This window comes from Jaculus jaculus, chromosome 8 (assembly GCF_020740685.1).
Source record: "Jaculus jaculus isolate mJacJac1 chromosome 8, mJacJac1.mat.Y.cur, whole genome shotgun sequence".
NCBI lineage: Eukaryota > Metazoa > Chordata > Mammalia > Rodentia > Dipodidae > Jaculus > Jaculus jaculus.
In genome coordinates, this window is record NC_059109.1 from 10,214,409 (window position 1) to 10,334,486 (window position 120,078).

Genomic DNA, 120,078 nt, shown 5'->3' on the forward strand with positions numbered 1-120,078 from the left:
GGATTCATTAGCCAGTGAGCCCCAGGGATGTCTCCGCCTCCCCAGTGCTGGGATTAGAGGCATGTACCACCACGTCAGGCCTTTATGTGGGTCCTGGGGAACCCCAACTCAGGTCTTCCGGCTAGTGTGGTGAGCACTGAACCAGCTAAGCCATCGCCCTGGTCACTCTGTTTTGTTTTGTTTTTGTTTGTTTGTTTGTTTGTTTGTTGGATATAGGGTCTTGCTATAGCCCAGGCTGCCCAGGAATTCACTTTGTAGTCTCAGGCTGGCCTCCAACTCATAGTGATCCTCCTAGCTCTGCTGAGATTAAAGGTGTGCGCCACCATGCCCGGCCCAGTCTACTTTTCTACATACATGCAGGGCCTGTGAACACTTCAGAAGTCACCCAGGGCCACTTCCTTCTGTACAATACAGGACTGACCTACTGGCTTCGGGCCAAGTTCATCCTCCACCCTAAGCACCACATCTGCCCCCAGTGCCCCCCACCAAGAACTGCTCACTTGCACCAGTTGTTGCCCTGTCTAGGACGGGTCTCCAGATGTTTCCTGAAGGGGGTTTTTCCTCTCCAAATCTGCCAGAGCAGAGCCCAAGGCTTCCCCACCCCTGGGCCTGGGCTCGAGAAATCACAACTAGTGGATGGAGCCCAACAGGTTTTTCTCCATGAATGTGCAGATTTCCACTCCAGACCCTTAAAGGTCTCGGGCAGACCGTAGCTGGGAGGGGACCCTCTATTCTCGCTTTCTGTACTATCACCTGACTCAAAAACTCATTGAAGGGCCAGGCGTGGTGGTGCACGCCTTTAATCCCAGCACTCGGGAGGCAGAGGCAGGAGGATTGCCAAGAGTTCCAGGCCACTCTGAGACTCCATAGTGAATTCCAGGTCAGCCCGGGCTAGAGGGAGACCCTCCCTTGAAAAACCAAAAAGCAGAGAAAACTCACTGAGATTCCCCATGACTAATCAAATTTAAGCTCATCTCTTCTTGCATTCAGACAGTCTCAACGTAATCCCTCTCTGCACTGTGAAGCTCACCATCGATTACTTACCTACACACCCTTCCTGTTTTCCCCTGAGCAGCTCCACTGTTTTCTATCTTCCTCCTTCTCTACTTGTACCCATAAGGTAGGTGGTCTCCAGAGTAAAGACCCTTTCCAAACACATCCCCTGCAAAGTCACCTCTTTCTACAAGACCCAGTTCACAGGCCATAGAGACTTCCCTGTCCCAGCACTCAGGAGGAATAAGTAGGAGGATCGTCATGAGTTCAAGGCCACCCTGAAATTACATAGTAAATTCCAGGTCAGCCTGAGCTAGAGTGAAACCCTACCTCGAAAAAACAAAACCAAGCAAACAAAAACAAAACAGGGGGTGTCGCTTCCAGCATGTGGCCCCTCAACACAAAGAAAGAGGGTCTGCAAAGTCACAGAGGATCACTGCTGATCCTTAACCTGTGGCAGACGCCACCAACCATGTCACCCCTGGAAGACATCACTAATCAATCATGATACATTCGCCCACAGTGCTCAGAGTCTCAGAATCCTTCCCAATCCAATGGTTTTATGCAGCCTTTCCAACTCGCCAAGAAAACTTCACTGAAAGGTGTTTTGTTGTTAGTTTTTCAAGGTAGGGTCTCACTGTAGCCCCGGCTAACCTGGAATTCACTATGTAGTGGCAGGGTGGCTTCCAACTCACAGCCATCCTCCTGCCTCTGCCTCCCGAGTGCTGGGATTAAAAGATGTGCACACCTAGCAAAGATATTAATTAAAAAGTTATCCATTTATCACTTTTTAGAAAAATCAAGGTGGGTCTAGGTGTTGCTCAGTGATAGAATGCTTGCCTCGAACGCATGAGAGCCTATGTTCAATCACCTAACAGGAAAAAGAAAAAAGTTTAAAAAAAATCAAGGCAACTTGAAACTACAAGTGTTGACAAGTTTCTAAATTATTTACCAGCCCTTTTTGAACACACTTGGGAATTAGCATGATTACAATCGGTATGTCAAGGCAACTTCTGTCCTCTTATCAGGTACAACTGCCACATAAACACATTTCCATGCATTAAGATAGACCACGTGTCTTATCGCTGGCTGCATGGTGCTCTATCGTCGTAGTAACTGGGATTTCTTGGCCCCGTTCACTTGGGTCCATTCCAGTTTCCGACTGCTATCTCTAACGCTCAGTCTCTCAAGCTGAAACCCATCCAAAGGGGCAGAGCAGTGAACTGCCGTGACCAAAAGCACCCTTTTTTCACCCTTAAAATATGTTATTTATTTACTTATGTGAGAGAAAGAATGAGTGTGTCAGGCCTCCAGCCACTGCAAATGCCCTCCTGACGCATGTGCCACCTTGTGCATCTGGCTTACATGGGTACTGGGGAATCAAACTCAGGTCCTTAGGAGTCTCGGGCAAATTCATTAACCACTAAGCTATCTCTCCAGCATCCGCCTCCCCCCGCCCCCCCTTTTTTTTCCATGTTTTTTAGGTAGGGGCTCACTGTAGTCCAGGCTGACCTGGAATTCACTGTGTAGTCTCAGGCTGACCTCACACTCATGGCGATCCTCCTACCTCTGCCTCCTAAGTGCTGGGATTAAAGGCGTGCGCCACCTACCATGCCTGGCTCCAGGGGAAGTTTTCTTATGGCGCCAAGACATGGATGAACATCGCACCTTGCCACAGGTGTACAAGGCTGTCTTAGTACTCCGTCTTGGTCCAGGTCCAGATGAGGTACATCAGCCCAGCTCCTGATGGATGTATTTTTCTGTGTGTATTACACTTCAGAGAAAAATAATCATAAAAATCAGGCTGGAGAGATGGCTCAGCAGTTAAGGCACTTGCCTGCAAAGCCTAACAACCCAGGTTCAGTTCCCCAGTACCCACATAAAGCCAGATGCACAGAGTGGCGCATGTATCTAGAGTTTGTTTGCAGCAGCTGGAGGACATGGTGCACCCACTCACACACACACGCTGTCTCTCTTTCTACTTGCAAATAAATAAATATTTTTTTAATTATAAAATCACATTTTTGTTGCCTGTGGTGGTTCAGGCCTTTAAACCCAGCTCATGAGAGGCTAAATTGGGAGGACCACCATGAGTTTGAATTCCAGGCCAGCCTGGGCTACAGGGAGACCCTACCTCAAAAATAAATAAATAAATAAAATCACCTTTTATTTAAAAAATACAATACAATTGGGGCTGGAGAGATGGCTTAGCGGTTAAGCGCTTGCCTGTGAAGCCTAAGGACCCCGGTTCGAGGCTCAACTACCCAGGTCCCACATTAGCCAGATGCACAAGGGGGCGCACGCGTCTGGAGTTCGTTTGCAGTGGCTGGAGGCCCTGGCGTGCCCATTCTCTCTCTCTGTTTGCCTCTTTCTCTCTCTGTCTGTTGCTCTCAAAGAAATAAATAAACAATAAAAAAAATTTAAAGAAAAAAAAATACAATACAATAAAATAAAAATAGGGTCTGGAGAAATGGCTTAACACTTAAGGCATTTGCCTACAAAGCCTAAAGACCAGGTTATATTCCCCAGAACCCACATAACCCAGATGCATAAGGTGGTCCAAGAATCTGGAGTTCATTTTCAGTGGCAAGAAGCCCTGGTGTGTTCATACTTTCCTCTTCCCACTCTTGGCTTGCAAATAGATAAATAAATGATATTCAAACAATAAAAAATAAACTGGATGTGGTGGCACACACCTTTAATCGCAGCACTGGGGAGGCAGAGGTAGGAGGATCACCATGAGTTCAAGGCCACCCTGAGACTACATAGTGAATTCCAGGTCAGCCTGGGCCAGAGTGAGAGCCTACCTCAAAAAATAAAAAATAAAAATTTACCTTAGTGCTTATCTGCATGAAAGAAACATGGGTTCTCTTGTTTGTAGCCATCTTCAGAATCCCTGCCTTCCCTGTAGTTTATAACTTTTTCTAATTTTAATAATCTGAATCAATGTTAGAATCATGCCTTTTATATCCTACTTTCCGAATAAATTCTCTTGTTTTACTAAAAAATAAATAAATAAAATAAATTTTTTTAAAAATGAAGGGGGCTGGGGAAATGGCTTAGCAGTTAAGGCATTTGCTTGCAAAGCCTAAGGACTCTGGTTCGATTCCTCAGGACCCACATAAGCCAAATGCACAAGGGGGCATATGCATCTAGAATTCATTTGCAGTGGCTAGAGACCCTGGAGTGCTCTATCTGTCTCTTTCTCTTCCTCTTTCTCTCTCAAATAAATAAATAACCTAAATAAATACATATAAAAATAAAACTTGGGCTGGAGAGATGGCTTAGCGGTTAAGCGCTTGCCTGTGAAGCCTAAGGACCCCGGTTCGAGGCTCGGTTCCCAAGGTCCCATGTTAGCCAGATGCACAAGGGGGCGCACGCGTCTGGAGTTCGTTTGCAGAGACTGGAAGCCCTGGCGCGCCCATTCTCTCTGTCTCCCTCTATCTGTCTTTCTCTCTGTGTCTGTCGCTCTCAAATAATAAAAAAAAAATTAAAAAATAAAATAAAATAAAAATAAAACCTGGGCTGGAGAGATGGCTTAGCGGTGAAGCGCTTGCCTGTGCAGCCTAAGGACCCCGGTTCGAGGCTCGGTTCCCCAGGTCCCACGTTAGCCAGATGCACAAGGGGGCACACGCATCTGGAGTTCGTTTGCAGAGGCTGGAAGCCCTGGCGTGCCCATTCTCTCTCTCTATCCCTCTATCTGTCTTTCTCTCTATGTCTGTCGCTCTCAAATAAATAAATAAATAAATATTAAAAAAAAATAAAATAAAATAAAATAAAACTTACAGTGGTTTGTCTAGGGTTATAGCTCAGTGGCACAGTATTTGCCTCGTAAGCCAAAGGTACTAGCTGGGTAAACTCTAGTGCCAAAGGGAGGCAAAATGTTATTTTTAAAAGAATAAGGGCTGTAGTTTGGCTCACCTAGCAGACTTCAGGCCTTGATTCCATCCCCGGCACTGCCAAGAAGAAAAAGAAATTGAGCTAGGCATGGTGGTGCACACCTTTAATCCCTGCACATGAGATGCAAAGATAGAAGGATCGCCATGAGTTCAAGGCTGGCTTAAAGCTACAGAGTCAATTCCAGGCCAGCCTGGGCTACAGCAAGGCCCTATCTCAAAAAAAAAAAAAAAAAAAAGCCGGGCGTGGTGGCGCACGCCTTTAGTCCCAGCACTCGGGAGGCAGAGGTAGGAGGATTGCCATGAGTTCAAGGCCACCCTGAGATGACAGAGTTAATTCCAGGTCAGCCTGGATCAGAGTGAGACCCTACCTCGAAAAACAAAAAAAAAAAACTTAAGACAAAGAAATAAGAAGGAAGATGGGGCTGAGAGATGACTTAGCAGTTAAGGACCCAGGTTTGATTCCCCAGGACCCAGGTAAGCCAGATGCACAAGGTGGTGCATGCATCTGGAGTTCGACTGCAGTGGCTGGAGGCCCTGGCACACTCAGTCTCTTTCTCTGTCTCAAATAAAATAATAAATAATTTTTTAAAAAGCGGGCTGGAGAGATGGCTTTAGCGGTTAATCACTTGCCTATGAAGCCTAAGGACCCTGGTTCAAGGCTCGATTCCCCAGGACCCACGTTAGCCAGATGCACAAGGGGGCGCACGCGTCTGGAGTTCATTTGCAGTGGCTGGAGGCCCTGGCACGCCCATTCTCTCTCTCTATCTGCCTCTTTCTCTCTCTGTCTGTCGCTCTCAAATAAAAAAATAAATAAAAATTTTTTTAAAAAGCATAACAACACCTGGGCATGGTGGCACATGCCTTTAATCCCAGTACTTGGTAGGCAGAGGTAGGAGCATTGCCATGAGTTCGAGGCCGCCCTGACTGAGACTACCAAGGGAATTCCAGGTCAGCCTGAGTTAGAGCGAGACTGTACCTCGAAAAACCAAAAAATGAAAATAAAAATAAAATAAAGCCAAGAAGAAAAAAAACAAAAGATAACAACAGTAATACAACCTGAATCTGAACACTAGGAGGAGGAGGAGGAGGGGGCGGAGGAGGAGGAGAAGAAGGAAAGAAGGGAGAAGGAGGAGGAGGGGGATGGAAAGGAGAAGGAACACTTGTCCTCAAAGAACCTCAGACAGTGTTGGGGTTATACATTCAAAGTATCACAACGTCTAACTCTCTTGACCCCCTTATTTAACCCAAAGTTCCCCACCCCCAGAGCCCACAGAGTTCACAAATTTCTAGAGCAGCGGGACTTGGCTGGAGGGAGCAAACAATAGGGACCCCTGATTTCTGTGGGACCCAAAGAATATGGGCTGGAGAGATGGCTTAGCGGTTAAGCACTTGCCTGTGAAGCCTAAGGACCCCGGTTCGAGGCTCGGTTCCCCAGGTCCCACGTTAGCCAGATGCACAAGGGGGCGCACGCGTCTGGAGTTCATTTGCAGAGGCTGGAAGCCCTGGCGCGCCCATTCTCTCTCTCTCCCTCTGTCTTTCTCTCTGGGTCTGTCGCTCTCAAATAAATCATTTAAAAAAAAAAAAAAAAAAGAATATGGGATACCTCAGACCACAGAGAGAAAGAGAGAGCTGCAGATGGCCTGCAAAGCCTAAGGACCAGAGTTTGATTCCCCAGTACCCATTTGAGCCAGATGCACAAAAGTGGCACACGCATCTGGAATTCATCGGCAGTGACTGGAGGCCCTGGCACGCCGATTCTTGCTCTCACTCTATCTGCCTCTTTCTCTCTCGCACAGTCTCTCTCAAATAAATAAATTAATTAATAAAAATTTTTAAGAAGAGAGCCGGGCATGGTGGCGCACGCCTTTAATCCCAACACCCTCGGTGCTATGTAACTGATCACTCTGTAGTCTCAGGGTGGCCTTGAACTCCCAGCCGTCCTCCTACCTCTGCCTCCCAAGTGCTGGGATTAAAGGCATGCGCCACCAAAAATATTTTATTATTATTTTTTTAATTTTGATTAGCATTTTCCATGATTATAAAAAAAATTCCATGGTAATTCCCTCCCTCCCCCTGCCCACACTTTCCCCTTTGAAATTCCATTCTCCATCATATTACCTCCCCATCACAATCATTGTACTTACATATATACAATATCAACCTATTAAGTACCCTCCTCCCTTCCTTTCATTTTATTTGTTTATAGTAGAGTGAGAGACAAAGAGGAGAGAGAGAGAAGGGTCGCACCAGAGCCTCTAGCTACTGCAAACAAACTCCAGATGCATTGGCTACTGTGTACGTCTGGCTTATGTGGACTCTGGGGAAATCAAACCTGGGTCCTTAGGCTTCACAGACAAGCGCCATAACCACTGAATCATCCCCCCAGCCCTTAATTAAGTCAGATGAAGACACTTCCACATTATCTTGTATCCGTTTTGAGGGATTGCTATGATGTCAGATGTCCCTAAGGCTCATAAAATGGGTTCCCTATTGCCAGCTGCTTCTAAATTTCTGCAAAAACACATTCAAAGAAGCACATTCATTGGCAGGCTTAATATTTATACCATGATTACATTTCCATACATTGTCTTAGACATTCTATGAACTAACCTCAAAAAACCAAAAAAAGAAAGAAAGAAAGAAAGAAAGAAAGAAAGAAAGAAAGAAAGAAAGAAAGAAAGAAGGAAAAAGAGAAAATAAAAAGAAACTCTATGAACTGTAATTTTTGTTTTGTCTTGTTTTGTTTATGAGGTAGTGTCTTCCTCGAGCCCAGGCTGACTTGGAACTCACTACGTAGTCTCAGTGTGGCCTTGAACTCACATCGATTCTCCCACCTCTGGCTCCCAAGTAAACTTTTGAATCTCCTACTTTCAACTCCCAAATGCTGGGATTCCTGGCACGTGCACCACTAAACCCAGGTTTATTCAGTGCCAAGAACTGAGCCCAGGGTTTTGTGCATGCTAGGCAAGCATTGTACAAACTGAGCTACATCCCAGGCCCCAAGGTCTATTTTTTCAGATTGTTTTTGGTTTTCGAGGTAGGGTCTAGCCTGGAATTCACTATGTAGTCTCAGGCTGGCCTCGACCTCACGGTGATCCTCCTACCTCTGCCTCCCAAGTGCTGGGATTAAAGGCGTGTACCACCACGCCTGGCTATATATTTTTTTAAAGATTATTTTGAGGTAGGGCCTGGTTGAGGGGTTATTTGGACTGAACGGGACCTGGCGCAGCCTGAGTGCCTGTGGGTGGGCGGGGGAGGGGAGGGGAGTGCTGAGTTTGGGGACTGGGTGGCAGGGAGGGGCGAGTCCTGTGTCAGGCACATCAAAGTCCAAAGAATCTAATCTCCAGGCCGTGGATAAGAAGCAGGATCTGGGGCTCACCCCAAAGGCCCAAACCAAACAGTGATAGTGAATTCAGGAGGCTCTGTCCCAGCCTCCACCCGTCCACCTGCACCCCTAATGAAGCCTCAGCTGGGTGGGTGGGGGGGTCAGTCATGGTGATGGCTCACACCTGTAATCCCAGCACTTGGGAGTCTGAGCAGAAGGACTGTTCAAAGCCAGCCTGAATACATGGTGAGGCAGCCTGGTTTGGGTTTGCAGCTCTGTGCTTGAGAAAGACATTCACTGTAAGGCTGGGCTATTCCTGAGCTCAGGACTGCTTGTGGGGGACACCTAGGACATAACAAGGCCTCCAAGGGAACATAGGGTGCCCCAAGATGGGCATCTTCCAGAGGGATGCCCCAGCAGGGCTTTGTGGCGCATGCCTTTAATCCCAGCAGAGGCAGGAGGATCACCATGAGTTTGAGGCCACCCTGAGGCTACAGAGGGATGGCCCTTGACAGGTGTGGGCAGCCACACAGCTCCTATCTGGAGGCTCTGGCTTGGCATGACCACTGTATAGGGAAACTAAGGGCTGGAGCAGACTCGGGACCCACAGCCTCTGGTCTCCATTCACTCTGCACTTACGCTAACAATGAAAGATCCAGAGGCCGCAGGTGATCCCCAAAGGTGCTCCGCCTGAAACTCCCTTTCAGCAGGTTGTGTGTGTGTGTGTGTGTGTGACATGTGTGTGCTTATCCATGCGTGTGCACGTGTGCCATGGCACGCATGTGAAGGTCACAGGACACTCTTTTTGTCTCAGGGTGGCCTTAACTCATGGCAATCCTCCTATCTCTAACTCCTGAGTGCCACCACACTTGGATTTATTTTTTTTTTTTGAAAGATATTTTTATTTATTTGAGAGAGAGGGAGAGAATGGGCACACCAGGGCCTCTAGCCACTACAGACAAACTCCAGATACATATGCCACCTTGTGCATCTGGCTTACGTGGGTCCTGGGGAATCAAACATGAATTAACCCTTTGGCTTTGCAGGCAATTGCCTTAACTGCTAAACCATCCCTCCAGCCCGATTTTATTTATTTATTTTTTTTTGGAGGTAGGGTCTTGTTCTAGCCCAGGCTGACCTATAATTCACTATGCAGTCCCAGGCTGGCCTCAAACTCACAGCAATCCTCCTACTTCTGCCTCCTGAGTTCTGGGATCGTAGGCGGTGCATCTCAGCCCTCGCCCGTCCATGCTGTTTAAGGTGGGGTCTCTGGTTGTCCAAGTTGGCCATCACTACATTCACCAGGCTAGCTGGCCCCAAGCTTCCAGCAATTCTCCTGGCTTCACCTCCATTCTTGCCCTATATGCAGTGCATTACAGACACCAGATTAGTGTCCAGCTTTACATGCAATCTGAGGACCTGATCTCAGGTCCTCACACTTGTACAAGTGCTTCATCCACTAAGCCACCTCCCTAGCCACCCATCAGCAGATTCTCTTTGTTTGTATGTTTTTTTGGTTTTTTTGAGGCAGGGTCTTACTCTAGCCCAGGCTGACCTGGAATTCACTATGGAGTCTCAGGGTGGCCTCGAACTCACGGCGATCCTCCTACCTCTGCCTCCCAAGTGCTGGGATTAAAGGCGTGTGCCACCACGCCCGGTTGGTTTGTCTTTTATGGGGACTCTTCCTCCTCTGAGCCAGTGTCCGGTGTCCCTCAGGCCTGCCCTGGACATTACGGTGGCCTCCCTCCACAGCTCTGCTCCCTCAGCTCCTCTTGTAGTCAGCTTCACGGAGCTGGGATGAAGCCCCAAAGCAGACGCGGTTGAGGGGAGGAAGGGCTTTCTTTCAAGCTTCCAGATCTGGGGGAAGCACCATCAGTGGGAGAAGGCTGCTTCCATCCACCCAAGCAGAGACGAACCACCACACAGCCAGCAAACTCTGAAAGCAGCCAGCACTGCCCAGCAGCAAGCAGGACCCCAAGACCCCCAGGATCAACCCCCAGTGACACGTCCTCCAGCCAGGCAGCTGGAGACCCAAGTTCCAAGCTTTAATAAAACACCAGAGGCCGGGTGTGGTGGCACACGCTTTTAATCCCAGCACTTGGGAGGTAAAGGTAGGAGGATCGCTGTGAGTTCGAGGCCACAGTGAATTCCAGGTCAGCCTGGGCTAGAGTGTGACCCTACCTTGAAAAATAACCCACCTGAGTCTATGGGTGCCTAAGTCTATGGGGGACACACATTCAAATTACCACAGCTCCCAAAGCTTGGAGTATGCTGTGGCTCAACATCTGGGTCATCTGCAGAGAACAGAGGTGCAGATTGTGGGGTAAGCCCCACACCCCAAAGCCAGGGCCAGTGCCCAGGAGGGTAAGTAAGGTTGTGTGTGCAACTCTGATGTCCATATTGCTGAGCTGATGGGGGAGCCGGCTCTGCAGAACTCTGGCTCCAGAGGTCAATGGCTTGTCTACATCTAGCTAACCTTCCCTCCCACCCTGCTTCCCCCTACTTCAGCAAGCCCTTCTTCCAGTTCCAAACCTCAAAGTCTCCCCCCCACCGCTTGTTTATTTGCAAACACACACACACACAAAGAACGAGAGACAGAGACAGAGACAATGGGCATGCCAGGGCCTCAAGTCACTGCAAACAAACTCCACATGCATGCGCCACTTTGTGCATCTGGCTTTACATGGGTACTGGGGAATGGAACCCAGATCTTTAGGCTTTGCAGGCAAGTGCCTTGTCCACTGAGTCATCTCTCCAGGCCCTCCCCCAACTGCTTTAAAGCAGGGTCTCATGCTAACCCAGGCTGACTTGGAACTTACTATGTAGTCCAGTCTGGCCTTGAATTCATGGTAATCCTCCCTCAGTGCTGGGATTAAAGATGTGAGCCATAAAACCTAGCATTCAGGGCTCTTCTTCTTTTCCCTTTCCTCCTACTCTTCCTTCTTTTCCTCTTCTTCTTCTTCTTCTTTTTTGTTTTGCTTTGTTTTTGTGTTTTTAAAATTTTTTTGTTTATTTTATTTATTTATTTGAGAGCAACAGACAGATAGAAAGAGGCAGAGAGAGAGAGAGAGAGAGAGAGAGAGAGAGAGAGAGAATGGGCGCGCCAGGGCTTCCAGCCACTGCAAACAAACTCCAGACGCATGCGCCCCCTTGTGCATCTGGCTAACATGGGTCCTGAGGAATGGAGCCTCGAACCAGGGTCCTTAGGTTTCACAGGCAAGCGCTTAACCACTAAGTCATCTCTCCAGCCCTGTTTTTGTTTTTTGAGGTAGGGTTTCACTCTAGTCCAAGCTGACCTGAATTTACTCTGTAGTCTCAGGGTGGCCTCAAACTCATGGTGATCCTCATACTTCTGCCTCCTGAGTGCTGGGATTAAAGGCTCACGCCACCACGCCTGGCTTCTTCTTAAAAAAAAAAAAAAAAACAAAAACAAAACAAAACATTTTTATTTGTTTATTTGACAGAGAAATAGAATCAGATAGAGAGAGAATGGTTGTGCCCGGGCCTCCAGCCACTGCAAACGATCTCCAGATGCATGCTCCACCTTGGGCATATGGCTTATGTGGGGCCTGGGGAATTGAACCTGGGTCCTTTGGCTTTGCAGACAAATGCCTTAACCACTAAGCAATTTCTCCAGCAACCCCCCCCCCTTTTTTTTTTTTTTTTTGAGGTAGGCACTCGTTCCAGCCCTAGTTAACCTGGAACTCAGGTTGACCATGAACTCACAGTGATCCTCCTACCTCAGCTTCCCAAGTGTTGGGATTAAAGGCGTGCGCCACCACATACAGTGAGCCCTTCTGTATGTGCATGAGTGCATGTGTGTGTGGAGGTGCACATGTATGTATGTGGAGAGGCCAGAGGTCAATTTGGGTGGGTTTCTTACTTGATTGCTTTCCACCTTATTTAGAGTGTGTGTGTGTGTGTGTGTGTGGTGTGTGAGTGTGGACATGCATGTGTGTGGAGGTCAGAGGAGAACCTCGGGTGTTGGCTTTTGCCTTCCACCTTGTTGGAAGCGGAGTCTCTTGTTCCCCATTGCCTTTGCTAGGCTGGCTGTTCTGCGCACTCGTGAGCATTCCCCTGTCTCTGTCTCCCAACTCACCCTACACTGCAAACGAACTCAGAACACATGCGCCGCCACATAAGCCATGGCTTACAAGGGACCTGGAGAATCGAACCTGGGTCCTTCGGCTTCGCAGGTGTGAGCCTTAACCACTAAGCCATCTCTCCAGCCCCCTCATTCCACTTAAAAGACGAAGAAATGTGTTCATAGAAGTTGAGGGATCTGCCTGAGGGCACTGTCTCTCAAACGGTGGAGGCACATGTCCCATAACTGGCCCCATTCTCTAGCTACACAGAGTGAAAGCTTTGGGGGCTTGGGGGGGGGGTCGGTCGGGGCTTTGTTAGGGCTCAACCCACACAACCCAGATCTTGTATCCTGCATGCCTTATGCCCAGTGTTTACTTGGGAAATCAAGGCCATGGTACATGTGTACCCTGGGCCCCACCCACCCCATGTACCAATATGTTGATATGCTCCTAAGTAAAGAAACCTCCAAGAACACCTGGTACCTCTCCCCACTCCCACCCTCCATCCCGATGCCCTCCAGCTGGGCCCACTGCCGCTCCCATCACCCCCAGGCACCACCCAGCTCCCCGCGGCCCAAAGGAGACACAGGACCTAATCAAACACATTCCTCCACCCAGGGAGCCCGAGTCTGCAGCCCTCATCTCTGCCGCCTCCAGTTACCGGTTACCGGGGTGCGGGACAAGCGGAAGACCACAACAGGGAAGGTCCCCAAGAGGTCAGGGCTCCTTGTTAAACAGGGCACAGAGGAGGAGGAAACTAAGGGAACGAGGCGCCTCAGTCATAATTTGGTGGGCTGCACACCGCGCCCCCTCCAGCACTGCTCAGGAGCGGGCATGACAGCCATAACCCCTCAGAGACATACCTCCCACTTGCCACAAGAGTGGTTTTGTGGGTTTGGGGTGGATTTTTTTGTGCGTGTGCCATTTTTTTTTTAAATTTATTTATTTATGAGAGAGAGGAAGGGAGGGAAGGAGAATGGGCATGTCAGGGCCTCTAGTCACTGCAAACGAACTCCAGACACATGTGCTACCTTGTGCATCTGGCTTGCTTACATGGGTCCTGGGGAATCGAACCTGGATCCTTAGGCTTCACAGGCAAGGACCTTAACCACTAAGCCATCTCTCCAGCCTCTTTTTGTATCATTTTAACATTTATTAATAAACACTAAGCCTAACCTCAAGACAAGTGCATTTTTCTTCCATTCAGACCATATGATGAAGTGGCTTTTTTTTTTAAAACAAAAAGACTTAGGTAAGAACTGTCAATATACTAGTTTTTACCCAAAACTGCAGCTTAGACTATCTAAAGTTCAATAAATCAAATTTTTATTTATTTATTTTTAAAAAATTTTTTGTTTATTTTTATTTATTTATTTGAAAGCAACAGAGAGAGAGAGAGAGAGAGAGAGAATGGGCGCGCCAGGGCCTTCAGCCACTGCAAACGAACTCCAGACGCGTGCGCCCCCTTGCGCATCTGGCTAACGTGGGTCCTGGGGAATCAAGCCTTGAACCAGGGTCCTTAGGCTTCACAGGCAAGCGCTTAACCGCTGAGCCATCTCTCCAGCCCAATAAATCAAATTTTAAAAACATCAAGCTAAATATTAGAAATTATAATAATTGGGCTGGAGAGATGGCTTAGCAATTAAGGCGCATGCCTGCGAAGTAAGGATCCAGGTTTGATTCTCCAGGTCCCATGTAAGCCAGATGCACATGGTGGCACATGCATCTGGAGTTCGTTTGCAGTGGCTGGCAGCCCTGGCGCACTCAATCTCACTCTCTCACGATCTCTCTCTCTCTCTCTCTCTCTCTCTCTCTCTCTCTCTCTCTCTGTCTTTAATAAATAAATAAAAATGATTTTTTTAAAAAAAGAAATTATAATAATATTTCCCTCTAATAATAATAGCCATATGGAAATTCAAAGTTCATTCATGTTGTGTAACCCCGATAGGAAAAAACTGAGGGAATTAATTCGTAACCTTCACAGCTTCATTGTAAAGTTCAACATGAAAAAGATTGCAGTCTTCTGTAAACTGGATATAAGGCGTACACGTGATGGTTGCCTTGGCTGTGACTCTTCCCACTACTTCCCAATTCCAGAGATTTCTTTTTGTAAATATTTTATTCCTTTTTATTTATTTATTTGAGAGCAACATACAGAGAGAGAAAGAGAGAGAGAGAGAATGGGCATGCCAGGGCTTCCAGCCTCTGCAAACGAACTCCAGACGCGTGCGCCCCCTTGTGCATCTGGCTAACGTGGATCTTGGGGAATCGAGCCGAGCCTCAAACTGGAGTCCTTAGGCTTCACAGACAAGTGCTTAACCACTAAGCCATCTCTCCAGCCCCAGAGATTTCTTCATCAAGTGGCTCCATCAGTTCTTCCTTCTCCATCTTTTCTAGCCTCCCTCTGAAGCAGGCGTCAATGATGTGAGCCAGCATGCTGGTGTTAATGCGCAGCCCAGACACATTTCTTTGAGGTAGGGTCTCACTGTAGCTCAGGCTGACCTGGAATTCACTCTGTAGTCTCAGAGCAACCTCAAACTCACAGCAATCCTCCTGCCTCTGCCTCCCGAGGGCTGGGGTTAAAGGCGCGCACCACCACACTAGGCCTAGGAATGAGAAAAGAATATCGGGAATTCTGGAGGAAAAAAAAAAATGAGCGTAGGTGAAAATGACATCCTTCTTTTAGCATTTATCAAGCATTTACTATTCATCAGTTGCCATGGCTTGTGCTGAGTGGACGTTCTCTTATTTGACTCTCATAATAATTCCCCAAGGAAGTGCTGGAGAGATGGCTTAACAGTTAAGGCACTTGCTTGTGAAGCCTAAGGACCCAGGTTCAATTCTCCATGTCCCACCTAAGCCAGATGCACAAGGTGGCGCACGTGTCTGGAGTTCATTTGCAGTGGTTAGAGGCCCTGGAGTACATACTCTCATTCTCTCTCTCTCTCTCCCCATCTCCCTGTCTCTAATAAATTAAAATAAACTTTAAAAAAAATTCCCCGAGGAGATTGTTCTTACCCCAGCAAGACAGATGAAATTGATGCTAAGTGGTCAAGTGGTGACAACCAGTCTGAAGGCTCAGCGCCTTTGGTGGACACCTGGCAGAGGGAGTGGCTAGAGAGGATGCAGGATTTCTGAGGTGGTGGCCCTGCCCCTTGAAGGCCTTAATTATACTGGATAAGCATCTTGAGGAACTGTTGGAGGGACCCATAGGTGACCTTTAAACTCTGAGACTATCCTGGAATTATTTTGTTGTTGTTGTTGTTGTTGTTTTTGTTTTTCAAGGTAGGGTCTTGCTCTAGCCCAGGCTGACCTGGAATTCACTATGGAGTCTCAGGCTGCCCTTGAACTCACAGCAATACTCCTACGCCTACCTCCCAGTGCTGGGATTAAAGATGTGCACCACCAGGGCTGGAGAGATACCTTTGCGGTTAATCGCTTGTCTGTGAAGCCTAAGGACCCTGGTTTGAGGCTCGATTCCCCAGGACCCACGTTAGCCAGATGCACAAGGGGGCGCACGCATCTGGAGTTCGTCTGTAGTGGCTGGAGGCCCTGGCATGCCCCTCTCTCTCTCTCTACCTGCCTCTTTCTGTCTGTCTGTCACTGTCAAATAAATAAATAAAAATAAAAATAATTTTAAAAAGATGTGCACCACCGTACCTGGCTCAATGGTTATTATTTTTGTTTGTTTGTTTGTTTTTGTTTGTTTGTTTTTTCGAGATAGGGTCTCACTCTAGCCCAAATTTAACTGGAATTCACTCTGCAGTTTCAGGCTGGCCTCAAACTCATGATGATCCTCCTACCTCTACCTCCCGAGTGCTGGGATTAAAGTCGTGTGCCATCACACCCGGCATTTTAATGGTTAATCTTTCTCTCTCTCTCTCTCTCTCTCTCTCTCTCTCTCTCTCTCTCTCTCTCTCTCTTTTTTTTTTTTTTTTTTTGGTTTTTCGAAGTAGGGTCTCACTCTGGCTCAAGAAGCTGACCTGGAATTCATTATGTAGTCTCAGTGTGGCCTCGAACTCATGGTGATCCTCCACGCCTTGCTTCGATGGTTAATCTTGATTGCTAACTTGACAGGATCTAGAATCAAGCAGGAGACAAACCTCTGGGTAAAGATGTTTCTGGTTTGGTTTGAGGTGCTACGACCTGCCCTAAATGTGGGTAGTGGCATCCAGAGACTGTGGTCCTACACTGAATAAAAAAGAGAAAGTAGGCTGGCGAAATGGCTCAGCAGTTAAGGAGCTTGCCGGCGAAGCCTAAGGACCCAGGTTCAATTTCCCAGGACCCATGTATAGCCGGATGTACAAGGTGGTGCATGCATCTAGAGTTCATTTGCAGCAGCTAGAGACCCTGGTGTGCCCATCCATTCTCATTCTCTTTCTCTTTGCAAATAAATAAAATAAAGTAAAAAAATTTTAAAAAGCAGAGCCAGGTGTGATGGCACACACCTTTAATCCCAGCACTCAGGAGGCAGAGGCAGGAGGATTGCCGAGAACTGAAGGCCACCCTGAGACTACATAGTGAATTCCAGGTCAGCCTGAGCTAGAGTGAGACCTTCCCTCAAAAAAAGAAAGAAAGAAAAGAAAAGAAAAATGAAAAGGAGACATAAAGGGAAGAGAAAGGAAGGGGGAGGGTACTTAATAGGTTGATATTGTATATATGTAAATACAATGATTGAGATGGGGAGGTAATATGATGGAGAATGAAATTTCAAAGGAGAAAGTGGGGGGGGAGGGAGGGAATTAACATGGGATTTTTTTTTATAATCATGGAAAATGCTAATAAAAATTTTTTTAAAAAAGCAGGAGAAAGGGGCCAGGTATAGTGACACACGCCCTTAATCCCAGCACTTGGGAGGCAGAGGTAGGAGGATCACTCTGAGTTCAAGAAAACCCTGAGACTACATAGTGAATTCCAGGTCAGCCTGGGCTAGAGGAAGACCCTATCTGGAAAAAAAAAGAAAAGAAAAGGAGAAAGTTCATCTCCCCCTCTCTCTCTCCCTCTCTCTCCCTCTCTCTCCCTCTCTCTCTCTTTCTCTCTCTCTCTCTGCCTCCTGACTGCAGCTGCAATGTGACCAGCTGCTCTACACTTCTGCCTCCATGCCTTACTACCATGAGAGACCAAGAGTCAAAATAAACCCTTCTTTCCTTCGGTTGATTCATTAAAAAAAAAAAAAATTATTTGTTTGTTTGAGAGAGAGAGAGAGAGAGAGAGAATGGGCATGTCAGGGCCTCTAGCCATTGCAAACAAACTACAGACACATGCACCACCTTGTGTATCTGGCTTTACATGGGTCCTGGAGAGTCGAACCTGGGTCCTTAGGCTTCACAGGCAAGTGCCTTAGCCGTTGAGAAATCTCTCCCACCCTTAAATTGCTTCTTGCCAGGCTTCTGTCACAGCAGTTAGAAAGTAGCTAGTCCACGTGGGCTGTGGGTGGTGTGCGTCAGACCTCGCCCACCCTGACGCAGCTCTCCCTCTATTCAGGCCTCCACAGCTTTTCTCGAGGTCTCAACCATGGCCCTTCTCCTCTGCTTTGTTTTATTTTTCATTTATTTATTTATTTATTTATTTTTCAAGGTAGGGTCTCTCTCCAGCCCAGGCTGACCTGGAATTCACTATGTAGTCTCAGGGTGGCTTCGAACTCACGGCGATCCTCCTACCTCTGCCTCCCCGAGTGCTGGGATGAAAGGCGTGCGCCACCACGCCCGGCGGCCCCTGAATGGGACTTTCCTTTCAGGCACTAGTTGGAGTGCCCAGAGCTCACGATCTCGGCCTGAGCTGACTTGACCTGAGAGGTCCTCTCTGAGAAGGAGAAACAGGGCAGGTGAGGTCAAGCCTCCCGCACACCTGCCCCAGCCCCTCCCACTGACACACAACAGCTGGCTCTGAGGATGAAGGAGTTGGTGAGGAGCAAGGTGGACTGGCAGTGGGTAATGGGCGTTGGCCTTGGGAGAGGCAAGGTGATCCTGTAGTTAGCAGGGCAAGGCCCTGGCCTGGAAGGCAAAAGGATTTCTGAGTGGGAGCACTGGAGTGTGGCCTTGCTGAGACTCGACTTATGTGGGCAAGGGGAGAGGCCCCCAGTTTTTACCACCCATCTGAGGGAAGCAAGCCCCTTCAGGCCAGGTCAGGAGCAGGGTGTGGCAGAGGGGGGCAAGTGGGAGACACAGGACTGGCATCCAGCCCCAGTGTAAGCCACTAATTAACTCATAACTTGAGGCAAGTCACTTCACCTCCTGGCCTGTTTCCTCTTCTGGACAGGGTGATAACAAACCTGCCCAGTGAGGCCTGACAGAGATAAATGAGTCCTCGCCTCTGTGAAAAGCCGCGTGCGTGTGTGTGTGTGTGTGTGTGTGTGTGTGTGTGTGTGTGTGTGTGTCCTTCCAAGTGCTGTTATTACACAGGAGGGGGATTGGGAGGGCCCCTCCCGGTCTGACCTGAAATGTCACTCCCAGACAGGATGCTGCATGGGTCCCATCCTTTCCTGAGGGCAGCCCAGGGGGTGGGCAGGGCCCCTCTCGGAAGAGCAGGGAAAGAGAAGGGAGCCTCAGCCAACATCACTGATACCTGCGATGATCTTTGGCCAATAATGGCTGATTCCATCTGCACACACCACGGGGACTTTGGCGGGCCAGGCCCAAACACAGGGGCAGCCTCTGCCCTTCTGGGCGTTGCGCCCATCCGTCCCTTCCCACCAGGAAAGCTGTCCAGTCGCACCCCACCCCTCTCCCTGGGAGAGGAAAATTCCTGCAGTAGACCCCCAAGGAGGGTCAGAGGCCGAAGGGACAGGGAAGGCTGGGGGGCTTCCATTGGGCTGGGAGCCAATCCCTGAGGCCTGTGCCTTGGACTCTCTCACTGAAGCAACGGCAACTTACTCAGGGGTGACCTAAACAGACCTGGCTCTGCTCCCCAGAGAATATGAGGTAAGTGTCCCTCCGCAAAGGAGCAAAGCGAGCCCGAAGTCAGGGGCCCTGGGTGGGGACAGCTGTTTGAGGCATGCTCCTTGGGAGCTGCTAGGTTCGTAGCATGGCTGGACGGGTCCATCTGCTTTCAAAGAGTTGCCCTGGCCGGCTGCTGCTTCTCACCCTAGCTCCAAGTGCACAGTGAGGTCCGCTTGGAGTAACCACATGCCTCCAACTACAGAGACAGCGGCCAAATGAGGGCCAGAACCTGGTCTTTTTTTTTTTTTTTTGAGAGCAACAGGCAGAGAATGGGCGCGCCAGGGCTTCCAGCCACTGTAAACGAACTCCAGATGTATGCGCCCCTTTGTGCATCTGGCTAACATGGGTCCTGGGGAATCGAGCCTCAAACCAGGGTCCTTAGGCTTCACAGGCAAGTGCTTAGCCGCTAAGCAGTCGCTCCAGCCCTTAACTTTTTATTTATTTATTTATTTATTTTTATTTTTATTTTTTCTTGGTTTTTCGAGGTAGGGTCTCACTCTGGCTCAGGCTGACCTGGAATTCGCCATGGAGTCTCAGGGTGGCCTCGAACTCTCAGTGATCCTCCTACCTCTGCCTCCCGAGTGCTGGGATTAAAGGCGTGCGCCACCACGCCCGGCAACTTTTTATTTATTTGAGAGAGAAAGAAAGAGGCAGATAGAGAATGGGCGTGCCAGGGCCTTCAGCCACTGCAAATGAACTCTAGAAGCATGTACCACCATGTGCATCTGGCTTACGTGGGTCCTGGGGGACTCGAACCTGCGTTCTTTGACTTTGCAGGCAAGTACCTTACCCGCTAAGCCAGCCCTTTTCTTTTCTTTTTCTTTAATGTTTTTATTTATTTATTTGAGAGAGAGAATGGTGAACTCCAGATGCATGTACCACCTTGTGCATCTGGCTTATGTGGGTACTAGGGAATCAAACCTGTGTCCCTAGGCTTCCTGCAAATGCCTTAACCACTAAGCCACCTCCCCCAGCCCAAGAATCTGGTCTCTTGACTTGAGACAGCCCCTGGACAATTCCATGACAGCATCTGTCCATTAGTAAGCTGGAGCCCAGGGTAGATTGCTCAGCGGTAGAGCCCTTGCTCAGCACGCCTGGCCTGTCCCCAGCACCACGGGACCTGTCTTTTAAGTAGAGGGAGGGTTCCCAAGCCCTGATCCTGATGCAGCCATACTTGCCCCCCAGCCTGGCCCTGCAGTCTGCTGACTGCACGCCTCCAGGCCGCGGAGGCCACCAGGAGGAGTCCTCAGGGCATGTGTTTGAGGCTGCCTGGGGAAGGCGAGTAGGTCAGTGCCACCCTACTGCAGTGTGGGAAGAGGCACCGTGAACCTGTGCCGTAGCGGGTGATCTCTCCGCTTCAGAGATCAAAAAGGACAGGAAGGGAACAAGATGCTGGAGCCAGGTCCCAGTGAGGCAGCTGGCCCCTTGGACCCTGCCAGGCCCCACTTGGAGGAGGTCTCTCCCAATGCCGTAGTGCACTCGAGACACAAGGTGGAGGGTGACTTGTAAGATCGGGCGGGAGTGCTCTGTGCAATCCTCGCCCAGCCAGGGGGGCTCTAGGAAATGAGGCCAGGGCGGTGGCAGAGGGAATCAGTGAGCCCCGCGCTGGCCTTGGTGAGAACTGGTGCGCTGGCTCCATGGGACCCACAGTGTCCTGAGACAAGGCCTGTCCCTGAGTCCTGGACAAACCCACTTTCATTCCTCAGCTGAGCCTGAGTGACTTACCAGAGCCCTTGGGATGTGCTGAGCCAGGGGTAACTCTTGAGAGGAGGAAGCAAAAAATCATCCTGAAGAGAAAGGAGGCCACTGCCACAAGAGGGCACTGGGTGGACTGAGCACGTCCTGAGCTCTGCTGAGGTGCCTCTTGTGCCTGAGGTAAGGCAGAGGACCTAGTGTGGCCTATGGTGGGGGGGGGGGGATTCCCACACTACATGCCAGAAACCCAATTACACATTATACAGTGTTTTGTCAGCTATACCCAAGGCTTTTAACAAAGTCCTGCTTAAAGGTTCTGGCCTGGGGCTGAAGAAATGGCTCAGCGGTTAAGGTGCTTGACCAGAAAGCCTAAGAATGTGAGATCTGGCCCCCCAGTACTCACGTGAAGCCAGATACACGCAAAATGGTGCACACATCTAGAGTTTGTTTGAGTAGCTGAGGGCCTTGGCATACCCATTCTCTCTGTCCACCTTCTCTCTCTCTCTCTGCTTGCCAATTAAAAAAAAATAAGGTTCTGGCCTGGACTTAGCCATGCTCTGGACAGCCTAGAAAACCCCAAGTCCACCTTGGACAGAGGCATCAAGGGAGATGAGTGTCTCTAGGGCCTTCCCAGAGAAGGAGAAATGTGAAACACACTCCCCTCCAGCCCTTCTGGTCCAGGCTAACTAAGAGGTCAGGCTCTCTCTCACTTTTTTTTTTTTTTTTGTTTTTGTTTTTGTTTTTTTTTTTCAAGGTAGGGTCTCACTTTACCTCAAGCTGACCTGGAATTCACTATGTAGTCCCAGGATGGCTTCAAACTCATGGTGATCCTCTACCTTTGCCTCCCAAGTGCTGGAATTAAAGGTGTGCATCACCATGCCTGGCTTTTTTTTTTAAATACTTTTTTAAAAAAATTTTTATTTATTTATTTTTATTTGAGAGCGACAGACACAGAGAGAAAGACAGATAGAGGGAGAGAGAGAGACAATGGGCGCTCCAGGGCTTCCAGCCTCTGCAAACGAACTCCAGACGCGTGCGCCCCCTTGTGCATCTGGCTAACGTGGGACCTGGGGAACCGAGCCTCGAACCGGGGTCCTTAGGCTTCACAGGCAAGCGCTTAACCGCTAAGCCATCTCTCCAGCCCTTTTTAAAATACTTTTTATATGTATTTATTTGCAATCAGGGGGAGAGAGCTAGAGAGAAGAGAGACAGAAAGAATGGGTCTGGGTATGCCAGGGCCTCCAGGCACTGCAAATGAACTCCAGATGCATGTGCCACCTTGTGCATTTGGCTTACGTGGGTTCTGGGGAATCAAACCTGGGTCCTTGGACTTCGCAGGCAAATGCCTTAACCGCTCAGCCATCCCTCCAGCCTGCCCAGTCTCATTTCTTAGGGCAGCTTCTCCTCCCAGGCCATCCTGTCACTTTTTTTCAACAGATCATCCATCCCTGACAACTTTAAGTTCTAGGCAAGGCCTTCTTGGAGAAAAAGAAATGATCAAAGATTTGTCACAAAAACCACAACCAGGGCTAGAGAGAGAGTTTAGCAGTTAAGGCACTTGTCTGCGAAGGCTAAGGACCCAGGTTTGATTCCTTAGTACCCATGTAAGCCCGATGCACAAGGTGGTACATACATCTGGAGTTCATTTGCTGTGGCTGGAGGCTCTGGTAGACCCATTCTCTCTACCTGCCTATTCCTTTCTCCCCTTCTTTCTCTAATAAATTAAAAAATAAAAACAAACAAACAAACAAAAAACCATAACCAGGCCAGGCATGTGGGGGGGGGGGGGGTTATGTCTTTAATCCCAGCACTTGGGAGGCAGAGGTAGGAGGATCACTGTGAGTTTAAGGCCAGCCTGAGACTAGAGTGAGAGTCAGTACCAGGTCAGCCTGGGCTAGAGTGAACCCCCCCCCAAAAAACCCAACAACACAACCACCTCAAATTTGCCTGAATAAAGACTCTACCTCTACCAGACCTGCTCTGAGCCACCTGAGACCCGTGCTGGGAGAGATCCCACAAAAAGGTTATCATCCACTGAGCCAGAATTTAAAAATAATTATATTAATAATAAATATGTTAAATTACATTTAAAACAATAAATAGAAAAATAAACTGATAAATAAAACCAACAGGTACAAAATGTCTCCAAATTCCAACCAAAAACAAACAAACAAAAAAAAACACAACAAAACAGAAAACAGACAGACAGCCGACAGACAAGACATACGGACATAGGGGAGGGTGCAGAATGCAACCGTGGGAGCCGTCACAGTTTATGCTGCGGCTCCCTCATCACCTGGCCACCCTCTCCTTTCCCTGGCTTGGGGACCCGGACACTCAGTGGCTGACATCTTTGGGGGCTCCGGCAGCGTAGGGAAGCATCTCGGCCCGCCTCAGTGCCTTCTGCAAAGCAGCCCCGAGCCCGGGCCGGGTCTACAGAGGCAGGTCGGTGCTGTTGTGCCGAGTCTTGCGGACGGTGCCGTCGTCTCGGGGCAGCGCCCTCTGCAGGCTGGACATGGCCGCGGTCTTCTTGAGGTCAATCACAGCGTAGGAGTCTGAGCTGCGCGCTGGGTGCGGGGCCGGCCCCGGGGCTCGGGACGCGGCGGGGCTCTGGGACCCCTTGGCGTGCTCCCCGCCCCAGCCCTTGAGCTCCACCTGGATGTAGTTGAGCTGCCTTGAGGGCTCAGGGCCCGGCCGGCGGAAATCGAAGTTGAAGACCCTCGGGGAGCCACGGCGGCGGGTCAGTGGCACGGGGAAGCTGCTTTGGCTGCGGGCGGTGGCCCGGGTGCTGGTGGGCTTCTGCAGCGGGGTCTCATCCTCCTCTCCATCAGGGAAGCCATTGGAGGAGGGGGTGAGCCCGTCCCTGGAGTCCCCATCGTCCCCGGCCTCCCCGGCCAGCTGCTGGGCTTGGCTCTCCCACACCGGCGGCAGCGGGGGCAGGTTCTCGTAGTGCAGCAGCGCAGACCGGCGGTGCGCCAGCCCGCTCCAGCCCGGCTCCTCGGGGCTCAGTCTCCAGCCAGCCCCCCGCCGCAGCCCCGCGCCCACGTTCTCATAGGTGCACTTGGGCTGGGCCGGGCACTCCGACGGGCCCTCGTTGTTGTTGTTATGCTGGGACGGGTCGTGCGGGCCGGGGCACAGGCCTTGGCACTTCATCACCTGCCGCCGAGCTGGAGTGGGACCCAGCACAAACTTCACCTGGCCCGGCTGCAAAAACACTTGGGGATCTCGGTGGTCAGAGCCCCGGGCCTGTGCGGGGAGCGGGGCCCGGCCCTCGGGCAGTGGCTGGAGGCAATGGCGACTCCTGTGGTGGTCCTCTTCCCCAGTTGGAGTGTTGACATAGGTGTGGGACTGCAGGGGACAGAGGGCAAGTGAAGCAGGAAAATGTAATTGCTATGCTCAGGGGAGGACGATGAGACCGGGGACAAAAAATGGCATTCCTTCTGCCTCTTCCTCTGAATTTCCCAAGGATGCTGCTTCCCTTCTGGGGGCGTAAAGGAACCCTCCTGAGTTTCTTCTTTCCCCACCCTTCCTGGGAAAAGATGGCCATCTTTTCTATCTTCTGTCCCTACCCAAAGCAAGGGGGCAAAAACTAGCTGGCCATATACTTACCTGCTCATCCGGGGCGATAAGGGCATGGGTGGACTCTTCCCCAAGCGAGGGATGTCGCAGGCTGTTTGTTGAGGGTCGCCGGGGAGCAGAGACTCGTGAGCCCTCTCCAGGGCAGCCAGGAAAGCCATTGGAGAAGCTGGAGACAGTGTAGCCTAGAGCTGGGCGCAGGAGAGGCAGTCCAGGTGAGGGGCACAGGGCCACCCACCAACCGTTTGCAATTGTGCATGTGCATGGGGGCTGCTCTTAGGGGTCCCACTACGGCTAGCTGCCCCGACCTGGCAGCCCCTACCGTACTTCATCTGGGAGCCAGTCTGAAACAAAGCTCCTGCCATCTCAGCTGGGCGTGGTGGCACACGCCTTTAATCCCAGCACTCGGGAGGCAGAGATAGGAGGATTGCCGTGAGTTCGAGGCCACCCTGAGACTCTATAGTGAATTCCAGGTCAGCCTGGGCTAGAGACCCTACCTCGAAAAACAAACACCAACAACAAAAAAAAAGCTCCTGCCATCTCTATTTATATCCTGACCTGAACCACCCAAGGCACACCTGCCACCTTGGACCATCCCTTGCCCATTTGAGCTCTGTCAGTGAGCTCCAGGGAAGTTCTACAAACTCAGGGACTATTTCCACTCCGTCGGCCTCTCCCAGGCCGACCCAGGGACTGCGAAGTCGAGCAGTGAGCAGGAATATGGCCAGACTCAGTGACCAAACAGGCAGAAAGTGTAGGAAATCTCCACAAGATTCATGGCCAGTAATGCTGGCACCACAACCAGGAGTGCACGCATGCATGTGACCCAGTAGATGGAAGGAAGGAAACAAAAATTCTCCAGCCTGCTGTTTCCATGGAAACCCAACGTCTTCCTGTCTGCTCCCCAATCATTAGTCGATGCAAGGCCCATGACTCCACAGCGTTAGCTTGAGTCAGCTGATTGGCCCAGCCGTGGACTTAACCATCCTCAAGAGTGGATCCAAAAAGGCTGCCTCACCCAGCTGGGCCAAGCCCCATCTACCAACCTGGCTCAGGCCTCCTGGACTCATGTTCCCCGGGCCCCTGCAGGGTGCCTGGGACAGGGGGTCTTCTCACCGTTGGGCTGCAGGGGGCCCCGAGCGAGGTCGAGCTCCGGAGGGTGGCTGTTGCGGGTGACGATAACCGGCTCCTCCGTCACATTGATGCTGTTGCGCTGCATCAGGTCCTGAAGGAGGTTGAAGATCTCCTCAGCCCGCGAGCACTTGAACGCGAAGATCCCTGCGGAAGCGGAAGGAGAAAGGGTCCTCCGCGGCCCTGGCCTGCTGGGAAGGGCCAGGCTGCTGCGCAGACACCAAGTGCAGGAAACGCCCCTGAACTGCCGTCAGATGACAGGAGTCTCTCTCCTGTCCCAGCCGTTCTTCCTAGGGACATGCCAGAGCCCCTGAGCGGCTGAGAGGCTGGGCCCGAGGCATCCTGCCATCCCCACTTCACTATTTGCTACCATCGTCACCTCAAGACCCAATACTGGAGGCATACTCCCCAAAGTACAATCGTTCTCATAAAGATGCATCCTCAGGGTGAGGAGAACGCGGGACGTATTTGGGAGTTGGCCATTGCTCCTCACAAGCTGACCGCATCACCTCCTCCACGTACCACCACTGCTCCCCAGGAGAGAATTAAAAAAAAGGGGGTTCAAGCCGGGCTTGGTGGCGCATGCCTTTAATCCCAGCACTCTGGAGGCAGGGGTAGGAGGATCACCGTGAGTTCAAGGCCACCCTGAGACTACATAGTGAATTCCAGGTCAGCCTGAACTAGAAAGACACCCTACCTTAAAAAAACAAAAAAAGCCAAAGGAAGGGTAGGACTCCTTACAACATGCTCTCTCCAGACACAAAATGGCCTGGATATCCATGACCTCACAGTGCCTGACACTACCTACACAAGACCCTCATAACAGGAGGAAAAGATCATGACATCAAAATAAAAGAGAGACTGACTGAGATGGGGAGGGGATATGATGGAGAATGGAATTTCAAAGGGGAAAGTGGGGGGGGGGAGGGTATTACCATGGGATATTTTTTATAATCTTGGAAAATGTTAATAAAAATTGAGGAAAAAGAAAAAAAGAAAAGGTTCAGCCAGGCACCAGTCGACTGTACAATAGTTCTCTACAGGTAAGGGGCCTGCCTACCCACAGGTTGTTCATCGACTAGCCCAGAGCCTGGCCAAGCAGTGAACACCTCCTGGGTATTGTCCCTGGCCTCACAGAGCTAGAGGCGTAGCTGGCAAGGCGGTGCGCGGCTCCCGGGCGCGGCCAGGCTCTCAGCCCACGTACAGCACTGTCCTGAGAGCATCAGGACGAGGACTAGGCGGAAGCACATGGCAGGGGGGGGGGTCTGCAATCCTGCAACAGTGGGACTCGGGATTCAGGGGACGCTGTGTGCACAATAAAGGGAAATAAAGCCAGGTATGGTGCCACACACCTGTAGTTAAGTCACCAAGTTCAGGCCAACCTAAGCTGTCTATGGAACCCTTACCTCAAAAAAAAAAAAAAAAAAAAAAGACAAAGAAGAAGAGCCGGGCATAGTGGCATAAGCCTTTAATTCCAGCACTCAGTAGGCAGAGGTAGGAGGATCGCCGTGAGTTCGAGGCCACCCTGAGACTACACAGTGAATTCCAGGTCAGCCTGGATTATAGTGAAACCCTATCTTGAAAAACAAAACCATAAAAAAACACAAGGGGGCTGGAGAGATGGCTTAGCGGTTAAGCGCTTGCCTGTGAAGCCTAAGGACCCCGGTTCGAGGCTCGGTTCCTCAGGTCCCAAGTTAGCAAGATGCACAAGGGGGCGCACGCGTCTGGAGTTCGTTTGCAGAGGCTGGAAGCCCTGGCGTGCTCTCTCTCCCTCTATCTGTCTTTCTATCTGTGTCTGTCACTCTCAAATAAATAAATAAATAAAATTTAAAAAAAAAGAAGTTATTTAAGAAATAAATAAATAAATAAAAAATAAAAGCGTGAGCCATAATGTTTAAAAAAAAAAAACAAAAAACACAAGGGTTAGGGTATAACTCAGTGGAAGAATGTAAGGGAAGAAAACAAAAGAAAAAAAGAATAAACAAAGTTAAGATTGGGGAAAGCCTGGAGTTCAGGGAGAGTCCTGTGCTGGGAACTAGGGCGGCCTTTCTGGGGTGCCAACTGCAGACCAACCCTCGCCAGGAGCACGGAAGCCTCTCCCTCCCTCATCTCTCTGCCCCTCATGTCACCTGCCTCTGCCTGAGCTCTGGAGTAAGGTGCATGGAGGGAAGCTCGGAAAGTCACTCTGATGCCACCCCAGCAGAGACGCTCGTCCCCTCCACCTCAGCCTGCCTGCCGCAATGTCACACGGGGTCAGGCTAAGCCACGTCGGGACGTAACAGACAAGCTCTGACCGTGCCAGGCCCTGACCTTGCGGAGCACCTGCCTGCCACACCTGGCCTCCAGCTGCAGGGAGAGTGGGGAAAGAGAATATAGCATACTGCCCGGGCGACAGGGGACGAAGATCAAGCGCTTGAGGGTTAATCTGTACGTGAGACATCCACGTTTCCTGCCTCCCCAAATCTCATTCCAAAGCCACCTGGCCCCAGAGCAGCCAACCTCCAGCCTGATCTCTCTTCCACTCGGCAGGGGGTCCAGCAGGAGTAGCAGGGGACCAGAAACCACAGTAAGGGAAGGAAGACGCGTGAGTGTTGATCTAGGGGCACTGGCTCTTTCCATGGACCGTGCAGCAGAAATGGACCCAGGGAGAGCCGTAATGACTGGAGAGTACGCACAACTCTACAGTAACATGCTGTGTGCCCTTGGCCAAGACCCTTCACCTCTCTGGGCAACGGTGCCAGGTTGGTAGGATGGGATGTTAAGGTCCTTTATCAAACTCCGTAACAAACCTCCCATTCCTCTGAGCTGCACCTTCCAGCCACGGGCTGCCCAGGTGCGCAGACCTCTGCCCCAGGGGGCAGGGCTGGCACTTACCCTGGCCTGTCTGGCAGCGACGGCCACTCTCGAAAGAGAAGAGGTTGGAGTCGTAGCCGTAGCGCCGCAGGCAGAGGTAGGGCCAGCGCACGGCCTCGCGGCGATGCACGTGCAGCACCAGTTCATTCGGCGTCAGCTCCATGACCCCCGAGCCCAGCTCCACTCCCTCGTCATCCACGTTCGTCACCTGGCGGGGAGGGGACACAGGACCTGTGTCTGAGAAGGCCCCTGAGCCACTGGGAGGCAGTGTCACGCAGGGCTTGAACCACCTGGCTCCAGCACACACACGCTAACGACAGCCGCAGCAGCGCTGGGCCACGCAGCAGCACCACGGGCCATGGCAGGTTTCTGAGCAAATCTCTGCCCTATGAACCTCAGCTTTATCGTTTGGACACAAAAGGAAGAGGTCATCCAGTGACCTCCAAGATCAGTAACAGTTAGGTGGTCAATGTCCGGTGAGTTCAGAAGTCTGTGGCTTAATAGCCAAGGGCCAGATGCCAACAAGGAGGAAGGGGTTCAGTTGTAAATTTAAAATCTGAAGACTCCAGAGAAGTCTGTGCGTGCACAGCCTCCATTGCCCTAACCATGCAATCTTGCCCAGGACACCCTCTCCTGGCGGGCAGGAGAGAGACAGGTTTCAATACACCTCAGTGTGAGGAGATGGTGGCGGCGGGCACGTGGGGCCCGGCCTCGGAACGCCAGTACAATACTTGTCATAGGCTAAGCACTGCTTAAACTATTTTACAGAGGGCTCGAGAGATGGCTTAGTGGTTAAGGCATTTGCCTGCAAAGCCAAAGGACCCAGGTTCTATTCCCCAGGACCCACGTAAGCCACATGCACAAGGTGGTGCATGTGCCTGGAGTTCATCTGCAGTGGCTGGAGACCCTGGTGCAACCATTCTCTATCTACCTCTCTCTCTCTCTCTCTCAAATAAATAAATAAATAAATAACTACTTTATAAGTATTAACTCACAAATATGTCTCCAAAAAGATGCCTATAAAGTTACAAAATGACACTGATACATTCATTCTAAAAGCACTATTTTGGGACGGGACAGATGGCTTAGCGGTTAAGGCACTTGCCTACAAAGCATAAGGACTGACGTTTGATTCCCCAGAACCCACATAAGCCAGATGCACAAGGTGGCACGTGCATCTAGAGGCCCTGGAGTGCCCTCTATTTACCTCTTCTGCCCTCCCTCTCTCTCTGAAACAAATTTAAACAAGGATTAAAAGCACCATTTTTGCTATTACAGCATTTCATTATTCTTAGTATCAAGGGGAACAAACAAAATGGCTTGGGACTTTTTTCCTCAGACTACCTCAGAGGCTGTCGGCACAAGGAGCCTTAACAACTTCACAACCAGAGCCGGCCATTTCCCTTTCCACTGAGACTCTGAGACAATGTGACTGCTGCAGGCCTAAGCCCAAGAGGCCATTGGGAACTGAAGGGAGGAGCGGCTCTGTGTACCTTGAACTTGGCGGGGTGGTTGTCTGGGACGCTGTCTCTGTTCAGGCAGCTACAGCAGCTCCCCATGGTGTCAGAGCAGCCAACCTGCCCTACAGGAAAAACAAAAACAAACAACAAGAGACAAACCAGGTCACCAGCAGCAACTCCAAGAAGGCCTGCTCTGGGCAGAACCACCATGCTGGGCAAGATCGTGGATGACATAAGACACACCCTCCGGGAACTCTCTCAACCTGGAGCCAAACACCCTTGGGATAAACATTAATTCAAGTTACAATGGGTTAAGAGATTCCTGCTTGTCGGGGGCGGAGAGCTGCTCAGAAGTGAGATCCATCTGGGCCTTGAGAAGCATACAGAATTCTGATCTGTGGAATAGAACGCACGATGTAGTGGACTCTGGAAGTGACTGCCTCAGGAGGGGGTTTTCAGTAAACAGAGTCACTTGGGAGTTCTAGATATTGTCTGGTCCCTTTTTCTCCCCCATCCCCCTTTTCCAGCTTACCCATTCCATTTCATCCAAGTTCTCTCTGTTTCTCCCTTACCAGCATGCCCAACGGGACATTAAGGTGTTTTTTTGGATTTTGGATTTTGGAGGTAGGGTCTTGCTTTAGCCCAGGCCGACCTGAAATTCACTATGTACTCTCAGGGTGGCCTCGAACTCACAGCAATTCTCCTCACCTTCCTGAGGGCTGGGATTAATGGCATGTGCCACCATGCCTAGCAAAATTAATCTTTTTTAAAAAATTTTATTTGTTTGAGAGAAAGTAGCAGATAGAGAGAGAATGGGTGTGCCAGGGCTCCCAGCTACTGAAAATGAACTCCAGATGCAAGTGCCACCTTCTGGTAGGTACTGGGGAATCAAACCTCAGTCCTTAGGCTTTATAGCCAAGCACCTTAACTATTAAGCCATCTCTCCAGGCCTTTAAAAAAAATTATTTACTGAAATTATTATTAATATTATTATTATTATTTTTTTTTTTGGTTTTTCAAGGTAGGGTCTCACTCTAGCCCAGGCTGACCTGGAATTCACTATGTAGTCTCAGGGTGGCCTCGAACTCACAGTGATCCTCCTACCTCTGCCTCCCAAGTGCTGGGATTAAAGGCATGCGCCACCACGCCCGGCTCCCTGAAATTATTTTTTTATTTACTCATTCATTTATTTATTTGAGAGAGAGAAAGAGAATGGGCTCATCAGGATCTCTCCTCACTGTAAACAAACTCCAGACATATGCATCACCTTGTGCATCTGGCTTTACGTGGGTGCTGGAGAATTGAACCTGGGCTCTTTGGCTTTACAGGCAAGAGCCTTAAGTGCTAAGCCATCTCTACAGACCAAAATTAATTTGCTTTTTTTTTTTTTTTTGGTCTCACTCTAGCCCAGGCTGACCTGGAATTCACCATGTAGTCTCAGGGTAGCCTTGAACTCGCAGTGATCCTCCTACCTCTGCCTCCTGAGTGCAGGGATTAAAGGCATGTGACGCAATGCCCGGCTTTTTCTTTTTTCTTCAAAACTAGTTCTTTTTTTTTTTTTTATTTATTTATTTATTTATTTGAGAGCAACAGACACAGAGAGAAAGACAGATAGAGGGAGAGAGAGAGAGAGAATGGGCGCGCCAGGGCTTCCAGCCACTGCAAACGAACTCCAGACGCGTGCGCCCCCTTGTGCATCTGGCTAACGTGAGACCTGGGGAACCGAGCCTCGAACCGGGGTCCTTAGGCTTCACAGGCAAGCGCTTAACCGCTAAGCCATCTCTTCAGCCCTTTTTTTTTTTTTTTGAAGAGGCTCACTCTGGCTCAGGTTGATCTGGAATTCACTATGTAGTCTCAGAGTGGCCTCGAACTCACAATGATCCTCCTACCTCTGCTTCCCAAGTGCTGGGATTAAAGGCATGCACCACCATGCCCTGCTCTCAAAATTAATCTTTTTTTTTAAATTTTTTTGTTCATTTTTATTTATTTACTTGAGAGTGACAAAGAGAGAGAGAAAGAGGTGAGGGAGAGAGAATGGGCATGCCAGGGCCTCCAGCCACTGCAAATGAACTCCAGACACATGCTCCCTTGTGTATCTGGCTAACATGGGTCTTGGGGAATTGAGCCTTGAGCCGGGGTCCTTAGGCTTCACAGGCAAGCGCTTAACCGTTAAGCCATTTCTCTAGCTGAAATTAATTTTTCTGATGGTCTCTTTAAGTGAATTGTTGCACTACGATCATAAAGACACACTGAAAAGACTGAACTGTCGAGCCAGGCAGAGTGGCACAACGCCTTTAATCCCAGCATTTGGGAGGCAGAGGTAGGAGGATCACCACAGTGAGTTCAAGGCCACCCTGAGACTACACAGTGAATACCAGGTCAGCCTGAGCCAGAGTGAGACCCTACCTCAAAAAAACAAAAAACAAAACAAAACAAAAAAAAAACACAAAAAAAAACACCTGAGCGTTCAAAATAGAGTTTTACAACTGTGGCTGGGTATTTCTACATAGAAAAAAATTGCTGGCACTTGGGCATGGAACTCAGTGACAGATTGTGTGCTTTGCATGCAGGGGGTATTGGTTTAATTCCCAGTACTAGAAAGCAAAAACAAAATGCTAGGGCTTTCTCCCAGAAGGCCAAGGGGAAAGAAAGCCAGAGGCTTTCTTTGGCTTTTCCCTCCAGGGTACTGGTAATTGAATTGTCACAGTGACAAGGGGATGCCACCTAGGCTTGAGTAGCCTCAGGGCACAAGAGACCAAGGGCCAATCCCAACCAGAAGCATTGCTGTTTTTTTTGTTTGTTTTTGTTTTTCAAGGTAGGGTTTCACTCTAGCCCAGGCTAACCTGGAATTCACTATGTAATCTCTCAGGGTAGCCTCAAACTCACAGGGATCCTTCCAAGGCTGCCTCCAGAGTGCTGGGATGAAAGGTGAGCGCCACCATACCTGGCTCCTGTTTTTTGTTTGTTTTGTTTTGTTTTGTTTTTGGCTTTTTGAGGTAGGGTTTCACTCTAGCCCAGGCTGACGTGAAATCTGAAATTCACTATGTAGTTGTTTCAGGGTGGCCTCCATGCTTACATCCTCCTACCTCTGCTGGGATGAAAGGCATGCCCCCCCACGCCTGGCTCTGTTTTTGTTTTTGTTTTTTTAATTCTGGGGACCCAACCCAGGGCCTCCAGCTTGTTAGGCAGGCAAGCAGTCCACTATGGGGCTACGCACCCCACCTCCACCCAGAAGTTTTAAGCTCGCCTTGCTGCAAGGAATGCGAGGTGGTAGATTGGTTATCCTTCCAGATCCTTCCTTGTTTGTGTAAAGCCTTGAACAAGCCAGTCTCCTGTACCTGCCATTCTGCCCAACTTTCAAACCTCCAGTCCTTACCTCACCCAGGCCATTGGGGAGCTGACCATGGGAGGGGCATGGGGAAGAATTCCCACTTCAGTCCTGTTCTTGGTGGGGTATCATGGCAAACTGATGAGAAGTCACTTGGATCCCTCTGGACCACACCTGAGGTTCACCTAATGTAGAGACAAGGAGAGCACACATTAATGGAAGCTTTCATCTTCTGTCCATGAAATTGACCTGCCATCCGTCCCAACCCACCTGCATGTCTCTACCTATGTGTTCCAGCTCCTAGAGGGTCAAAAGCACCAATGAGTGCAAGGTCATGGGCAAAGAGAGCCACAAATTCTATGCCTCACTGACCCCGGGACAGAAAGACTCATTAGCATCAATAATGTTATAGTCCTAAGTCATCTTTATTATTTTATTATTAACAATTATTTTATTTATTTATTTATTTTGGTTTTATTTATTTTGGGTCTCCCTCTAGCCCAAACTGACCTGAAATTCACTATGTAATCTCAGGGTGGCCTTGAACTCACAGTGATCCTCCTACCTCTGCCTCCTGAGTGCTGGGATTAACCAGCGGCCCTCGAAACACCAAGATACCCTTGCAGAGAATTTTACCTCCCAAACAGGTACAATTACGACTCAGGAAGCCAATATTGTAGGCTGTTTCGTTGCTCTGAAATATCTGGGAGACTCATTTCCTTACCACCACCCCCAACTCCAATCCCTAAATCCTTAGTTTTTAGGGGACACATCTGTCAACTGTGGCAATTCTAAGCTAAAACAATTCCTAGAGGTAAGTGTGCAACGCGAGCATCACTAAAAGCAGGGTTTCCTCTTCTGGGGCAGCTCACATTTCGACAGACTTTCTGTTCCTTAATCTCAGAAAGGCCCAATTTTAACATATATGTTCACAATAATTTAAGATCACCTGAGGTCCCAGGTAGAGACAAGTCAACACACCAGGATCCTGGAGACCCTTGAATTCCCATCTTTCTGTTGCTGCTCCGGGGGAGGGGGGGGGGAACAGTATTTCCCAGTGTTCCCCGGGGCCCTGCATCCTAGCATAACTCCCAGGTAAAATCCTCCCCCCCCCCCCAGCCCCAATCATCTTGGTCTGGCTTATTCTCTGGAAGGAGAAAGCCGGCTGAAGGAGGTGTGTGCACATTAAAGCCAGGTACCTGCAAACCCACCGGGGTTTAAACTATCCACAGGGACCGGGGAGGGGGTGTGAAGGCGTGAGCAGCAGGACGCAAAATGGGGGAGGTGTCGCACTTTACAATCTCCTCCTCTTTTTCTCAGCGATATTAGACACATCGATAAATAATAATCCACTGAGGGGGACTGTATCGGGTGGGGCAGGGGGAAAGGGCTCTTCTCTGGGGTAGGATTAGGGGCAGGAGCTAGAATGGGGGTGATGGGGCACTAGGATGTACGCAAAGCCTTGGGAGAACGATTGGACAAGGATTTCGGATTTGGGGCACTGGTGTAAGAAACATGCAAAGGGACAGAGGAATTTCAGGAAGGTGATCTCCGAGAGAGAACGGTGGGGGTCTGTGGGCTTTTCGCGGTGTGTGTGTGTAGGGGGGGATTGGGAGTTGAGGGGGGGGCTCCCGAGAGCTTGAAGGTGTGCCTCGGGGAGGGGGAGGGGACGGGGCTGGGAGAACCAGAGGCACGTTCGGGCTTACGGGGCTGTCAAGGGAAATTTCTAGACACCCAAAAGGAATGCGGAGGTCACGACCACGCGCGTCGAGCCCGGATCCCCGCCTCACCCCCACTCCAAGTCCCGGGGTTCCACCACCCGCCCTCCCTTCTCCCTCTCCCTCCCTCCCTCCCTCCCTCCCGGGACTTCCTAGGGTTGGAGCGGAGACTGCGGCGCGGCGCGGCCTCGGTGGAACCGCCTCGTCCCCGCCCCGCCGCGCCCCGACTCACATCGCCCCGCGGCCCGGGCGGCGCCGGGAGGGAGGGGGGGGGTTGAGGAACCCCGTTTCCCGGGTCCCGCTGCAGCAGCCGCAGCCGGTGCGCCCGGCCGCCCGGGAGCGAAGGCCTCCCCGCCCCGCCCCGAGCCCCGCGGGGTCGGAGGTCACCGGCGGCACCAACGAGACGCTGCGGGCGGGCGGGCGGGCGGGCCGACCTGAGAAGGGGGCGACAGGCAAGCAGCCTAGAAGGTCCCTTTGGAGGACTTTGCGGTGGAAAGTAGAGAGCATGCGCAGACGCCAGAGGGCGCTCCGGGCCGGAGCCTGGGACTCCCGCGGGGGCCGAGGGGGCGTGGCCTCCCTGGAGGGGCGGGGCCGCCCTGGAGGGAGGGGCGGGGCTTGGAGGCGGGAGGGGCGGGGCTCAGCGGACCGAGGTTAGGGGCGCGGAAAAGAACCGCGAACGGCAGAGGAGAGGGGTCGGAGACGAGCGACGGGAGAAGGGCAGGACCGGCGGAACCAGGAAGAGGGCTGGGGAGGAACGAGAAGCGGCCGGGGCGCGAACGCGGGGAACGGAGGGGGCGTGGCCGAGCGCAGGGGGCGTGGCCGCCGTCTCGGCCCCGCGCGTCCCCATTCGGCGTGCGGCTGACACCCGGGACGCAGGACACACGGTTCCCGCGGGGGCGCGGTCGCGGCACCAGCCCACCGACGGCGTGTGTGCTGGGGGAGGGAGGGTGCAGCCGGCGCCTTTCCCGCCCTGAGATCCTCGCGCGCCTTCCTCGATCTGCAGCCTCAGGCCCCGCCCCGGGCTGCCGCTTCCCACCAACCCGCGCGGAGGGGGCGGGGCCCGGGGGGCGGGACCGATAAAGAGGCGTGGTCTGGGTGGACTCCGATGGATGGGGTTAGGCAGGAGGGGCGTGGTCTGGGTGGGCACTGAAGGGATCTGGCTGGGCAGGAGGGGCGTGGACTGGGTGGGCACTGAGGGATGGGGCTGGGCAGGAGGCGGCGTGGTCTGAGTGGGCACTAAGGGGATCTGGCTGGGTAGGAGGGGATTGGACTGGCTGCATTGAGGTCTGGAGGTGGGCAGGAGGGGGCGTGGACTGGGTGGGCACTGAGGGGATCTGGCTGGGTAGGAGGGGCGTGGTCTGGGCGGGCAGCTGGATGGGGCGGAGCTGTAGGGCGTGGTGTGGGTGGGCGCCCCGCCCTGGGGCGGGATCCAAGCAGACGCTGAGGCCTAGGGGCGGGACCGACATAGGGTCTGTCCAGAACTGCGCGAACACTGGCGAATGGCTATGGTGAGACCCCCATCAAGAGTCCCAGTCCCCGTCCCAAGCGGACTCTGGAACCACACCACATCCCCGACCCGCGGGTGGGCCAGCGAAGTCTTAGGAAAACTTTTGGGGCTCTATGGAGAGGGGCACTTGAAGGGACTGGGACACTGTCCACCCTTTTCCCCCCTCCTGTTGTTTGGTGCCTTTCCGTCTCTCTGGCCCTCCAGACCCGAGGTGCCTCTCGCGCTCAGCCTTCCAAGATCAGGTGTGGGTTGGGGAGGTTTGACCCCTGAGCCTGGTTGTTGCGCGTGCTGTCTGGCTGGAGCGAGGCTTGGACCCTGGCCTTACCTGAGCGGCGAGGGCGGGCACTTATGGGAGAAAGCTCGCATGTTAGTAAGGTGGTGTCCAGTGCCTAGGTGGAGGTGAAGTTAGGCCACCCTGGAGAGAAAGGAAGGATGATGGATGGGGCTGCTTTCTGACCATTGTTTCTGTGACAGATCATTCCGGGCAAACTAGAGTTAACCTGGGAGAGGGTGCAAGGCCCCTGCTGAGACCCCAGATGCGCCTCTGTTGCCTGGTGTTGGGACAGTGCTGTTGAACTCTTGGGTCTGAGTGTGAACAGCCCATCGTGGCCACCTTCCACAGGAAACCTGACCTGAGGGACAGAACGGGAAGGAAGCAGGTGGGTGTGGAGCCAGGAAGGAGGGAAGGGTGGCACAGGATGTTTGAAGGGGAGCTGAGGTGGCTTTGGGGCTGGGAGTAACATTTATGGTCCAGACCTGGGCTCCACCCCAAAGCCAGGTCTTTTAGAAGCCACAGATGCGCTGGCGGCCTTCCTGTGCGCGGCTACTGTCCGGCTCCATCCCAGCTCTGAACACTGTCCTCTTGCCTTCTTGCCTAGTGTGATCTTGGGCTTATTAATTAATCAAAGTTGGTTTGAACTGTAAGAAGGGATAAGAGACGGCGTCCTCTCAAAGGACTGTTGTGAGGGTAACTCATGTTACGTAACAGTCTAGACTAGTGCCCGGCACAGAATAAAATGAGTTTGCTTTGGTTTGTCAACCCCGCCCTGCCCCATGTGTGTGTGTGTGTGTGTGTGTGTGTGTGTCTACCCACAGCACTGACCCTGGCTTACTCACTGGCCTATAACAGCCTTGAGGGGAGGACCCGATCTCTTCTCTACTTCAGTTGTGACTCCCACTCCAGAGACACTGTCCAGTCAGGACTGGTGGAGAAGGCTGTAGGGGTGCATTGAGGTTATCCTGTGAGGGGTGGTGGTGTTTGGTGGCACAAGCCTTTAATCTCAGCACTCGGGAGGCTGAGGTAGGGAGATGGCTGTGAATTCAAGGCCACTCTGAGACTACAGTGAGTTCTAGGTCAGCGTGGGCTAGAGTGAGACTCTACCTCAGAAAACCAAAAAATAAGCAATAAAAGATTACCCAGTGAGAGCCGGGTGTGGCGGTGCACGCCTTTAATCACAGCACTTGGGAGGCAGAGGTAGGAGGATCACCATGAGTTCGAGGCCATCCTGAGACTCCATAGTGAAATCCAGGTCAGCTTGAGGTAGAGTGAGATACTACCTCGGAAATTAAAAAAAAAAAAAAGATTACCCGGTGAAATTGCTGCTCTAAAGCTAGGTAGGCATGGTGCTCATTCATACCTTTGTAATCCCAACACTTGGGAGGTGGAGACAGGAACATCAGGAACTTGAGGTTACATGAGACCCTTTCTTTCTCTCTCTCAACAACAAAAAAAAGGGGGGCGGATGGCGACTTAGCAGTTGAGCTTGCCTGCAAAGCATAAGGACCCATGTTCAACTCTCCAGGTCCCATGTAGGCCAGATGCACAAGGTGAGGCAAGTGCACAAGGTGGCACACGCGTCTGGGGTTTGATTGCTGTGGCTGGAGGCCCTGGTGCACCAATTCTCTCCCTCTCTCTCACTCTCAAAAACAAAAATTACAAAATACACAAACAAAAAAAGGTTCAGTATGTGACTCAGTGGGTAGAGTGCCAGCTTAGCATGCGCAAAGCCTTGAGTTCCATTCCCAGCACTTTACAACTTGGGCATGGTAGCCCATGCCTCTGATCCCAGCACTTGGGAAGTAGAGGAAGGAGGACCAGAAATTGAAGGTGGTTATCCTTCGCTACGTTACATTGTGAATTCCAGGACAGTCTGAGATACAAGATATTTGTCTCTCTCAAAACAAAACAAATAAACAAATTCAAAAAATCGCTGCTATGGCTGCTGCTGATGCAGCTCATTGCGTTCTATCTCCTGTAGAGAGGGGAAGGAGGGAGAAGAGGAGAGAGAGGAAGAAGAAGGAGAGGGAAGTAGTTTTCTGTTTTTATTTTTTTTATGGTACCTTGCCTTTTTCTTTTTCTTTTTCTTTTTTTTTTAATTATTTTTCTGTTTTTGAGGAAGCATTGGGTGCTAGGTCTTCGGCCACTGACTGTCCTTCCTTCAAGTTCTCACGAAGGGCTGGAGAGATGGTTCAGTGGTTAAAGGCCCTTGCTTATAAAGGCTGATGGTCTGGGTTCAACTCTCCAGGAACCACATAAAGCCAGATTCACAAAGTGGTGTGTGCATCTGGAGTTTTTTTGTAGTGTCAGAAGGTCCTGGTATGCCCATTCTTTCTTTCTTTCTTTCTTTGTTCATTCCTTCTTTTCCTTGCAAATAAAATACTTTTTTTAAAAAAATTATTTCTTTATTTATTTGAGAGCGACAGACACAGAGAGAAAGACAGATAGAGGGAGAGAGAGAGAATGGGCGCGCCAGGGCTTCCAGCCTCTGCAAACGAACTCCAGATGCGTACGCCCCCTTGTGCATCTGGCTAACATGGGACCTGGGGAACCGAGCCTCGAACCGGGGTCCTTAGGCTTCACAGGCAAGCACTTAACCGCTAAGCCATCTCTCCAGCCCCAAATAAAATACTTTTAAAAATTGGGCTGGAAAGAAGACTCAACAGTTGTGGCTCTTGCCTGCAAAGCCTAAGAAGTTCGATTCCCCAGGACCCACGTAAAGCTAAATGCACATGGTGGCACATGTGTCTGGACTTCATTTGCAGTTGCTGGAGGCCCTGGCATGCCCATTCTCTCTTATCTGCCCCTTTCTCTCTCTCAAATAAATAAATAAAATATTTTATGCCGGGCATGGTGGCGCATGCCCTTAATCCCAGCACTTGGGAGGCAGAGGTAGGAGGATTGCCGTGAGTTGGAGGCCACCCTGAGACTACATAGTGAATTCCAGGTCAGCCTGGGCTAGAATGAGACCCTACCTCAAAAAAACAAAAGAAGAAAAAAATTTTAAAGTAACTAAAAATAAAGAACTCATGCCGGACATGGTGGAACATGCTTTTAATCCCAGCACTCAGGAGGCAGATATAGGCGAATTGCCATGAGTTTGCGGCTACTCTGAGACTGAATAGTGAGTTACAGGTCATCCTGGACTAGAGTGAAACCATACCTTGAAAAAAAAAAAGAATGAATGAATGAACGAACTCATGGACAGGAAACCTGGTACAGGTTATAGTAGGAAACCTTTTCCTGATTAGGTAGTCTTCATCCAGGCTCAAAGCTATATAGATGGAAAAGTTGGGCCTGGTTAGGGTATGGTGAATAGGCAGGCTCCTGGGTGACAGAGACACACTAAGTTTATCCAGTAAAATTGCTGCTATGAAGCCAAGTGTGGCGGCTCATAGTAGTCCCGGCACCTCAGAGGTGGAGGCAGGAAGATCAAGAGTTCCTCCTGGGTGTACCCAAGAATGATGGGAATTAAGGCTGAGGAAGGAGCGAGTGAGTGAGTAAGAAAAGATGGCAAGAGAGGTCCTGTCTGCCCCAACACAGTGTCTTCTCCTTCCACTGTGGCCTCCTTTTCCTTCCATCCCGGTCTACCTAAGTCACCTGGTTGCCGGCAGGACGGAGCAAGATGACATCGGTAAGACACTTCGCACTGCAAGGACTCAATGAATGACATGTTCTTGTTTCAGGGGAATTTGTCCACCAATGTCAGTGCTGAAGTCTGGCTGGCCCCGCCCTCACCAGGACAGTCGGGTCTCCAGGGGTTCAGGCCCACCGGTCAACTCAGACAGTGATTCCGGCCATGGGCCAGTGGACGATCCCGAGGAAGACTCTGGTCAGGCAGTAAGAGTCCTGTTTTCCTGAGACTGCATGCCCTCTCTCCCTTTCCACTAACTGAAGAGTAGCTTGCATTCTCCTTTTTCTTTTCTGTGTGTGTGTGTGGGGGGTACATGTATGCACATGGAGGCCACAGAATGACTTTGGGTGTCATTCTTCAGGAATGCCATTCACGTTTTTTGGGGGGGATGTATGTATGTTTTTTTGGAGGGGGATTCAAGGTAGCATCTCACTTTAGCCCAGGCTGTCCTGGAATTCACTCTGTAGTCTTAGACTGGCTTTGAACTCATAGCAATCCTCCTACCTCTGCCTCCTGAGTGCTAGAATTAAAGGCATGTGCCACCACTAGGCTAAAATCTCTATTTTCAAGGAGAAAGAGAGAGTAAATGAGGATGGGCATGCCAGGGCCTTTAGCCACTGCGAATGAAGTCCAGAGGCATGCACCCCCTTGTGCATCTAGTTTGCATGGGTACTAGTGAATAGAACCTGGGTTCTTTGGCTTTGCAGGCAAGTACCTTAACCGCTAAGCTACCTCTTCAGCCCTAAATATATTATGTTTTTTGTTTTTTTATTTTTTGGTTTTATGAGGTAGGGTCTCACTCTAGCCCAGGCTGACCTGGAATTCACTATGGAGTCTCAGGGTGGCCTCAAACTCACGGGGATACTCCTACCTCTGCCTCCTGAGTGCTGGGATTAAAGGCATGCGCCACCTCGCCCGGCTTTGTTTTTCTTTTCTTTTTTTTTTTTTTCCCAGATAGGGTCTCACTCACTAGCTGACCTGGAATTCATTATGTAGTCTTAGGGTGGCCTCCAACTCACTACCACGGTGATCCACCTACCTCTGCCTCCCAAGTGCTGGGATTAAAGGCGCGCGCCACCATGCCTGGCTAAAATTAAAAAAAAAAAATTAAGCCGTTGCTCTAGCCTGGAGGAAAGGTGGCTGCGAGGCGAGAAGGAAAGAAGGGGAAAGGCAGGCAAAACCTAGCTCCTGTGCTGTGTTCTGTGTGTCCCCTTAGGCTCCTGCAGCCCTGAGCTTGGGTCCTCCGCCCCTGGATCCCAACTGGCCTGGGCTTCAGAGACTGCTGCAGCAGCTCCCTCCACAGGACAGCGATGTGAGTCTCCTGGGTGTCTTCCCTCTCTTGCCTCCCTCTCTCCACCTCCTTACCTTCCTTGCAAAGAGCCTTGGTCCAGAAGTGAGGGGACATGATTAAGGCCCAGCTCTGCCCACCAGCTGGCGGAAGTCATTCCTCACACCTAGCCAGTGGGGGCAAGAGCATCTGCGGTGCCTGCCACAGTGCTTACTCAGTTGGAGAGCCGATGAGAATATGGACATAAGCTGCTGCTCCTTTTTCTTTTTCTTTTTTCGAGGTAGGGTCTCACTCTAGCCCAGGCTGACCTGGAATTCACTCTGTCGTCTCAGGGTGGCCTCGAACTCATGGCAGTCCTCCTACCTCTGCCTCCCAAGTGCTGGGATTGAAGGTGTGTGCCACCACGCCCGGCTTTTTTGTTTTGTTTTGTTTTGTTTTTCTTTCTTTTTTGTTTTTCGAGATAGGGTCTCACTCTAGCCCAGGCTGACCTGGAATTCACTCTGTCGTCTCAGGGTGGCCTCGAACTCATGGCAGTCCTCCTACCCCTGCCTCCCAAGTGCTGGGATTGAAAGTGTGTGCCACCACGCCTGGCTTTTTTGTTTTGTTTTGTTTTGTTTTTCTTTCTTTTTTGTTTTTCGAGATAGGGTCTCACTCTAGCCCAGGCTGACCTGGAATTCACTGTGGAGTCTCAGGGTGGCCTTGAACTCACACAGTGATTCTCCTACTTCTGCCTCCCAAGTGCTGGGATTAAAGGCGTGCGCCACCACACCCGGCCTGGCTTTTTTTTTTAAATAATATATTTTATTTATTTATCTGAGAGAGAGAGAGATAAGAGAGATGGCATGCAAGGGCCTCCGGCCACTGCAAACGAACTCCAGATGGCATGCGCCCCCTTGTGCATCGGGCTTACATGGGTCCTGGAGAATTGAAACAGGATCCTTTGGCTTTGCACATAAATGCCTTAACCGCTAAGCCATCCCTCCAACCCATAAGCTGCTTTCTGAAACTAAGAATGCAATGCACAAATGTAGAGAGCTTGGTGGCTTAGCGTTTATTGAGGTCTCGCTAAAGGCCGGCCCAAAGGCTTACAGTTCAACCGGGGAAGCAAGACAGGCGCATATGAAGTGAGGAGAGGAGACCCAGGAAGCGGAAGTGGTGCTGACCCCTGAATCGCGGTGTCTGGCGACAGTGACAGTGATGGAGGGCTATCAAGCCCAGAGTGATGACCGTTTCTGGGGGCAACAGAGTGGACTTCAGATGAACCCTTTTGTGTACAGCCTTCTCAGAACACATGTGCTGTTGTCTCCTGGGGTTCGAACTTCCTGGGACTCTGCAGCTTAAGCCTTCTAGAATTTTCCAGCGCTGATGTGTTCTGGGCACGCAGGACCCATTCATATTTCTGCAGGAACGCTACTGCTTGGACCTTGAGGAAGGGGAGCTGGATGAGCTACGGCTCTTCTGTGCCCTGCGGAAGCAGAAGGCCCTGGGACAGGGGGTGGCCCGCCTGCCACCTGCCAAGCTTGAAGGACATGCCTGTGAGAAGGTAGGGAGTCTCCCCTAACCCCAAGCCTTCTCATTCCTTCACTGCTTGCCTTCTCACGTCTGTGGAAAGGGCTAACTCCTGGGAGTCTGGTAGAGAAACGTGGTTTTGGTATTGGTGATTTGGCAGATTTTAGGGACAAAGAAAAATCCAGGTGTGGAAAGTTCTTGGTGGAGGCCACAGTGGGGGTGGGTCTGCCAGAACTGAGAGAACAGACTTGGGGATTGTGTAGTGAAAGAACCAGGAGGGAGCTGGAGAGATGGCTCAGTGGTTAAGGGGCTTGCTGGATAAGCCAAAGGACCCAGGATTGATTCCCCAGTACCTGTGTAAAGCCAGATGCACAAGGTGGCTCATGCGTCTTGGAGTTCGTTTGCAGTGGCTAGAGGCCTTGGCACACCCGTTCTCTCTTTCAAATTAAGAAAAAGAGGGCTGGAGAGATGGCTTAGCAGTTAAGCACTTGCCTGTAAAGCCTAAGGACCCCGGTTCAAGGCTCGATTCCCCAGGACCCACGTTAGCCAGATGCACAAGGGGGCGCACACGTCTGGAGTTTGTTTGCAGTGGCTGGAGGCCCTGGCGCTCCCATTCTGTCTCTCTCTCTCTATCTGCCTCTCTCTCTCTGTTGCTGTCAAGTAAATAAATAATAAATAAATAAAAATTAAAAAGAAAAAGAAACGGATCAGGAGGGAGGCTAACAATATGGTTCAGAGTCTGACCAGCCTGGTGTCCCTGCCAAGCAGTGCGGGGAGCAGCTGAAGCCCGGAGAATACGGAGTGTTCGCGGCCAGGGCAGGCGAGCGGCGCTGTTGGCACAGGTCTTGCTTTGCTTGCCAGGCCTGTGGCCAGACCCTGATAAGCCTCATTTACTTTTACCACGATGGGCATCTCTACTGTGGCCGTCACCATGCTGAATTGCTACGGCCTCGCTGCCCAGCCTGTGACCAGGTACAGCATTGAAGGTGGGCACTAGGGGATGTGCCCGGGTGTGCCCAGGGTCCAGACAGTGTAGGATCACAGGACATCCTCTTGGGTTGCAGCCTGTCCCAGTATCAGGGAGCAGGGTAGGGATAACGGGGAACCAGCTAGGACCCTTGTGTTGATCTTCGGGAATGTGGGCCCCCTCCGCTACCCGTGGCACGTTTGCTTATTTTCAGATGATTTCTCTAGAGCAGGAATTCTTCCTTTTTTTTTTTTTTTTTTCTTTTTCTGGTTTTTCGAGATAGGGCCTCGCTCTAGCCCAGTCCTAGCCCAAGCTGATGTGAATTCACTATATAGTCTCAGGGTGGCCTTGGAACTCACAGTAATCCTCCTATGAGTGTGCCACCATGCCCGGCAAGGGATTCTTGAATAAATGCACATCCCTGAATGCCCCATGCTGGGTGCTGTACTTGATCACACTAGAATGATGACCCCCTCGTGTCTGAGAGTGCTGATCCCTGGCGTGGGAGTCTAGGAAGGCTCTGAGTTTGAGCATGTGGCTGTGTCACCTGCTGGAGCCTGACAAAATTAGTCAGCCCTCCAAGGCCAAAAGTGATGAAGTAGATAAAAGGGGAATATTTATGCCAGGCGTGGTGGCGCACACCTTTAATCCCAGCACTGGGGAGGCAGTGGTAGGAGGATGGCCATGAGTTCGAGGCCACCCTGAGACTCCATAGTGAATTCCAGGTCAGCCTGAGATACAGTGAGACCCTACCTCAAAAAACCAAACCAAAAGGAGGGGGGAGAATATTTGTGGGCATATTTTAGTGTTTTGGGGGGCGGGGATGTATAAAGCCTGGCTATTGAATAATCCCAGCACTTGGGAGGCAGAGGTAGGAGGAGCGCCATGAGTTCTAGGCTACCCTGAGACCTACGTAGTAAATTCCAGGTAAGCCTAGACCCTACCTTAAAAAAAAAAAAGAAAGTAAGAAAAAAGATAACGAGTGAACGAATGAAGGAAGGAATGCACAAACCGCTCTCCTCTCCCCCTCGCAGCTGATCTTCTCCCCGCGCTGTACTGAAGCAGAGGGACGGAGCTGGCATGAGAACCACTTCTGCTGCCAGGACTGCGCGGGGCCCCTGGGTGGGGGAAGATATGCCCTGCCCGGGGGCAGCCCCTGCTGCTCCAGCTGCTTTGAAAGCCGCTACAGGAGTGCGGGTTCTAGCTCATCGGGGGCACGGGAAGGGCGGGCACCCCTCGGTAAGGGAGAAGGTGCAGATTAGAGAGGAAGGGCGCGGGGCGGGGCGGGAGGGCTTCCGTGGGTCGGGGGCCCCTCCAGTCTCGAGCAAGAAGGCCTCGGGGACTCCAGATGAGCATTTCTCACCCGGTTTCCGGAACAGGGGAGGCGGGACCCGAACGCACGGAAGGATCGGACAGCGCCTCCTTGCAGGACGAAAGCCCCTCCTCCCCGGCGGCTCTTCCCGCAGCGCTCGCCAGGTCCAGCGTGGAAAGCCCGAGAGGACCGTCCACAGGGGCGCCCCAGGACCCCACGCAGAAAGGCCCCTGCTCCTCCTCTTCCTCCTCCTCCGACTCGGAGCCCGAAGGCTTCTTCTTCGGCCAGCGCCTGCCCCGGCCCGGGGAGACTCCCGGGCACCTCCGGGCAGAGGCCCGCGACACCTCCAGGAAGCACTGCACCGTGTGTTAGCGGGGGTGGTGGGGAGTGTGCCCCGCGGGAGAGCGCGGCTCCCCTTCCTCGGATCAGACCCGCTGCCGCCGAGACAGGAGGCGAGATGACAAAGGTTGTGTCCCCCTGGAGACCGCGTGGGAACTTTTTTTTTTTCCCGAGGTAGGGTCTCACTGTAGCCCAGGCTGACCTGGAATTCACTATGGAACCTCAGGGTGGCCTCGAACTCATGGCGATCCTCCTACCTCCGCCTCCCGAGTGCTGGGATTAAAGGCGTGCGCCACCACGCCCGGAGCAGGGGAACTTTTAAAAAATATATTTTATTTACTTGAGAGAGAAAGAGGCAGATAGAGAGAATGGGCGCGCCCAGGGCCTCTAGCCACTAAAAATGAACTCCAGTTGCTTGCGCCACCTTGTGCATCTGGCTTACATGGGCCCTGGGGAATCGAACCTGGCTCCTTAGGCTTCGCGAGCCCGGAACGTTTTTTTTTTTTTTTCTTTCTTTAAAAAATTTTATTTATTTATTTGTAAGCAGAGAGGGAGAGAGGAGAGACAGAGAATGGGCACCACTGCAAACCAACTGCAGACGCATGTGCCCCTTGTGCATCTGGCTTACATTGGGTCCTGGGAAACGCGAACCTGGGTCCTTTGGCTTAACCACTGAACCATCTCTCCAGCCCAGTTATATTATTTATTTTTGGTTTTTGAAGTAGGGTCTCACTGTAGCCCAGAGCTGACCTGGAATTCACTATGTCGTCTCAGGGTGGCCTTGAACTCACGGCGATCGCTCCTACCTCTGCCCCCCCCACCCCCCAGTGCTGGGATTAAAGGCGTGCGCCACCACCGTGGAAACTTTCTTGGGGGACTTCCGCTCCCCCAAGCTGTGCTTTTCTAACGAGCCAGCCTGCACACCCCGCAGCCCCTCGCTCCCGGACCGCCGGGGGGCGGGGCCTCCGGGGCCGAGTCGCGTGGGCGGGGCTTCCCGTCGGAGGGCGGGGCCGGAAGTGCGGAGCCGGAAGTAGTGTGCGGCGGCGGCGGGCGCTTCTGCGGTGGCCGGGCTGCGACTATGGCTTCCAGTGGGGTGACGGTGAGCGCCGCGGGCCCGGCGGGCGAGGCCCCCGAGGTCCCCGACAACGTGGGGGACTGGCTCCGCGGCGTCTACCGCTTTGCCACCGACAGGAACGACTTCCGCAGGTAAACCCCGAGGTCCCGCTGCAGCCTCAGCCAGTGTATGCACGAGCCGGCCAGGGCCTCTGCACAGAAATCCAGGACGCTTGCGCCCCGTTGTGCATCTGTCTTACGTGGGTCTTGGGGAATCGAACCTGGGTCCTTGGGCTTTGCCGGCAAGTGCCTTACGTGCTAAGCCATCCCTCCAGCCCTTTATTTTTATTTATTTGAGAGCGAGAGAGAATGGGCGCGCCAGGGTCTCCATCCACTGCAAACTGACTCCAGACACGTGCATCCCCTTGTGCATCTGGCTAACGTAGGTCCTGGGGAATAGAACCTGGGGCCTTTGGCTTTGCAGGCAAACACCTTAATTGCTAAGCCATCCCTCCAGCCCCCGGGTCGTCTTTTAAACATTATATTTATTTTTATTTATTTATTTGAGAGAACAAGAAAGGGAAAGAGGCAGAAAGAGAGAGAATGGGCATCTGGCTAATGTGGGTCCTGGAGAATCAAACTTGGGACCTTTGGCTTTGCAGGCAACTACCTTAACCACTAAACCATCCCTCCAGCCCTGATTTTTAAAAATTTATTAGAGAGAATGGGTGTGCTAGGGCCTCTAGCCAGTGCAAAGACACTCCAGATGCATGCACCACCTTGTGCATCTGGCTTACATGGGTCCTGGCAAATCGAACCTGGGTCCATCTCTCCAGCCTCATCAGGGATTTTTGATACTGTCAACGTATGTCCTCTTGGTGGCTCTGGGTATTTCCCTGCTGTGGTTCTAGTCTAGAAAGATTCCTAAGAGAGGCACAATCCAGTTGTCACGTGGCCAAGTCACAGGAATGTCATGGGGGGTTGGTCTAACACTTGTCCACGCTTTTTGGCCCTTCGAGAGTACGTAGTTGGCCCTTGCGTTTTTCCCCCCCCGTCAGCCAGGATTAGAAACAACTCCAGCTTCCTGTGTTGGTGCTGGGCAACGTACTGTACACGTGTGACCGTCTGGAAGGTGGTGAGACGCCCATGGCGTTTTTTGGTAGCCGTGCAAGTGACTCAGACCTCAGGGTTAACGACGTCTGTTTTCTGTCCAGGAACTTGATCCTCAATTTGGGACTCTTTGCTGCCGGAGTTTGGTTGGCCAGGAACTTGAGTGACATTGACCTGATGGCGCCACAGCCAGGGGTGTAATTGAGTAAGTAACTTTAGCTGTCTATCTTATGACTCCTAGAAGTTTGGAGAAGCCGTCATTTATATCACTATATGCAAAATGTTGCAAAAAATGATGTAAAGTCCTCACGCCAGTGTTTCCAGATGTTTAGGGGATTTGTTTTCGAGGTAGGGTCTCACTCTAACTCAGGCTGGCCTGGAATTCACTATGGAGTCTCAGGCTGGCCTGGAACTCACAGCGATCCTCCTACCTCTGCCTCCTGAGTGCTACGAGTAAAGGTGAGCGCCACCATGCCCGGCAGAGAGAGCAAGAAAATGGGCTAGCCAGAGCCTCTAGCCACTTTGTGCATCTTGGTTCTACGTGGGCACTGGGAAATCATACGCGGGTAGCTAGGCTTTGCAGACAAGCATCTTAACTCTCCAGCCCATTTAGGAGGTTTTATTCCTTTTTTTTTTTTGAGGTAGGGTCTCACTCTAGCTTAGGCTGTCCTGGAATTCACTGTGTAGTCTCAGGGTGGCCTCAAACTCATGGCGATCTTCCTACCTCTGCCTCCTGAGTGCTGGGATTAATGGCGTGCGCCACCACACCCGGCCTTACTCCATTTCTAACACCACCTCCTATCCGATTGCAGACAGATGATTCCTGTGCTGGACCCAGACTTTCCAAAAACTGGCTACAGTCTGTGACCACTACAGAATATGCGTAGATGGCTGCTGGAGTTTGGCGCAGGCAGGCTCCTCCTTCCTGGCCCCTGGCTGACATCCACCTGCTGGTCAGCTTCGGCGCTGCCTTTGTTCTGTGAAGTCCTGTACATAGTTGCTGAGTTTCTACAGGGGGTGATTTTTGCTCTTGTACTGATATAAAGGTGTTTTAACAGACCTTTGAAATAAAGACTGCACACAAGGACAGCCGTTTTTATTCTTTTAATAAGAAACTTCTTACAAAAACGGTGTAAAAAGTCACTTTACAAAAACCAAACACATGATTTCCATTTCACACTCAAGAGATGGGCTTGAGCCTCAAACGTGGATTGTAATGGAGGTGGTTTGCCTTATTAAAAAGAAGAGGGGGAAAAAATCGACAGGAACTGCAACCACCCACCACCACCCGTGGGTGCTAATGTAACGAGAGAGCTTGGCCTTGCGGAACCCCCGTCATGGAGCAGTGCCTGGGGAAGATGCCATTGTGTTGCGTAGCATTTCAGTGCACTGGGTGGGTGTTTCAGGCACCAGGGAGACATTGTTGGAATAGAAGGAGATTTGCTGGCAGAGAGAGGTCAGTGGTGGGTGGTGAGGGCAAGGGGCAAGCAAACCTTGTCAGTGAGCAGGGACCCTGCCAAGGAAGCACTTCGTGCAGACAGAAGTTGGTATTTCTGACCCTCAAATACGCGCTGGCGCCATCGCCCAGGGCTCTGGTGTCTGCTGAAAGTGGAGTACGGTAGCCACAGGACAAGGTGAGCTAGACACAGGGTCCCTGTGGTAATTTTTTTGTAGTCAATTTACATTACTCGGCATTTTAAAACACACTGCTCCGATGTGCCCTGTGGAGTTAGAAAGGAGGCTCAGAATGCCTGGACCACAGTGGCATCGCTGTTGCAGGGCTCCCTCTAAGAGCAGTTTGTTCATTAGAGGTAGATAGGATGAAACTGTGTTGCTTAAAACCTGCTGGCATAAATCTCATTTGAAAAGCTTGTCTGGGGGATGGGGCAGCCAGCTCCAGAGAGCTTGCTTTGTCACAAGAAGCCGTGGGTTTGATTCCCAGCACACATTCACCAAAGCTGATAGATAGATGGCACGACTTAACATTCTCTTGTGAACACTCATTAGGGAGAGCCTAGCAGGTGGATCAGGAGGAGGGATAAACCATGACCTTGTATGAATTCCGGCCTGGGGTTGACTTAATATAAAGCCAAGACCTGAGTCTACCCTGGAATCATGCTGAGAGGTTATCCTACCAAGAGGAAGGCCGTGAACATGAGAACAGAGTGCAGCCTTGAAGCTAACCGCCCCTCCCAGTGAGCAGGACAGGAGGCCCCACACGTTCTGTTCTTTGTAAGAACGAAACATCCTTAAAGCATGCTGTCTGATCACTGTGAACAGTTCCATGCGATTAGAAGTGTCACCACTGAAAAAGTCTAGCAAGAATTAAGACATAGCTTTCAAACATAGTTCAAATTAAAAACATTTTTTGTTTTCTGTTTTTTGAGGTAGGGTTTCACTCCAGTCCAGGCTGACCTTGAACTGTGTAGTCTCAGGGTGGCCTCGATCTCACGGCCATCCTCCTACCTCTGCCTTCCGAGTGCTGGGATTTAAGGCGTGCGCCACCACGCCTGGCCTAAAATTTTTAAGTTTAGTATCAAGTACCTGTTTACTACTGGTTGGTTTTTAAAGCCATAATTCTGGTTCAAGTTTCATTTAAGGTGGCTTAATAGTGCTGGAGATGGACAGGGTGTCACGCATGCTAGGTAAGTGCTCTACCATCGAGCCAATTTCCCCAGTTTTCATTTTAAATGAATCCACAAAAATGACTATTTCATTGTAGCCACCGAGTGGTGGGATAGTTAGAGCAGTTGTGGGTTGACCAAGTACAGCACGTAAAACTCAACCGAGAGAGCAGCTGTTAAACATGCGAGAGACAAAAACCCACAGCCCTGTTGAGGTGCTTTTCAGCTACAGTACTAAAAAAAAAAAAAAAAAGAACCATTGGGGAGATGCATACTTACCTGGCAAAAAACTAAGTGACTATGAAATTTTATCCCAGAGGCAGCTTTTCATCTAATTAGTCCAGTCACTACTAGGCTGAGGGACTTAGATACCAAGGGTGCTTTGAATGGTGAGCTTTTAAACATCCACCGGTGCAGAGTTATGCTCAGTAGGAATCTTAAGCTTGGAGTGCAAGAATCCGGCGGCGGGAGGCCTGGGTCTTCCCTTCCACGGTCACTTAGCGCCATCGCAGGCAAGGCCTGCCTGGGAACGGGCGGGCTGCAGCTGGGCCGACATCTCGGCACCGCTCCCTTCGCGTATCCCACGGGGGATGTTTGCTACACTGACCGCTGCCATATGTTGTCTGGCATTAGTCATGGTTTTGAAAGAGGCCCTTCTGATCATCTGTGCTCTCCCAACCCTTGTACGCATCAGCTACAACCCCGGGTAGGGCCCTGGCACCCACGCGGAAGGGGCAGCCTCCTCACCTACCGAGGGCCAGAGCTAGTGTTGGAACATACAGGGTGAACTACAGTGGCCGTACAGTCTGCCTTGGTTACACAGGCGTTTGAAAAATCATTACAAAGACAGACAATCTGGACGTTACAATAAAATTCTAGAACTTGCTGGTAAGAATAATTTGTATTCACACACACAAGATAAGAAATGCTTTTAAGAAATTTGTGACAGCAGATGTCCTTCAAACACTATATAGACCCACTGGACACTTGAAATGACAAAAAAAGGGAATTATTTTCCTTAATTTTTTCCGTCTCATGCAAACCATAATTAAGTACAAGGCACTAACTTTTATGAATTGTATAAAATTAGTTCACAAAGCTTTTATCAGTAAGTAAAACAAACTCCCTATGTCCTGCCTTACCTGCCCACTCTCCCCACCCCCAACCAAGTCTTCTTTCTGAGGTACTGTGACCTCTCTCGTCTTACTCTGGGGCGTGCCCCACTGCCAGCCAGTGTACCCCACTGGTTCTTCTCCTGGACTTGGAAAGCTCATCACAGTAGGGAATACGTACAGTCACTGACTCTAGAAGCCTTGTCATTAGGAACAAAAATAAACTCTGCTATTGAGTCCATAGGACACATTAATACCTTCTACAGTTTCCAATTTATTCACGATATTTTAAGAGACATCTTGGAATTCTTTACAGAGTGGCACTACCCTCTCATCTCAGCCTGAGAGGGGCTAGAGCAAAGCGGGCAAGGGCTCTGTCCACCATTTAGTGAGAACTGGCTGCCAAGGCAATTCCACGTATCTGCACTAGCATGGGTGCTGGGCTCAGGCAGCCACCAGCATGAGGGTCAGGTTAGACTGAGGTAAGAAATACTTTTGGAGGGCTGGGTGCATTCATCTTGGCTGGCGACAGCAATAAGTAAACATGCCAGCCAACCATGGAGGGCTTGGAGTGGGCCTGTTAACTGCGCTCCCTGGGAGAGGAGCGGCCCGGGCTTACTGAGATCCTGGTTTGTCTGGGCAGCAGGTAGTCAACCTCTACCTGTTCGCATTTTCTCTCCTGACAATGTTTCAATTCGTGTAGGTGCAAATGAGACATTCACGCACTTCCTCTGTGTAAATAATTGACAGGCAACAGACCGTTTCCCTCCCGGAGGCCCTTATGCAGCGGACAACTCCTGAATACAACCTCCTTCAACACTAGCCTAAGTGCCTGGTGCTGCTGCTCTGGTACCTGAGGAGTCTGCCCGCGGCTGCAGTGGCACCTTCGTGCAGCGTGCAGCTCAGCCGAGACTCGTGTTGGTTTCTGTCCCAACTCATTTTAAGTGATTTTGTTCATTTGATACATTGGGTGCTCAGGTGAGTTAAGCATTTACTTTACAGTCCGCTTAACAATCCTTATAGTATTTGGCATAAAACTATTTTTAAACATTTAACTTCCAGATCTTTGAATTGTCCATGAAGTTACTGTGTGGATAACCAGCACTGCCCTCTGCCAGGCAGGGGCAGAAGCAGCTGGCTCTGCCAGCTCTCTACCATGGAAGTTCCCTTTCTAGAAACCACACACGCAGGATGCAAGGCGAGGCCCGGTTCTCTTTCATCCCCTTCTTACTCTCCGTGGTTTCTTGTGGAGTTTTAGACAGCCTCCTCCACACATGCTGCGCCTTCCTAGTGCTGGGGTTACAGGTGTGCATCACCATACGGGCTGGGTTGTGTTAAAGGGTTTCCCTCTGCCGTCACAAGTCATCACCCCGCCAAGCCAACTTGCTAACGTGAACCTCAAGAGTTCTGCTCTGCATCAGAGCCTCTGGTTGCATGGGTAGCTGGGACACTTTAAAACAGTGTCCAGGAGAGGATGAGCCCAGGCAGAGCTTATACAAACCAAACAGCATAAACATGCCATACGCTATCGCTTCCAAATAAAAGCTAAGTATTATAGAAACCTCACAGTGTTGGAAAAGGCAAATTTAATTTAAAATCTAGTCACGCCGTCCCTGTGAGGACAAGCCACTTTCTGTCTGAATTTCGTCCACGTCTCAGTGTTGTCTGGCGCGTCCTACAGGAGAGAGAACAGTGAGTGCTCCAGACGCGTCCGGGACACGCAGCTCTTCAACACTGCCAAACTACAGCCCTCCTCCCGCCTCACCTGCCCCCCTTCTTCCTTCAAGTGACAACTGTACCTCTACCTGAAGCCAGACACTGACACACGACCCTCCGTCAAAAGCTGGGCATTTGCGGGGCCAGGCTGTGGCCCACTAGTGCTGCGGGGAGAGCTAAGGTCTGTCTCCCCAGGGAAGCGCTGTGAGGAAAGTGGTCCCCATGGGAGGAGGGGTATGTCCGGGCAATCTCATTCCATTTAGAAACGGACCCAGTTAAAAAAGATAAATTCGACAAGTAGCGGAGTTACGAGCAGGGCACGCTCGGTCTCGTCCCGTGTGGACTGAGGACAGGCGGGTAAAGCACCAGTGGAGAGCAGCGGACTGAGGGGAGACGGGGCAGGAAGGCGAACGCTGCGGACCTGGGGGATCTGCGTCCCAGCCAGGTGGGAAAGAGACGCAAGGGGATGGCAGCGGCGTCCACACAGGCCCGCTAACCTCCCCTCAGTCACCAATCTAAACCAAACCAGTCTCAGCCCAGACACGAGCCGGGATGTGCTATGGAATTGGGAGAACCAGGCGTGCCCTTCGACGCAGCATGTAACCCAGATCTGGGACCAGTCCACTGCTTCCTTGCATGGTGTCCGTGCCAGCCTCACAAGTGCGGACTGGCTGACTGACAGCTGCAGCTGGGGAAGGCTATGACATGAACATGTCCCCATGAGGCAGTGAGATTTGCTCCAGGCCTCTCACCCCATTCCTTAAATGCTATTCCCTAAAAATGGAAGTCTGCAAGTTTTCAACCCTTCAGGGTTGCTTCCTTTACCAGAACATTTTTTTTTTTTTTTTTGCTTTTCAAGGTGGGGTCTCACTCTAGCTCAGGCTGACTTGGAATTCACTATGTAGTCTTAGGCCTCAAATTCAAGGTGATTCTCCTACCTCTGCCTCCCCAGTGCTGGGATTAAAGGTGCGTGCCACCACACCTGGCTGGGACCAAATCTTTGACTTTACTTCCCACCTTGGCACCAACCCCTTCCAGCAGCTGCCAGCCCAGGGCCCTCCTCACACACATCACTGATTGACAGCAGTCTTCTGGGGCAGCAGGGAGGGCTTGGTCAGTAGGGGACCCATGACAGAAGAAGACATGGTGCTCTCCTCGCTGGGTATCAGTTTACTCCCTTCTTCCACCCACATCCCTCTATGTTCAGAAGCAACTGACAAAAGAATCTTCATAGAAGTTACTTCTTTAGACTTGTTTTATGAAAGGAAGGAATTTCCAAATGTATTCAAAAGAAAGTGACTACAAATTTTAAGACAGGGCAGGAATCATCTGCACCGTGTCCCCCAGACCCAGTGAGGCAAACCTGGAAACCTGTTCCTTTCGTAACCTCACTTCTTAGGAGAGGCGTAAGACATCAACGGATTCAAAAGCAAGCCAGTCTTTGATACGTGCCTCGCAGTCAGGGGAGTGTCTGTGCTCTGCCTTCATCCTTGTTGCTGGACTGCACCTGAGCTCGGAGTTGGGGATCTGGAATTCCTGCACTGCCCTGCACTGTCCTTTGAGTGTAAAAGAGAATGTAGGCCTGGGTTTTGCACACTTCCTCCACACTGCATACATTCAGCTTTGAGTCATTGCAGTGGACCCAGAAACCTAGAAAACCAAAGGAGAAAGAGAGAGAGAATGGTGACCTTGCTTACATTTACATTGCCAGGCAGCTGTTCAACCAGGAGGTGAAGGAGGGACAGGGGAGTCTGGCCCAGGGCCACCCTTCGGTTGTGGTGCGCAGGAATGGGACACGTGGACGCAGCCAGCGTCCCTTCACCACTGGCCGTGGCCCCACCAAACCCAACCACACAGACTCTTACCTACAGTATCAAGTGACCAATTTTGGTCCTCGTTTTACTCGTGCTTTTTTATTGTCCACTAGAGCCTTCCACAAAGACAGCCAGGACATGGGGACTAAGCAACGGGAAGAGGAGAGAGACGGAAGTAGAGGGGAGTGACCAAGGTGTCTGCTCACGGGCTCTGGCTGCCCCAAGGGCTGAAGGGTTCAGGTCTGGGGTGCTGCTGAAAACCCCCTTGCAGCCTATTGGCCTCAGTGGTAGCCAGAAGCTCTGCCCCGGGGGTAGGGAGGACTGAAACGCCTCTGGAGGGGCTCTAGCACCCCCACACCTCCCAGGGTAGGAGAGGTAGTGAGGGCACAGACAGGGCCTCAGTGTGGTCATGAGTGAGGCTGCTGGGATTCAGAGTGTGTCACGTGAGGTCACACATGGCCTACTGTTCTGCGTCCCTGAGAAGCAAGCACTCTTCAGAATTAGCAGGAGTCATACCACGGACAACCAGCGTTCAATCCACGGTACTATGCTAACCTCCAGCATGGCTGAGCTAGCACCATGGGCCAGGCACGAACCTAAGCATCCTTTTCCTAATTCTTACCACTGAACACCTTTTTTTGAGACACTCTCATGTAGCTCAGGCTGGCCCTGAACGTGCTATGTAGCCAGAGATGACCTTGAGCTTCTGATCCTCCTGCCTCCACACCTGGTCTACGCAGTAGTAGGGACGGAATTCAGGGCTTTGTGCATGCTAGGCTAGTTCTCGACCAGCTGAGCTCTATCCCCGGCCCTGCACTGAGTTTAACTGTAATCTCCCCTAGGTGACCCAGGGGATGGGCATAAAGGAAAGCAGTAAAGTGTGGCAGACCAACCCTTTTCCGTGTCCCCCGCCCCACAGAGTCAAGTGCACGCACCTCCCTCTGTGTTGTAGCAATAGGCTGTGTAGTGTCCTGAGCCAAACCCTTTCCCGTGATGCATGACCACTGCGGAGAGATCATAGGCAAAGGTCTCTTTGTCAAGAGAGGAGAGCATGTCCCTGCAGCAGTAAGGTTCCATGGTTAATACCTGGTCAAAGACGACATGGACCCCGATCTTCTCGCGATGATTACGGCCAGACCACCTAGAACATGGACACACACTTCTCACTAGTGAGGACTAGAGTTCGAGTATAGGGTTAGAATTAGCTAAAACAGGCAACGGAGAGAACCTTCGGGCTTTGGTTTTCCCATCTACAGGATGTGCTGAACAATGTCCACACAGACATTTGCTGTGACTCTTCTGAGAAGTACTGGAACCTGGAAACCTCTACTCAGAGTCCAGGTAGCAATCTTTTCTTTTTACAGTTTGCTGCTGGCCCTTCTCTTCACAGTGACTTTATGCTCCATCCCAAAGATGAGTCTACGGAAGCCTGAGCACCAAGGCTAGGAGAGCTTCAAGCTTAGACCCCAAGCATAAGCTGGGAACAAGAAAGGCCGGAAAGCGGAAGCCTGTCCTGCTGGCCCTAACCGGAGTGCGCCTGCCCACTCAGCATAAGGCCTCCCAGGTCAGCTTCCCTCCCAACCAGAACACACTGGCCTTCAAGCGCTCAAGGAACTGACTCCCAAAGCTCGGGCTCTTGGGGCTCCCAGAGCAGGCTCACCTGAATCTCTTAAGGTGCAGCCGGAGGACCTGAGGTAGTCTGTAGATCATTAACTGCTTTCTAGCTTCACTCAGAACAAGGGGTTTTGGATTGGACTTGCGTCGTTTGCCTATATGGTTTGGGAAGGTGTAAGACACAGGGAGTGAGTGAAGAGTCTCATTCTTTGCTAGCAATGCAGATAGTGACTTCACTTGCCACACAAACATTCCCAGGGCTAAGGAGACGGCTCTGTCGTGCCCTACAGTGTGAGGACAGGAGTTTGGACCCCCGCACCCACATAAATGTCATGTGAGCATAGTGGCCACCTGTAATCCCAGCAGGTAGGGGGCAGAGGCACAGACAGGGGGTTGCTAGGGCAACCTGTCTGACGGGCTTACTCAGCCAGCCAGCACTGGGCTCCCGTGAGGGATCCTGATTTAGTAAGACAGACGGTGTAATCACGGCAGATGCCTGACATCAACCTTGGGCCTCCGAATGCACATGCACACGTGTATGCACATTCACACACATGTACCCACAGACACACGTGCACCATGAAAACACTCATGCACACACGCAAAAATGCTCTCCTTACTTCTTAATATTTCAACCTCAATTTTAAGTTTTTGTTTGAGAAAGAAGCAGATAGAGAGAATGGGTACACCAGGGCTCTAGCCACTGCAAATGAACTCTAGATGCATTTGCCACCTTGTGTATCTGGCTTTACGTGGGAACTGAGGAACTGAACCTGGGCCCTTAGGTTCCACAGGCAAGCACCTTGACCACTGAGCCATCTCTCCAGTCCTTAAGCCTCAGTTTTCATTAGGGCAGCAATGTGGCCTTCATAAGATTATTTCCCAGAGCTCCACATGGCTGCATGGGGTTGTCCTGGCGCTCTGGCTTAGACAGAGGGAGAGGCTGAGCACTGCGAACGGACGGCGGCTTGCCCAAGGGGACTGACTTGATTGTGAGGGGCACCCCCCTTTCTTCCCCAGCTCGCTAGAATTCCTCCAGGACCGAGAGAACACCTTGAGGGTGAGACCCTTGCAGTATGGTAGAAAGGAGGAGCTTTTGGGTCCCTGATGGACATGCAGCCGCCATGTGAGCCCCGTGGCTCCACCACACTTTTTTTTTTTTTTTTTGGTATGTGGCATACGTGTGTGTGTGTGTGTGTGTGTGTGTGTGTGTGTGTGTGTGTTTACACATGTGAGTGTGGGGACCAGAGGAGAGTGCACCATCCTGAATTGTTCTACCTCTGCCATCTGAGTGCTGGGATGAAAGGCATAAGCCACCATTTCCAATTCTACATTATTATTATTACTTTTTGAAACAGCTCATTTATTTGGCCAGAATACCTTGTCAGCAAGCCCTAGGGATCCCCCTGTCTCTCTCTGCACTCCCCCCAGCACTGGAATTACAGGTGCATCATTATGCCCGACATTTTATATAGACTCTAGGGATCCAGACTCAGTTCTTCAGGCCTGCATTACAAGTATTTTATTCACACAGCCATCTCCACAGCTTCAAACTCCTTTTATATATCAGAAAAACAAAACTGTACTTCATGGGCTGGAGAGATGGCTTAGCAGTTAAGGCGCTTGCCTGCAAAATCAAAGGACCCAGGTTCAGTTCTCCAGGATCTACATAAGCCAGGAGCACAAGGTGGCGCATGCATCTGGAGTTCGTTTGCAGCAGCTGGAGGCCCTGGCATGACCATTCTCTCCCTATCTCTCTGTCTGCCTCTTTCTCTCCCAAGTAAATACAAATAAAATAAATAAAAAACTGTACCTCAGTTATTCACTATTATTTGGGCTACAAGCAACCAATGCTAATCTGGATACATCTACTTTTTTTGGTTTTTTTTTTTTTTTTTTTTTGGTTTTTCAAAGTAGGGTCTCACTCTAGCCCAGGCTGACCTGGAACTCACTAGTAGTGTTACAGTGGCCTTGAACTCATGGCAATTGATCTTCCTACCTCTGCTTCCCAGCTGGGAAGTGCTGGGATTAAAAGCGTGTGGCACCATGCCCAGCCTATACTTTCAAATTTTTGTTATCAAAACTTTTCAGGGGCTGGGGACATGGCTTAGTGGTTAAGGTGCTTGCTTGAAAAGCCTGACAGCCTGGGTTCAGTTCCCCAGTACCCACATAAGTCCAGATGCACAGTGTGGCATGTGCACCTGGAGTGTGCAGCAGCAAGAAGCCCTGGTGTACCCATTCATTCTTTCATTCCCTCCCTTGAAAAACATTTTCCCAGGCACTGCAGGTGGGGTTCAGGATGGAACACTGCAGGTGTCAGGACTTAGTGGCAGAGTGCAGCAGAGCACAACAGTGTGCACAGGGCTGATCAGGCCAGAGGTCTACATTGCAAACTCCTGCCTCCGAAGTTGTCAGGCACTGTAACTCTGAAAAGCTTTTTATTTTCACCAGATGAGCCTAACTCTATTTCCTGCTCAGAGCTAAGTGTATGCTAATCAAAGAAAATATTCAAGGCTGGTGGGATGGCTTAGCACCTAAGGCGTTTGCCTGCAAAGCCAAAGGACCCAGGTTAGATTCCCCAGGACCCACGTTAGCCAGATGCACAAGGGAGTGCACGCGTCTGGAGTTCGTTTGCAGTGGCTGGAGGCCCTGACTTGCCCATTCTTTCTCTCTCTCCCTATTTTTCTGTTAAATAAATAAATAATACATTTAAAAAAAAAAACATTCAAGACTCTGAACCTCAGTTTCTATCACCAATAGATAGGTGAGTAATACAAACAGTTGAGGCTTAGGAAAAAGACAGAATGGATAATATTGCTAAAGAATATAATATTAACACATTTTTTGGGCTGGGGAGATGCTCAGTGATTAAAGTTGCTGGCCCAGATACAATTCCCCAATACCCATGTAAAGTCAGATACGCAAAGTAGTGCATGTGTCTGGAATTTGTTTGCAGTGGCAAAAGCCCCTGGCACACCCATTCTCTTTCACTCTGGCAAAAACTAACATAAAATAAAAACAGGCATGGTGGCGTACACCTTTAATTCGAGCACTAGGGAGGCAGATACGCGAGGATCACTGTGAGCTGGAGGACAGCCTGGGACTGCAGAGTGAGTTCCAGGTGGTCACGCGCTAGAACGAGACCCTGCCTCAAAAAATGCACTCGCGCGGTGTGTGTGTGTGAAATTTAAAAAAAAAAAAAAAAACTTTTTCAACATGTTTTACTTATGGCATATACAAATGTTTAGCAAATAGCCTTTTATTGTTGTTGTTTGTTTTGTTTTTTTGAGGTAGGGATTCATTCTAGCCCAGGCTGACCTGGAATTCACTATGTAGTCTCAGGGTGGCCTCAAACTCACAGCGATCCTCCTACATCTGCCTCCCGAGTGTGTGCATATTATTTTGTTGTTGTTGTTTTTTGTTTTGTTTTGTTTCACTGAGGTAGGGTCTCACTCTAGCTCAGGCTGACCTGGAACTCACTCTGTAGTTCCAGACTGGCCTTGAAATCACAGTGATCCTCTTATCTCTGCCTCCCAGTGCTGGGATTAAAGGCATGCATCACCACGTCTGGCTTTGGTGGGTTTTATATATTTTATGCTAACCTAGTTTTTTTTTTTTTTTTTTAATAGAACCCTGGCTGGGCCGGGCAATCTAGTTTTTGGAATATGTTTTCTGGATAAAAGCACATCACTGGATACTCAGGCAGGTGGGAAGGTCAGTTAAGTTCATCTAGTCCAACAAGGACCAGTGCTCTGATTAGTTTTGTTTCTTCACTACTGAATTGTGAGTGAAATGCATTTCTAAATTTTCATCAAAGAAATAATGGAAAGACAGATTTTTTTCAGTCTCTATCAGAAGCCTTTATAAACGGTTTACTGATAGTTAAAGGGGCAAAGAGGATGGAAACCCAAAGTGAGTGGTCCGCTGAGGCGCCTGCTAACGTCTCTCAACTGCTGCCGTGCTGGTGGCAGTGTTCAGAGAACTTGGCGCATGACTGCAAGTCCCATCTGCGGCGTTGTGAGAGGGAGGAAAGCACCGCGGGCTGTGACAATGGGGCATGTACGTATAGCGAGCTGCTCACACAGCCTACACTGGAGAGGTGTGCAGCTAGAGCGCCTTTCCCAGGACACGAGGGGCAGGCCAGAAGGATTCAAAGAGGGCCTGGCCGTTTTTCCCAATGCTGCTCACATGTTTGGCAGGGATCGCTGCTCAGCTTAGGAGGCTGCAATGACTGCCACCCACAGCAGAGGGCGTGCCCGAGCTACGATGAAGACAATGTAGACTTCGGCTTTGTTTCCCTAAAATTAAATTCACAAAGAAAAAGAAATGAAGACTCAACTGAGATGGATCGGTTGGATGGGCTCTGTCTCCGTCTGACTGAAGGCAGCACATGGCGAGGTGGAGGACTGGCAAATCTAAGGCTCACAGACAGCAGCTCGATGCATTTCTTCCCCTCACCAGGCCTCTCTCACCTGCCATTACTGTGTCTGGCTCGAGAGTGCCTGAGAAGCTGGCAAATCAGGCAGCCAGAACAATCCTTTCTTTAAAAAATAAGCAAGAGCACTTCCTGTCTAACCTATCACACCCAAGAATGCTATCACTTTGTTAACATCCTTTGGTTTCTTACAAGTAACAAGCTTTGTGAGCCGTTGTTAAAATAAAAAACATACTGCCTCTAATAAAACTAATTTACTGATCTCCAAACAGAACTGTTGGGTTTGCTATTAGTCTAGCACAACATTTCAACTTTGAAATGCCTAAATGATAACTCCAGCGTGTTTTTTGTTTGTTTTTACATTTGGCCTGATTCTTCAAAGAACAGGTTTCCCACAATTTACTGCTTTAAAAGAAACTTTATGTAGCTAGGTATGGTGGCACACACCTTTAATCCCAGCACTCAGGAGGCAGAGGTAGGAGGATCACTGTGAGTTTGAAGCCACCCTGAGGCTACATAGTGAATTCCAGCTCAGCCTGGGCCAGAGTGAGACCCTACCTTGGAAAAGCAAAACAAACAAAAAAAGGAATGCATAATATATATTAAGAAGTGCTATCATAAGAGGGCTTGGGAGATGCTCCAGCAGTTAAAGGTGCTTGCTTGCAAAGCCTGCTGGCTTAGGTTCAATTCCCTAGCACCTACATGAAGCTGGATCGGCATTTGTTATCAGAAGCAAGACAAACTGGGTGCTCCCCCCCCCCCCATGCACACAGATAAATAAATAAGTGGCTACCATGAGATTTTTTTCAGGATCAGAGTATGCAGCTCAGTAGTAGAGCACTTGCTTGGCCTGTGTGAAGCCCAGGGTCTGATCTCCAGCACTATGTTAATAGAACCTCAGAATTTACAGTCCAAACTATCGTATATGATTGCAAATTGATTTCATTGCACAATCTGTCAATTTTAGAGAGAGAGAGAGAGAGAGAGAGAGAGAGAGACAGACAGAGGGAGGGAGAATGGGCACACCAGGGCCTCCAGCCACTGTAAACGAACTTCAGATGCAAGCAACACCTTGTGCATCTGGCTTATGTGGATCCTGGGGAATCAAACCTGGGTCCTTTGGCTTTGAAGGCAAGCAAGCCATCCCTCCAGCCTTACTTTTTTTTAAAAAATTATTAATTTGAAAGAGGAAGAGGCAGAGAGAGGAGGAGGGGGGAAAGAGAAATGGGGTGTGCCAGAGCATACAGCCACTGTAAACAGACAAAAAGACACATGTGCACCTTGTACATCTGGCTTAAGTGGGTTCTGGGGAATCGAACCTGGGTCCTTTGGCTTTGCAGGTAGGCACCCGAACTGCTAAGCCATCTCTCTAGCCCCCACCCCCAATTTTGGTTGTTTTTCTTTAATTCTATTTATTTGCAAGCAGAGATTGTTAGAAAGGAGAGAGACAGACAGAGAACGGGTGTGCCAGGGTCTTCAGCCACTGTAAATGAACTCCCGATTCATGGCCGCTTTGTGCATCTAGCTTTATGTGGGTCCTGGAAAATCAAGCATCATTAGCTTTGCAAGCAAGTGCCTTAACTGCTGAATCATCTCTCCAACTCCATTTTTTTGAGGGGTGGGTGTTAAGGTAAGGTCTCACCCTAGTCCAGGCTGATCTAGAATTCACTATGTAGTCCCAGGCTGGCCTCAAACTCACAGCAATTCTCCTACCTCAGCCACCCGAGTGGTGGGATGAAAGGCGTGTACCACTATATCTGGCTTATTTTTTTAATGTTTTTTGTTTACTTGAGAGAGAAGCAGAGAGCAAAAGGGGACTCTACGGCCTTCCAACACTGTAAAGGAACTCCAGATGCATGCACCACTTTGTGCATCTGGCTTGACATGGTAGTGGGGAGTAGAACACAGGCCGTCAGGCTTTGCAAGCAAGAGCCTTTAACCACTGGGCCATCTCTGCAGCCCTTCAGTGTCACTTCTGACTAAAGGAGTGAAAGAAGCGCCTGAAGTTGGCCTTGTAGTCACAGCCTGCCCCCCACCCCCAGCTCTCCATCTAAGTTGGCACTGCAGTCACAACTTAGGCCCCACCACCCCGCAGGCCTCCGCGTGGCACTCACTGTTACACTGGTCACAAGCGTAGATTCGCCCTTCCAGGGCTTCTGTCTCGGTGAACTTGGCCAGCATCTCCGTGAGCAGGCACTCAGTCTGGTTCAAGGGGACAAACCCCTTTTCTATGCAGTGGTAGCGTTCAGGGAATTCCAGGGACAGATCCCAAAAGGGCTCAATGGTATTGGATTTATAATTGCATGATATACATGTGACCTAGAAGGAAAGACTGGTTTGCAGATTATGTATTTCCCATGCTTGCCCCACATAATTTCACTGGCTTCATACAAAACACGCAAGTTTACCAACTACTTCTCCCCCCAAAAAGTTAATAGGAAGCTTTAATTGAAAGAATTGGAGCATATTACATCTGGTATGCATGTCTAACTATGTGATGCTTGCTAGTTATGTAACTGGAAAACCTCAGAGCCGTTTTCTTCCCCCCCCACTGAATGCTGCCTTAGTACCAACTGCATGTTACCCTGGAAGCATCCCAGTCTAAACGAAAATTGGCAGGGAGGTCACTGTCTGCTTCTCTCACTCTCAAATTCCTCCTTCCTATGCAGCCAACTTGCCCTGCCCTCCCTTCTTTCACTTTATTTTATTTATTTACTTTGGTTTTTCAAGGTAGGGTCTCACTGTAGTTCAGGCTGACCTGGAATTCACTTTGTAGTTTCAGGGTGGCCTCGAACTCAGCAATCCTCCTACCTCTGCCTTCCCGATTAACAGCGTGCGCCACCACACTTGGCTCCCTCTTTCACTTAAAAAGAAAGTTATTTGTTGAGATGCAAGTAGAGAAACAGAGAATGAGAGAAAGAAGGAATGGACTCATCAGGGCCTCTTGCCACTGCAAACGAACTCCACATGCGTCCACACTGTGTGCGTTTAACTTCAGTGGAGCCATCAGGCTTTGCAAGCACCTTTTAACAGCTGAGCCCTTTCTTTAGCACTTTTTTTTTTTTTTTTTTTAAAGACAGGGTCTCTTTATACATTCTCAGCTGGCCTGGCGCTAAGGAGCCTAAGCTGGCCTTGAGCTCCGGAGCCTCCTGCCTTAGCCTTGAACACTGGCACCACGACAGGTGTGTGCAGCCCTGCCTTGCCTGTCCTCCTTTCTTGCAGTCCCTTTACCCTGCTCTGTTGTCTGCAAGCTCAACGCGCTGTGAGTGGACTTCCTCTCTCACCATCACCTTCCAGATGCACTCCCGCAGCCCTCCACAAGCAGCCTCTATAAACTGCCTCCTCACAGTACTCGGTCTTTCACAACCGAACGCCTGTGGTGAGGTGCTGTTTTTACTCTAGTCTCTTCATGTTGTCTACCCTTTTAAAGAAAATCTGGCTGGGCGTGGTGGCTCACAACTTTAATCCCATCGCTTAAGAGGCAGAGGGAGGAGGATTACTGTGAGTTCGAGACCAGGTTAGCCTGGGCTAGAGCGAGACCCTACCTTGAAAAAGCAAAGCAAATAAATAAAATAAAGTGAAAGAGAGGAGGGCAGGGCAAGTCGGCTGCATGGAGAGACCCTACCTCGAAAAAAAAAATCTATAAAAATTCTCTTTCTGCATATTCTCAAAAGGCCCTGCCTAGGAATCTTTGCTTAGGTCTCTTCTGGCTAAAGATGCAGGAAGCCACAGGCAATTCGAGGTGGAGGCAGGAGGATGGGAAGCTCAGCTATATAATGAATCTGAGGCCAGCTTGGCTACACTAGACCAAGCCTCAAAAAAAAAAAAAAAAAAAAAAGTGGGACACAGGAAGGAGACTTGCTTGAACCGCTGGCATATTCCCAACCACCTCCCTTCCTTATAAGCTGAAAAACAAGGCTCTTTCAAAGTACTATGAAATGAGGATTCTAGGCAAACTGTCCAGTTTCGTAAAAGTAATTAAAGGATGGGCTGCCAGCAATGGGTAAGCCAATATTGTATTGTCCGTATCATTATTAAGTGTGCTCACTGAAAGTGCAGTGAACGTGAAATCTGGGCAGATAGAGCAGACAAGTTCACAGCGGCCACCCGAATGCGCGCAGGCACAGCAGATGTCGTCTATCCTAATTAGCCCAGGCTGGGATCCAGCCCAAACCTCCCTCCTCACGTCGGGCAGTCAGGGTACGGGGGATGCACACCCACCTGACTGAGCAGCTGCCCGTGAAATATGGTGTTCACCACCTTCAAGACCTGCTTGGTGAGCCTCCTCTGGGAGAACGGGATGAGGATCCGGCGCGTGGAGCCCTCGGACTCGAGTTCCTGCTGCACTTTGTGCAGAAGCTCGCAGAGAAACTCCTGCGCGTCCTGCTGGTCGTAGCCGCGGAAGGCGGGGATCAGGCTCCACACCGAGTGAAGCATGGCGAAGGGCGACACCAGCGCCCACTTCCCGGACCACATGACTCGGAAGAGGGTGTGCAGCTCGTGGCAGAGGGAAATGTGCTTTGAGCCGGGCTCCTTGTTCTGGATGAGCTCCAGGCTCCGGCTGATGGGCGTGCCGCTGTTCCAGCAGAGGCCCCGGGGCTCGCACGCCGCGGCCGGCCGGCCCGACAGCGGAGCCTTGCCGTTGGTGGCCTGCGGGAACAGGTGCTCGGAGGCCGACGGGTCCAGGTTCAGGAAGCATTCCCGGAACTTCTGCAGGTGGCTGAGCACCTGGAGGATGGAGTTCATGTAGCAGGTGTTGCCCAGGTTGCGCAGGCCCGTGACGCCCGGGGCCACGGCCGGCAGGCGGCGCGCCTTGAGCGGGGCGGCGGGCGCGCGGCGGGAGGTAGCGAGCGCGGGGCGCGCGGCCGAGGCGGGGCCGGGCGCGTGCGCGGGCGCGTGCAGCAGCAGGCGCGCGCTCTTGCGCGGGGGCGCGCTGGCCAGCTCCTGCAGCAGCCGCCGCTTCACCTCGCGCCGCCGCAGCCGCGCCGCCTCCTTCTTGCGCTCGAGCGCCTCCTCGCGGCGCTGCTGCTCCAGCCTCGCCCGGCCCCGCGAGCTCCGGGCGAACCACAGGCGCAGCGCCTTGGCCAGCAGGCGCTGGCGGCGGTAGCGCAGCGCGGCGAGCATCTGCGGCGCCGCCTGGGGTGTGCGGGCGCGCTGCGGCGGCGCCACGTCCTCCCCGGACGCCGAGGACCGCAACGTCCGCCCGCGCCGCACGGGCGGGTCCTGCTTCTGGCCCCGGACCGCCAGGAGCGAGCTTCTCAGCAGCTTCAGGTCCCCCTCCGGGTTGTCGTTGAGCACGTAGTCCTGGCACAGGTAGCAGAACACGTAGAGCTCGCGCACCTCCATGGCCAGCGGGTGTCCGGTGTCTTGGAAGTGTTTCAGGGCGTGGTCGTCCATGTAGCGGCCGCAGGCCACGTGTGAGCACTTGAGGCAGGCCCACACCGACTCGGTGGTGGCGCACTCGCGACAGCACCACTTCTGCGGGTTCAGGATGGAGTGGTCCTGGGCGAGCCGTAAGCGCCCCGCATGTTTGCATCTCTCCATGTCTCAGCGCAGTCGCCCCGCTCCTAACCTGGCACGCCGAAGCCCCCGAGAGAGGAAACACAAACACAAGACAATTTCAACAAAATGTTCCCTAGGAAAAGGGGATGTCATTGGCATTTCGGCTCAAGATTCATTAGTTTTTAGTTCAAAATTGGTTCCTTTCCAAGTCCCTTTGGGGGGCTGGAGAGATGGCGAAGCCGTTAAAGACCTAGCCTGCAAAGCCTAAATACCCAAGTTCGATTCCCCAGTACCGACATAAAGCCAGACCACTAGGTGGTGCATGCGTCTGCAGTTTGTTTACAACAGCTAGAGGCCCTGATGCGCCCATTCTATCTTTCCCCCTTTCATAAATAAAAATAAAATATAAAAAAATCAAATTCCTTTAGAAATTGAAACTTTATGGTGTTTCACACACCAGCAGGGGAGACTCTTACTTCAAAAAACAAAATAAAACAATCTCAAGTCGATTACAGCAGGCGTAGAGATAAGATAAAGATAGGACAGTCCACTACAAAGTAACGATTTGAAGATACCCAGGGACGTAGATCTTGAAATGCAATTAAAGTAACACTTTATTTGTGTCTTTTTGAAGGAGACATTTAGATCTTGTGAAAAAGAGTGGGAAATCTTTCACCTTTATCGGAAGGATAAAGAATTAGATAACTCAGCGGGGGGCGTGGTGCACGCCTTTAATCCCAGCACTGGGGTAGAGGTAGGAGGATCTCCCTGAGTCCGAAGTCAACCTGAGGCTACACAGTGAATTCCAAGTCAGCCTGGGCTAGAGTGCGGCCCTACCTTGAACACCCCCCAAAAAAGAATTAGATTAGATAAATCATATTTCTGACAAAAGACGGAGTGTCTTCCAGAATGACAATGTTTAACCCAATCACATGGAGACAGAAAAAAAGCAACACATTAGCTAGTTGATGTCATCAAAAGACTTTTTTCTCCCCAGGTGGGGTCTCCCTCTAGTCCAGGCTAACTGGGACTTCACTGTGTAATCTCAGGGTGGCCTCTTAACTCATGGTGATCATCCTACCTTTGCCTCCCAAATACTGGGATTTAAAGGCATGGGCCACCACACCTGGCCCCAAAGACTTTAAAGCAGTAGTAACACACAAAGCATTTTTGTTTCCTTTAAGAAAATATAAGACAGGCAAGGGGTCTGCCTGTTCTACCAGCAGCAGAGGTAGGAGGCTTGTGGTGAGTTCAATGCAAGCCTGAGACTACACAGTGAATTTCAGGTCACCGGAGGCTAGAGTAAGACCCTACCTCGAAAAAATATATATATATATTATCAGAGGTGGGTGAGATGGCTTAGCGGTTAAGGTGCTTGCCTGCAAAGTCAAAGGACCCAGGGCATTTCCCCAGTAACTACATAAAGCCAGATGCACAAGGTGGCACATGCATCTGGAGTTCGTTTGAAGTGGCTGGAAACCCTGGTACACTCATTCACTCTCTGCGTTTTTTCTGTCTCTCTCAAATAAATAAATAAAATGTTTTAAAAAGTCTGAAGCCGAGCATGGTTGCACACACCTTTAATTCAAGCACTCTGGAGGCAGAGATAGGGTCACACTAAGTTCCATGCCAGCCTGGGCAACAGTGACACCCTACATCGAAAAAATAAAAACAAAAATCAATCAACAAAAACCGGGCTTGCGGGCTGGAGAGATGGCTTAGCGGTTAAGCGCTTGCCTGTGAAGCCTAAGGACCCCGGTTCAAGGCTCGGTTCCCCAGGTCCCACGTTAGCCAGATGCACAAGGGGGCGCATGCGTCCGGAGTTCGTTTGCAGTGGCTGGAAGCCCTGGCTTGCCCATTCTCTCTCTCCCCCTCTATCTGTCTTTCTCTCTGTCTGTCACTCTCAAATAAATAAAAATTGAACAAAAAATATATTAAAAAAAAATCGGGCTTGCCGGGTGTGGTGGCACACACCTTTAATCCCAGCACTCAGGAGTCAGGAGACAGACTTCAAGGCCACCCTGAGATTACATAGTGAATTCCAGGTCAGCCTAGGATAGAGTTTGACTCTACCTTGAAAAAACAAAACAAAAAAAACTGAGGCTGGAGAGATGGCTCAGTGGTTAAGGCGCTTGCCTGCAAAGCCTAGGGATCTGGGTTCAACTCCCCAGTACCCACATAAAGTCAGATGCACAAGGTGACACATGCGTCTGGAGTTTGTTTACAGTAGCAAGAAGCCCTGTTACACCCATTCTCTCTCTCTCTATCTGCATCTTTCTAAATATATATATATATATATAAATAATTTTAAATTAGGGCTTCCTGGCACTGCGAAGGGTATCAGAACTTGAACGTGGGCTGCCTGACTTTACAAGCAAGTGCTTGCTTTTAGCTAGTGAACCATCTCTCCAACCCCTGAATCAGACTCTAAAGAGGACCCAAATCTCCATTTGAAATGGCACTGAGGATGAGTCCTCTGAATATTAAAACCTAGAACCATTTATCAAATCCAACAAAGTAGGATGAAGAACCCACAGAAATCAAAGAGAGAACATTATTTTTGAGCTAGGTGTGGTAGCACACACCTGTAATCCCAGCACTTGAGAGGCAGAGGCCAAAGAAACAACGCTGTGAGTTCAAGGCCACCCTGAGACTACATAGGTCAGCATTGGCTACAGTGAGACCCTACCTTGAAAAACCAAAAGGAAAAAAAAAAAAAAAATCCAGCCAGGCATGGTGGTGTACACCTTTAATCCCAGCACTCCAGAGACAGAGGGAGTTCACCATGAGTTTGAAGCCACCCTGAGACAACATAGTGAATTCCAGATCAGCCTGAACTAGAGGTGTCTAAACCTCAAGAAAGAAAAAAAAAAAAAGAGTCCTCCGTGTCCCCTCTGCGGAGACCTATCAAGTGGAAAGGGTGCTCTGGAGAGGTCACCCTAACTCCACTGATAAGCCGGCTGATCAGGCCAGCCCTCCTGTCCTGGTGACTCGCTACCCTGCCACGTGGCGGCACTGAGGAAAACAGGCCACACGTCACCAGTGACCTCAGCTAGGCAGAGAGCTTCTCAAGAGAAAAACCCATGTGACATGAAATGCAAATCTTCCAAAAGTGACCCAAAAGAAACAAGGTACCTTAACACATACGGCACAGGATAGAAGGAACACCTCAGCGTAGCTCCAGAAAGAATGTGTCCAACTTACCGCATACACACTGACTGCTCCACTGCAGAGCAGGCTGAATGTCTGCCAACAGAAAGATGGATTCCACCTCATGTGTTTCTGACATCGACACCTTCTCATCGTAGCCTCAAAGGTCACGAGAATTCTCATTCTCCACCGAATATGTACATTATCCAGTGTGACAGACACCCAATACCCAACACAGATAAACTGGGAGTGTGACTGGGAAACAACAGGATATGCCTGAATGGTTCTAGATTACTAAGTAGATCAACCATTAAATATAATGGATTAGGGCTAGAAAGATGGCTTAGTGGTTAAAGTACTTGCCTGTAAAGCCAAAGGACCCAGGTTCAATTCCCCAGGACCCATGTAAGCCAGGTGCACAAGGTGGTGCATGCATCCAGGGTTCGTTTGCAATGGCTGGAGGCCCTGGCACACCCATATTCTCTCTCTCTCGACCTGCCTATTTCTCTCTCTCTCTGTCATTCATAAATAATAAATAAATAGATTTGTTTAAAAATGCAATGGATTGATCTGCATGGGGGTGGGGAGACCTCAACAAAATGGTAGATTTTAGCCAGGTATGGAGGCTCATGCCTTTAATCCCAGCACTTGGGAGACAGAGGTAGGAGGATCACTGTGAATTTGAGGCCAGCCTGGGCCCACAGAGTGAGTTCCAGGTCAGCCTAAGATACAGTGAGACAGTACCTCAAAAAAAGGGGCGGGGGAGGAAGTGGCTGGAGGGATGGCTTAGTGGTTAAGGCATCTGCCTGCAAAGCCAAAAAACCCAGGTTCAATTCCTCAGGACCCACGTGGGCAAGATGCATAAGGTGGCACATGTGTCTGGAATTTGTTTGCAGCAGCTGAAGGCCCTGGCACACCCATTAAATAAGGGAAAAAAAACAAACAAACAAACAAAAAATAATTAGATTTTATTTTTTAACTACCACAATTTTAAAAAATTATTTATTTATTTGAGAGAGAGAGAAAGGCAGATAGAGAGAGAGAAAGGGTAGGTCAGGGCCTCTAACCACTACAAATGAACTCCAGATCATATGCCCCTTTGTGCATCTTTTCTTATCTCAGGCTGGTTTTGAACTCATGTTGATTCTCCTGCCTCGGCATTATAAATGCTAGGATTATGTAAGCCACCACTCCCAACCCTATACTTTTATTTTATTTTTTTAATTCAATCAAGGCCTGTTTGTATGGCTGAGCAGGACCCTGGTTTTAGTCCCCATCCACTATGGGATGGAAGGAGAGGAAAGGAAAAAGCCCCAAAGTTATCAATTAGACCTAATAATCAGATTCAGTATTCCACTATAGATGTCTCTAAGTAGCAAATGTAAAGATAATGAGATCTTTAGTTTTGCTCTCATAAGAAATTTCTAGATTTATCACATCATTTTTTTCTTTTTCTTTTTCTTTTTCTTTCTTTCTTTCTTTTTTTTTTTTTTTTTTTTGAGGTAGGGTCTCACTCTAGCCTAGACTGGCCTAGAATTCACTATGTAGTCTTAGGGTGGCCTTAAACTCATGGCCATCTTCCTGCCTCCTGAGTGCTGGGATCAAAGGTGTGCGCCACCATGCCCAGCTATCACATCATTTCTAAAAGCCTCCAAGAGACAAGGGCCATCATAATCTTTATCTTTATATCACTATAATCATTATCTTTTTTTTTTTTTGCAAGTCTTGATTTTAAAACATTTTATTTACTTATCTGCACAAAGAGAGAGGTGGAGGGGGAGCACCCCAGGGCCTCTAGCCACTGCAAGCCAACTCCAGATGCATGGGTCACTTTGTGCATGTGGCTTTATGTGGGTACTCAAAATCATTACCTTTCAAAAAACCTATAGCTTGAGGGCTGGAGCGGTGGCTTAGTGGTTAAGGCTCTTGCCTGCAAAGCCAAAGGACCCGAATTTGTTTACCCTGAACCCACATAAGCCAGAAGCATAAGGTGGCACAATTGTCTGTAGTTCCTTGGGAGGGGGTAGAGGCCCTGGCACACCCATTTATCTGCTTCTTTCTCCCTCTCAAATAAATTTTAAAAAGAAAAAAAAAACTATAGCTTGAACATGTCTTTCAATTGTATTCCTTTCATTTTCAAGCAACACTTTTCTGCAGCACCAGGAGTAAAATTTCAACAAAAAAAAGACAGGAAAAAAATATATGGACTCTACTATAAGGAGATCTCTATTTCCTCTCTATTGATTATTTCCCTCAGTTCTTAACTAAGGACCGTGGAATAATCCTGCTTGCTCTTGGTGAGACCAGTGGCACAAATTCCAGCTTCAGAGAGAGAAGACGCTATGGTAACACACTGGCAGCCTTCATTTACATAAAAGAATACTAATTACGGGTATCATCAACATCTGTGATTCCGCTCACTGCCATATGCGACGCGCTGGGCATTTTAACCCTTCCACTTGCTAAATGTACTCTGAGTTGCATGTGCACAAGACATGCAGACTCCTTGAAGAAACACAGTGAAGACAGCTTTTAGAAATAAGTGTTAAAATGAATTTAACTTTTATTAACATTTTATTAATTTATTTGAGAGAACAAGGCAGAGAGAGAGAGAGAATGAGAAAGCACACCAGGACCTCCAGCCACTGCAAACCAACTCCAGATGCATGCACCACCTTGTGCATCTGGATTTAAGTGCGTTCTGGGGAAGTGAGCCTGGGTCCTTGGGCTTTGCAGGCATGCACCTTAACTGCTAAGGCATCTCTATAGCCTGTATTTAGAGAGAGAAAGAGGCAGAGAGAGAGAGAATGGGCACACCAGGGCCTCCAGCCATTGCAAACGAACTCCCCTTGTGCATCTGGCTAACGTGGGTCCTGGAGAATCAAGCCTCAAACCCAGGTTCTTAGGCTTCACAGCCAAGCGCTTAACCGCTAAGCCATCTCTCCAGGCCAATTTAGTTCAATTCCCCAGTACCCATGTGTTGCAGTCCGGTTCGCATTGCTGGTAGAAATCACCCAACCAAGAGTAGCTTCTGGGAAAAAAGAGATTTATTTTGGCTTACAGGCTCGAGGGGAAGCTCCACAATGGCAGGGGAAAATGCTGGCATGAGCAGAGGGTGGACATCACCCCCTGGCCAACATAAGATGGACCACAGCAACAGGAGGGTGTGCCAAACACTGGCAAGGGGAAACTGGCTTTAAAGCCCATAAGCCGACCCCCAACAATACACTCCCTCCAGGAGGCATTAATTCCCAAATATCCATCAACTGGGAACCTAGCATTTAGAACACCTAAGTTTATGGGGGACACCTGAATCAAACCACCACACCATGTAATCCCAGCACTCTGGAGGCAGAGGTAGGAGGATCACTGTGAGACTATACAGTAAACTCCAGGTGAGCCTGGGTTACAGTGATACTACATTGAAAAACCAAAAATAAACAAATAAATAAAGATTAAAAGAAAAAAAACCAAACATACCTAAAACTAAAAGTCAAGAGGCTCACTGAGAAGGGGAAGGTGTAGTGAAGGTCAGAAGCCATGGGCTAAGTGGGGAGGGGGTGAGTTTGCAGGCGTTTTCTTTGCCTCTCCTTCCCGTTTCCCCGGAGTGAGGACTGGTCAGGTAGCAGACCAGCTTACAGCACTAGCTCCCCATGGAAGAGTCCATTTCTGCCAGCATGCAGGAAAATGACAGCTGTTTTGACACTTGTCATCTGACAGAAAGTGAATACAATGCTTTGCTCTACACCAAATACCAACTTCCCTTATCACAGGCAGACCAAGAACAGGGTCTGTGTCCCCCCCCCCCCCGTCCCCCTGCCCCCTGCCCCCTGCCACTGCGCTGCCTGCCTCTCACTCCAGTATCTCAAGTGTCTTCTACCTAGAGACACAGAGAGCGACGGAGACAAGCTTGCTCTGCCTGTAGACTACCCGAGGCACTTGATGCTCGCTCTGCAACCAACTTCATCTCTGCCATGGTGATATACATAGGCAGGTGTGGTGGTGGCTGCCGGAAGCCCAACACTTGGAGGGTAGAGGCAGGAGGCTCACAGGTTCAAGGCCAGCCTAGGCTGTATGAGATGTTGCCCAAAAAAAACAAATAAACCAGAGAATGGGGAAATGGTTCATGGGTGAGACTGCTTGACATGCAAGCATGACAGCCTGAGGTGGTCTGAGTTTGATCCCCAAACCCATGTAATGATCTGGGCATGCTCCTGGGGAATTGAACCTGGGTCCTTTGGCTTTGCAGGCAAATGCCTTAATTGCTAAGCCATCTCTCTAGCACCGCCCCCTTAAAAAATAACTTTAGACTTTCGGTTAAAATGGTGACGTAGGAACCAAGCCAAAGCAGCCTAGGGGAGAAAAAGCCAAAAAAAAAAAAAAAAAACCCAGCAAAATATACACCTTTACTAAAAAGTGAGGTGTATTAAGAAATTAAAACGGCAGAAGAGAAGTAGGAGAGATCCGGAGCAGCCAGAACCCACACAGGCAGGCCTCCTGCCAGGTCTGCGGGGCCACAGCTGCCAGGCTGGGCTTGAGCTGCAGGAAAAGCCAGGTGAGGGGATTTTCCACTCACACTGGAGCTCTTCGCAAACTCAAGAAACGTGAAGGGAGAACCGTAGTGAACAACGAGGAGCGGATCACGTGGACCAGCGAGAGAACCAGAGCCACCATCAACAGCCTCCCCTCCCCCACCGCCAGTGCAAGCACCAGCAAGCACCAGAGACCAGCGGAAGGGAGCTCACAGCATCCAGCACCAGCAAACACAGCAGCGATCCAGCAACCCAGCCAGCCTACTTGAACTCACAGTGCACCAAAGAGGGACCCAAACAGGAGCTCAGCATAACCTGAGACCAAAACCATCCCAAAAGGTAACTGGGATTATTACATCAGGTTAGTACCCGCCTAATAAACCTGGTATATACCCCTGAACCGGAAGTGCTAATTGCACCTTCCATATCAGGATAAATTATAGGTTAAATCTGATGGATGGTCAGATTTGCCATTCTTTTTTATTTAACACCACAACCAGGTTGGCTTTATTCCAGGGATGCAAGGATGGCTCAACATACACAGATTTGCCATTCTTTTTTTTTTTTTCTCACAGCCGATTTTATTTTATATTTAAAAAATCAGTATTACTTTGCAGCTTTTAGAAAACAATTCAGCCACTGACTTATACAAGAATCTACAAATTTCAAGTGTTCCCTGAATTTCTAAAGAGAATCATGAGGACTGTTAATTTTGTTAAAAAAAAAAGATACTGAACTGTTGTAAACAATAATGTAATTTCAACTTGACTAAGGTGATAATGTTCTCATTTTTGGATTCTCAGTGCTATCTATAAACTGGTACTTTATGGTACAGATAACATTTCTTATTAACAAAGGCACTTTCATGTTAGTTGATCTCGAAGTTTTACCTCATATCTTTTCCTACTCTTAATCCTTTATGAAATCTAGGGATTTCCTTTGTCTGTTACTCAAAAATTCACTCTTAGTACCTCACAAGTCACAGCCTGCCTTTTAAATAGTCTTTTGTTATACTGAAGTTTTATTCAGCTACGTCAACTTTTTAATGGTTTTTGCACTGCTAGTCAACTCCTTGCTGGATAAAAATTTCCCATGTTCTTACAAAATACTTAAGGTGGGGTTTTCCTCATGTCTTTAACCCATCAAATTTTTATACATGTAACTTTTCCCATATGAACTGTCCCAGTGCATTATTGAAGTCATCCATTTACCTAATGTCATACATGAAGCACTTATCAGTTTTTAAAAAAATACATTTGATGATAGGGAGGGACGGCATAATGTAGGTGTGCCAGGGCCTTTTGCTGTTGCAAAGGAACTCTAGATGCATGTATCATTTGCATGTGGCTTTATGTGGGTACTGAGAAACTGAACTTAGGCTGTCAGGCTTTGCAAGCAAGCAGGTACCTTTAACCACTGAGCACAGATTTGCCATTCCTAAATAAGCTATATTTTGGGCTTATTATTTGTTGCTTCTTGACTTATAGTGATTTTATTTCCTCTTCTGTTATACATTAGGGAAGGGTCTCACTTGGTCACAAGCTGACTTGGAACCCTCAACAGACCAGAAATCTTAATCTCCCAGTTGTCAGGATTAAGAGTATGGGTGGGCACCACACACCCTAAGAGGCAGTTAGAGGATCTGGTTGTCAGAATACCTACTCTTGCATAAATACTCTGTGCTGTTTTTCATTGAATGTGTACATTGTTTAGATAAATTTTAGACTCTATCTGTATTTTGTTCCACTCAGCCTACTTGAATACTCTCATAGCAGGTAAACCCATTACCTAGGGTCACTTTTGTAGATACTCTGAGAGTCTTGAAAGCCACACCTAGCACCTTAAGCTCCTACCCTGAAGATATATAACATCAGATTGATTGATACATCTAATAATACTGCAGCTAAACTAGAAAATCCAAGCATTAAATTAATCCAAGGGCTGGAGAGATGGCTTAGCGGTTAAGCGCTTGCCTGTGAAGCCTAAGGACCCCGGTTCGAGGCTTGGTTCCCCAGGTCCCACGTTAGCCAGATGCATAAGGGGGTGCACGCGTCTGGAGTTCGTTTGCAGTGGCTGGAAGCCCTGGCGCGCCCATTCTCTCTCTCTCCCTCTATTTGTCTTTCTCTCTGTGTCTGTCGCTCTCAAATAAATAAATTTAAAAAAAAATTAATCCAAGATGTAAAAATATTTACATTATAACACAAGAAACACCAAAAATCAAGACAACATAAATCCACCAAAAAGTATTAATGCATCAGAACATCAGAAATGACCTCTAGTGAGAATGAGTTAGAGGAAATGCCTGAGAAAGATTTCAAAAGAATGATTATAAATATGCTCAAAGAAGTCAAAGAAGAAATCAAAGGAATGAAAGATGAAATCAAAGGAATCAAAGGAGATACAGGACAGGACACCAATTTAATGAAATACAGAGGTCAATACAAGGCATAAATAAGGAAATAGAACTAATAAAGAAAAACTAGTCAGAATTACTAGCAATGAAGAACACAGTTAATGAAATAAAAAACTCTGTAGAAAATTTCACCAGTAGAATGGATGAAGGAGAGGACAGAATATCTAAACTAGAAGACCAGGTGGCAGATCTAAGAAAGCCCAACAAAGAGACAAACTAACAGGAAAGTATGAATAGGAATTTCAAGATATTTGGGACACTATGAAAAGATCAAACATAAGAATTCAGGGTATAGTAAAAAGAGAAGAATTTTACTCCAAAGGCATAGAAGGCGTCTTCAACAAAATCATAGAAGAATACTTCCCCCAAATTGGGAAAGAGGTGCCAATGCATATACAGGAATCCTTTAGAACACCAGGCAGACAAAACCTGGAAAGAACCTCTCTCGCCATATTATAATCAATCTAGCAAACACACCAACCAAAGAAAAAACATTGAAAGCAGTTAGAAAAATCAAGTTACCTACAAAGGAAAGCCCATCAAGATCACAGGAGATTACTCAACACAAACTTAAAAAAAAATAACTTTATTTTTTATTTATTTGCTAGCAGAGAGAAAGAGAGAGAGGACAGAGAATGGGTGCGCCAGGGCCTCCAGCCACTGCAGATGAACTTCAGACACATGCGCCCCCTTGTGCATCTGGCTTACATGGGTCCTGGGGAATCAAAGCAGGGTCCTTTGGCTTCCCAGGCAAGCGCCTTAACCGCTAAGCCATCTCTCCAAGCCCATCCTTTGTAAACTTTTGAGTGGCAAAGTGCAGACCTCTTCAACTCTTCAGCATATTACCAAATGGCAGTTCCACAGAGACTGTCAATCTACGTCAGCACGACATTTCACATCAGCCATGGCTTCAAGTCAATGTGTGTGCTGCTTCCCAGGGGCCACTCCCGAAGATTCTCCTTGGAAATGAATTCATGGACTAACTGCCCAGCTCTCGAGAAATCCTCCCTTCCCTCATGGTCAGCTCCTAACATTATTTCAGCTTAACGATCAGTAAAGTCATTCTCTCAACACCCAGCCAAGCTCCCTGAAGGAGGAGGGGACAGAGGGAAGGTCAGAGAAAAGAAAAGAGAGAAGAGAGAGCGGGTAAAAGCATAAGGCCCTGAGGGGACATGAGACTTCCCAAGTTCAAATCTCCAGAACCCACATGAACAGCTAGGAACGGCACACCCCTGTAAACCCAGTCCTGTGGGGAGCGGAGAACAGAGAATCGTGAAGGACAAGCTCTGGAATCAGGCAGAGACCCCATCTCCAGGAAGAACAGGAGGGCGAATGCCAGAAGGGGACATGGATGTTCTCCAGGGCACCACAGCAGCACCTACACACACATACACACACACACACACACAGGGTACTTTCAGACAATGAGAATACGTTAATATTAAAAACAACACAAGTAAGCCGGGCACGCCTTTAATCCCAGCACTTGGGAGGCAGAGGTAGAATGATTGCCATGAGTTCGAGGCCACCCTGAGACTACGTAGTTAATTCCAGGTCATCCTGGGCTACAGTGAGACCCTACCTCGGAAAACAAAGAACAAACAATCGGAAAAAAAAAAAAAAAAAGGCACTACCTTTTCAAAACAAATTAACAGGTTTTCCTCTAATATATTCTACTTTTGGGGGGACTTTAACATTATTTAATAGCAGCACAGGGCAAAGATAGTAAAAGTCCTCCTATTGATATGTTCAAAGTAAACCCATCATATCATAAAACGCGGTTGAATTAGAGGCAAAATTCGCCTCGGCTCAGTCCCCGTTGGGGGTATGCACGCTGAATACTTAACTACAGTCCAACAAAATCCGTCTCAGGCCAGTCTCCAGTGGGGAATGCGCACAAACACTTATGCTCTGAGAGAATGCGCTGTGTGGCAAAAATATAAAAGGGCCTTCTTTCACAGAAAGCATAGAAGGCGTTTCAAAGACTGACCTGGGCATGAACTCTCATCTCCTGCATAAGGGTAGCGCGGAAGTGCTACTTCTGGGAGCTCAGCGATGTGGAGCAGGCGCACGAGGGGCGAGGACGGGGCTCTGGCTTGGGCAACAATAAAGCAGGCTCACCACACAGAGCACCGGCGCACACCCGCGCAACGCTCTGCGCGTCCTTAAACCCTGCTAATCCCAGCACGCCGGCTCCTGCTTCAAAACGCCAGCCCCCTGGCCTGCTAGTCAGCCTCACTATTAAATTAAGACCTCAAAGCTTCCACGATGGCAGAAATATAATCACCTGTTCATACGTAAGTTCAAGCCCACTTATTTTTCCCTTTAAATTTTTTTTTTCTTATTATTTATTTATTTGAGGGAGGAAAGGAGAGAGGAGTTCCTTTGCAGTAGCAGTAGCTAGAGGACCCGGCATGCAATTCTCTCTATATATGTCTGCCTCTTACTCTATCTCAAATTAATTAAATATTTTTTTAAAAAAAAAGAAATAGGGGGCTGGAGAGATGGCTTAGCAGTTAAATTGCATGCCTGTGAAGTCTAAGGACCCAGGTTCGATTCTCCAGGTCCCACATAAGCCAGATGCACATGGTGGCACATGTATCCGCCCATACTCTCTCTCGCTCTCTGAGCCTCAAATAAATAAATCTGTGTCCTTCTCTCTACCTGCCCTGCCTCTTCTATGTTTCTTTAAAAAAAAAAAAAAAAGAAAGAAAGAAAGAAGAAGAATTAGAGCTGGGGAGATGGTTCAGTGGTTAAGGTGCTTGCCTGCAACGCCTAAAGACCTGGGTTCAATTCCCCAATACCCAAGTAAAACCAGATGCAGTTTGTGTACAGCAGCTAGAGATTCTGGCACATCCATTCTCTCTCTCCTTGCAAATAAAAAAGAAAGAAACGCAGCTGGGTGCAGCGCATGCCTTTAATCCCAGCACTCGGGAGGCAGAGATAGGAGGATCGCCATGAGTTCAAAGCCACCCGGAGACTACATGGCAAATTCCAGGTCAGCCTGGGCTTGAGTGAAGCCCTACCTCAAAAAACCAAAAAATTAAAAAGAAAGAGAGAAAGGAAGAAAGGAAGGAAGGAGGGGGGAAAAAACCTAACAGAAATGGGGAAATGGACCCAAAGGAACAAAAAAAGTGGTGGTGATTCCCGGGGAGACATCGTCTGAAGCCTGAATCACCAGTGCGCTCCCCAGTGCCATCTCTGCACACCGCCGGGAGACCCTTGGGGCGACTGTGTCTTACATTTACCTGGATTTTCTCAGAGAAGCAGAGATTTCATAAGGTCCAATGGATGGATGAACGGACGGACGGACGGACAGGTGGGTGGATGGAAGGATGGCAAATACACATTCAGAAGAGGCTTCAGCCAACTGAAAGGAACACTCATTCTACCAAAATCCCTGTTACAAGATTCTGAAACGCAGCTCTGAAAGACAACTTGACTGCAATTGAGTTTCTGAAGCTGAGCGTGGTGGCGCACGCCTTTAATCCCAGCACTCGGGAGGCAAAGGTAGGAGGATCGCCGTGAGTTCGAGGCCAGCCTGAGACTACATAATGACTTCCAGGTCAGCCTGGACTAGAGTGAAATACTACCTCGAAAAAACAAAACAAAACAAAAAACCAACAACAACAAAAAAGCAATTTAGTAGGTTCCTCAAGTAGGGAAAATGGAAGGCACTGAGATGTAAACACACTGTTGTTTTAAGAACCACAGGGCAAGCTAAGGGGAGAGGAGGGCTAGAAAAGCTTATGCAACAACACAATTAAGTAGGTAAGGTGGAAGTTAACAGGATAACAGGACTGAGGAGAGTAAGCCTGAAGCAAACAGAAGAAAACAAAAGAATTTCTTTTGGCTCATAAGGAACACTAAAACTTCACAAGACAGGATCCAAAGCCCTGAAATAACCAATAAATATGCATGGGGTCTTGTTTGAACTAACTGAAACATTCCCACTCCCTGGACTTCTCATTTCCACAACTCTCCCATCAGCCCAGGTTCAGAGTTCTGCATAATCCACTTTGAAGGGAAATACTTTGCCCCGAATCTCACCAAACAACCCCTTCCAATTAATTACAAGGACAGCACTCAGGCCATCTTAAAACCAAAAAGAGGGGCCCGGATCAATTAGATTGCTCGGTGGATAAAGGGCTTGCTGCACAGCCCAGAGTGCGGATCCCCAGACCACACACACACACGCTGCGAGCTGTGGCAGGCTTCCATAACCCTAGTGGCCCGGGGTGAGAAGGAGAGAGGCAGGAGAACAGGGGAGCCCAGAGGCCAGAGTAGTGAGAACAAGACTGTCTCAGGATGAGGAGGAAGGTGAGGACCTAGCCCTAACTTGTCCTCTGATCTCCACAGGCACACTGTGACACACACACACAAAATTGTTAAAAATTAAGTCCAGAGAGAATGGAACAAAAGTGGTAGAAAACTCACAGCAGTTGGCATGCCCGCTCATGTCCCTCACCCTACACGACACAGCATAGAGCAACTGGGAAGAAGTGCTCGCCCTATCCTGGGTTTTCTCCTTCTGGGCAGAAACACAAGTGGAGTTAGTGGATTAGCAAAACTGATCCATCCAGGGGCAGTCAGCTGAAGAGACTTGCCTCCGTCTCTCCCAACAGAGCAGAGTTAGAGGCACCGCTGAAAACAGGAGAGGGGGCTGGAGGGATGGCTTAGCGGTTAAGGCGTTTGCCTGCAAAGCCAAAGGACCCAGGTTCAGTTCCCCAGGACCCACATTAGCCAGGTGCACAAGGTGGGGCATATGTCCAAGTGTATGTGCTACTTTGTGCATCTGGCTTTAGAGGGGTACTAGGGAATCAAACTTGGGTTGTTAGCCTTTGCAGGCAAGCACCTTAATCACTAGGCCATCTCTCCAACCCCCTTATATAGAGATTTTTAATCTGTCACTTACAAATAAACTGGAAGGCAGTTCAGCATAGTGGAAAAAGGCAACCCAAGCTGCCTGGAGTAGGATTCTAGCTTCTCCTTATTAGATCTCTCTGGACTTTCATTATTCATAAAGTTGAAATAATATTTCTACTACATCAGATTGCTGTATGTATTAAATTAGCTACTAGATAGGTAATGTACAGGGTATTTATGAGCAAATTCTCTGGGCTCCTACGAGTTTTATTCAAATAAAATGCACTATCTTGGCATGGTGGCACACGCCTTTAATCCCAGCACTCGAGAGGAAGAGGTAGGAGGATTGCCATGAGTTTCAGGCCACTCTGAGACTACATAGTTCCAGGTCAGCCTGAGCTAGAATGAGACCCTGCCTTAGGAAAAAAAAAAAAAAGAAAGAAAGAAAAGAAAACAAGAAACCCAATCACTGAGTTCTACATAACCTGATTATGCCATTTTAGTGTTCCAGGTTTGTGATTTTAAACTGTCTTCTTTCAGAACCCCTTTCTTTGTGCACAACTGGAAACTTGGAAAAGCCCGTAATATTGGTTAAGTTCCGATACCTCAGCAGCCTCTCTCAAGCATGCTTTCTGAAATTCTCTGCCTTGCGTTCCTTTAGAGCGGCTGGGCAGGAAGCTGGGCAGGGATAAATCAAGCGAAATGTACAAAAGAAAACCTTTGAAGACACACTACAGTGCCGCTCCAGGGGGCACCGAGGGGCCCGTGGTGAGCACCCAGTGCTTCCTTCTGAAGAGGACGGCGCGTGCACACTCTGCTGAGTTTGGAACGCAGGCGCGGGCTGCTGCAAGCCGCCGGCTGGGCGGTACAGATGGCGGGGATGTGCCGGCTCGACAGCCGCTGCTGGTCAGTGACTGTCACGTGAACCACAAGGGATCGGGTGTGGCTTTCGACATCACATCTTCAACTGGTTATTTTATTTATCTCAGTGCTAGAGTGACAGGTGGCCTGAAGGCATAGTTACCCATCTGCCTAAAAGCTAAAAATGGAGAGAATCACACACAAAGGGAAAAATACACAAAGGACCTAATGAAATTTGTATTGAGCAGATCATCTGACAGTCATCGCCTTTCAACCCTCTTTGTACCCCACTATAAAAAGACTTGAAACCTAACAGTCCCAGTTGGAAGAGAAAGTTTTATAAAGTCTGAAAGCAACAGTTTTGCTTTCTATGGTTTTATTTATTTATTAAAAAAATTTATTTTTGTTTATTTTTATTTATTTGAGGGTGATGGACAGAGATAGAAAGAGAATGGGCACGCCAGGGCCTCCAGCCATTGCAAACGAACTCCAGACGCGTGCGCCCCCTTGAACATCTGGCTAATGTGGGTCCTGGTGAATCCAGCCTCGAACCAATGTCCTTAGGCTTCACAGGCAAGCGCTTAACCACTAAGCCATCTCTCCAGCCCATCTATGCTCTTATTTATTTATTTATTTAGAGATAGGGTCTCACTCTAGCCCAGGCTGACCTGGAACTCAACATATAGTCTCAGGGTGGCATTAAACTCACACAGATCCTCCTACTTCTGCCTCCTAAGTGCTGGGATTAAAGGCATGCACCATCACACCTGGCCAAGTAAAAATTTTTATTTTATTTTATTATTACAGATATACTTAGTATGACTACTTCCTATGTTGGTACCATCCTTTCCGTTGTCCCTGCCCCCATTCCATTGGGGCCCACCTCAGTAGGATTGCTGGTATTCCCCATGGGGCTAGGGGTTATGCATTGTGAGAGCAGTAGTCAGATATGGGGGGGCGTAAAATATATATATTTTAAAGCTTTCCTCAGAGCTGAGGAGATGGTTCAGTGGTTAGAAGTTCTTGCTTGCAGCCAGGCGTGGTGATGCACGCCTTTAATCACAGCACTCGGGAGGCAGAGGTAGGAGGATTGCCAACCTGAAACTATGTGATGAATTCCAGGTCAGCCTGGACTAGTGTGAGACGCTACCTTGAAAAACCAAAAAAAAAAAAGCTTTTGCTTGCAAAGCCTGCTATCTGGGGTCAATTCCCCCCACAAAGCCAGTTGCACAAAGTAGCACATGGGTCTGGAGTTCATGTGCAGCAGCAAGAGACCTAATGCACCCATTTTCTCCTCCTACCTCTTTGTCTCTACTCTCAAATAAATTAAAAAAAATTTTTTTGAGCCAGGCATGGCGGCACATGCCTTAAATGCCAACACTCGGGAGGCAGAAGTAGGAGGATCGCTGTGAGTTCAAGGCCACCCTGAGACTACATAGTGAATTCCGGGTCAGCCTGGGCTAGAGTGAGACCCTACCTTGAAAAAAAAAAATTTTTTTTAAATTTTCTTCAGGAAGATGAGACTCAGGAGCTTAGAAGACGACTCAGGCCTATCTCAAGGCACAGCATTCAAAAGACCTGGATTCACTCTCACGCACAGAGAAGGAAGGACGGAGGAAGAGAGAAGGAAGGGAGGGGAGGAGGAGGACTGCACACACACTAGGCAGAAAGTGAAAAGGCCATTGGTTTAGATGCTACCCTCTTCAAAGTGTGCTTAACTTAGCCTGGAACATTTGGAAGTCTTGCTGGGCGTGCTACAGCCTTCTTCAAGCCCAGTTTTATGGAACGCTTAACTATAATCCCCGTCTTTTTTATCCACAATGTGGTATATCGCAGGCTTTCCTCAAAGTCATGATCTTCCTGTCTCAGCCTCTCAAGTGCTACGTCACAAGTGTGCACCACCAGGCCAAGCACTGATTCAACTTTCAAGTCCTTGAGTAATGATGATGTCACTGTCATCTTTGCAGCCCAGGCCTCACCCAGAGGCCTGCACGGTTCATCAGTAAGTGAAGCTTCAGTGGATGGATGTGTCTACTGAAGCCGTGCCCAGTACAGATGCAGCCATGAGTTCTGCCACAGCAGCCACTACGCTACACCTCCATTAATGCCATGGTAAAGCCGACAGTAAAGACAAATGGAAACAGTGTGAGTGTGTGAGAGAGAGAGAAGTATTGGGGAGCGGCTTCCAGGCCCATCACTCAGGCATCCTGGCTCCTGAGCAGTCAAGTCTGTCTCTAATTAGAGACCCACCAAAACGGGAGGAAAACCTATTCTGTGGTGAGACTTTCCCCTGCACAATGGGTGTAATCAGTATTACCTCTTCCCCAGGGTTGTAATAAAAGGGAGATTTCCATGGTAATAGCATCTAAGCCTGCCAGCTCCAGCTGCTTTATCCTCCTAAATGATGTTAGTGTCCATGTGCTGAGAGCCCTGAGTGCTCACAGTGACCAAGACTCCCGGTCACCGCCCCCCACAGCCCACCAGTCCCCAAATCTTATTGATTCTTCCTTACGTTTTGCTTTCTCTCCATCACCTTTTCTCGGGGGAGGGGTGGGGCCTGAGTCAGCCCAGATGACCCTCCTGCCTCTATGCCCCTCAGTGCTGCCATTACGGGCACGCACTACCGTGCCATGTTTTCTCCCTCACATCTTAACACTGACCAAAAAGACTCCAAGCTGTGCTCAGCACTGCAACATCTCTATCACACCTTCCAAGGCTCAGGGTCTATTGCAGAAGAGGTGATGGAAAGAATGTAAGAGCCAAAGGAAGGGTAGGACTCCTTACAACATGCTCCCTCCAGACACAAAATGGCCTGGATATCCATGACCTCACAGTACCTGACACTACCTACATAAGACCATCATAATAGGAAGAAAAGATGATGACATCAAAATAAAAGGATATTTTTTATAATCATGGAAGTTAATAAAAATTGGAAAAAAATTAAAATATATTAAAAAGAGAGAGAATGAGCACGCCAGGGCTTCCAGCCACTGCAAAAGACTTCCAGAAGCCTGCACCACCTTGTGCATCTGGCTTAACCTCTGAGCCTCTCTCCAGCCCCTGCAATTTACCACTTTCTAAACACAGTGTATATTTACTTGTCTATTCCTTTTTCAAGATTGGAAGCTCTAGGAGGAAAGGCAGTTCTGTCTATTTTGGTCACAGCTGTCCCTCAGTGTTGAAACAGTACCTCACAGAAAACAGGGGATCAGGGGCTAGAGAGAAGGCTTAGCACTTAAGGTACTTGCTTGCAAAGCCTAAGAATCCAGGTTCAATTCTCCAGGTCTCATGAAGCCAGACGCACATGGTGACACATGCGTCTGGAAATCCTTTGCAGTGGCTAGAGGCACTGGCATGCCCATTTTTACTCTTTCTGTCTCTAATAAATAAATAAATAAAAATAAAAAATAGAGTCATTTTTGGTTGGGCATGATGGCACACACATTTACTGCCAGCACTGGGGAGGTAGGGTCTCATTCTAGCCCAGGCTTACGTGGAATGCGTCTCAGAGTGGCCTCGAACTCATGGCAACCCTCCTACCTCTGCCTCCCAAGTGCTGGGATTAAAGGCATACGACATCATGCCTGGCTGGAGTGTCTTTTTTTTTTTTTAAATATTTTTATTTATTTATTTGACTTAGAAGGGGGGGGAGAATGGGCACAACAGGGCCTCCAGCCACTGCAAATGAACTCCAGATGCGTGCGCCCCCTTGTGCATCTGGCTAACATGGGTCTTGGGAATCGAACCTGGGTCCTTTGGCCTTGCAAGCAAACGCCTTAAACACTAAGCCATCCCTCCAACTCCCCCCGCCCCTTTTTTTTTTAATGAGAGAGAGCATTGGTGCACCAGGACCTCCAGCCACTGTAATCTAGCTTGAGACACATGCACCACCTCGTAGACAGATGCAATCTTGCTCATGTGTCACTTTGTGCATCTGGCTTACATGGGATCTGAGGAATCAAACATGGGTCCTTAGGCTTCACAGGCAAGCACCTTAACAGCTGAGCCATCTCTCCAGCCCTCAGTGATTATTTTCTAAAGGATGTGTATGTCTAGGAGGATCAGAAGTTCAAGGTCATCCCCAGCCACACCTAGTGTTTGAGGTTGACTGGGGCTACATGAACCTCAAAAAAAAAAAAAGCTACCTCCACCGCCACTTGCTGCTTCACTGCTGTGGCCCACAGCGCTGAGCAGGTCTGCGTTCAACCCCAAGCTGAGTGGGCCACTCTCACTGCCCGGGGAGGAAGTTCACACTCCTCAACGTGGCTCATCACGTCCTTCACAGCCCCGTCCTCTCCTCTCTGGCCCAGCTCTTACTCCTCATTCATGACAGCTCCAGCTAGGCGTTTACCACTCATCATCACCCTGGCCACCCGCTCTTTCTTAAAGGGACCCGTATTTATCCCTCACATCTTGATATAGGGTCACCCCTCAGCCATGGTTTCTCTTCATGGAGTTCTAATGACCTGCAGTCTGGTGGCACTGCCTTGGCTCCCAGAATCCTTCTCCGGAGGCACCACTAGAAGTCAGCAAGAGCCTGACGTCACATCACCACGCAGGTGTCACTCATGTCCCCCATCTCACAGCAGGGGCACTGTTAGCTCCCTTCACACAGAAGGGTGAGGGAGGACTGGGGAGATGGCAAAGCAGGTAAGTGTGCTTTGCCCAGCGTGACCACTCATGCCTGTAACCCTGGTGCTGCTGAGGGGCGTGGAGACAGGAGGATGACCAGGGTTAGCTGGTCAGTCAGCTAACTGAAAACTGTGGAGCTCCAGGTTGAGAGATCCTGTCTCGAGGAAATGCAGCGGAGCAGAGAGAGGAGGACGGCTACCATCCTCCTCTCGTCCTTGCATTGATGTCATGGAGCGATCCCGTGGGGACACATTCGTGCATGTGCCACATGGACACGTGCACCGCAAACAACACCCACACTCGCCAAAAAGGGCGCGTGCACTGCAACGGGATATGCTAATAGAGAGCAATCAAATCCATGTAACCGTTATTATTTAAGTAATTTAATTTAAGCTCTAGGAGGAAAGGCAGTTCTGTCTACTTTGGTCACAGCTATCCCTTACAGTATCGAAAACAGTACCTCACAGAAAACAGGGGCTCAGGGCCCAACGATGTAAATTAATCATCATCATAATTCTGTATATTTAGGAAAAAAGCACAGTAATGGGATAAAACCACAATACATGGTTTCCACATCCACAAATTCAACCAAGTATGGATCAAAAATGTTTGAAAAGCAAATTGTATCTGTGCTGAAAACGTTCAGACGGGGGCTAGAGAGATGGCTTAGCAGTTAAGGCACTTCCCTGTGAAGCCTAAGGATCCAAGTTTGATTCCCCAGTACCCATGTAAGCCAGATGCACAAGGTGACACATGTGTCTGGAGTTTGTTTGCAGTGGCTAGAGGCCCTGGTGCACCCATTCTCTCTCTCTCTCTATGTAAAATAAATATATAAAATATTTATTTATTTTATTATTATTATTATTATTTTTTGGTTTTCCGAGGTAGGGTCTCACTGTATCCCAGGCTGACCTGGAATTCACTCTGTAGTCTCAGGGTGGCCTCGAACTCACAACAATCCTCCTATCTCTGCCTCCCGAGTGCTGGGATTAAAGGCGTGCGCCACCATACCCGGCTTGTTTCATTTTTATGTATTTATTTGAGAGAGACAGACAGAGAGAGAAAGAGGCAGACAGAGAGAGAATGGGCGCGCCAGGGCCTTCAGCCACTACAAACTCCAGATGCGTGTGCCACTTTGTGCATCTGGCTTAAGTGGGTCCTGGATTTGAGTCTTGAACCAGGGTCCTTAGGTTTCACTGGCAAATGCTTAACTGCTAAGCCATCTCTCCAGCCCACATAGGTTTTTATTTATTTATTTATTTTGTTTTTCGAGGTAGGGTCTCACTCTAGCTCAGGCTGACCTGGAGTTCAGTCTCTAGTCTCAGGGTGGCCTTGAACTCACAGCGATCCTCCTACCTCTGCCTCCCGAGTGCTGGAATTAAAGATGTGCACCACCATGCCCAGCCCACATAAAATGTTTTGACAAAATATTCAGATGTTTTCTCTTGTTATTGAGTAAAAAACAGCAAGAAATAGTTTAGCACTTGCATGTCATCAAGTATTGTAGGTAATTTAGAGATGATTTAAAGTACCTGGGAGTGCTGGTGTGGTGGTTTGATTCAGGTGTCCCCCATAAACTTAGGTGTTCTGAATGCTAAATTCTTAGCTGATGGAGATTTGGGAATTAATCCCTCCTGGAGGGCATGTTTTGTTGGGGGCGGGCTTATGGGTGTTACAGCCAGTGTCCCCTTGCCAGTGTTTGGCACACTCTCTATTGCTGTTGTCCACCTGATGTTGGCCAGGGGCTGATGTCCCCTCTGCTCACGCTGTCACTTTCCCTGACATCGTGGCGCTTCCCCCTCAAGCCTGTAAGCCAAAATAAGCCTTTTATTCCCCACAAGCTGCTCTTGGTTGGGTGATTTCTACCAGCAATGCAAAACTGACTGCAACATCTGGAAAGATGATTTAGTGGTTAAGGTGCTTGCCTGCAAAGCCTAAGGCTCTAGGTTCGACGCTCCAGGTCCCATGTAAGCCAGACACAAGTTGGCGCATGTGTCTGGAGTTCGTTTGCCATGGCTGGAGGCCCTGGTGCACCCATTCTCTCTGTCTCTAATAAATAAATGAATAAATCTTTTTTTTTTTTTAAATAAAATTAAGTACCTGGGAGAAAGCCAGGTGTGGCAGCACAGCCTTCAGGAAACTTTCCCTTTCTCTCCAAGAGCAGGGCAGTGTTCCTTCTGTGTATCTGGGCTGGAATGTGGCTCAGGAGTAAAGAAATTTGCCTGGTACTGTGAGGCCCGGGTTCTACCCCCGCCCCCCAGCATCAGGGGAGAGAAAAATCCCTGAATCTAACTTCATACCAGACTTGACTACCAACTCACAAACCACACAGCAAAGGACTTCATAAATGATAACTGACATTCCCCAAGATATAGTCACCAATATTTAGACTGGAAGGAAATTCTACCAGGAAAACTTACTTGGTTTCTTTAGTAAACAGAAGAAAAGAAAAAAGAGAACAATTAATGAACTGCAGCGCTTGGCTTTCCCTGATTCACACATGGGCTGGTTTAGCAATAAAGGCGCTTGCCTGCAAAGCCAAGGGACCCAGATTTGATTCCCTAGCACCCACGTTAGGCAGATGCACAAGGTAGCACATGTGTCTGGAGTTGGTTTGCAGTGGCTGGAGGCCCTGGTGCGCCCATTCTCTGTCTCTCTCAAATAAATAAATAAAAATTAAAAAAAAAAAAAAAAGAGCCGGGCGTGGTGGCGCACATCTTCAATCCCAGCACTTGGGAGGCAGAGGTAGGAGGATCTGAGTTCCAGGCCACCCTGAGACTACAGAGTGAACCCCAGGTCAGCCTGGGCTGGAGCAAGACCCTACGTCTAGTGCTGGGATCAAAGGCGCGCGCACTGGGCACTGCACATCCTTTTAATGTCCGAGATAAATGAGGAGAGCCAGGCGGGCTCTTTTGCTCCTAGATGCAGTCAGTTTCACGTTTCCCGATCTTCGGAAAGCTTATTGCTCACCCCTGTGTCAATCAGGGTGGGAAGAGCAACGGGTTAGTGTTGTTTTGAAAATCCTGCTAACCTTATCAGCACCTGCAGGCGTTGGTGCATCTGGAACCACTCTTCTAGATACTGCTGAGGGGCATGTATGCTCAGATATTGCATCAACATTCAGAAGAGATTCCCAAACAACAGAAGGCTTTGGCTTTAAAAAAAAAAAAAAAAAGATGGAGAAAATAGAAAAGAAAACATCACTACCTACTCAGAGATGCAATAAAAGCAAAGCCGGGGCATCCTATCAGCACGTTGCTACTTTAAATATCATTCTTTGTCCTCTCACACTAATCTCAACAGGAAGGAAACTACCAACTGCAGAAAAATAGGAAAAGCCAGTGGTTCTCTCTGACAAGACAAACCCCAGAATAAAAACCACATGCTACACCTCTGTCCATTCCACGGACAAATGCTGGCAGCTAACATTCATTTACTGGGAAGACTGTCACTTGTAAGTGACATTCTAATTATAAGACCCATAAGTCACCTTTGTCCTGGCTTTTTCCTTCTGAACAACTTTCTGCTGGATGTCATTCAGATATTTAAACAGGACAAAAGAACAGTTTCCCATTAGTGACCAGTTCCAGACTACTGCGCTGTATCTTTCAATCTATCACTTCTATGAATAACAGCTAAATGGCAGTCTACAAATCAATGCACCTCAATCCCTTCGAAAAAGGTACTGGTCTTTTAGCTAATTTAACGGATCTCCATCTGCTACAAACAATTTGTAAGGAAAGAAAACAACTGTGCTCAGACACAGTCAGGAAAAAGAGTTCATGAGGGCTGGAGGGATTTCTTAGTGGTTAGCGCTTGCCTATGAAGCCTAAAGACCCCGGTTCGAGGCTCCATTCCCCAGGACCCACGTTAGCCAGATGCACAAGGGGGCGCACGCGTCTGGAGTTCATTTGCAGTGGCTGGATGCCCTGGCATGCCTATTCTCACTTTCTCTCTCTCTCTGTCTGTCGCTCTCAAATTTAAAAAAAAAAAAAAGAGTTCACGAGGAATCATGTCACATCACCCCCCCATCCCAACACTTAAGATACCCAGGCAGTCTCGATGTTGCACGCCAACAACGCCAGCTGCCTGTGAAGCTAGGGCATGTCAGCCTGGACTACTCAGCAGGACCCTACTTCAATATAAAAAGTAACACAGGGTATAGTGACACACGCCTTTAATCCTGGCACTTGGAAGGCAGAGGTAGGAGGATCACCATGAGTTCGAGACCATCCTGCGACTATATAGTGAATTCCAGGACAGCCTGGGCTCTATAGCAAGACCCTACCTCAAAAAAACAAAAATAAAAATAAAGCAAAAAAGAGGGCTAGGAGTGTGGCTCAGTGGCAGAACGCTTGCCTGGAATGCACCAGGGTACAAGACACTGAGTTCACTCCCAGTAATATGCAAACACACAACCAAGCCAGGTGAAGTGGCTCATGGTGTAATCCAAGCAGTCAAAAGGCTTGCCGTGAGTTCTAGGCCAGCCTGGGATGCTGTGGTAGTGACTGTCACAATGCAAACAAAACAAAAGCAGCTAATGGGAGGAAAGGTTTTTGGTTTTTTTTTTTAATATTTTTATTTTTATTGATTATGAAGGGAGAGAGAGAATGAGAATTAGTGCACCAGGGCTTCTACCCACTGCAAACAAACTCCAGACTTATGCGCCACCATGTGCATCTGGCTTACATGGGTTCTGGGGGATTAAATCTGGATCCTTAAGCTTGACAGGCAAGTGCCTTAACCGTTATAGGCCATCTCTCCAGACCTTTTTTTTTTTCCTGAGGTAGGGTCTCATGCTAGCCCAGGCTGACCAATTCATTATGTAGTATTATGACCAATTCCAATTCCAATTCATTATGTAGTCTCAGGCTGGCCTCAAACACATGGCACCACTTCTACCTCAGCCTCCTCAGTGCTAGATTAAAGGCTTGCCCCACCACACCCGGCTGTTTTAGTAGTCCTGCTCTCTTGCGGGTCTCTGGGTCCCATTTCGTCTTTAAAAAGGACTGGGTCTCCTCTTAATTTGCAGTGCTGCAGAACGCACAAGCTTGGACTGGTGAGAAGGCACAGAGGTCAAGAACACTTCCTGTGTAGGCATGAGGGCCCGAGCAGGCCTGAGAGACCGCGTTGCGTTTGATCGCAGGATCCACATAAACACCTGGGCGAGGGCATGAACATCTGTTACCCCAGACTCCAGGATCAGTAAAGAAATAAGACTCCAGGCTGGAGGGATGGCTTAGCAGTTAAGGCGCTTGCCTGCAACGCCAAAGGACCCAGGTTCAATTCCCCAGGACCCACGTTAGCCACATGCACAAGGGGGCACACACATCTGGAGTTTGTTTGCAGTGGCTGGAGGTCCTGGTGCACCCATTCTCTCCCTCCCTCCCTCTCTCTCTCTCTGTCAAATAAATTAATAAATAATAAGAAATATTAAGAAAAAAGAAATAAGACTCCGGCTCAAATAAGAATGCTCAGCAGAGCAATGGACACCTAATGTTTCACTGGCCACCACAGAGGAGCACCAGGGGCGCCACAGGAGCACAGACATGTGCCTATGCCACATATGTACATAAGCATGACAGAAAAGAGAAACACGCGCAAGTTTAAAGGATGCAGGTAAGGTTGAATCGCGAGATAAAATGAATCATGACTGAGCACTAACTCTGACAGGATCACAATGTTGCACACTGGCCGTATATGATGCTAGTACAACTGCTTCCATTAATAAGCTCTTAGTATAGTTTCACCTCTTACCCATTAAACAAGTTTTTTCCATCTTCTTCCATATTAATCCACAATCATTGACTGGGTTTCTTCTTTATTACCTAAGAGGGGAAAAAGATTTCAGTAAGCCTGGGCTGATACATGGCAATACAAAAAAAAAAAAATCAATTTCATGAGTTTTAGTGGATCATTATACAGTAAACCCCCTTCAAGTCTTCAGAGTTGAAATTAAAAGAGTGAAGAAAGGGCTGGAGAGATGGCTTAGCAGTTAAGGCACTTGCCTGTGAAGACTAAGGACCCACATAAGCCAGATGCACAAGGGGGCGCACGCGTCTGGAGTTTGTTTGCAGTCGCTGGAGGCCCTGGCGCACCTATTCTCTCTCTTTCACACATAAATAAATAAAAATATAAAATAAATTTTGAAAAAAACCCACAGTAGGCATGGAAGCAGGATTCTGAGGGCAGCCTATGTTTATAGCACAACCCTGAATCACCAATCAAGATACAATTGCTTGTACAAGAGGCTATAAAGAAATGGGGAAGGGAGGGTCTGGAGGGATGACTTAGTGGTTAAAGCACTTGCCTACAAAGCCAAAGGACCCAGGTTTGATTCCCCAGGACCTACTAAGCCAGATGCACAAGGTGGCGCATGTGTCTGGAGTTTGTTTGCTGTGGCTGGAGGCCCTAGTATGCCCATTTCTCTCTCTCTCCCCCTTTTTGTCAAATAAACAAAATATGTTAAAAAAAGAAAAAAAAAGCACTTCTAAAAATAAAAATAAAGGTACTTCTGTGTATTTGTTTCAGGTATTAAAAATTGTACTTTATCTCTTTATATAATCAATTTTCAGAATTTAAAAATCATGCTACCAAACTACTCAAGTATCAAAAGCTAAAATTATTTATGCTTCAATGAAATACACAGCAGTACAAGGTGGCATGAGATGATTCTTTTGTGTTAATTGGGTGCATGGCCTCTGTGGACGCAGTACGTATCCTTAATTTCTATGTACAAAGATACTACATAAAGCAAAGATAAGCAGAGTTTATGACTGAATAAATTATACATGCGCTCATGTCTTAGATTACCGACACTTTATTCGGAATTGAGTAAAACTTGATTGGTGTTCCTGGCTGCCACGTAACAGGACGGCAAATGCTCTACTTTGTCCTCCTAATGGCTAACACAAGAATTCCTTTTGGAAAAAACGTCCTTTGTGAAGATGTGCCCCCTGAATAAGGGCCCCCCACCTTTCATGTCTAGTCCCCCGTGAGTTAAGAGGTTCCCTGAAGAATGGCTGTCAAGATTCCAGAATGGTTGTCAAGAAAGGGACACTGCTCTGCAGTAGACAAGGGGAAGAATTTGTTGTTTTATCTCTAAAAGGAATGGAGGAGAAGACTGATGAGAGAAAAGAGAAGGTGGGGTAATGAAGCAAAGCTGGGGTTAGACGGGGGCGGGGCGCGCAGGTCAAGGGAGGGCTGAGCACGTTTGAGAACGGGGTGCTTTACCGGGGAAGTTGTCTGCATTAATGCAAAGCAAGTCTCTCTCCACCTCCATTTTGCTGTCTTTCTTTAGTTAGGTATACAAAATCCACAATGCCCCGTATGAATAGGGCCTTTCTGAAAATCAGAGGCCAAGTGTCACATCTAGATGCACTCAGGACAAAATCAATGGCGCAAAGCAAGAAAGGCCAGACCCACAAGGCAGAAGAGGGTGCACAATCATGAAACTCACAAATATTTTTTATTTTTATTTATTTAAGAGACAGGAGGAGGGAGGGATAGAGAATGGGCATGCTAGATAGAGCCTCTTACTGCTGCAAATACACTCCAGATGCATGTGCCACGTTACACTTTGACTTTATGTGGGTAAGGGGGAATCAAACCTGGGCATTTAACCACTGAGCCATCTCTCCAGTCCATCTCACAAGTATTTTTATTTAATTTAATTTATTTATTTGAAAAAGTGAGGAAGAGGCAGATAGAGAGGAAGAATGGATGTGTGACAGGGCCTCCAGCCACTGTAAACGAACTCCAGATGCATGTACACCCTTATGCATCTGGCTTACATGGGTCCTTGAGAATCGAACCAGGGTCCTTAGGCTTTGCAGGAAAGCACCTTAACTGCTAAGCCATTTCCCCAGCCCTCACAGGTATTTTTTAAGATCTTGTATCATCCACACATACTTTGAGTTGAGGGGTCTGAGTCAAACAACAGGAAAACTAAACTGATAGTGTATTGACAGAGCCTCATATTCACAAAAAGCCCCTTTCTATAGTCCAAGTGACCCAATTTTCAAAGTAAAAATATCACCACCAACATAAAAATGAATTCAGATCCAAACCAAGTAATTCTAGGGCTGGAGAAATGGCTTAGCAGTTAAGGAACTTGCCTGTGAAGTCTAAGGACCCAGATTCAAATTCCCCAAGACCCACGTAAGCCAGATGTACAAGGTGGCACATACATCTGGAGTTTGTCTGCAGTGGCTGGAGGCCTTGGTGTGCCCATTCTCTCTTCTCTCCTGTCCTCTCTGCTTGCAGATAAATAAAATATTAAAGAAAAGAAACAAGTAATTCTAAATGCTTCCCAAAAGCTAACTACATTACTCACATTTGTGTGTGTGTTTATGTGTGGTGGGTGTGCGTGTTGGTGCCTGTGTGTATCAGTGCTTGTTAACTTATGTGTATGTGGAGGCCAAAGGTCAACACTGCTGTCCTCTTCAGTGGCTCCCCCACTATATCCTGAGACAGGGCCTCACTAAACCCAAGCTCACTGATTCAGCTACAGCAGCTAAGTCAGTGAGGCCTAGTGATCTGTCTCTACCTCCTCGGAGCTGGTTTTACAGGCATGTACTACCATGCCTGGCATTTCTTTTTTTTTTTTTTTTTTTAATTTGCAAGGACAAGCAGAAAGAGAGAGAGAGAGAGAATGAGCACACTAGGGCCTCTAGACACTGCAAACAAACTCCAGATACTTGTGCCACTTTGTGCATCTGGCTTTACGTGGGTACTGGGACATCGAACCTGGGTCGTTAGGTTTTGTAGGCGAGCACGTTAACTGCTGAGCCATTTCTCTGGTCTCACCTGGCATTTTTATGTGGCTGCCGGGTATGAGAACTCAGGTCCTCATGGCCGCACAGAAAGTACTTTATACCCACTGAGCCATCTCCCCAGTCCCCCAAGAATCACATCTATTCTAAGCAGAGCTGAAGACATACAACCACATGAGTTTTGGCTTCACAGCCTACACTTGATCTCACCTAAAATGTTGAAAAGCAATATTTTCTGCTTAACATTCTAAGAAGCAGTTATTGTTTTATTTATTTATTTTTTTGCATTGCTGAAGATTGAACCCAGAGCCTGGCATATGCTAGGCAAGCACCTACCGCTGAACTACATCCTCAGCCCAACAGTCACCAATTTGAGAAAGAACAACTTCAATGAATTATAATGACAATCTTAACTTAGAAATGATAGTTAGGTAACTTGTCAATAAGACCACACCTTCCAATATTTTCCAAAAATTAAAGCAATTTGTGATCAAAAGTCTCATACTAGCATGGTATGGTGGCACACAACTTTAATCCCAGCACTCTGGAGGTAGAGGTAGAAGGATCACTGTTGAGTTTGAAGCCAGCCCGAGACTACATAGAGAACATAGAGAATTCCAGGTCACACTGGGGTACAGAGAGACCCTAACCTCAAAAAAAAAGTCTCGTACTAAAATTTGGTCAAGTCTCACATTAGAAATTTTCTTCCCTAGGGCTGGAGAGATGGTTGAGCAGTTAAGGTGCTTGTCTGTGAAGCCTAAGAAACCAAGTTCGATTCTCCAGTACCCATGTAAGCCAGATGCACATGGTGGTGCATGCATCTGGAGTTCCTTTGCAGAGGCTAGAGGACCTGGAGTACCCATTCTCTCTTTCTCTCAAGTAAATAAATTTTCATTTAAAAACTTTAAATAAATTTCTAAAAAAAGCAATTTTCTTCCCTAAATGTCTGTAGGCTGGTTAGGATTAAAAATGCTTTAGGGCCAGGCATGGTGATGCATGCCTTTAATCCCAGAATTTGGGAGACAGATGTAAGACTACCACTGTGAGTTCGAGGCCACCCTGAGACTATACAGTGAATTCCAAGTCAGCATGGGCTAGAGTGAGATACCACCTTTAAAAAAAATGCTATAGGGCTGGAGAGATGGCTTAGCGGTTAAGTGCTTGCCTGTGAAGCCTAAGGACCCCGGTTCGAGGCTCAACTCCCCAGGACCCACGTTAGCCAGATGCACAAGGGGGCGCACGCGTCTGGAGTTCGTCTGCAGTGGCTGGAGGCCCTGGCGCGCCCATTCTCTCTCTCTCTCTATCTGCCTCTTTCTCTGTCACTCTCAAATAAATAAATAAAAATAATAAAATTTTTTTTTAAAAAATGCTATAAGGAGCTGGGGAGATAAATCAGAGGTTAAAGGTGCTTGCTTGCAAAGCCTGCTGGCCCAGGTTCAACTACCTAGTGCCCCCACAAAGCCAGATGCACCAAATGGCACATGTGTCTGGAGTTCATGTGCAGCAGCAAGAGGCCCTGGCAGGCCCATATTCACTCTTGATCCTTTTTCCATCTAATAAACAAACAAGTAAAACACATTTTTAGGAATTCACCTCTTTTATTGTTTCATTTATTAGAGGGAGGGATTGAGAGAGAGAGAATGGGCGTGCCAGGGCCTACAGCCACTGAAAACAAACTCCAGATGCATGCGCCACAATGTGCATCTGGCTAATGTGGGACCTAGAGAATCAAACTTGGGTCTTCTGGCTTTGCAGGCAAATGCCTTAACTGCTGAGCCATCTCACCAGCCCCTCACCTTTATTTCTGAGACAGGGATGGCCTTTAACTTCTCTGTGTATGTGTTGCATATGCATGCATGGTCACATACGTGTGCAAGCATGTGTGTCGGTGCACAGAGGGGTACATTCGAGGGTGTGTGGAGGTGCAGTATGTTGTGCTCAGGAAAGTCCACCTCTACTTGAAACAAAGCCTCTCACCGACTGGAGCTCTCCTTTTAGGCTATACTGGCTGGCAAGCAGGCCTGAGGGATCCACCTCTCTTTGTCTCCCCAGGGCTGGAATTACAGCACCCCCCCCCACCACCACGTGCAGCATTTATGTGAATGCTGGAGATCAAACCCAGGTCCTATGCTTGCAAGGCAAGCATTTTACTGACTGGGCAAACAGGCCAACCCCAACTGTGAACTTCTGATCTCCGCGTCTCTACTTTCCGAGAGCCGGGATTACACGCGTGTGCTAACCCTTCCAGGTTAGTGGTGGTAAGGACTGGTCGCAGGGCTTCCTGGATGTTAGGCAAATACACAATCAACTCAGCTGTATCCACAGCTTAGTCCTTCCAATATGACTCAACTTCTATAGCTCGTAAGAGAGGCTGGCCGGGTATGGTGGAGCACGCCTTTAATTCCAGCACTCCGGAGGCAGAGGTACGAGGATCACCGTGAGCTCCAGGCCAGCCTGAGACTACAGAGTGAATTCCAGGTCAGCCAGGGCTAGGGTGAGACCCTACCTCAAAAACGTTGCACTCCACCAAAAAAAGAAAGAGCAAGCTCCTCTTGCGTCAGCCTCCTGAGTACCTGGGACAAGCATATGCCAACATGACAATTTTCCCCTTAAAAGTTTTTCTTAAGTATTTTACTTATTTATTTGAAAGATAGTGAGAGAAAAACGCAGATAGAGGAAGAAAGAGCGAGTGAGCATGGGTATGCTAGGGCTTTTAGACATTACAAACAAATTGCAGATGTGAATGCCGCCTTGTGCATCTGGCTTTAAATGGGTACTGGGGAATCAATCGGTCCTTAAGATATGCAGGCCTTAACCACTGAGCAATCTCTCCATCCCTTAAAAGAGTATTTTTGTTTATTTGTTTGAAAACAGAGAGAGAGAGAGAGAGAGAGAGAACATGAGCCAAGGCCTCCAGCCACTGTAAATAAACTCCAGATCCATGTGCTAGTTTGTGCATCTGACTTTACATAGGTACTAGGGAAATGAACTCAAGCCAGCAGGCTTTGCAAGCAAGTGCCTTTAACCACTGAGCCATCTTCCCAACCCCAGTTTCCCTTTTAATTTTTAAAATTTAATTAAATTTGATTTTTTTTAGAGCAAGAGAGAGGAATTGGCACACCAGGGCCTCAGCCACTGAAATCAAACTCCAGATGCTTGCGCCACCTAATGGGCATGTGCAACCTTGCACTTCCCTCACCTTTGTGCATCTGGCTTATGTGGGATCTGGAGAGTCAAACATTGGTCCTTAGGCTACCCAGACAAGTGTCTTAAAGGCTGAACCATCTCTATGGCCCAAGTTTCCCTTTCTAAAGTGTGATAAGATACATGATTATGTTACAAAATGTCTTTTTTTTGAGGTAGGGCCTCAATCAAGGTCAGGCTGACCTAAAATTCACTCTGTAGTCTCAGGCTAACCTTGAACTCACAGGGATCCTCCTACTTTGGCCTCCTGAGTGCTGGGTTATAGGCATATACTTCCATGTCTGGCCACAAAGTGTCTTATAGCTTTAAAAAAAAATACTGTTTTAAAAAGAAGAAAAACAAGCTGGGCATGATGGTGCATGCCTTTAATCCCAGAACATGAGAGGCAGAGGTAGGAGGATTGCCATGAGTTCAAGGCCACCCTGAGACTACAGAGTGAATTCCAGGTCAGTCTGGGCTAGAGTGAGACCCTGCCTTGAAAAACCAAAAAAAAAAAAAAAAAAAAAAAAAAAACGGGCTAGAGAGGTGGCTCAGCAGATAAAGGCACACTGCTTGCAAGGCCTGGTGCCCAGGTTCTATTCCACAGTACCCACGTAAAGCCAGATGCACAGTGTGGTGCATGCATCTGGAACTTCTTGGAGTGGCAAGAGGCCCTAACACACCCACTTTCTCTCTCTCCCTCTCTGGAAATAAACTTAAAAAATAAAAAAAAGAAAGAAAGAAAGACACAGTTTATTCTTTCATGCTCATAGGTGTAGTGATTTCATAAAAAGATGCCAGGTCTTATAGATTAACCTAAGTTAAGCACAATATTAGTCAACTACAACAGGGGCTGGGGATGTAACTCAGCTGTGGAGAACTTCCCTAGCAAGTACAGGCCCTAGGCTTGATCCCCCAGCACAGAAAAACAAAACAAAACAAAAAGAATTGCTCCGTATACTTAACAATTTAATAGGAAAAGTAAATCCATAAAGCTAAAAGAAATTAATTGGGTTGGAGAGGCAGCTCAGCAGTTATAGGCACTTGCTTGCAAAGCCTCATAGCCTGGATTTGATTCCCCAGTATCCATGAACAGCCAGATGCACAAAGTAGCATATGTGTCCGTCGTTTGTTTATAACAGCAGGAGACCCTGATGTGCCCATTCTCATTCTGTATGTCTGTCTCTCTCTCTCTCTCTCTCTCAAGAAAATAAATATTAGAAAAAAGATGAAGAAGAAAAGAAAAAATTTCTGGGCATGGTGGCACATGCCTCCCAGCATTCAGGAAGCTGAGGCAGGAAGAATGCCATGAGTTCAAGGCCAACCTGGCCTACACTGTGAGTGCAGGTTAGTCTGGGCTACAGAATGAGAGCCTGTCTCAAAACACAGAAGCAGATCATCATCATCATAATGATAATAATAACGAAGAAGGAGGGGCTGGAGAGATGGCTTAGCAGTTAAGATGCTTGCCTCCAAAGACAAAGGACCCGGGTTTAATTCACCAGGACCCACACAAGCCAGATGCACAAGGGGGCACATGCATCTGGATTTCGTTTGCAGTGGCTGGAGGCCCTGGTGCGCCCATTCTCTCTCTCTCTCCCAAATAAATAAATAAAAATAATTTAAGGGCTGGAGAGATGGCTTAGCGGTTAAGCGCTTGCCTGTGAAGCCTAAGGACCCCGGTTCGAGGCTCGGTTCCCCAGGTCCCACGTTAGCCAGATGCACAAGGGGGCGCATGCGTCTGGAGTTCGTTTGCAGAGGCTGGAAGCCCTGGCGCGCCCATTCTCTCTCTCTCACTCTATCTGTCTTTCTTTCTGTGTCTGTTGCTCTCAAATAAATACATTAAAAAAAAATTAAAAAAAAATTAAAAAAAAATAATTTAAAAAAATAATGAAGGAGGAGGAAGAGGGAGGAGGAAAGAAAGAAGGAAGGAAAAAAGGAAGGGAGGAAGAAGAGGAAGAGGGGAGGATGAAGGGTGTGGTGGCGCCTGCCTTTAAACCCAGCACTAGGGAAGCAGAGGTAGGAGGATCTCTGAGAGTTCAAGGCCACACTGAGAATACAAAATTATTTCTAAGTCAGCTTGGAGCCTGGGCTAGAGTGAGACCCTACCTCAAAATACCAAAAAAAAAAAAAAAAAAAGAAGTGATGAATTGGCCACATGAAATTCAATTCTATTGCACTTCATTTCTATCCAATAAAGAACACCATAAACAGAACGATATTTTGATGGCTGAAAGTCAACCAGGGATTACAGAAATACACACACAATAATGCATGTTAATTAACTATTGTAATTATCGACATACATATATATTTATATAGTTTCTATTTTTTTATTTATTCATTTATTTGAGAGAGTGAGAAAGAAAGAGGCAGAGACAGAGAGAGCACGCCAGGGCTTCCAGCCCCTGTAAACGAACTCCAGATGCATGCACCCCCTTGTGCATCTGGCTAATGTGGGTCCTGGGGAGTTGAACCTGGGTCCTTTGGCTTTGCAGGCAAACACCTTAACCGCTAAGCCACCTCTCCAGCCCTGGTTTCTAGTCTTGTCCAAGAGAATATAGGAAACAAAGGACATGAGGATGCAATGAAATGAAATGTAAATAAATATTCAATCTCACTTAATAATTAGATATATAAATTAAAAAGTTAAAATGACACATTACTAAATGGCAAAAATTAGAAATGGATGCCAGGCATGGTGGCACACCCCTTTAGTCCCTGCACCTGGGAGGCTGAGGTAGGAGGATCACCTTGAGTTTGAGACCAGTCTGGGGCTACAGAGTTGCAGGTCGGCCTGGGCTAGAGTAAGTCCCTGCCTCAACAAAGGTGGGAGGCCCTGGAGAGATGGCTGATCATTTAAGGAGCTAGCTTGCAAAGCCTAAGGATCTGGGTTCGATTCCTTAGCACCTACATAAAGCCAGATACACAAGGCGGCACATGGGTCTGGCATTCATTTGCAGTGGCTAGAGTCCCTTGTGTGCCCATTTTCTTCCCTCTCTCTCTCTCACTCTCTTTCACACTCAAATAAGTAAATAAACATTTTTAAAAACTACAAGAACTTTAGAAGTGTGGACACTACCCAGTGTTGGGGAGGTCACAGGAACGCGATACTGTGCAGTGTGAAGCGATACCAGCACCCGCTGCCGCCGGTACTTGAGTCACAGCAGCACTGCCGAACCTGACCTCAGGAACCCTCCACTCTGCCCATACGCCGTGGCACAAGGCTGTGGCTGCCGGCACTGTTTACAGTAACCAAGGTATCCATCGCTATGGGAATCAGTGCACACCGCGGAATACGACGCTGCTGTTAGGGCCAATTAGCTCCAGCTACACCTGGCAGAAATAGATCTCAACAGTCCTGAGTGAACAAAGTAAAAAACCACAGTATGACCTACAGCAATTTCACCAGAGAATTCTACGAAGATGCACATCAAATCAAAGACGTACAGGAGACACAGTTGAGGAGATGGATGCCTTTGGGGTGGGGGATGAAAATGGGCTTGGGGGTGAAAGCAGAACTTTCATGGGCCAAAGTTAGACTGCCCACACAAATCATTGGAATGCAAAATACAAATTCAGGAAAAATTTTGAACTCAAGCAAACATTTAATCAACAAGAGCTTACCAAATATCTTTAAATTTTTATTGATTCATTTATTTTCAGAGAGAGAAAGAGAATGGGTGTGCCAGGGTCTCCAGACACTGCAAACAAACTCCAGATGCATGCACCACCTTGTGCATCTGGTTTTATGTAGGTCCTGAGAAATCAAACCTGGGTCCTTAGGCTTTGCAGGCAAGCACTGTAATGGCTAAACCATCTCTCCAGCCCCCCTCCCCCCAGATATCTTTTACATGGCAAGTACTATGCAGGAATAGAAACTTTTATTATTTTTAAAGACTTTTAAAACAATTTAAAAATATATATTTTGAGCCAGGCATGGTGGCACATACCTTTAATCCCAGCACTTGGGAGGCAGAAGTAGGAGGATCACGATGAGTTTGAGGCCACCCTGACACTACATAATGAATTCCAGGTCAGCCTGGGCTACAGCGAGACCCTACTTCAAAAAACAAACAAACAACATATATATATATTTTATTTAAACTGGGTGTAGTGGCACACACCTTTAATCCCAGCAATTAGGAGGCAGTGGTAGGAGGATCACCAAGAGTTTGAGGCTACCCTGAGACTACATAGTGAGTTCCAGGTAAGCCAAAGCTAAAGTGAGACCCTACCTTGGAAAACAAACAAAAATTATTTATTTATTTTAAAGGGGTGGGAAAGAGGAGAGAGAGAGAGAAAATGGATATACCAGTGCCTCCAGCCACTGAAAAAACAAAAACAAAAAACACCCTCCAGATGCATGTGCCCCCTTGTGCATCTGGCTTATGTGGGTACTGGGGAATTGAACTTGGGTGCTTAGCCTTTGCAGGCAAGTGCCTTAACCACTAAGCCATCTTTCCAGCCTTAAAACAGTGCTTTAAAAAAGATATGCTTTTGCAATTAAAAAATATTTATATGCTTTTGTGCATGTATGTGTGTGGAAACCAGAGGACAACTTCAAGTTTCACTCCTCAGGCACCGCTCACCCTTTTTGACCTGGAGTGTGCTGAATAGTCTATACTGCCCATGAACCCCAGGAATCCAATTTATCTCAGCCTCCCAGGTACTGAGATTACACATTTGTACCACCACAGATCCTTATGTTTGCAAGGCAAGCACTTTACCAATTGAGCCATTTCTCCAGACCTACTCAAAATATTCTTTAACCAGAAGTATACAGGGAAAGTAACTTATACTAGAAAATATATGGGCTGAGAAAATGGCTCAGCAGTTAAAGGCACTTGCTTGTAAAGCCTGTTGGACCAGGTTCAATTCCCCAGTACCCATTCAAAGCCAGGCACACAGTGATACATATTTCTGAATTTTATTTGCAGCAGCAAAAGGCTCTAATGCACCCATACTCACTCTCTTTCTCTCAAAATAAGTTTAAACTTTTGTTGTTGTTGCTTTCAAGTTAGGGTCTCACTCTAGCCCAGGCTGACGTGGAACTCTGTAGTCCCAAGATGTCCCTAAACTCACAGTAATCCTCCTACCTTTGCCTCCCTAGAGCTAAGATTAAAGGTGTATGTCACCACACTCAGTAAAAATATTTATTTTTTATTTTTATTTACATATTTGAGAGTGACAGACAGAGAGAGAAAGAAGCAGAGAGAGACTGGGAGCACCAGGGCCTCCAGCCACTGCAAATGAACTCCAAACACATGTGCCCTCTTGTGCATCTGGCTTACGTGGGTCCTGGGGAATCCAGCCTCGAACTGGGGTTCTTAGGCTTCACAGGCAAGCGCTTAACCACTAAGCCATCTCGCCAGCCCCAGTAAAAGTATTTTTATAAAAGAAATATATATATACTACAACAAAGTAAGAAACTCATCATTCTTAAATAGGTGCACCAGATTGTACTATGGTTTAAGCTCAGAGTCTTGTGCATGCTGGTTAAGTGTCTGACCTGGAATTCACTAGGTGGCCTCGACCTCATGGTGTTCTTCCTACCAAGTGCTGGGATCAAAGGCGTACACAACCACACTGAGCTGTTTTACTTTTATTTATTTCAGAGCAACAGACACAGAAAGAGAAAGAGGCAGACAGACAGAGAGAATGGGCGTGCCAGGGCCTCCAGCCACTGCAAATTAACTCCAGATGTGTGTGCCCCCTGTGCATCTGACTTATGTGGGTCCTTGGGAACCTCAAACTGGGGTCCTTAGGCTTCACAGGCAAGTGCTTAGCTGCCAAGCCATCTCTCCAGCCCTGATTGTTTTTTTTTGAAACAGGGTTTCATATATTTCAAGGTGGTTTCAACCTCATGATATAGCTGAGGATGACCTTGAACTCCCCCCCACCCACAAGTGCTGGGATTATAGGTATGTGCCACCATGCCTGGCTGGTGCTCTGGCTTAAAAAGAACAAAACACTAAGGCTGAGGGTAGCGGCACATGCCTTTAACCTCATCGTTTGGGAGGCAGGGGTAGGCGGGATGATCACTGTGAGTTTGAGGCCAGCCTGTAAGTACAGAGTGAGAGTTCCGGGAGTCAGTCTTGGCTAGAACAAGACCTTACCTGGGAATGAAGGGCAAGTGCTCATCGAGACCCACGTACTAGAAGAGTGGCCCATAAGCGAGATGACCTCTGCTCACGAGCGCAGAGTCCCGTCAAAAGCCAGATGCCGCCGCTATTAGCAATGATGGCTGAACTGAGCTTTCCTACATTTCCTTACCCAGTTTTCCTTGTGGCCACCTCCAGGTAACAATCTTTATCAAGGATAATCTAATTAGCTTTAACAGGGACCTTAACCTTATTATTCTGATAGAATTACTATCCATAACTACAAAAATAAGTGCTACGGTTTATCTGGTATTCTGGAAAGGTTTTAGGTCAAAACTGATAAATCAATAGACCTTTACTTACCCTTTCTTGGATTTTCAAATTTAAAAAAATATTCATAATAGAAGCCAGTCCTTAAAGCTGTTTCAAAGTCAAATGTTCTTGCTGTTTTAAGGCACCTACATGGTGCACCCAAGGGAGCCCATGGCATCCTGCACATCTTCCTGTGTCAGAAACAGAGAGAGGGCAGGAGGCAGGAAAGAACAGGACCCCAGCAGGACGGAATGCTCAAACTAAGCAATCAATTATCATTTGGTCGTTCATGACCCAAAGGCAGGGCCTCCTTTCCTTTGCAGATGCAGATGCAACCACCATCCCAACCCAGGGGCCCTGGGGCGGCCCTCCCAGCCTTTGCCCGGCAAGAAGCACTGGCCGGAGCCTTGGGAGACAAAGCTAGCGGCTGCTCTCCTCATCATCAGAGCACTGAAGAGGAGCTTCCTGGGCTCTATATTCTTGTCAGACTTCCCTGCTAAATCCTCCCCAAAGCCCACCGCACAGAAAATATCCAGCTGAACCAAGTGTGGGGGCTCTGGGGTCCAGAAGGCTCTAACATTCCTCTATCTGATGAGGGCACAGGAGAAAGGGGAAAGATAATTACAAAGGCCTTTTCAAAACATGTGAAAATTACATTTTATCTCTGATCCTTCCGATGTCCTAACCAACATCTGCCCTCAATCGTTTGCCAGCCCCAGCAACATGGAAGGCTTCACAGAGTAACAGGCATTTTCTTTCACACAGCGAGGCTGGGAAAGATACTAAATTACTAATTAGCTCAAAGGAAGACAAAGAGAGAAAATACCTGTCACAGAATGCTGTTTACAACTTGACATATAATAAAACAAGCCTGAATGTCCCAGGGGCGCCTTACTTCCCAGACTTTATTAACATGTGAATGGAAGAGGGACAGTATTATAGTCCTTAAAAACTGCCCAAGTCTCAGAAACAATAACACACCACTAGAAACAATGCTTTCCAAGTAATTTGTAATTTTCTCATCCTTATGAAAAGGAAATGTTCTTAATTATTACAATCGGCTTTAATAAGAAGCTAAGTTTCATAGCTTTGATAATAGCTTAAAGAGGAAGGAAGGCCCAGCAGTCCACAAGTTCTGTATTTCACATTTGTCAGAGTACAACAAAAAAAATGCGGCGACTTCAGTTACACAGGCTTTCTGCAGGTCATACCTTGATCGGCGTAATGAAGATCAGAATGACCAAAGGTGAGAGGAGCTCAGTTCATTTCCTTAAATCATCACCGTGGGAAAAACTCAAAATCAGGATTAGAAGGGCAGGGGCATGGAATGTTAATATTTCTATTGATTGCCTCCCTGTAAGGCAAATCCAGCTGAATGAATCTCAAGCAACACTCATTCAGCAAGCAGAATGCTTCCCCTTTGATCTCTTCCAGCTCCTTAGAGCCACATGAAGACTGTCAAGATACGAATTTTGGGCTGGGGAGATGGCTCAGCAGTTAAAGGCGCTTGACTGCAAAGCCTCTCAGTCTAGGTTTGATCCCCAAGACACATATAAAGACAGAAGTAGGGGCTGCAGAGATGTCTTGGTGGCTGAGGCCTTTGATGCAAAGACAAAAGATCAAGGTTCAATTCCCCAGGACCCACGTAAGCCAGATGCACAAGGTGGTATACGCATCTGGAATCCATTTGCAGTGGCTAGTAGTGTGCTCATTCTCTATCTGCCTCTTTCTCTCTCAAATAAATAAATAATTCTTAAAATGTTAAAAAAAAAAAAAGTAAAGACGGAAGTACAAAATGGCAAATGTATTTTGAGTTTATTTGCAGGGGCAAGAGGCCCTGGCTCACCTATATTCACTTTCTCCAAATAAATAAAAATTTTAAATATTATTTATTTATTTATTTGCAAGGAGCGAGAGAATGAGAATGAATGGTTACACCAGGGCCTGTAGCCACTACAAACAAACTCCAGATACATGTGCCGCTTTGGACATCTGGCTTTTACATGGGTACTAGGGAACTGAACCCAGGTCGTTAGGCTTTGTAGGAAAGTATCTTAACTGCTGAGCCAACTCCCCAGCCCAATTTTAAAAATAAAATAGCCAGGCATGGTGGCACACGCCTTTAATCCCAGCACTTGGGAGGCAGAGGTAGGAGGATCATTGTGAGTTCGAGGTCACCCTGAGACTACCTAGTGAATAGCCCAGGTCAGCCTGGGCTAGGGTGAAACCCTACCTTGAAATCTCCCCCAAACATTCCCCCCCAAAAAAGAACGTTTTCCAGAATGTACTGAAGAAAACAGATGGTAGGACCAAACCCTCTAAAGTCCAAAAAAAACCTCTTAGCCAGGTGTGGAAGCTCATGCCTTTAATCCCAGCAGCTAGGCTGCTAAAGTAAGGAGAAATCATTATAACATCAAGGCCAGCCTAAGTGAGATCCTGCCTCAAAAGACAAAAAATAAATAAAAAGCCGGACATGGTAGCACATGCCTTTAATCCCAACACTTGGGGAGGCAGACGTAGGAGGATCGCCATGAGTTCGAGGCCAGCCTGAGACTACACAGTGAATTCCAGGTCAGCCTGAGCTAGAGTGAGACCCTACTTCAGAAAACCAAAAGCAAAGAAAAAGAACACGTTGTTTAGTTTTGAGACAGGTTCTCACCATGTAGCCTGAGCGGCCCTTGAACTGAGGTAGCTCAGGGTGACCTGACTCCCAGCAGAACTTCTGCATCAGCCTTCCAAGCGCTGAGGCACCAAGCATGCACTTCCGGGCTTCGCTTCTACATCCAATCTTGCATGCTTGTGCTTGAAATGCTTTGGCTAAAAGCAAACTTTGTTTCCTTTTTTTCGATTTTTCGAGATAGGGTCTTGCTCTAGCTCAGGCTGACCTGGAATTCACTATGTAGTCTCAGGGTGGCCACCACATCCAGCTGACTTTCATGTTTGTTTGCTTTCATTTTTCGAGGTAGGGTGTCTCAACTTTCATGGTTTTTTTTTTTTTTACATCTTTTGCAAGTGTGTGTGGTGTACATGTGTGTTTGTGAACGTTTGCCTATGTGTGTGCTCCAGCTGGAGGTTGATGATGAGTGTCTTCCTCTACCGCTAACCACCTTGTTTACCGACACAGACTCTTTCACTGAACCGGAGCACCACAATTGGGCTAGTCAGGCGCACACTGCCACACCTCGTGATTTACAGGGGTGGGGGAAACAGAGCTGGGGTCTTCACTGGTGCACAGCAAGGGCTTTACTGACTGGGTGTCAGTCAGGTTGTCCTGACCTCTACACACATACATGTGCATACATACAAACACACACTCACACACACACAAACAGACACACATATAATTAAAACATAAAAGCACATAGGAACCCTGATGTACTCTGTGCTTTACACATAAACCTCATGTGCTTGCCCTAGGGTCACTACTCATGAAGGAGCTGACAAGGACCAGGGTGACGCCCCATGTCTATAAACCCAGCAGCAGGAGCTACAGGCCAGAAGGATCAGAAATTCAAGGTCAGCCTGCCTGCTACCTTCCCAAGTTCAAAGCCAGTCTGAGCTAAGTGAGATCCTGTTGCAAAATAGAAAGGAAGAAACACAGGGAGGAAAGAAATGTTCAGAACCTAAGGACGGTGACCATTTAGGCAGAGGCTGGAGAGCTGGCTTAGCGATTAAAACACTTGCCTGTGAAGCCAAAGGACCCTCGTATATTTCCCCAGGACCCATGCAAGCCAGATGCACAAGGGGGCACATGCATCTGGAGCTCGAGTTTGTTTACAGTGGCTGAAGGCCCTTGCGGTGCCCATTCTCTATCTGCCTCATTCTCTCTTTTGGAAACAACCACCACACACACACACACACACACACACACACACAAAAGAACTGTCAAAGCCAAGTGTGGTGGCACATGCCTTTAATCCCAGCACTCAGGAGACAGAGATAGGAGGATCACCATGAGTTTGAGGCCACCCTGAGACTACATAGTTAATTCCAGGTCAGCCTGGGCCAGAATGAAACCCTACCTTGAAAAAACAAAACAAACAAACAAACAAAAAAACTGGCAAAGACCCACTAAGACATGAACTAAGGGCTGGAGGGATGGCTTACCTGTTAAGGAGCTTGCCTACAAAGCCAAAGGACTCAGGTTCAATTTCCCAGAACCCAAGTAAGCCAGATGCACATAGCGACACACATCTGCAGTGGGCTGGAGGCTCTGGCGGGCTTATTCATCCCCCCAACCCCTGCCCTCTCTGCCTCTTTACCCACATAAAGCTACATACACAAAGTGGCCCATGCATCTGAAGTTCATTTGCAGTGGATGGAGGACCTGGCACACACATTCTCTCTGCTCTCTCTGTCTCTCTCTCTTTCTCTGTATGCAAACAAACAAACAAACAAACAAATAAAATCTAAAAAAAAAGAAGAACAAGCGAATACAAATATGACATTGTGTGGTCAAACAGAAAACAGACTCCCCTGATAAAGAAAATAATTGGGCTGGAGAGATAGCTTAGTGGTTAGGTGCTTGCCTGTGAAGCCTAAGGACCCTGGTTCGAGTCTCGATTCCCCAGGACCCACTTTAGCCAGATGCACAAAGGGGCACACACGTCTGGAGTTCATTTGCAGTGGCTGGAGGCCCTGGAGTGCCCATTCTCTCTCTGCCTCTCTGCCTCTTCCTCTCTCTCTCTCTTTGTCACTCTCAAATAAATAAATAAAAATGAACAAAAACATTAAAAAAAAAGAAAATAGTCAAAAGCTGGCCATGGTGGCACACGCCTTTAATCCCAGAACTTGGAAGGCAGAAGGAGTGAAACTCTACGTCGGGAAACAAACAAACAAAAAAAAAGAAAGAAATATAGAAAGAAGAAAGAAAATAATTAAATATACTTAAAGGCTACAAGAGATGACTTCCCCACTGCCACAAAAGGGTTATAAGAAAATAAGATGAATTTTGATCTACCTGGGATGATTTAAGTGGGATATTGACTGAAGATGCAGGATAAACCAGAGGTCCTTTCAAAGTCTCTTCCCATCCAAAGACTCTACAATTAACCAGAAAAAAAAATTAATTATGTACAACCTACTAACTTAAATCAGAAAGTATAGTTATTATTATTATTATTATTAATTTTTTGGTTTTTCAAGGTAGGGTCTCCCTCTAGCCCAGGCTAATGTAGAATTCACTGTATTCTCATGGTGGCCTCAAACTCACAGCGATACTCCTACCTCTGCCTATTCCAGGTCAGCTGGAATAGAGTGAAGTGAGACCCTACCTGGAAAAAAGGAAAAAAAAGGGGGGGGGGGGCTGGAGAGATGGCTGAGCAGTTAAGGCACACGCCTGCAAAGCCTAAGGACCCATGTTCAATTCTTCAGGTCCCATGTAAGCCAGATGCACAAGGTGGCGCATGCATCAACTGTTTGTTTGCAGTGGCTGGAGGCTCTGACATGCCCATTTTTTCCCTCTCTGTCTATGTCTCTCTCTCCCTTTCTTTCTGTCTCTAATAAATAAATAAATCTGGGCTGGAGAGATGGCTTAGCGGTTAAGCGCTTGCCTGTGAAGTCTAAGGACCCCGGTTCAAGGCTCGGTTCCCCAGGTCCCATGTTAGCCAGATGCACAAGGGGGCACACGCGTCTTGAGTTCATTTGCAGAGGCTAGGAGCCCTGGCGTGCCCATTCTCTCTCTCTCTCCCTTTATCTGTCTTTCTCTCTGTGTCTGTCGCTCTCAAATAAATAAATAAAAAATTTAAAAAAAATAAATCTTTTTTAAAAAAGGCTTATGGGGCTAGAGAGATGGCTTAGCAGTTAAGATGATTGCCTGCGAAGCCTAAGGACCTAGGTTCAATTCCCCAGACATACAAAGTGGTATATGCATGTAGAATTTGTTTGCAGTGATTAGAGGTCTGGCTTGCCCATTCTCTCTCTCTAACTGCCTCTTTTTCTCTCTCACACACACAAATAATTTTTTTTTAAAAGGATTATAACCAAAGCAAAACAAAATTATACTTGGCATCCAGGCAAGGTGTTTCAATCCTATAATCCCAGCATGAGCATTACTGAAAATTCAAGGCCAGTTTGGACTATATAGTGAGCTCTAGACCAGCTGAGCTACAATGTAAGACCCTGTCTCAAATTAATAAATAAATTAATTAATTCTACTTGACAAACACAAAAAAAAGAGTTTAAATTTAACATTGGAGTCCTTGTTGATAGAAAATACTGTTAAAAGATTATCCTTTTTCTTTTTTATTATTTTATTTATTTATGAAAGAGAGAAAATAAATGCCCCAGGACCTCCAGCCATTGCCAATGAAGTCCAGGCGTGTGCACCACCTTGTATATCTGGCTTTAATGTGGGTACTGGAGAATCAAGCTGGGGTCCTTACGCTGTGCAGACAAGCACCTTCACTGCTAAGCCATCTCTCCAGCCCCCATGTTCATTTTTAGAAATATCAACTGAGGGGTTGGGAGTAAGCTCTGTAGTGAATACTGATCTAGCTTGTGTGATGCCCTGGGTTTAACCCATAGTACTGAGAAAGAAAAGAAGAGAGAGAGAGAAGGAAGGAAAGGAAGAGGGAAGAAGGAAAGGAAAAAGAAAGGACAGAGAAATTAAGAGAAGATACGGAAGGGGGAAGGGAAGCAGGAAGAAAGGAAAATCTACCATAATATAGAATAAAGATTTCACATTTAAGACATATCATAAAACAGCAATCCTCTTTTATGGAGTACAGTCCACTAACATTGCCCCAAGCACCCCTGTGAAGCAATGTGCTCACACACCTTATAGAAAAACAGGTGTCTCATGCCAAGTTACTCTTCATCTTGAAAGCTAACAATTCCAGACTGTTGTCAAAATTAGCAGCATAAATAGTAATTGTTGTTTGTTTGGTTTTTTTTCAAGGTAGAGTCTTGCTCTAGCCCAGGCTGACTGGAATTCACTATGTAGTCTCAGGGTGGCCTTGAATTCACAGTGATCCTTCTACCTCTGCCTCCCAAGTGTTGGGATTAAATGCATATGCCACCACATACCTGGCTTAAAAATAGTAACTTTTAAAAAAAATTTGTTTTGTTTTACGAGGTACGATCTCGCTGTAGTCTAGGCTGACCTCAAACTCACAGTGACCCTCCTATCTCTGCCTTTTCAGTGCTGGGATTAAAGGTGTGCACCACTACACCCGGCTTTTAATTATTTTCTTTATCAGGGGAATCTGTCTTCTGCTTGATGAGCCAGTTGCACAAAGTGATTCATGCATTTGGAGTTCATTTGCAGTGTCTAGAAGTTCTGGTGTGAACTCTCTCAAATAAATTAATTTTTTTTAAGTCCTTAGAACATAGCTGGGCATGGTTATGCACACCTTTATTCCCAGCACTCAGAAGGCAAAGGTAGTAGAAGGACGATTGTAAGTTTGAGAACAGCCTCGAACTACAGAGTTCCACATCAGCCTGGGCTAGAGTGAGACTCTACCTCAAAACATAATATCATGAAAGAAAAAAACCCGAATTTCTCATCTTTCCTTAATTTTCAAAAGGGTCTTACAAATCAAAAGCTTCCAGAGAGCTGAGGAAATTACTCAGTGGTTAAAGCACTTGCTTGCAAAGCCTGACAGCTGGGTTGGATTCCCCAGTACCCACATAAACAAATAACAAATGGAGCTACAGGCCCTAGTGTGTGCCCATTCTCTCTCTCTCTTTCTCAAATAAATAAATGTTCTAAAAGGCGTCTAAAAATTAATGTTAAGATGGCTTTATTCACAATCATAAAACATGAGTCAGTGGAGCTGTTTACGACTCCAGATTGTAACATAATCTTGAATTTTTTTTTTCATAGAAATTACTCACAAACTCAGAATGTAACCTAAAAGATGGGTCCACTTCTCTATAATCCTCCACAACCGTGCTACCCTCTCTTTATTGCATTCTGCAAGACTGGGGATTTACCTACTAGCAACTATGAAATGTCCCACACAAAGCTAAAGGCAGCTTAGGAACTCAATGTCTTCAAAGTCCTGATTTAAATCTCTCCCCTAGTGCACATCCCTGGTCGGTCATTTGCCTTTCTCTAAAATCATTTCTCAATATTCCCCAATCACTGAAAACAATTACGCAGAAACCTGGTAGATTTATGGAAACAAAAAGATTCTCATCTTGATCTCAACAACAGCACACTCTCCATTGAAATGGAAAAGCTGGGAAGGAAACACCCTGACCAGAACTTGTCAGGGACATCCCTGCTACAATCCCACAACTATCACATTAGGAGAGCACACTGTCAATAAACAAATCCATTTCCCCACAATCACTACATCTGTGAGAGGAAGAGGTTGTCGGCACCCACAGCTGACACTTTATCCAACACACAAGAACAAAAATCGAATCAAAATGGGTCTCATCTTTTCAAAGTGGACATGAAAGTCGAATTAAAATAAAAAAATGGCAAAGAAAGGTGGGAAATTGAATCCAAGATTCCCTGAAGAGGTTTCTGAAATTCTCGACTTTTAGGGACAAAAGGGCTCACAATTTCAATACTCATTTCTCTCAACAAAGAACTCCTTTCCTTCACCCCCACCTGGGCCCCTACTTTTCAGCTCTTACCCCTTGTTTCACTCACCATGGTTTCTCTTCTTCTGCACCGAAGGGCCCCTACATTGGATCCTTCACTACAGCAATTGTACCCTAACCTTCAGCCCTTCGGGGCATCTCATAGCAACACTACACATTCGGTTCCCGCCCCTGTGCAGTCAACCCCAGTTCTACACCCATCAGGACACCCCCAGCTTCCCTTAACCCCTTTCTCTTCCCTTACTCCCCGGTCCATCCTTGAAATCCTGGGGCCCCATTTCTTCCTTGCACCCCGCCTGCTCTGAGCCCTGTCTTTACCTTGTTAACCCCATCCACGAGCAATTGCCCCATCCCCATCACTTCCTGAACCCTTCTTTTCTCTTGGTCTCCCCTCAGCTTTTTTTTTTATTCTCCTCGGGTCCCCCAGAATTGTCCTATGAACGCCCATCTCTCGGCAGCCTGGCAGCTTCCACGGCCGCTCTCATTTCCGACACTCCACCAGGTTTCAAGTGCACAGTCTCATCCGCCTTGCTCCCTTGCACTTTGCAGAATGTCCACCCAGCGTCCATCTCCTCCTGACCCATACCTCGCTCGGAACGCGCCAGTCCTTCCCACCCCCGGGGGCGCCCGCCGCTTCGAAGCCCTTCAGCTCATGTCGCGGGGGAGAGGGGGGGACCCTAGTTCACACCCTCGTCACGTCGGGCTCTTAATCACTCTCTCTTTCTCTCTTCCCCAACTCCTACCCCGGCTCTGGTCCTCCCCCTGCAGCCCTCAGCCCCAGTCCCCAATTCACCATCACATCACCCCCTTGGCCCCAGCCTTGCCCAGCAAACCCTGCCTCCCACCCCTAACCCCGCCGACCCCTCTGCGCAGCCCCCGGGGGGGGCTTCCCGGACCTCATCCCCGGCCACCCCCTCCACCCACCCGCAGGCTGCCCTGGATGTCCAAGCCCGGGCTCTGCCTGCCCTTCCTCGGCCGGGGGCTTCGGGGCTCACTCCATCACTCGCCCTCGCTCCTACCCCTTCCTTCCTCCTCTTCCTCCTGGTCTCATTCTCAAAGCCCTTCCTGGCCTCGGTCCACCCCCACCCCCAGCCCCGATCGTCGCCCACCCCAGCCGGGCAGTCGCTCCCGCGGGTCCCCGCCCCGGGCACCCCCCCACACACACACCCCAGCCCGCCGGCGCCGCGGTCCCGCCCCCTGCCGCCCGCAAGGCGCGCGCGCCGCCTTTGTCGCCCCTCACCCGGTGCGTGTGAAAAAAAAAAAATTTTTTTTTTTTTTTTTGGTGGCTTCTTTAAAAGGGAAGGACCAGCGTGGCTGGAGGACTCCGTGTCTCAAGAGTGGGCTCCGCGGGGCCGCCACGGTCTCCTGGACCAACCCCCCCCCCCCACCAACCCTTTCTCCAACCTCCTCACGGAGCTACCCCCTAGGCCGCCTCCCGCGTCGCCGGCCCTCCGCCCCCCTCGCCGGCCCTCCCTCTATTTACCGCCATCATCAGCACGCGCGAGCTGTCACCAGGGCGCAGACGGACGGGCAGGCCACGCCCACCAGCGCGCTGATTGGTCCGCCGGCCGGGAGCCCCGCCTCCAGGGCCCCCGCATTGCGCCAACGGCGCAGCGCAGGGCCGCGACCCCCCCTCCCTCCCTCCTCGTCCCCGCCGGCAACCCCCGCCCTCCTCTTCTCCCCGCTCGGGTTCGCGCCGCCCCGCGCCGAGTTTTAGGGTCAGCCACGGACGCGCCCGGCGGCCAGGGCGGAGGCGTTAGAGCGGCGCCGGGAACCCACGGCCGAAGTTTGGTTGAAGCGCGCGAGAGAAAGTGAGGAGGTTTCCAGACAAAGAGACTCTTAAAGGGGACCGAGTCCGGCGTCGGTCCCTCCTCCTTAAAGGGCCAGAGGCTCTCTCCCGGGCCTTTCTCCGCCCCTTTCTCCCCGGCCCTCCGTCACCTCGCGAACGGTGGGCGAATACTGATTTCCGCGGACTCGCCTTTCTCACGCCTCGGTCTGCGTCTGGAGCCTCTCAGCCTGCGAACCGCGCGGTTCCCCGAGGCTGCAGCGTTTGCAGAAGTTACTTTTGGCTGCGGCACCAGCGTGCACGTGTTTGACTTGTGCCACCGGTGACCCAGGCGGGAAGCACCTCCCGCCCCCCCCCACCCCGAGAGATCGCCGCCCCGAACGGGGCTCCGGATGGCTGTGGCCCTAAGGACCATCCAGAAACCGGACGGCCCCGGCCAGGTCTACCAAAGGCTCGCTGCTCCCTAGGTGGATCTCCCGGGCACACTGTCCTGTCCTGGCATAACTTGGCGTAGGGGTGAGAGAAGGCGTCCCCCACTAACTAGACGAACAGTTGCGCCTAAAGCACAGCTAAGGCAGGGAATGATACTTAAAGATAAGTAAATAAACGTGTATCTCTAGATAGGTAGCTCAAGACTTCAAATCTGTGAATATAAAAAGGGGAAATCAAAAAGATTTTTTAAAAAAGGACCATTAGAGCAGGGGGTGGTGGTGCACGCCTTTAATCCCAGCACTCGGGAGGCAGAGAGGTTGGAGGGTCGCTGAGTTCGAGGCCACCTTGAAACTACATAGTGAATTCCAGGTCACCCTGGGCTAGAGTGAAACTCTACCTTGAAAAAAAAAAAGTGGGAGATAGTTTATAAGTAGCTCACCCTTCAAAGACTAACAACCCTAGTCCGATTCCCCAGTTGCACAAAGTGGCACATGCATATGAAGTTTGTTTACAGTGGCAGGAGGTAACTGGTGCACCCATTCTTTCTGTCTCTTCTCTCTCCTTGTAAATAATAATAATAATAAATTAATAAAAAGGTAGTACTTGGGTGTGGTGGTGCACGAATCCCAGCACTCAGGAGGCTGAGTTCGAGGCCAGCCTGAGACTACATAGTGAATTCCACGAGAGCCTGGGCTAGAACAAGCTACCTGCTGGGGGAGGGGAAAAAAGCTATTCCCAGCACCTAAAAAAAAAAAAGAAAGAAAAACAATGGGGACTAGGGAGATAGCTCAACAGTTCAAAGTGCTTGCTTGCAAAGCCAGCTGGTCCCGGAGAAAGCCAGCTGCACTAAGTGGTGCACGTCTGGAGTTGGTTTGCACTGGCAAGAGGCTCTGGGTCTTTCTTTTGTCTTTTTAATTTTTCTAGGTAGGGTCTCACTCCAACACAGGCTGACCTGGAACTCACTCTGTAGAATTTAAAGCAATCCTCCTACCTTTTCCTCCTGAATGCTGGGATTAAAGGCATGCACCACCATGCCTAGTTTCCTGGGGTGTATCTCTCTTGGTGTTTTTTTTTTTTTTTTAAATGAAAAACGGAGTTGGACATGACTCAGTGGTTTAGGTGCTTACCTATAAAGTCTAGCGACCTTTGGAGTTTGTTAGCAAAGGATAGAGGCCCTGGTGCACTCTTTTTTTTTTTTTTTTTTTTTGGTTTTTCGAGGTAGGGTCTCACCCTAGCCCAGGCTGACCTGGAATTCACTATGGAGTCTCAGGGTGGCCTCGAACTCTCAGTGATCCTGGTACCTCTGCCTCCCGAGTGCTGGGATTAAAGGCATGCACCACCACGCCCGGCTTCTTCTTTTCTCTCTCTGCCAGCAATCCCCAGCACTGGGGAGACTGAGGTAGGAGTATCACTGAATTCGGACCAGCCTGAGACTAAATAGTGAATTCCAGGTCTAGAGCAGGACCTAGCTTGAAAAAAAAAAGGAGTGGGGAAACTATAATGCTTAGAGTCAAATTCAGTTAACCAAAAGGATTTCCAAAGACAACTTGGACTTTTTCTTTGTTTTCTTTTTTATTTATTTGTTTTGTTTATTCAAGGTAGGGCCTTGGTCTAGCCCACCCAGGCTGGCCTGGAATTCACTTGGTAGTCTCAGGATGGCCTTGAAGTCAATGCAATCCTACCTCTGCCTCCCAAGTGCTAGGATTAAAGGCATGTACTGCCATACCTGGCTATTTTTTTGTAAATATTTATTTATTTGAGAAAGGGAGAAAGAATGGGTGCACCAATATCTCTAGCCGCTGCAAACGAATTCCAGATACATGCACCACCATGTGCATCTGGCTTTATGTGGGTACTGAAGAATTGAAACTGGGTCCTTTTGCTGGCAAACTCCTTAACTGCTAAGTCATCTCTCCAGCCCAGGAATTTTTTATTTTATTCTATTTTATGTATTTATTAGAGACAGAAGAGTGAAAATGGGCGCACCAGGGCCTCTAGCCACTGCAAATAAATTCCAAACGCATGTGCCAACATGTGTTTCTGGCTTACGTGAGACCTGGAGCATCAAACCTGGGTCCTTAGGCTTTGCAGGCATGTACCTTAACCATTAAGCGATCTCTCCAACCCATAATTCTTCCCCCCTACCCCGCGGTAGGCTCTTGCTATAGCCTGAGCTTACCTGGAATTCACCATGCAGTCTCAGGGTGGCCTTGAACTCACAGCAATCCTCCTACCTCTGGCATGCTCATTCTCTTATCTGCCTCTTTCTCTCCAATAAATAAATATTTAAAATATTTTTAAAAATTTTTTGTTTTTATTTACTTATTTGAGAGTGACAGAGAGAGAGGAAGAGGCAGATAGAGACAGAGAGAGAGAGAATGGGTGTGCCAGGGCCTCCTGGTCACTGCAAACGAACTCCAGATGTGTGCGCCCCCTTGTGCATCTGGCTAACGTGGGGCCTGGGGAAACGAGCCTCGAACCCGGGTCCTTAGGTTTCACAGGCAAGCACTTAACCGCTAAGCCATTTCTCCAGCCCATATTAAAATATTCGAGAGAGGGAGAAAGCAGACAGAATGTGTGCACCAGGGCCTCTAGCCACTGAAAAGAAACTCTAGACCCATGTGCCACCTCGTGCATCTGGCTTTACATGGGTATTGGGGAATTGGCTTTGCTGCCCCAACAGGTATTTTTTATTTATGTATTACCTTTTTTTTTTTTGAGGTAGGTTTTCACTCTAGTCCAGGGTGACCTGGAATTCACTATGTAGTCTCAGGGTGGCCTCTAACTCGTGGCGATCCACCTACCTCTGCCTCCCAATTGCTGGGATTAAAGGCATGTGCCACCATGCCTGGCTCCCAACAGGTATTTTTTAAATTTTAGAATGTGTACGTGTGTGCAGGTTGTGTGTCCCGTGGTGTGCATGTGGAGATCAGAAGAATGTATATGTGAATGTGGGTACATGTCCCATGACCTGCATATGACATTCAGAGGACATGTTTCCAGGTAGTCCTTTCCTCTCACATTGTATTTATTTATTCACTCATTCATTCATTTATTTGCAAGCAGAGACAGAATGGGCATGCCAAGCCTGCTGAAATGAACTCCAGATGTGTGTGCCACTTTGTGCATCTGGCCTTATGTGGGTACTAGGGAATTGAATGTGGATCATTTGGCTTTGCAGGCAAGCACCTTAACTGCTGAGCCATCTTTCCAGCCCCCACACTGGTTTTGGAGGCAGGATGTCATGTTTCCTTCTCTGTTAGTAAGCTTGAGCTTCTAGGAAATTCTCTATCAGAGCTCCCCTTCTCACACTGGGAATATAGAAGCTTGCCACAGCTCCCAGCTGTTAGTGAGATACAGGGATCCAAACTCAGGTTCTCAGAGTTGCCTGGCAAGTGCTTTATTCACCGAATGGTCCCCCCAGTCACAAGGTGCTTTTTATTTATTTGAGAGACAGACAGAATGGTTATGGGCACACCATACTCTTGACCACTGCAAATGAATTCCAGATGCATGTGCCACTTTATGCATTGGCTTTACATGGAAACTGGAGAACTGAACCTGGGCCATCATATTTTCAGGCTTTGCAAGTAACTGCCTTTAACCACTGAGCAATCTCTCTAGCCCAAAAGGTGTTTTGAGTGAGAAATTTACAAGCCA

At 48.6% G+C, this 120,078-nt stretch overlaps 4 protein-coding genes across 16 annotated transcripts; 2 read left to right on the plus strand and 2 right to left on the minus strand.

The window, feature by feature from the left end:
- Positions 1–23,058: 23,058 nt before the first annotated feature.
- Positions 23,059–35,508, minus strand: Frs3 (fibroblast growth factor receptor substrate 3). 2 transcript variants are annotated; one of them, XM_045157762.1, is made up of 7 exons: positions 35,436–35,508; positions 33,332–33,468; positions 29,989–30,077; positions 28,517–28,703; positions 25,628–25,789; positions 24,545–24,702; positions 23,059–24,283 (listed from the first exon to the last, which is right to left on the minus strand). In XM_045157762.1, exons 3-7 carry the CDS (start codon positions 30,052–30,054, stop codon positions 23,369–23,371), a joined length of 1,488 nt encoding a protein of 495 aa, XP_045013697.1. In that variant the 5' UTR covers positions 30,055–30,077; positions 33,332–33,468; positions 35,436–35,508; the 3' UTR covers positions 23,059–23,368. The 2 variants fall into 2 exon arrangements, with proteins under 2 accessions (XP_045013697.1, XP_045013696.1); XM_045157761.1 differs by lacking the exon at positions 35,436–35,508 and adding an exon at positions 35,234–35,327.
- Prickle4 (prickle planar cell polarity protein 4) lies at positions 34,722–46,000 on the plus strand. 6 transcript variants are annotated; one of them, XM_045157763.1, is made up of 8 exons: positions 34,722–34,827; positions 36,983–37,167; positions 40,472–40,625; positions 41,636–41,731; positions 43,113–43,250; positions 43,982–44,188; positions 45,218–45,422; positions 45,563–46,000. In XM_045157763.1, exons 3-8 carry the CDS (start codon positions 40,488–40,490, stop codon positions 45,865–45,867), a joined length of 1,089 nt encoding a protein of 362 aa, XP_045013698.1. In that variant the 5' UTR covers positions 34,722–34,827; positions 36,983–37,167; positions 40,472–40,487; the 3' UTR covers positions 45,868–46,000. The 6 variants fall into 6 exon arrangements, with proteins under 6 accessions (XP_045013698.1, XP_045013703.1, XP_045013701.1 ...); XM_045157768.1 differs by having other exon boundaries at positions 45,218–45,374; XM_045157766.1 differs by having other exon boundaries at positions 43,985–44,188.
- An 869-nt stretch (positions 46,001–46,869) lies between these two features.
- On the plus strand, positions 46,870–61,581 carry Tomm6 (translocase of outer mitochondrial membrane 6). Of its 2 annotated transcripts, none has more exons than XM_045156080.1 (3): positions 46,870–47,040; positions 48,102–48,202; positions 60,507–61,581. In XM_045156080.1, the coding sequence occupies exons 1-2, from the start codon at positions 46,913–46,915 to the stop codon at positions 48,196–48,198; spliced, it is 225 nt and encodes a 74-aa protein (XP_045012015.1). In that variant the 5' UTR covers positions 46,870–46,912; the 3' UTR covers positions 48,199–48,202; positions 60,507–61,581. The 2 variants fall into 2 exon arrangements, with proteins under 2 accessions (XP_045012015.1, XP_004649563.1); XM_004649506.2 differs by lacking the exon at positions 60,507–61,581 and adding an exon at positions 48,810–49,084 and having other exon boundaries at positions 46,872–47,040.
- Usp49 (ubiquitin specific peptidase 49) lies at positions 49,087–115,744 on the minus strand. 6 transcript variants are annotated; one of them, XM_045156074.1, is made up of 9 exons: positions 114,250–114,965; positions 110,605–110,686; positions 93,029–93,099; positions 65,534–66,884; positions 63,427–63,631; positions 56,924–57,032; positions 56,199–56,404; positions 54,902–55,099; positions 49,087–53,408 (listed from the first exon to the last, which is right to left on the minus strand). In XM_045156074.1, exons 4-8 carry the CDS (start codon positions 66,854–66,856, stop codon positions 54,909–54,911), a joined length of 2,034 nt encoding a protein of 677 aa, XP_045012009.1. In that variant the 5' UTR covers positions 66,857–66,884; positions 93,029–93,099; positions 110,605–110,686; positions 114,250–114,965; the 3' UTR covers positions 49,087–53,408; positions 54,902–54,908. The 6 variants fall into 6 exon arrangements, with proteins under 6 accessions (XP_045012009.1, XP_045012010.1, XP_045012011.1 ...); XM_045156079.1 differs by lacking the exon at positions 49,087–53,408 and adding an exon at positions 55,315–55,408 and having other exon boundaries at positions 54,960–55,099; XM_045156075.1 differs by lacking the exons at positions 49,087–53,408; positions 114,250–114,965 and adding an exon at positions 115,684–115,744 and having other exon boundaries at positions 54,687–55,099.
- Between the last annotated feature and the right edge of the window lie 4,334 nt (positions 115,745–120,078).

Bases quoted from the DNA above. Each gene is read 5' to 3' on its own strand.
- Frs3 (XM_045157762.1), bottom strand. From the start codon at position 30,054: ATGGGGAGCTGCTGTAGCTGCCTGAACAGAGACAGCGTCCCAGACAAC. The intron at 25,790-28,516 runs GTAAGTGCCAGC...CCGCTTCCGCAG, and splicing joins TCGCTGCCAGACAGGCCAGG to GGATCTTCGCGTTCAAGTGC. The intron at 24,703-25,627 runs GTGAGAAGACCC...TCCTGCGCCCAG, and splicing joins GGGCCCCCTGCAGCCCAACG to CTCTAGGCTACACTGTCTCC.
- Prickle4 (XM_045157763.1), top strand. From the start codon at position 40,488: ATGTCAGTGCTGAAGTCTGGCTGGCCCCGCCCTCACCAGGACAGTCGG. The intron at 44,189-45,217 runs GTACAGCATTGA...TCCCCCTCGCAG, and splicing joins GCTGCCCAGCCTGTGACCAG to CTGATCTTCTCCCCGCGCTG. The intron at 45,423-45,562 runs GTAAGGGAGAAG...TTTCCGGAACAG, and splicing joins GGAAGGGCGGGCACCCCTCG to GGGAGGCGGGACCCGAACGC.
- Tomm6 (XM_045156080.1), top strand. From the start codon at position 46,913: ATGGCTTCCAGTGGGGTGACGGTGAGCGCCGCGGGCCCGGCGGGCGAG. The intron at 47,041-48,101 runs GTAAACCCCGAG...TTTTCTGTCCAG, and splicing joins GACAGGAACGACTTCCGCAG to GAACTTGATCCTCAATTTGG.
- Usp49 (XM_045156074.1), bottom strand. From the start codon at position 66,856: ATGGAGAGATGCAAACATGCGGGGCGCTTACGGCTCGCCCAGGACCAC. The intron at 56,405-56,923 runs GTGAGCCTGCTC...TCCATGTTCTAG, and splicing joins CTGCACCTTAAGAGATTCAG to GTGGTCTGGCCGTAATCATC. The intron at 55,100-56,198 runs GTGCGTGCACTT...TTGGTTTTCTAG, and splicing joins TTGCTACAACACAGAGGGAG to GTTTCTGGGTCCACTGCAAT.